This window comes from Somniosus microcephalus, chromosome 7, assembly GCF_052327205.1.
Source record: "Somniosus microcephalus isolate GS21.2 chromosome 7, FLI_Smic_1.0, whole genome shotgun sequence".
NCBI lineage: Eukaryota > Metazoa > Chordata > Chondrichthyes > Squaliformes > Somniosidae > Somniosus > Somniosus microcephalus.
Genome location: NC_140993.1, coordinates 102,240,024 through 102,384,202, shown reverse-complemented (window position 1 = coordinate 102,384,202; position 144,179 = coordinate 102,240,024).

Here is a 144,179-nt window from a genome sequence, read left to right as displayed (position 1 = left end):
CAATCGTAGACGACATCCTCATCTATGGCAGGAATAGAGAGGAACATGACAGGAACCTCCATGTGATGCTACAAAGATCACGGGAGAAAGGTATCCGGCTCAACCCCGAGAAAAGCATAATCGGATCCACCAAGATCAGTTATTTCGGGCATCGCCTCTCAACTGATGGCATTAAGCTGGATCCAGAGAAAATCTCCGCCATCAAGAAGATGGAGCCGGCGAAGAACCGCGCAGAGCTAGAGACAGCACTAGGCATGGTTAACTACTTAGCCAAGTTTGCCCCGAGCCTCTCTGAAATCAACGCACCCATGCGTCAGTTGCCAAACAATCCAATGAGTTCCTGTGGGACAAACAACATGACACAGCATTTCAGAAAATGAAAGACCTAATCACCAGAGAACCAGGACCAGTTCTTGCCTACTTCGACCCCAACAGTGTGCTCAGACTACAAGTGGACGCGTCAAAGTACAGACTAGATGCAGTATTACTGCAAGAAGGAAAGCCCATCGGCTACGCTTCCAGATCTCTCTCAGACAGTGAAATCAGCTGTGCTCAAATCGAGAAAGAGCTATATGCAATTCTGTTTGGATGTAAGCGTTTCCACCAGTACGTTTATTGCCGACAAGTCATTGTGGAATCTGACCACAAGCCCCTCGAGTCAATCATGAGGAAACCACTAGCTGCAGCCCCACCAAGGCTACAGAGAATGATCCTTCAGCTACAGAAGTACGACTTCACAATCATTCACCATCCAGGCAAAGACATTCCTGTCGCAGACACGCTCTCCAGAAAGTCTCTTAGCTACCAGGACAGCAGCCTCAGTGAAGGCATGGATGTGCAGGTGCACATGGTGTACAACAGCTTACCTGTGAGTGACTCAAAACTGAAGGAGATCCGAGCAGGAACAGGGAAAGATGCACAACTCACACTACTGAGCAAAGTCATACATGAAGGATGGCCTGAGGAAAGGAGGAAATACCCTCAGAGCATATCTGAATTCTGGAACCACAGAGACGAACTGTCACAAATCAAGGGAATTGTCTTCAAAGGGGAGAAAATCATCATTCCTACCAGTCTCAGAGAAGAGATGTTGACAAAAATTCATGCTGGACATATGGGCATGGAAAAATGCAAACAAAGAGCACGTGACATTGTTTTGGCCCGGAATGTGGAAACGCATTGAGGACATTGTCGGAAAATGTTCCATTTGTCTAGAACGCCACCCATCAAATGTCAAAGAGCCCATGATACCTCACCGTATCCCAGACAGGCCCTGGCACGTCGCGGCAACGGATCTGTTCACATGGAACAATGAAGACTACATAGTGACTGTTCATTACTACAGCAGATTTTTTTGAACTGGACAAGCTTCACAGCACCACATCTGCAGCTGTGATCCAGAAGCTAAAGGCAGCCTTTGCCAGGCATGGCATGGTAGAGACTTTAGTCTCAGACAATGGCCCCCAATACAAATCAAAAGAGTTCGAGTCCTTTGCCAAGGCATGGGATTTCACATATGTCACATCAAGCCCACATTACCCTCAAATTAATGGCCTTGCTGAAAAAACTGTCCAGATTGCAAAAACACTCATGGACAAAGCCAAAGCGGACAAAAGGGACCCCTACATCAGTCTCCTTGAGTACCGCAACACTCCGGTTGACAACTTCAAGTTACCAGCACAGCTGTTGATGAGCCGCAGACTTCGCTCAATCCTTCCAAGCACCAACCAGCAGCTGCAGCCAGAGGTCGTCGGCTGCAAGCAAGTGCATGCAAAACGTGTACAGAGACAGCAACACCAAAAGAGATACTATGACAGGTCAGCTAGACTACTGCCGCCACTGCATAATGGAGAATCCGTCAGAATCCAGGAGCATGACTACTGGAACCAGCAGTCGTCATCCAGCCAGCTGACACTGAGCGATCGTATCACATCCGCAGCCAGAAGGACAGGTGTACCGCCGCAATCGCAGGCACCTCCTGAACACCAAGGAACAACACCGTCATTCTGATGAGAGGATCAGTTCAACAGAGTGTGATGAACAGAGCAATACACAAAACACATCATACTTACCTGAACCTAAACCTGAACCTGATTTGTTGACCGATTCAGGAGCATGCTCAGTTCCATACCACAGAAGGTCGGGACGAGAGGTCAAGCCTAGAGTTATCCTTGACTTGTGAACTGTCAAAGGGTGTAGGCAGATCGCTGCCCTAAAAAAAACTGTACATTGTTATTGAAACGTTGAGATGTTTTCAGCGCTAGTTAAATGCTGAGTTTACTTATATGATTATGCTACCGAGAACATTAGGTAGAAGAAAGGTCTAAAAGTAATGCACAACATTTTTCTTTTAAAAGAACGGGGATATAACATTTGCATATTGGATTATCATTGGCCCGCAGGCATCTGCAAGGAATACCTATTATATTCACATGTGATCACATGCTGAGTTGTCATTGGCCTGCAGGCATCTGTAAGGACTGCTATTGTTTGGAAGACCCAGGAGGCTAGGTGTCCTAACTCCATCTTGTCCCCACTGTGCTGTATGAGAAAGTTTACAGACCTATTGCTTAGTAAAAGAGTTAAACTGTAATACTCCGTTGTCCTGCAATTTTTTGGTTTTGTACAAAGTGTGCAAAACAAGACACTCGGAACTGAAGATGACTTGCTTCCACATTAAAAATGAGTTCTCAGGTGACTGATGAGTCCGATGTGGGACCTACAGCCTCTGTCACAGGTGGGGCAGACGGTGGTTGAAGGGGCGGGTGGGTGGGGTGCTTGGGTTGACGTGCGCTCCTTCTGCTGTTTGCGCTTGGCTTCCGCTTGCTCCCGGCGAAGAGACTCAAGGTGTTCGGCGCCTTCCCGGATCCTTCTCCTCCACTTTGTGCGGTCTAGGGCCAGGGATTCCCAGGTGTCGGTGGGGATGTTACACTTTTTCAAGGAGGCTTTGAGGGTGTCCTTGAAGCATTTCCTCTGCCCACCTGGGGCTCTCTTGCCGTGCCGGAGCTCCGAGTAGAGCGCTTGTTTTGGGAGTCTTTTATCGGGCATGCGGACGATGTCACCCGTCCATCGGAGCTGATCGAGCGTGGTCAAATTGTCGATGCTGGGGATGTTGGCCTGAGCAAGAACACTGACGTTGGTGCGCCTATCCTGCCAATGGATTTGCAGGATCTTACGGAGGCAGTGTTGGTGGTACCTCTCCAGTGCTTTGAGGTGCCTGCTGTACATGGTCCATGTCTCTGATCAATACAGCAGGGCGGGTATCACTGCTGCTCTGTAGGCCATGACCTTGCTGCCGGGTTTGAGGTCCTGGTCTTCAAACACTCTCTTCCTCAGGCGACCGAAGGCTGCACTGGCACACTGAAGGCGGTGTTGGACTTCATTGTCACCATCTGCCCTTGTTGACAGTAGGCTCCCATAAATAATATTATGCTCAAGACTCTCTCTATAACACCATCTGTAGAAGTCAAACCAAAAGTATGGCATAGCTTCATACTACTTTCATACCAGGATCAGCCTAGTTGTTACCATGACAACAGAGATGCTAGCCATAACAAAGACTTCTTCTTTCTCTCTCCTTTCCCTATTTGGTCACATACGTGCAGTCTTATCAACACTCAGAAGTGCCCTGCTGTGTCCATGGTGTAAATCAGTCCTCACACTGGAGAAACTGCAACTAGTGACTAGGGTACAGCTGTTTACTTATACTCCAAATCAAATGCTAATGCACATTCTTAATTCTATAATTCAGTCTGACCTTCTGTTATGTACCATAACAATGCATTCTGTATTGACTGGAATTTCCTGGTTGCAATAACTGAAATCAAAGTTTTGAAACTGAACAGTTTAATCAGTAATTCCCCACTGCCCCACAACATCATCACTCACTCACCTCCCACTCACCAGCTAAATCAGCAGGAATCAGCTTTTGCATCAAGTCACTGCCCATGATTTCGTCCCATTGGGCCAATTATATTGCAACATGTTCTTTCTTCCCTTTGAACCATTAGAAGAATTATTATTTTCTCCATAACAATAATAAATAATGGAACAATGGCATAATGTATTTGTTGCATGTTAAGCTGCTTGTGAATTTGCACATAGTGGATTGTCACTGTTTCTTTGCTAGGAAAGAAAGGGAAAACAAAACATTTGACACCATTGGTGGACAGGGGTTGAATCATCTTTACACTAATAAAACATTGTAACCGTAAATCAATAATATATTGATCTCAGCACTGAATGCCACAAGATTATTTGACTTTTAAACTAAATTGAACTGGAGTAGGGGAAAACTTTGCAAGCAGATTTTAAATAGAGATTTGTACAAACATCGCTAATGTACCAGAACACAGATAAACATACCAGCAGTTTAGAAAACAATGCCACTTTGCTTTATCTTGAACACTACCAGGAGAAAACTTGTCAAAGGCAAAACCTTCAACTGCAAATACATTTTCATAGCTCTAAGAGTACTTTCAACAATTAAAAAAGTACAAAATCATTGCACTCATTTGTGCCCCTTCAAATCACTTTCATGGCAATTTTGAAAAACTGCCCAAATTAACAGCTCAGCATTGTAACTCATATAATTTTTTTTAAAGTCTAATGTAATTCGCGTAACGCTCTCCCAGAACTGTTTCAGAGGGTCCATTCAAGGCAATTTGGAAAGAATTTCACAGACGATATTGGATATTTAGTACACTTCAATCACCATCTTGAACAATAGGCTAACCAGTGGAATATAGTGGTGAGTACTGCCCCCAGACTCATGAGGCATAGTATTGTAGAATATGTAGAATAAAGGTGCTTCTGCATTACCTGAATAGAGTCTCTTACCCCAACCTCAAGGACAGCCTCTACTGAAGCTGATTTGTGTTTGTGATTTAAACTTTGAAAATGGTAAAGATTTTCTCTAAGTCTGTGATGAGACAGAAATAGATCTGTATTACCAATAGCAACTGCAGGCAGTGAATAGCATTTCTGGATCTTTAGAACTGTTAATTTGATTCATGTGAGAAAAATTATGGCTAAGAGGGTGGTGCAGTGTGTTGGACCACTGTCCTTTGAGTTTGGGACCAAATTTGCACCCAATTAAATATGCTGGGATTAAAGCCTACTTTTTCGATCAACTGTCAAGGTTTTAAGCAGTTTGAACCTTACTGATTGACAAAAATGCATTAATTTGCTACTAATTAGCACTAAATTGTTACTCACATTCAAAGAGGGTACAAGCACGAAAGCCAGGGAGCTGGATTTAGAGATATTGGAGAGAGGTTTCTTTCTGTGTGCTATGTGCCATGAAATTATGAGGGCATTTATAAAGGATGTGCTTACAGTTTCACTACACGTAGCAGAGGACATCTTCCCCTATTGTTAAGGCTAACTATTACATGGAAAGACATAGGGCTAGAAATTCATCTACTTACCGCCACTCCGTAGCGCCATGAAATGGTGAAAAATGGCGGCCACCACTCTTTCGCCAGTTGGTGGTGGGTCACGCGGCGGCCGCCATTTTCCTCACTCCCTTCACGCTGCCAGTAACTGGCAGCACCCTGGAAAAAAAATGGCAGCATGGTGATGTTAATTGGCATGCAACGCCGACTTAACGTCTTCACACCAAACTTCAACCCTAGCAGTGAATTCAGTGCTGGGTCCTAAGCACGCCTGACGTGCAAGCAGGCTGACAGTGGTGATGTCAGCGCCTTTTAAAGGGACACACACATCTTTCAGGTAAGTTTGCATTTAAGCTTTTGGACTGATTTTTTTGATTTTATTGAAATAGTGGCTTGCTGCAATAGATGTTAAAAACTTTTTTAAGTGTGTAGGGAGTGCCGCTGGATGCTTGCAAGGCCTCAGATAGTAAAGGAAGGCCTCTGAGAAGACAGAAAATGCTGCAAAATACTCAGCAGGCCAGGCAACATCCATGGAGGGAGAAACAGAGTTCATGTCTCAGGCTGAAATGCTGCCTAAGTTCCTGAGTATTTCCAGCATTTTATGCTGTCATTTCAGATTTGCAGCATCCACTCGCAGAGGGAAGAGGAAGAAGCAGAAGAGGAGGAAGCAGAAGGAAAGATGCAACCCAGTCAGTCCCTTCCTGGCTGGGATATCCAGGACGGAATCATCTGCTTGTGATACCAGTGACCACAACCCTAATTCCCCTTTCAACATTAGTCCCACACCTCACCTTCCCTCTGTTACTGACCATCACAGCATCCTCTTGGCCACAATGCTGAAATAAAAGGCACCACAAAGCAAGCATTCCAATCCAACTTTATACATCTGTTCATCCAATATGACATCAAGAAATCAACTCAACACCCTTATGCATTCCCTTAGTGACTGTCTTGTGTGTGCCTTTGCCTGTCCTATTGATATCACACAGTTCTACCCCAGTGATTGCAGCATGGCTTGTGGAAGGCTGCTGACTTTCAGTGGGGGACACTGCAAATGGCCCTGCTGGTCGACCTTGAGAGCTGGTGGCTGGGAGTGTCAAACCGAGTTATGGTGTTTCTTCTTCTTCTTCTTCATTCTCCTCTCTCTCTTCTTGGTCAACCACTGGCTGGGCAGGCTGCATTTCTTGGGAGTGTGAAATGAGGAAGGCACAAGGGTAGGGTTGTGGTGAGGGGAGGCAGGAAAGCAAGTCATGCCAGAAGGAGGATAACGTATGAGGATACCCGCATCTTGTATCCTTTCAGCCCCGCCACTGGACAAGGGCTCAGCCCATGCCAAGAATGGCCTACACCATCTCCTCCAAGGGGGTGAAGTGAGGCTAGGAATGGGAGATGTGCCTCGTGATTGTTGCAGATTGTTGGTAGGTGAGTGATTGGGGTTGGGAATCGTGCATTGAGCAGTGTGTGAGCTTAGTGGTGCAGTTGGCAGGAGACAGCTTTTGAAGATGCATTTACTGACCTGAACCACTGGTTTGAGTTCATGAAGCTTCTTTGGGCACTGGTGCCAGGTGGTGGGGTTGGGGTGGGGGGGTGGGGGTTGAGGGGGGACTGCTGGCAGTGACAGCCTCGGTGATGTGGTCCCACATCCTTCTTTTTGGAGGGCCTCCTGGCCCCTTTGTGTAGATGACCTGTCTTGCAGTGTTGAACCCCTGCACAAAATTGGAGTGCTGCGTGCGAGACCCTGGGTGCCCCTTCCCTGGCTTGCTGAACCATTTGTGTTAGTGGTGAAAAAGTTTTCACATTTTTGAGGTTTGGAAGGGAATTTATCTTTAAGAGCTGAATAATCACATTTGGGTCTTCTTAATTATTTTTTTTGAAAGGCAGTAAAGGCTGAAAACTGCATTTTTTCACTGCATTTTAACTTGTATTAGTTTTACGCACATTGTCCTTTTAATTCATAGCCCTTTTGATTTCCCACAGTTCCTTGCGAACTCCACAGCCTCACTCCCAGAGGCTGTGCGAAGCTTGAACATCACTTCAGGATGGGAACTTTGCCTCGGAGGCTCCACTAATGCCACCAGGAGGGCGTTGTATGGAAGGTTAGTGCTGCACCACCAATCTCCAGCCCCCCAGATGAATTTATTCTCCTTAGCATTGCGGTCATTTTCAGCGGCTGTTAACTCCAGTTGCCGGTGACACCGACAACTTTCGTGGCGAACTCGAATTTCTAGGCCTTTGTCATTACACCACGGACACAGGTCCTTTGGATCAACCAGTCTGTGCTGGTGTTTATCCTCCATACGAGCAGTAGTCCTAATCCCATGTTCCCACCCTGTTCCCATAATTCCCTTTTCCTTCAACTATCTGTTGGGTCAAATGGCCTGTTTCTGTGCTGTAAATAGCAGTGTCAGCCAGTGGTTCAGTTGTTAGCACCCTCGCCTCGGAGTCAGAAGATTGTGGGTTCAAAGTCCCACTCCAGAGACTTGAGTACAAAAATCTAGGCTGACACTCCAGCGCAATGCTGAGGGAGTGCTGCACTGTCGGAGGTGCTGTCTTTCAGATGAGACATTAAACCGAGGCCCTGTCTGCTCTCTCAGGTGGACGTAAAAGATCCCATGGCACTATTTTGAAGAAGAGCAGGGGAGTTATCCCCAGTGTCCTGACCAATATTTATCCCTCAATCAACATCACTAAAACAGATTATTTGGTCATTATCACATTGCTGTTTGTGGGAGCTTGCTGTGCGCAAATTGGCTGCTGTGTTTCCTACATTACAACAGTGACTCCACTTCAAAAAGTACTTCATTGGCTGCAAAGCACTTTGCGACGTCCAGTGGTCGTGAAAGGTGCTATATAAATGCAAGTCTTTCTTTCTTTCTTATGTAATATGAATCTAATCTAACCTATTCTTAAAAGTTGACCTGGTCTGTGGTTCAATCACTAACTGGTAGTATGTTCCAAATTCTCACAACCCTCTGCATAAAAATATATTTCTTCTGCTCTCTGTCCTAAATCTCTAACATTTAACCTTATATCTATGTTCATTCTAGATCCCCCAACCACTGAAAACAAACTGTTTATATCTACTCTATCCCATTCCTTCATAATTTTAAACACCTCTATCAAATCACACGTAAATCCTTTGTTCTAATGAAAACAGACCCACTTTCAAGTCTTTCCTTCTACTTGTATTTGCAGATTTCTAGTGAATCTGCGTCAACATCCTTTCTATAGCGCCAAGCCCAAAACTGCAAACAGTACGCCAAGTGCTGTCTTATTAAAATGTTATATAGATTCACTATTACATCTTGACTGTTTTATTCTCTACCTCTTGCCATAAAATGCAGTATTCCATTAGCTTTTTCTATGGCCTTATTCATTTGAGAACTGGCATCCAAAAATACACGTGCTCTCCCATATTGCCCAGCCTTTCCCCATAATTATTACTTTTCATAATGATCATTGAATTCCATCTACCATTTTACTATGCCTCATACGGAGCATCATCTATACATTTGGATACCGCTCCTTCACACTCTATGTACAAACCATTGATATACACAGTGAACAGGAGCAATCGCAACGCAGAACCCTGTGGGAAACTGCTAACCACTCCCAACCACTATAAGAAATTGCCTTTAATTCCTAATCTCTGTTTCCTTCCTTTTAACCAGTTTTTAATCCAATTTTCCACCTTCTCCCTCCCTAATTTAATCTTCTCCAGTATTCTCCTGTGTGGTACATTGTCAAAGGCTTGAAAGTCCATGTACACCATATTTTTTAAAATTCATTTATGGGATGTGGGCGTTGCTGACAAGGCCAGCATTTATTGCCCTTGAGAAGGTAGTGGTGAGCCACCTTACTGAAGCGCTGCAGTCCGTCTGGTAAAGGTGCTCCCACAGTGCTGTTAGGGAGGAGGTTCCAGGATTTTAACCTAGCGACAATGAAGGATCGGCGATATACTTCCAAGTCAGGATGGTGTGTGACTTGGAGAGGAACTTGGAGGTGGTGGTGTTCCCATGCGCCTGCTGCCCTTGTCCTTCTAGGTGGAAGAGGTCGCGGGTTTGGGAGGTGCTGCCGAAGAAGCCTTGACGAGTTGCTGCAGTGCATCTTGTAGATGGTACACACTGCAGCCACGGTACGCCGGTGGTGGAGGGAGTGAATGTTTAAAGTGGTTGATGGGGTGCCAATCAAGCGGGCTGCTTTGTCTTGTATGGTGTCGAGCTTCTTAAGTGTTGTTGGAGCTGCACTCATCCAGGCAAGTGGAGAGTGTTCCATCACACTCCTTACTTGTGCCTTGTAGATGGGAGAAAGGCGTTGGGGAGTCGGGAGGTGAGACACTCACCGCAGAATACCTAGCCTCTGACCTGGTCTTGTTGCCACGGTATTTATGTGGCTGGTCCAGTTAAGTTTCTGGTCAATGGTGACCCCCAGGATGTTGATGGTGAGGGATTCAGCGATGGTAATGCCATTGAATGTCATGGGGCGGTGGTTAGACTCTCGCTTGTTGGAGATAGTCACTGCCTGGCAATTCTGTGGTGCGAATGTTACCTGCCACTTATCAGCCCAAGCCTGAACATCATCCAGGTCTTGTTGCATGCGGACATGGACTGCTTAATTATCTGAGGAGTTGTGAATGGCGCTGAACACTGTGCAGTCATCAGCGAACATCTCCATTTCTGACCTTATGTTGGAGGGAAGGTCATTGATGAAGCAGCTGAAGATGGTTGGGCCTAGGACACTGCCCTTCCCCCATCCACCTTTATCTTATATTTAGCTAGTGGCACAACTATCCGAGGAGTGCGTGATGCTGACAGTGGATAGAAAAGTTAGACAAGCTTTCCATTCCCAACAAAATAATTTCTCACCTTTGAGATTGAAAGTTTAAGAAAGATTATAGAACCAAATTTGTGATAGTAGAGAAATCGGAGCTAACAATGTCCTTGCAAGCTGGGCCCACAGTGCACTGAGCTGACTGTGCCCAATTTTACATGGTTAGTTTATTTGAACAATTTGCATAAACTCCCTGCACCTGACATTATGATATTTTTTCCATCATTACTACTATATCAACACTAGGAACACTAGCATATTCTTGGGGGGAGAAATTCAGTATTGCCCCAATTGGGGCGCAATTATCGGCCGGGCGCAAAGATTAGCGCCCGGTGCCAATTATCGCCTCCAACTGCAAACTTGGCTTTTATCGCCCCTGAAGGTGATTGGAGCGCTATATCAGGTGCTACACACCTGTCTTAAGGCGCAAAGGCCGAGGAGTGAGGCGCTACCTCAGAGCGCTGGCAAAGCTCATGTGATGTCAGTCAGCAATGGAACACAGACACACTGGTGCCGGCCAGTTATAAAGGGGAGGGTTGATCTTGCTCTCCATCCACACCCTGCTCATTGCAGCCTTGAATCTCAGCCTGGAGAGACTTGTACATCAATTCTGTTGGAAAGAACAAAGGAGAGACTCAGGGAAAGAGCTCAGAGTGCAGCCCCCATATTCTCTTTTAATTCAAAGCCACCTTTAAATAGCACTCCCCTAGTCCCTTCCCGACTGCAAACCGCTCCCCTCAACCTGTCGTTGCTAGCGGCAGGCGGTAAGACGGGGTCACCACTCAATATCCGGTCCGGGGCGCTACCGCAGCGCTGCACACTCGACTAACGTCATGATCTGCCGACGCCGGAGATTGTGGCAGTAGTGTTTAGCGCCGCCGCAAAATGTCTAGTTAATTTTGTGAGCGGCGCAAACATCGCCGCGCACGTGCGCTAGTTGCTTTGCGCCCCATTAGCCCCCTCTTAAGGCACTAACGGGAGGCGCAAACCAACTGAATTTTTCCCCCTTGGTGTCCAGCATTACTATGGCAGACAAGATGGGATCACAGATCGATCAACTACAGTCCCAAACCCAGCAAAAAAAAAAGGGTTTTCTCTTCAGTCGCCCCAGAGGAAGCTCAAATGCTGTAGGCACTCATGGCTGCCAGCAACATTATTATGCTCCTTCCCCAGATATGGGCCCCCTGGTGCAGGTGGGAACACCTTCAAGTGCCCGCAAAAGTATTATTATATTTCACCTCTGTAATACCTACTTCCACCTCCATAATATTGCCCGTCTCGGCCCCTGCCTCAGCCCATCTGTTGCTGAAACCCCCAGCCATGTTTTTGGTACCTCCAGACTGGACAATTCCAATGTTCTCCTGGCTGGCCTCCCATCTTCCACTCTCCATAAACTTAAGCTTATTCAAAACCCTGCTGCCCGTATCCTAGCTCGCACTAAGTCCCGTTCACCCAGGTGCTCGCTGACCTACATTGGCTCCCGGTCCACCAACGCCTAGACTTTAATATCCTCCTCATCATATTCAAATCACCCATGGCTTCACGCCTCTCTAACTCTGTAACTTCCTCTAGCCCGACAACCCTCTGAGAACTCTGTGTTCCTTCAGCACTGGCCTCATGTATAGCCTCTACTTCCTTTGCCCCACCATTGCCAGCCATACCTTCAGTTATCTAGGTCCTAACTTCTGCAATTCTCTCCCTAACCCTCTCTGCCTCCCCACTTTACTCTCCTCCTTTAAGACGCTCCTGAAAACCTACCTCTTTATTCAAGCTTATAGTCACCTGTCCTAATATTTCATAGGCTCGGTGTCAATTTTTGTCTGATTAAGCACCTGTGAAACACTTTGGGATGTTTTATTACATTAAAGGCGCTATGTAAATGCAAGCTGTTGTTGTTGTAATATGACTAACACCAGCATATCCAATGGGGTGAGGGCATGGGCAAATGGGCCAAAGAGGAAAATCTAGGTCAAGAGTGGTGGACACTGTCACATTTGCATACTGAATTATTATTGGCCCGCAGGCATCTGTAAGGAATACCTATTATATTCACATGTGATCACATGCTGATTTGTCATTGGCCTGCAGGCATCTGTAAGGGGTCCTAACTCCATCTTGTCCCCACTGTGCTGTATGATTGAGATCACAGACCTAATGCTTCATAAAAGAGCTTAAACTGTAATACTCCGTTGTCCTGCAATTTATTATTTTTGTACAAAGTTTGCAAAACAAGACATGTTGTCAGAACAGGGATTTGAAATGGACATCGTTGGAGCTCCCTTACCTTGAATGAATTGGGAATCTTTGAACTTACTTAGAGAATGGCGCAAGTTCAAGCAACACGTGGAGTTAATGTTTTCGGGTCCGTTGAAAAGCAAAGAGGAGGAAGAAAGATGCAGCTATCTACTCCTGTGGATCGGAGAAAAAGGGAGAGACATTTTTAACACATGGTCTCTCACCGCAGATGAAGCAAAGGTACTGAAAAGTTATTTTGACCGTTTTGAAGCATATGTGATGCCCAAGACAAATACGATATTCGCTAGGTACAAGTTTCAGGAGAAAGTACAAGGAGCTAGTGAGTCGTTTGATCAGTTCGTGACTGAGTTAAAACTGCTGGTAAAAGACTGTGGATATGCAAATAAAGATGAGATGGTCAGAGACCGCATCGTGTTTGGAATACATTCAGCTAAAGTGAGAGAGAAACTTTTGAATGTTGGGTCCGGGCTAACACTGGACAAAGCTATGGACATAGCTAGATCGCACGAGATAGCCCAAGCACAGTTGAAAACCATAACCGGCGCCACAAGCAGCTCAAGTGAACAGACAGTGCATGCAGTTAATAGACACACACCAAAGAACACCGCCCAGAGAGCGTGTTTCAGAACAGAAAGAACAGGGAGAGTTCTAAAAATGGGCGACACAGACATAAAACGCTTCAAAAACTGTGGATATTGTGGAAACAACTGGCATGGAGGAAAGGAGTACTGCCCTGCCAAAGGAAGGCAATGTGCTAAATGTGGTAAACGGAACCACTTTGCTAAAGTTTGCAGGACTGTTTTTGAAAAAACAGTACACACAGTGAGTGACAGCCAAATGCCAGATAGAGAGCCAAATGCAGAGGAACTGTTTATTGATTCTGTGTCACAGAAAAAACAGATTTCAGAGATTGAGCAAGCCTTTGCCGTTATTGAGGTAGGAAAAAAGGGCACAGAGCTTAGGTTTAAACTAGACACTGGAGCTCAGGTTAATGTAATTCCTCTGAGTGAGTATCACAGCTTGAAGGATGAGTGTGAGCTACAGCCCACCTCATGCAGACTGACCGACTATGGGGGTGAACAGCTCATTGTAAAAGGCACATGCGTGATGAAATGCAAGTACAAAGAAATCGACATGATGTTGGACTTTTACATTGTTGACATTCGAGCACCTCCAGTGCTAGATCTAAAGGCATGTTTAGACATGGATGTCATCAAGCTAGTGTTATCATTGACAGCACCAGTTGAGAAGCAGACAGTCATGGAGGAGTTTGCTGATGTTTTCAAAGGAATCGGATTATTCCCAGATGAATGCACTATTCACCTTGACCCAGCAGCAACCCCTGTGGTTTGCCCACCAAGAAGGATACCCCTTGCTCTATGTAGTTGCCTGATGGAGGAGCTGCATAGCATGGAGAATACAGAAATCATCGGCCGGGAAACAGAACCGACAGAGAGGGTCAACGCGTTAGTAGTGGTTGAGAAACCACGTACAGGAAAGCTCAGAATCTGTCTCAACACCAGAGATTTGAACAAGGCTATCAAACGCCCTCACTACCCTCTACCAATGCTAGATGACATCACACCCAAGCTAGTGGGAGCACGTTACTTCAGTGTAATGGATGCACAATCAGGATACTGGACTATAAAGCTCACGGAAGAGTCATCTAAGCTAACAACGTTCAACACACCATTTGGTCTTATCTCAGCTCAGGATGAACTCCAGCGGAAGATTGACGAAACCTATGAAAGGCCTCGACGGAGTAGTCACAATCGTAGACGGCATCCTCATCTGTGGCAGGAATAGAGAGGAACATGACAGGAACCTCCGTGTGATGCTACCAAGATCACGGGAGAAACGTATTCGGCTCAACCCCTAGAAAAGCATAATCGGATCCACCGAGATCAGTTATTTCAGGCATCGCCTCTCAACTAATGGCATTAAGCCGGATCCAGAGAAAATCTCCACCATCAAGAAGATGGAGCCGCCGAAGAACCGCGCAGAGCTAGAGACAGCACTAGGCATGGTTAACTACTTAGCCAAGTTTGCCCCGAGCCTCTCCAAAATCAACGAACCCATGTGTCAGTTGCTCAAACAATCCAATGAGTTCTTGTGGGACAAACAACATGACACAGCATTTCAGAAAATGAAAGACCTAATCACCAGAGAACCAGGACCAGTTCTTGCCTACTTCGACCCCAACAAAGAGCTCAGACTACAAGTGGACGCGTCAAAGTACAGACTAGGTGCAGTATTACTGCAAGAAGGAAAGCCCATCAGCTATGCTTCCAGATCTCTCACAGACAATGAAATCAACTATGCTCAAATCGAGAAAGAGCTATATGCAAATCTGTTCGGATGTAAGCGTTTCCACCAGTGCGTCTATGGCTGACAAGGCATTGTGGAATCCGACCACAAGCCCCTCAAGTCAATCATGAGGAAACCACTAGCTGCAGCCCCACAAAGGCTACAGACAATGATCCTTCAGCTACAGAAGTACGACTTCACAATCATTCACCAACCAGGCAAAGACATTCCTGTTGCAGACGCGCTCTCCAGAAATTCTCTTAGCTACCAGGACAGCAGCCTCAGTGAAGGCTTGGATGTGCAGGTGCACATGGTGTACAACAGCTTACCTGTGAGTGACTCAAAACTGAAGGAGATCCGAGCAGCAATAGAGAAAGACGCACAACTCACACTGCTGAGCAAAGTCATACACGAAGGATGGCCTGAGGAAAGGAGGCAATGCCCTCAGAGCATATCTGAATTCTGGAACCACAGAGACGAACTGTCACAAATCAACAGAATCGTCTTCAAAGGGGAGAAAAATCATCATTTCTACCAATCTCAGAGAAGAGATGTTGACAAAAATTCATGCTGGACATATGGGCATGGAAAAATGCAAACAAAGAGCATGTGACATTATGTTTTGGCCCGGAATGTGCAAACACTTTGAGGACATTGTCGGAAAATGTTCCATTTGTCTAGAACGCCGCCCATCAAATGTCAAAGAGCCCATGATACATCACCGTATCCCAGACAGGCCCTGGCAGGTCGCGGCAATGGATCTGTTCACATGGAACAAGGAGGACTACATAGTGACTGTTGATTACTACAGCAGATTTTTTGAACTGGACAAGCTTCACAGCACCACATCTGCAGCTGTGATCTGTAGGTTTCGCAAAATCCAGAAAATACAGTCTAGATTGGTAAAACCCCTGAAATGGCCACATTGGGAGAACACAAGATGGAGTTGGCAGTTCTCATGGCTCAGTTCAAAAGGACACACCAGCAGTATCTTACAGCAGCCTGAGTCATCACCGATTAGAAGATTCCAGAACTTACTTCTATTGATATGATAATATGGTTACAGCAGTAACGAACTCGTAAAGAAAAGTATTTGCACCTGGAGGTGCGCTAATTGCTAGCAAAATGCAAACCCATCTCTGAAATCGCTGAGCACAGGAAAAAAAAACATTATCTGTACCAAACTCAGAGGGATACAGGACAGATCCCATCAGTTTCATTTACAAGACATTAAAATAAAGTGCTTGCTTTTGTCAAAGCAGCCTGCCCATTACCTTGACAAAAGAAAACCCCTGATTTGGCGCTGAGATAAGGGCAAGGAAACAGTATAACTGTTGAGGGAAAATCGACAGCAAGACTTTTCATTCAGTGAGATTCAGACAGATCCATCACAGATTCACACAGACACGAGGTCAAGGACAGAGCGAGGAGGACCCACAAGATTGTGCAGGAGAGCAGTTTCAGAAGTTCAGTCCAGATCCAAGACCATCAGGAGTTCAAAGGCCGAGTGGAGAGGAGACGGTTCGAGGAGTTCGGAGGACTTTCAAGATTGTGCAGGAGAGCGGGTTCAGGAGCCGGTCCCATAAGGAAGATTGGAGATCCCGGACATAACAAGGAGTACCAAGGTCCAGGAGGGTTTTAAAATTCTGGTGAGCATAAAGGCTCAACTCCACCTAGCTGATCTAGCTGAGGTATACTTTAGACGGGAGGGTTTTTAATATTAAGGGCTTTGTAATTCGGGAGTGTTATTCATCCTTCGTTGTGCCGTGCGCTTTCTCCACCCCCGTTTTTATTATATCGCTGATCTAGAATTGATGTATTATGATAGTCAAAGTAACTCTTGTGTGTTAAGTTTTAGTTCCCATTGAGAGGCGTGTTCATGATTTTTGTCTGCATTGTTTCTTCATTCTCTATGTTTTATTCTCCTTAAAAATAAAGATACCTTTGATTTAAAACTTACCTTGTCTCACCTGATCCATTTGTCTTCCGAGTCACAAGTTGGGCCAACACATCAAGGTGGTCTGGCAATAAGCCCAGTGTCTAGAACCAGTGAGGGGGGAGCGCTTCGGAACCGTTCACGAGCAGTGTGAAATCAAAAACCGATCTCGCACACAAGCTCGTTAAAACGACCCCTTACAGATCCACAAGCTAAAGGCAACCTTTGCCAGGCATGGCATGGTAGAGGCTTTAGTCTCAGACAATGGCCCCCAATACAAATCAAAAGAGTTCGAGTCATTTGCCAAGGCATGGGATTTCACACATGTCACACCAAGCCCACATTACCCTCAAAGTAATGGCCTTGCCGAAAAAACTGTCCAGATTGCAAAAATACTCATGGACAATGCCAAAGTGGACAAAAGAGACCCCTACATCAGTCTCCTTGAGTACCACAGCACTTCGGTTGAAAACTTCAAGTCACCAGCACAGCTGTCGATGAGCCGCAGTATTCACTCAATCCTTCCAAGCACCAACCAGCAGCTGCAGCCAGAGGTTGTCAGCTGCAAGCAAGTGCATGCAAAACATGTACAGAGACAGCAACACCAAAAGAGATACTATGACAGATCAGCTAGACTACTGCCGCCGCTGCACAATGGAGAATCCGTCAGAATCCAGGAGCATGACTACTGGAAGCCAGCAGTTGTCATCCAGCCAGCTGACACTGAGCGATCGTATCACATCCGCACCCAAAAGGACAGGTGTACCGCCGCAATCGCAGGCACCTCCTGAACACCAAGGAACAACACCATCATTCCGACGAGAGGATCAGTTCAACAGAGTGTGATGAACAGAGCAATACACAAAACACATCATACTTGCCTGAACCTAAACCTGAACCTGATTTATTGACCGATTCAGGAGCATGCTCAGTTCCATACCACACAAGGTCGAGACGAGAGGTCAAGCCTAGAGTTATCCTTGACTTGTGAACTGTCAAACGGTGTAGGCAGACCGCTGCCCTAAAAAAAAACTGTACATCGTTATTGAAACGTTGAGATGTTCTCAGTGCTAGTTAAATGCTGAGTTTACTTATATGTTTATGCTACCAAGGACATTATGTAGAAGAAAAGTTTAAAAGTAATGCATAACATTTTTCTTTTAAAAGAATGGGAATGTAACATTTGCATACTGAATTATCATTGGCCCGCAGGCATCTGTAAGGAATACCTATTATATTCACATGTGATCACATGCTGAGTTGTCATTGGCCTGCAGGCATCTGTAAGGGGTCCTAACTCCATCTTGTCCCCACTGTGCTGTATGATTGTGATCACAGACCTGATGCTTCATAAAAGAGTTTAAACTGTAATACTCTGTTGTCCTGCAATTTATTATTTTTTTACAAAGTGTGCAAACCAAGTCAGACACCAATTCATTGTCCTTCTGCCGCAAACCCCATTGATTTGATTGGTTACTTGCAGAACAAAGCAAGCAGTTAAAAGAAAGTGGCCTAGAAATTAGGTTTGCCTCCGCCAGGGCTTTTGCGCCTGAAATTTTGCGCCCGCGATAATTGCCGCTGCGCCCGCCAAAAATTCAGCTGCCCCGCGCCCAGACGGCTGCGGGCGCTAATGGAGGGTTTCAGCGCCTCGCTATGGGCGCTGAATGCAGGTTTGCAGCGCTAATCCCCCGCTGCGGCACCCGATGCGGTGCGGCAGGCTGGGGTACTGCAGGCCTCCTCCTTCTGTTAAGGAGGAGCTGCCTGCAGCCGACCGCTGACCGGTCGATTCGCCCGACAAATGAGCCCGGCACCTCGGAGAAGTGCCGGGCTCGCGGGCCACACACATCAGTGCCGCGGGGGGTGGTGGAGGAGTCCGGGGAGGGAGGTGCGGGCAGGTGGCTGCCGGGAAAGCGGCCGGCCGCCGCTCCACCTTAATGCGCCGGCGCTATGTGCTGCAACATCCCGTTGAACAATCGTTGGTTGCAGCTGCCACGGGCGAGGCGGCCGCAACTGAATTTGGGCGTCCGGCCGCGTTACCACGGCAACCAGGATGCTGCGCACACCGATGACGTCATCGGTGCCGGCGCAGCGCTACCGGCTAACGCCGATGGTAGGGCCCAACGCAATTTCGATCGCGGCTATAATTCCGGCGCAAGGCCCTCTAACGCCTCTAATTGGGCGCTAACCCCACCGAATTTCTAGGCCAGTGATTCTGGTGAGATCAACTTAAATAGCTTTGCCATTAACCAGTATTAACACATCAAAAGTCAATTTTTCTCAATCCAGCCAGTTTATCTCTGTGAATAGATACACCGCATTTAGAGTTCCTAAATTGATGTATTTTGTTAAGTGTGATTGGTTTTAACCTGAAAGATACCATGAAGAAAAGACAAAACCAAAATACATCAGGGAAAAAATATTTTGTTTTGACACAGGTCGACCTGTCGCCGGGGCTGGAATTGATGCCACTCAGCTCCAGATTAACCTTTAAGCCAATGTACAAGCAGCAACAATCTTATCAATGCCCTCTGCTGGTAAACTGCACAATTTTGACTGATTAAACTCCTGCTCCTTCATATATCCTTGGAAGGGGAATGGTCCCTATCAACGTTCCCTATAAGGTGCGCGGCCACGCTCTGCCGGTCCCTCGCAGCCCAGGACTGGCTTTTCAAATGTAAAGCTTCACACATGTGCAAAACTGTGAATGGGCCTCACAGCCCCTTAAAGGGGCCATGCACCCCCCAAAAATAGGTAACATTGGTCCCTATGCCTTGCCTCTTGCCAACCTGCTACTATGTTCTCTGTCATTAGGTAAATGGAAGTGTGCACTTCATATTAGGTGAATAGAAAATCTACTTTGTGGATTTCTCAGTACTTTGGTTTAGCGATTCTCAAACATGGTAATCTGTTTCTGTGCAAGTCAGGCCAAAACAAACCTTCCTTTCCATGTACTGTGCAGTGTGAGCTTCCCTTAATCTTTCCTCATAGGTTATCCCCTTTACTTAAGATGATTTTTGTTCCCCTTCTCTACACCTTCTGCAATGTACATTCTTTTTGTGGTGTAGAAACCGAAAAATGAACATGCTTCTGCTGCTGTGGTATGACTAGTGTGTTACGAAGCCTCAGTATAATCTCTGTCGACCTGTTCCCCAATATCCTGGCCATATAAGGTAGATATTCTGACTCCTCACCCATGGTAAGGTACCGGGCCCATTATGAGTGTGCATTGGAAAGTCACAGACTTGCTGCCCATGATATTCCACTTTGTGTTCACACCATGGGCGGGGAAATCAGTGAATTTACCCTTGTATCCCAAAATTCCACTCGCAAAGCCGTTTTTGTTAGTCGTGGCAGCTCAGTCTTTTAAATCTCAATTCCCTGCCTTTTCTCCAATTCCACTACAGCACTATCTTTACATCCCAGACAAATATTTATCTCCATTGTAAACACCTCAATTGACTTTGCATCTGGGAAATGCATTTTACATCCCCACAATCTTTTGTGTGAAGAAGTTTCCCCTGGACTCATTCTTGTCCAGTATAGCTCGAATTCTATAATTATAAAGTTGAAAACCCTACTGCTTCGTGGACTTCCAGGGTAGGCTCAGCATAGGAACTGTAATTTGGGGAAGAACCCAGATCTGCTGGGTTATCACTCCAATAAAAATATTTTAGATTATTCCAACGGAGGTGGGACCGGTGCTACTTATGCCCACCTTACTCATGTTGCAGCAACAGTTTGGGAGCCCATCTTGGGGTGTTCCAGAGCTACCCCAGTAATCCTGCCAGATGCACCCCCATTGGCCCAGCAGAGCCTGCATCTGCTGAGAGAAGATGTAGGTTCCATTCTGGGCCTAATATACGTCTCACCACTGAGGAATGGAACGATAATTGATTCCATTAGGGTCGAGTACCATTCCAGATTGGGCCTACTTTCTTGGGAATTAATTCAAAAAAGTTAGGTTATCCTTTATTTTGAGGCTAATTTGATATCTTGCTCTGACATCAACAATGTTCCACAGAGCTGGAAGCTCCAGCTGCACCATTACAAGTGGGTGTGCTCAGCCCTATTATCTAAATGGCCCTGTCTCCAAGCTTTGGAATGGTGTCATGGACAGCTCTGGTCGGCCGAGGAGGTTCTGCCCCACTGCACTGCTAGTGGTGCAACAGCATTTCCAAATTCATTCCCCTTATGTGCCCTTGTTCTGGATTCCCCTCCTCAAGGGATGCACCATTGTCTGTCTATTCTGTCATTGCTGTAATTATTTTAAGCATCTCAATCAGATCACCCTTCACTTTCTCAGGGAATGTAACCAGAGTTTACCCAGTCTCTCATCATAACTCAGTCCCTTCATCCCAGACAATGGCGCACCTTTTTAATACATGAAAAAAACAGCTACAAAAATACATTTTTTGTGTAGAGTGACCTCTTTATTGAATCCCTTCATCCCAAGTATCATCCTGGTGAATCATTGCTGGACTTTCTCCAAGTGCTGTATACTCTTCCTAAGGTGGGGAGCCCAAAACTGAACACAGTATTCCAAATTATCAGTGCTCTGTATAATTGCAGTAATACTTCTTTTCTTTTATGTTCCATATGTCTATGATGATGAAACCTAGCAGCCCATTATTTTTTATGATGTCTCTTACCTCATCTTATTTTCTAGACAATGGCGCACCTTTTTAATATATGAAAAAAACAGCTACAAAAATATATTTTTTGTGTAGAGTGACCTCTTTATTGAATCAAAGCAGTGCCATCAGTGGCTATTACTCCTTGCCACAATATGGAGAATGATGATTATTATTGCTGTATTAACATACAATTTATAACTAGGTTTTTAAACAGCAAAGTCATCATTAAGGAAGTAAATGGTTTGCCATCAGGAAAACATTGTGGCTAGTTTTGCACTTGCAGTAGGTTTCAATCAAATTAGATCTTATCAGTACTTTATAGCAGATACTGTCCTATAGGTTAACCTGATACCACAGGGAATTCAATATCTGTTTCCTAATTAGACCGTTGACCGTTCATATCTATCATTCGAACCCACCAGTGAACAGCTTTCATCAGTTCTTAGTTGGGCTCCTAGTTTAAGAGCCATGGTGCAACAAAGAATCTAACATATCTTGATCTCCGACCTAGCAATCCCACCAGCTGTTAGCCAATCATAAACTGACATTGATAGAGGTCACTAAGACATTTTTCTGATCTAGTTTATGCCAACCTTCTGTCTGACAAGGAAAAATAAAATGGAAAATGAAAGGTACAGATCTCTTTGGAGATTATGTTTAGGACATCTCTAAAAACTATTCTGCTGCATTAAGAAATTGATGACAGGGTGGCGTCATTATATTGCTTATATATTATTAATTTCATGAATAGGCTATATGGGATTACTGGAAGTGGATAGACAGTTTCTTGTGAAACCATACATATTAGAGTAGGAACAATGATCATATGGTTTATGGAAAAGAGATGGATAATAATTTATAGAGTTGAGAATACGTAATACTGTGATGTGAAATGTCCTGTATTTTAAGCTTTTCCCTCACTTTTTTCATGAAAAATATGGGAAGTATGTAAAGATTGCAGAAGAGTTTATATTTTATTTTACTAACTTATTAAAAATACAAATAAATATATAAGGCATTAAATAAACAAAAACATTTGAAAACATTCTGTGATAAAAGTGTGACAGCAACAAATGGGTTAAAGCATTCTGACCTACTAGATAGATCTGGTAGCTTTGTGACCTGAATTCTGAATAGTGGCTTTAACAGCTTACAGAATTAGGCTGTCATCTGGGCTGTGACAAGCTGTGAAAGAGATTCTTGCCTTTGGAGAGAGGATTGCTTTGTAATCAAGTGCATGTGCGTGTCATTCTTTACTATCAAGATACCAATTATTCCGTTCTATTTATCAGTGTACACCAATTAATTAGGCATCCTGCTTCTGCGTGGTGCGAGTAAAAATGAAAAGGAAAATCATAATGAGAAGCATTCAAAGAAATTCAGACAATAGTTTTTGGTGATGGTGTTGGTTGGTTGTGAAAGAGGAAGCATGGTTTATAAATACATTGAATTGCAAATGACCACCTTACTATGTAGCCATCAGCATTACCAGACCATCATGGATCGGATTAATATATGCCCCATTATTAGATAACCATGGATCAGATCTATACATAGGAACAGGAGTAGGCAATTTAGCTCCTCGAGCCTGTTCCACCACTCAATGAGATCATGGCTGATCTGTGACCTAACTCCATATACCTGCCTTTGCCCCATATCCCTTACTATCTTTGGTTAACAGAAATCTATCAATCTCAGAATTAGAATTAACAATTGACCGAGCATCAACTGCCGTTTGCAGAAGAGAGTTCCAAACTTCTACCACCCTTTGTGTGTGGAAGTGTTTCCAGTATTGCTGAACCATAACATACAGCATTATTATCAGAAATAACAACAGAAAATGCTGGAAACACTCAGCGGGTCAGGCAGCATTCGTGGAGAGAGAAACAGAGTTAACGTTTAAGGTCGGAGACCCTTCTTCAGAACTGGTAACTGTTGGAGATGTAACAGATTTTAAGCAGGTGCAGAGGCAGGGAAAGGTGGGGAAGGGGAGGAAGGAACGGAAGGGATAGTCTGTGCTAGAATGTAAGGCAGGAGTGGTTAAATGTTGCAAATGGGGATGGCAGAATCATAAACAGCTGCCGCCTGAAAAAATTGGGGGGGCGGTATAGTCTGAAATTGTTGAACTCAATGTTGAGTCTGTTTCTCTCTCCATGGCTGCTGCCTGGCCTGCTGAGTATTTCCAGCATTTTCTGTTATTTCAAATTTCCAGCATCTGCAGTATTTTGCAATAGCATTATTATCAGACTTAGTTATACACATGAATAGACTACCACCTGTCAGACACATTCATACACCAATACTAGACCAACATGAATCAGACTCATCGACCTTTCTCTAGTTCACCATGGATTACAAGTAGTTTCCTCAGAGTATCGAGCATGAGCCCAAGTATCCCTCCCCCACACCTCACTGCCCCAGCCCTCAGTCCATCATATATCAAATACATACATTATTAAATTACCCTCTCCATTACAGATCAAGGGGGTGAATTTCTGCAGGGTTCTCCCACTAGTCCAACGTAACTTCACTGGAAGAGCGTGGAAACCCTGGAAAAATGGTATATGCTATGTACACTGTTGTGTCGGTACCTTTCTACCTAGACACAATTTAGGACTCAGAACTCAGAGATTCAAACATGAAGTGCTTTATTCAGGAAGGAAAGGAAGTTCTGGAAAATTCCGAACAAAGAGAGCTAAACTTAACCAAGAGAACACCCAACCATTTATCTACTGTGACAGCGCCACCACAGGTGGGAGGAGAACACACAATACATAACATATTCCTCCCCTCTTAAATGAAAGGTCCACATTATTCCTCAACAGGTAAGTTACTTTCAATGCACTCACTAACCAAGGGTAGAGGTAGACTGCCTCAAACCCTGACTTTACCCTGGGGTTTATTCTGCCCCAGTCTTGTGGGTAAGTCACTAAGCCTACAGATCCAAGCGTCTTCGAGGTCGCCGCTCCCTGACAGGATACCAGCGGCCTCACTGGCTTCCACAGCAGTAGGCATTGACACAGGCCTGGATGGAGGAGGTGCCTGTGTCAGTCGAAAGTCAGGAGTTTGCACAGGTGGAACAGTCTCTATGACTTCCTGTGTTGGAGAAGAGCACTGTCTCAACCGTGTAAGACACAGGGCCCGTCTGCGCGATCACTGTAGCAGGAACCCATTTCGGTCCAGTGTTGTAGTTTTGAGCTAGGACGTGTTCTCCAGGGTGAAACTATCTCTCCTTGGCTCTTTTCTCTCTCTTTTTTGAACTTGAGCTTGTTGTTGACAATGGACAACCTGTTCTGCCCTTGGAGGTTTGAGTAAGTCAAAACTTGTCTGCAACTGCCTCTTCATCATGAGCGAAGCGGGGGAAGTTTTGGTTGTGGCATGCGGCTCGTTCCTGTAGGACAACAGGAAGCTGTTCAGACATTGGTGGATGGAGCCCTGACCTTGCGATGCCTTCAAGGCGTGCTTCAAAGTTTGCACGAACCTTTCTGCCAGGCCGTTAGTAGAGGGATGATAGGGCGCAGACCTGATGTGTTGGACACTATTCACATGCAGGAAGGTTGCAAACTACTGTGATACAAATTGTGGACTGTTGTCACTTATGAGTTGTTCCGGTGAGCCATAACGGCTGAACATCTCACCAAGTTTCTCAATTGTTTTCTCTGCCGTGGTAGACCTCATCACAGCAACCTCCGGCCACTTGCTACGAGCATCCACAACCACCATAAACACCTTCTCTTCGAAAGGACCGGCGAAGTCCACATGTACTCACTGCCACACTTCTGCAGGCCAATCCCAGGGGTGTAGGGTTGCCAGCTGTGGAACATTCCGGACCCTTTGACATGGGGAACATGTTTTGGCTTTCTCCTCAATATTTCCATCAAGACCTGGCCACCAGAAGTAGCTTCTTGCCATTTCCTTCATCCGAACCATCCCACTGTGGCCTGTATGAAGTTGTTGCAGTATAGGTTCCCTCAGAGGTGGCGGAATGATGACACGGCGTCCCCAAAGAAGACAACCTGCCTGGACGGAGAGCTCATTTCTTTTTGAAACGTAAGGTTTCAAACTAGGAGAATCTCCTATAGCTCTCCCTCGAATGACATCGTCCATTACTTCAGACAGGACTGGATCGTTGCGGGTGTACCTTCGCACCTGAACTGCCGTGACAGGTGCTCCCTCCACTTGTCTAAAGTAGAAGATGTCTATCTGATGAGGCTCTGGGGGAGTAACAGGCAAGGGTAGCCTCGAGAGACCGTCTGCGTTGCCGTGCAAGTCTGATTTGCGATATTTGATGTCGTATGTGTGTCCTGACAACAGTAAAGCCCACCTTTGCATCCTGCTTGCAGCAAGAGACGGAATTCCGGTGTGGGGCCCGAAGATTGAAGTCAATGAACGGTGGTCCGTCAGGAGTGTGAACCTTCTCCCAAACAGGTACTGATGAAATTTTCGAATTCCAAAAACGATTCCCAAGGCCTCGCGCTCAATCTGTGCATAGTTACTCTCGGCCTTGTTCAAGGTGCGTGATGCGAAGGTGATAGGTTTCTCTTCACTAGAAGGCATGATGTGGGATATGACTGCTCCCACACCATATGGTGACGCATCACATGCCAGCTGCACGGGTAGCTTTGGGTCGAAGTGTGTCAGGACCTCCGATTTCAGCAATGCTTTCTTTGCTTGGGCGAAAGCTTCGTTGCGCAGTTCAGTCCATTTCCATGTTTTGCCTTGACATAGCAACTGATGTAACGGCTTCAGCAATGTTGCAAAGTCTGGAATAAACTTCCCATAGTAGTTAAGTAGCCCCAAAAATGAACGTAACTGGCTCACATTCTGGGGTGCTGGGGCCTCCACGATCGCCTTGACCTTTGACGGTGCCTTATGCAGGCCAGTAGCATCAATCACATGCCCCAGGTACTCAACTGAAGACTGAAAGAATTCACATTTGTCCTTACGAACTCTGAGTCCGTACTCTTTCAGTCGCTGTAGTGTCGCATCCAAGTTCAGAAGATGATCCTCCTCATTTGTCCCAGTGACAAGAATGTCGTCCAGGTAGCACTGGACTCCTGGCAGTCCACTCAAAATCTGATCCATTGCCCTTTGGAATAGAGCAGGGGCCGACGTAATTCCAAACGGAAGGCGGCAGTACTTGTATAGCCCCTTGTGTGTCACAATTCTCAGCAGCTCCTTTGATTTGTCATCAACATGCATTTGTAGATAAGCCTGGCATAAGTCTATTTTGCTGAACTTTTGCCCTCCGGCCAGGCCCGTAAAAAGATCATCAATGAGGGGAAGAGGGTACTGTTCCGCAGACAGCACAGGGTTAATAGTCACTTTAAAATCCCCGCAGATTCGAACAGATCCATCCTTTTTCAGGACAGGAACAATGGGTGTGGCCCATTTGCTCACGCTCACAGGCTCCAGGACTCCATTCTCAATTAAAGCCTCCAAGTTAGCCTGAACTTTTGGCCTAATTGCATAGGGTACAGGTCGGGCTTTGTGAAACTTCAGCTTGCTGTCAGGCTTAATGTCCAGTCTCACGCTGATCTTTTTCATGCTCCCAAGTTCCCCATTGAAGAGTTCTGCATGTTGGTTTAACAATGCAGTCAGACCTGACTCCCCTTTTGACATCATGCGGACTGCAGGCCTGTCCAGCGTGATTTTCTCTAGCCACGCACGTCCCAGTATCGATGGGTAATTTCCCTTTACCACATATAGTGGCAGTTTCGCAGTCTGTCCGTTCAATTTAACTGTCACCTCAATGGCGCCTCTCATGGCCACAGGTTCGCCGGTATACGTCTTTAGCACAATGTTTGTTGGCTGAAGGGTAAGATGCTTTAGCATTTTGTTGTAGACAGTGTCTGAAACAAGGGACACAGCCACGCCTGTGTCCGCCTCCATCCGCACTGATTGGCCCTCCACCAGTGGTGATACTCAGTAGCCATTTGAACCACCTGCAACCGTCAGTACGTGCACCTCTTCCTCCTCAGAGGTGTCGCTCCCCTCTGTTTTTCTTGTTCCATCATACTGCACTGAATGAACACTCCTTTTCCTCTCTTGTCCAAATACAGACATTTTGCTTTCATGCTTCCCAGCTCTGTCTGTTCTTTTTTTACCTCTACAGGCGCGTTCAATGTGACCCTTTTTGCCACAATTTCGGCATTTCAGCTCCGTACACCAGCAGTCATTAGCGTGATGGCCCGTTTTCCCACAACGGTAACATATGCCGTTCTGCGCACTTTTAGGCTCAGACGACACCTTGTGAACTCTCCCTGTTGAACTCAACTGGTGAGCCTCCTTTTCCGCCATCTCCATGGAGACACTAACTTCAATGGCCTTTTTAAGAGTAAGGTTGTCCTCAGTAAGAAGGCACTTCTGTGTGGCTGCATTTTGCAGACCACACACGAGTCTGTCTCTAATGGTGTCCTTCAGCACCTCCTTGAACTCGCAGTGTTCTGACAACCTTTTTAAAGCAGCAATAAACATCGTCACTGATTCCCCCTCCTCTTGATTCCGTTTGTAAAATCTAAATCTCTCAGCAATAACCAGAGGTTTTGGTGAAAAATGTGCTCCAAGAATTTCCAGTAGTTGCTTATATGTTTTAGTTCCTGGCTTATCTGGCTGCACGAGGCTGCAAATTAAATTGAATGTCTTCGGCCCCATTACACTCAAAAAGGTAGGCACGACCTTTTCATTTGCCACCGCATTTGCCAATACAAAATAGTCAAAACGTTCCGTATATGCACTCCATTGCTCCACATTGTCATCAAAATCACCGCTGTTTCCTAATATAGTAGCCATCTCACGTTTCAAATTAACATTTCTGTTTACTCACTGCCATAACATTAATGTGATACTGCAATCTCTGTTCCGAATGTTTTGTAGTCGAAAACAAGAAAGTTCCCACAATGCAGATTCATCCGATCCTTGTCGCCATTTGTTGTGTCGGTTCCTTTCTACCTAGACACAATTTAGGACTCAGAACTCAGAGATTCAAACATGAAGTGCTTTATTCAGGAAGGAAAGGAAGTTCTGGAAAGTTCCGAACAAAATGAGCTAAACTTAACCAAGAGAACATCCAACCATTTATCTGCTGTGACAGCGCCACCACAGGTGGGAGGAGACCACACAATACATAACATACACCATTTCTCCAGGGTTTCTGTGAGTCTTCCAGCGAAGTTACATCGGACAAGCGAGATAACGCCACAGAAATTCACTTCCAAATTGTACATAACAAATACTATGGGTAAGGTAAGACATTCAGCTGAATCAACCAGAGAGAAGTTTATCCTTTCAGGAGATTTCAAACTGGAACAATTTTTAAGGTTGGGTTTAGCTTTTAGTACATAAACAGCAAGATGTTTAAAGCTGCCTGAGAGCACACAGAAATCATAAAAGGCTGATCAGAAGCTAAGATTGCCTCAGAGTGCTGCTAGTTAGTTCAGAATAAACATTCATAAAAGTGCCCAGTCTCGTGTTTATTGCGCAAAGTTTTAAAAGGTGCTCTGACTGATTCTGGATGTTTTATCTGTAGGTCTGTGACATTGGGGTAGAAGTTCCACAGTGTTCCTGGAGGTGGCGAGAACAATGCAGTGCTGGCTTTGCACCAGCCTGAGTTATACATGTATGGCTCTGTCAAATCTTCTGGGGTTGTCCCTGGTTACACAATCCGTGCAAGCTCCCACTGTGGAATGCCTGTCAAATCTTCTGGGGTTGTCCCTGGTTACACAATCCGTGCAAGCTCCCACTGTGGAATGCACTTCCGCCTAGGAGCTCACAAAGTGGAGATGGAATTTCCAGTAGTGTGGCAGCTACGTAAAGATGTGCAGCAGTCCGTTAAAGGTATCTGGCCATTTAAAGTTACCTGGGGGACAAAATTTTAAAAGCATGTGGAGGACAAAAGAAAGTCCGCAAAAAGTATGTGTGGGTCAAAAAAATATGAAAGCAGGAAACAGAGGGGGTGATTTTGCCAATGGGGGTGTGTTGGAAGCAGGACTGCTGCCTGTTGGGTTCCAGTCCCGCCTCGATCAATTTGTGGCCAATCCACACTATTTTCCCTTGATTGACCTTGTTAAGCCCGCCCAGCAGGCTTAGCAGGCCAATTAAGGGGAAGCCGGTTCAGAGAACGTCAGCGCATGACGTTTCATCTGTCAAAAATTTTTGACAGGCGAATTGTCATTGTTTGACAGCTCTGTGAAGCTGTCAAACGCTGACATTCTCTGTTGTTTGATGAGTTCTTGTATTCAAGACTCATCAAACCTCTTTTGTGAGCAGAAATCAGATGGATGTTGCATTGAGAATGCAGCAACCATCTGTCATCTCTGCGGTGAGATGTGGGACTCTCCGGTTCCCCAACTGTTGAAGCCTGCAGGAAGAAACAAAGGTAAGTAAACATTTTCTATCACTTTTCACTCACCTCACATACTTACCTCTCCACACTTGCACCCATCACTTACCTCCACAGCGCACTTTTGCACCCCGCAGACCCACTGCTCACCTTGCCTCAGTGACCCTGGCGGGGTTTCCCGATGTCGGGAAGCCCGTGCCTCTGGTGGAAAAATGGGCTTAATCCTCTTAACGGGACCAAGTGTAGGTCGGCTACCCACCTCCTGGGAAGATGGCACGGAGGCGGGTTGGGGGCGGGATGGGTACCAGCCCCCAGATTCTGCCATTTTCCCGGCAGTCCCACCTCCAAACCCGCCTCCCCAAAGCTGGCAAAATCCAGCTCAGTGTCTCTGAGCAAGAGATGGACCTGAACCCATCATTTGTTGGATACTATTTGAGCTGAGTGAGAGGATGGCTATCATCTTTGGCAATCCAGGGCATTTTCCCAGAGTTCAGCATGCATGATAGCGATGGTCAGTCCTTTGTACAGTAACTGCCAGAACTAGGACCCAATGTGGAGGAAGATTGTAGGCATTAAGAAAATTGCCAATGTATGGCAGCCCTACAGTACTACGTAGCAGATGGTCCAAGCTTGTATGCTTCAAATTATTGCCTACCAACCTCCTACACAGGTTATTAGATCAGGTAAAGTCCTCAGACAACCTTACAGCTCCTTAATTGTTTACCATGCATTCCCATTCTCCACGAACAAGCTACAACTTACAACTGAAACCCTTGGCACATTGATATCTTAAAAGGGCTTCACGTAGTAAATCTTTCTAACTCAAGCTAGTTACCTGATGTGTGGTCAGGTTGTGCTACATAGGATGGACTGCAGGTTGGACGCTATATGTGCTCCTTAAGCTTCCAATATTTCAAGACTACTTCTCTGCTTGCAGGACAAGGTGGCACTTGATGCTTGGGAACCAACCTAAACTAGAAGAGGAACTAGATGCTTTTTAAAAATTCGTTCCTGGGATGTGTGCATCACTGGCAAGGCCAGCATTTATTATCCATCCCTTATTTCCCTTGAGAAGGTGATAGTGAGCCACCTACTCGAACCACTGCAGTCCATGTGGTGAAGGTACTCCCATGGTGCTGTTAGGGAGGGAGTTCCAGGGTATTGACTCAGCAACGAAGAAGGAATGGTGCTTTATTTCCAAGTCAGGATGGTGTGTAAGTTGGAGGGGAACTTGCAGGTGATGGTGTTTCCAGACACCCGCTGCCCTTGTCCTTAGAGATGGAAGAGGTCACGGGTTTTGGAGGTGCTGCCGAAGAAGCCTTGGCGAGTTGCTGCAGTGCATCTTGTAGATGGTACACACTGCAGCCACAGTACGCTGGTGGTGGAGGGAGTGAATGTTTAAGGTGGTGGATGGGGTGCCAGTTAAGTGGGCTGCTTTTTCCTGGATGGTGTCGAGCTTCTTGAGTGTTGTTGAAGCTGCATTCATCCAGGCAAGTGGAGAGTATTCCATCACACTCCTGACTTGTGCCTTGTAGATGCTGGAAAGGCTTTGGGGAGTCAGCAGGTGAGACACTCGCTGCAGAATACCCAGTCTTTGACCTGCTGTTGTTGCCACAGTATTCATGGGGCTGGTCCAGTTAAGTTTCTGGTCAATGATGACCCCCAGGATGTTGATGGTGTGGGATTCGGCAAAGGTAATGCCATTGAATGTCAAGGGGCGGTGGTTAGACTCTTGCTTGTTGGAGATAGTCACTGCCTGGCACTTCTGTGGCGCAAATGTTACTTGCCAACATCCCCACTTCTGATCTTATGATGGAGGGAAGGTCATTGATGAATCAGCTGAAGATGGTTGGGCCTAGAACACTGCCCTGAGGAACTCCTGCAGCAATGTCCAGGGGCTGAGATGATTGACCTCCAACAGCCACAACCATCTTGTGCTAGGTATAACTCCAGCCAGTGGAGAGTTTTCCCCCTGATTCCCATTGACTTCAATTTTACTGGGGCTCCTTGATGCCACACTCGGTCAAATACTGCCTTGATGTCAAGGGCAGTCATTCTCATCTCACCTCTGGAATTCATGTTTGGAACAAAGCTGTAATGAGGTCTGGAGCAGAGTGGTCCTGGCGGAACCCAAACTGCGCATTGGTGAGCAGGTTATTGGTGAGTAAGTGCCACTTGATAGCACTGTCGATGACACCTTCCATCACTTTGCTGATGATTGAGAGTCGACTGATGGGGCGGTAATTGGTCAGATTGGATTTGTCCCACTTTTTGTGGACAGGACATACCTGGGCAGTTTCCCACATTGTCGAGTAGATGCCAGTGTTGTACTGGAACAGCTTGGCTGAAGGTGCAGCTAGTTCTGGAGCACAAGTCTTCAGCATGACTGCTGGGATGTTGTCGGGGACCATAGTCTATGCTGTGTCCAGTGCGCTCAGCGTTTCTTGATATCACATGGAGTGAATTGAATTGGCTGAAGACTGGCTTCTGTGATGGTGAGGACCTCGGGATCATCCACTCGGCACTTCTGGCTGAAGATGGTTGCAAACGCTTCAGCCTTGTCTTTTGTACTCACGTGCTGTGCTCCACCATCATTGAGACTGGGGATATTCATGGAGCCTCTTCCTCTCGTTAGTTGTTTAATTGTCCACCACCATTCACGACTGGATGTGGCATGACTACAGAGCTTTGATCTGATCTGTTGATTGTGGGATCGCTTAGCTCTGTCTATAACATGCTGCTTCTGCTGTTTAGCATGCATGTAATCCTGTGTTGCAGCTTCCCCAGGTTGGCAACTCATTTTTAGGTGCGCCTGGTGCTGCTCCTGACATGCTCGTCTACGCTCTTCATTGGACCAGGGTTGCTCCCCTGGCTTGATGGTAATGCTGCTGCTGCTGGCCCACAGCGCCTCATGGATGCCAGTTTTGAGGTGCTAGATCCGTTCTGAATCCATCCCATTTAGCACGGTGGTAGTGTGAAGACGGGACTTCGTCTCTACAAGGACTGTGCGGTGGTCACTGCTACAAATGTTGTCATGGACAGATGCATCTGCGACAGGTGGATTGGTGAGGACTTGGTCAAATAGATTTTTCCCTTGTGATGGTTCTCTCACAACCTGCCGCATGCTCAGTCTAGCAGCTATGTCCTTTGGGACTCGGCCAGCTCAGTCAGTAGTGGTGCTACCGAGCCACTCTTGGTGATGGACATTGAAGTCCCCCACCCAGAGTACATTCTGTGCCCTTGCTACCCTCAGTGCTTCTTCCAAGTGGTTTTCAACATGGAGGAGTACTGATTCATCAGCTGAGGGAGGGCGGTAGGTGGTAATCAGCAGGAGGTTTCCTTGGCCATGCTTGACCTGAAGCCATGAGACTTCATGTGGTCTGGAGTCAACGTTAAGGACTCCCAGGGCCACTCCCTCCCGACTGTATACCACTGTGCCGCCACATCTGGTGGGTCTGTCCTGTCGGTGGGACAGGAAATACCCAGATGATGATGGAGGATTCTGGTACATTGGCTGAAAGGTATGATTCTGGGAATATGACTATGTCAGGCTGTTGCTTTACTAGTCTGTAGGACAGCTCTCCCAATTTTGGCACAAGTACCCAGATGTTAGTGTGTGCCATTGTCATGTCCAAAGCTGGTGCCTAGGTCGATGCCGGGTGGTCCGTCCAGTTTTATTCTTATTATTGTTTTTCATAGTGATTTATTCTAACTGAGTGGCTTGCTAGGCCATTTCAGAGGGCAGTTAAGAGTCAACCAATTGCTGTGCGTCTGGTACCAGACCAGGTAAGGACAGCTTTCCTTCCCTAAAGGACAGTAGTGAATCAGATGGGTTTTTACGACAATCTGATAGTTTCATAGTCACCATCTGATTCACTAATGTATTCATCATTAGGGAGCTTTAAATATATTTTAAAAAATCACAGGGCAGGGCAGGTGAAACAGTTAGCATCTTACCAATCTCTTTATAATTGCAGGAGAAGGAAACCACAGCTGAAGGGGAAGGCTGGCAATTGGTGGTGGCACATGAACCTCAAGCACCTAATGCACTTGGAAGATTTAATTTTGGAGATTGTGAGCTGGTACTCCATAGAGCTCATTTGAGAGGTTTATACAGGTGCCAACCTGCATCACCAGGTTTGCAACCTTCATCACTGCTTTTTCTTTCCTCTGAATTTGTCACTTACTCAGGCATCCTGTCAATAGGAAACTTGGCAGGCACCAGAACACCATAGGATGGTAGGTATTGGTAGGTGCAATATGTTACAAGGAATGTGTTGGTGATAGAAATAAATACTTCTTTCAGTTGTACTTCTATAGGTATTGCTGAAGAGCACTGAGGATAAAGGGGCTTCCACCTCACAGCATATAATAGCATTCATTCCATTTGCAGAAAGCATTAGCCCAGGAATATCGGCAGAGGTATTTAATGGCATTGCACTCGTTTTTCAGCCGCAAAACGGGTGTCGAAGCATCCAGTATGGTGGAGCGCGTGGACTCATTATGCGTTGGAAAGGTGTCACCCACCATATAGGTAAAGGCAGAAAAAGAGGCAGCCAGGGACCAGGCTTGCTGCATTCAAGGAAAACATGGTGCATATGTGTCCTAATCAGCTGAAGACAGCCACCAAAAAGGTAAATGTGCAGCCGCGAGGTGTAGTCGTGCTCCTTGGACATTGACTGTGTTGCTATGCTGACTGTGGTGTATTTTAATCAGTCTACAGCAAACTTTGTCATAAATTCGCCACTGGAGGATCGGGGTGCACACCAGTCTAAATAATTGCCAATTTCGCCATTCCAGAAAATTCCGGGCCTTTACATGCAATTCCAAATAGAATTGGCATAGTGGTTAGCACTGTTGCCTCACAGTACCAGGGGCCCGGGTTCGAATCCGGCCTCGGGTGACTGTCTGTGTGGAGTTTGCACATTCTCCCCGTGTTTGCGTGGGTTTCCTCCGGGTGCTCCGGTTTTCTCCCACAGTCCAAAGATGTGCGGGTTAGGTTGATTGGCTATGATAAATTGACCCTTAGTGTTAGGGGGATTAAATACGTGGGTTTACGGGGATAGGGTGGGATATGTGTTGGTGTAGGGGTTACAGGGATCGGGTGGGATATGTGTCGGTGCAGGCTCGATGGGCCGAAATGGCCTCTATCTGCACTGTGGGGTTTCTGTGATTTCTGTGAATGTAAACAATAGATGTGGATAATCATTTACCCACATGTGATGTCTGAACATGAACCCTGAAGTTCCTCAGGTTGTGATCCTAATGATTATTCCTGGATCTCCAGCCCTGCCCCTTCCCGTTGTTTGCTTGTAAAGGGTGGATGGAAGTTTTGCCCCTTCATCTGCCCCTTACTAGACAATGAAGAAAATTTCCAAAACAGCATAGACCCAGCATAAGTGAAGATCAATTGTTTCCCTTGGGTTTCCACTGGTCTCCCATCGGGAGTCAAGGCCTGCGACTGATGGAACCCCCACAGCATTTTAGACCAAGATTTTAAAAAATAGCTGGCACAAAAATCCGTGGGAAATAGCATCTGTGTAATTGCCAAGATGCTCTGGTCCTCCACCACATGGGATTTTGGGAAACTCCTTTCATTGGCAAGCACCTATGCCACTATCGACGCGTTTGGGGTGCCTGTCATTGCAGCAAGGCCAGAAGGTCTGGTGGACGTGGACCAGCCTCAGTGGGGGTAATGCCACCTCCCCCCACATTCCCAAAAAGAGGATGTTGTTGCCCTCAAAGGCCCCCTTGGCAAGAGAACAGAGTTAAAAAAATATAGGGGGAAAAATTCAGTTGCTTTGCACCTCCTGTTAGAACGGGGCACAAAGTAACTAGCACCCGGGTGCGGCGCCGCTAACGCCACTCATGAAATTCAGCAGGAGGTTAGTGGCGGTGGTAGCCAGTAGCGCCCTGTGGCGCTGCGCGTCTGGCGACAATGTCTTTGCAGTGCGCAGCGCCTCCGGCGATGACATCATCGCCATGCACAGCGCCCCGCTCGTGCCCCGGCTGCAAACTTGGCTCGCGCCCCCTGACCTACCGCCAGACGATATGTCCAATAGGGTTAGGGTGGCGTTTTTGCAGCCGGGGCAGCGATAATTAAAGGGCAGGTGCCGGGTGGCCATTTTTTTGGGGGCCACCTGCCAGCAGCTGCCCCCTCTCACCTCCTCCTGCAGGGTGCTGGCCGCGATCGGTCAGCCCGGCACTCCTCTTGACTGCCAGGCTCTTTTGCCGGCACCTGCTCCCCAGTGGTCCAGCAGGGCCCTGGTGTGCGCTGCACTAGGCCCCTCCCCTTTAAACAGTGGTGCGAATGCATGTAGCGCTGCGATATTCAATGGGAACACACCAAGAGGGAGGGGGATTGCTTCCAGTAGCGCCCCGCCTCCTGCTTGGGACGCTACCATTCAATTTCAGGCACGGGGACGCTGACTTTAAAATAGTGCCCCGGTGAAATTAGCACTCCAAAGGGTGCACGAGCCAATTTCCCCCCAATATACTTTTGAAAAAAAGTTAATATTCCTCTTTGGGGATCCAGGCTTCAATCTCAGCCTGTTTCACCAGTTGGGACCTATCTGCCTATGTCAAGGAGGTAAGCAGGCTGAAACCAGGTATACCTCCACTGACCTTAAGCGGACTTCCACTGAAATCCAGGGATCCGGAAACTGTTGACACAGTGGCCGGAATGTTTACTTTGTAGAGTGTGCGGGTTTGCGAGTGGGTGGGCAGTTAAAAGCACTGAAATTGACAGCGTTGGGAAGCTGGCTTCAGCCCACCAACTTCCGCCTTTAACTTGGGCACGATAGAGACCCACTCAGGAGAGGCAGGTGAGCTAATTAAGGTAGTTGACAGCTCATTAAGAGGCTATTGACAGCCTTTTTAACCTGATCTGGGCTTGCTGAACCTCGCCAATGAAAGCAAGGTGAGAGCCAAGCAGCCATTGTGGGAGTTAAACAATTAATAGTTTGCAGGTGATTTCTACAACTTCGGAAGTTACTCTCACTACATTGAAAGTCACTCTCACTACATTGGAGGATTGTGCCCCCTGAACTCCACTTTACCTGGTGTCTATCAAATCAGCATGGGTGCCACTTGTGCGGTTTCACCTTGGACCTCAGATTCAGTCCGAGATGTGCCCCAGTAGTACCAGCACCAGCACCAGCAGACTTCTCCTCACCGGCCTGCCACTCCACAGGAGAGAGCGGATGAGCACAAGGGTGCATCTTTCAGAAGGCGATACCCCCAACACAGCGTATGTAGGCAGAGGATCAGATTTCTGGACTTGACTGAATGCCAGTGCCTCAGGAGACTCAGGCAACACAGGCAATCACGTCAGATCATGGCAGACATTTGTAGCTTGCTGGAAGAAGACCTGCTGTCAAGTGGACCTGGTGAACACACCTTGCCAGTGGCTGTCAAAGTCACCACCATCCTCAATTTCTTCGCCTCAGGCTTCTTCCAGGGATCTACAGGAGACATTTGCAGGATCTTGCCATCAGCCACCCACAAATGCATCACCCAGGTGACCATGTCATGTTTGACAAGTCAGGCAGCGTGTGCTCAGCTTTGCGGCTCTGGCTAGCTTCCCACAGGTGCAGGGCATCATCGACTGTGGCCATCAAGGTGCCCCCAGATCACCCAGGAGAGTTTGTGAACCGTAAGTGTTTCCACTCCCTCAATGTGCAGCATGTCTGCAACCACAAAAAGATCATCATCTGTGCCAGATTCCCAGGGAGCTGTCATGACTCATTCATCCTGCGCCAGTTCACCCTCCCTCAGCTCTTCACGCCTCCAACCAGACTTACTGGCTGGCTGCTTGGAGACAAGGGGCTCGATTTTGTCATTGGGGTGGGCTGGGGGCATGTCAGCCACTTTTCATGTTATCCACCTGACTCCACTTTGATGTGGGGGAAAAATGCAATTTTCACCTAATTGGCCAATTGATTCCCAGCGTGTGGGAAGCCTTGGCCCAATTAGTCTTTCCATCCTGAAAGTCGCCTCCGATGACGTCATCAATGCTGCTGGATTTAAGGCCTGCAAGCAGCCTTGCTTCTCCTGGAGACTATAAACTTCATGCCCATTGCTGTAAGCCCTTATTTCAGCCACGATATCCAGCAGCAGGCCAAAGTCTGCTCCACGCTTTGATGAAGCCACCCTGCAAGCTCTGGTGGAGGGAGCCAGGTCCAATAAGGAGGTGACCTTCCCTTCCTCAGGGAGGAAAAAGCCTCCTCAACAGACTAAAGCTGTGTGGATGTAAGTGCCCAGGAGGACAATTCAATGTCTATGTGCCGCAGAACCTGGCTGCAGTGCAGGAAGAGGTTTCATGGCCTGCGCGCTGGAAAAGTGAGTATCACTTTCCCATCACCCTCAATCTGATCCCCAATTGCCTCTCCTCACCAGCACTCAGCTTTGACAACCTCTTCCTCTACATCCCACTTGACACAGACATCCCTGCACCCTTACCCATTCCCTCTCTCTCTATGGTCACATTCACTTAACTATCCGACTATGCAGCTCTCTCACTCCCTATCGCTGTGATGCTATGAAAACAACTTACAACACACAGGGCGGGCCCTTGGTCTTGCCACCTCACTCCATCTTTGTCTCCTTCGAACCATCAATGATATGGATTTTCTACATTCACTCCTTAATTCTCACTCAAACTCCACTTGTCTCCCTCATTGCAGGAAAAGAGAGCTCACAATAAGAGGGCAAGAGCAAGGACAGGAGGAGGGCCACCCTCAGTAGTCCAGCTCACTCCCTGGGATGAAGCGGCCCTGGAGATCGTGGGAGTGGAGGAGGATGTGCAAGTGGGGGATGGACAGACGGGTGCATCAGAGCAAGCTGGTGACAGAATAGTTTATCATCGCTCTCATTGACATTGCATGAGTCACTGTTAATGATTCTGATGCTCTAACAGATTGACTTTTGATCATCTGCAATATTCAATGTGCATCTAACCTTGGCCTCACATCTCTGACTCTTTCCTTTACTCCCCCACAGGACCATCGAGAGCCCCCATCCCCACTGTCCTGGAGGAAGAGCCTGAGCTTCCAGACTCCTCAGAGGAAGCTCCAACCTCTGAGGGCGCAGCGTCAGCAGAATTCAGAGCACCCAGCACCAGCGCAAACATTCACACCTCGGTGGGACCCTCACGAGATAGTGCAGTGTTGTCACCTGGTGTATCACAGCTCACAAGTGAGCATCAGCAGATGGTGGAGACAGGGACAGCAGTGGAGAATCCTTGTCGGAGGGTGCAGGACTCTGCCAGTTCGGCTCAGCTGCATGTCGACCCAGTGCCTACGGGTCCATCCAGAGGAAGAGCGGTGCTGGTGCAGATTTTGTCTCTAGGGTAGCTGCGAGTGTGGAGCGAATGGAGGAGTCCCTCGCTAACATGAGCAGAGCCTTTGTGGAGGCATTGGCGCATGAAGGCAGCACCACGGAAAGGATGGCAACCTCCGTGGAAAGGCTGGCTATGGCCATGGAGGCAGTAAGTCGCCAGAGTGAGGAAAACATGGTGAGTGTTCAGAATAGACTGACATCTCTGGAGGAGCGATGGTCAGCTATTGAACAGAGAAACCAGAGCTTCATGGAAGTCCTTCTGAGTAGGACTGCCAGTGCAGATAGGGGTCCCCATGGCCCCCCTGATGTGCAGCAAGGTGCTCTCAAGCCACTTGCAAGCGCCGAGGGGGATCTGACCCATGAGAGGGAAGTTGGTGGCAGACATCAAGGAAGCGGGGGCTCCTCTCCAAGCGCTCACACTTCCATGCCACTGCAGAGCCCTCGGTCAGAGCCCCACCAGAGTCCCCACCCAACTGAGATCGGCGTCTCAACCTTTGCACAGCCGCAGGAGCAGCAGACTGTTGATGAGCCCTCACAGGCTCACAATCCCAGAGGACGCCCGCCAATGGTGTCAAGGCAGGAACAGCAATAAAGTGAGCAAGGGTCCTCCACATCTGCTGAAGCCACAGGGGAAGCACCACGTAGGAGCACCCGTAAAAGAAAGATAATGCACAAGTAGTCACAAGGGTAGTCGCTTGGGTGTAATTTTGTGTTTATTTTTAACATGCCATCAGTTGCATATTGTAATAAAAAATACTGATGGGAAACTGTTGCAGTTGTGGCGTCTGTCATTTTGCAAATGGGACTTCCACATTGAGGGCTTAGGGTGACTTTCAATTGTCAGTATGGTGGTCAGAGTGATAGGAATCCGCAGGCTCTTGGCCATTGTCGATGGTCTCATAAGAAGCTGCGAGGCAAAAGTGTGTGTTTGTGCAGGCTAAGCAAATCTGGCCAAGTGTCTCCCTTGCATCCTGGGCAGCAATATGGTCGCGCGCTGGCGCCTTCTGGCCTGTGCAGCTTCAGGTGGGTGAGCAGCAGCTTGGCGCTTCTGTTGATGCTGCTGCTGTTGGTGGTGCTGTTGTTCATGGATCTGCTGCTGCCACGGCTGGTCTTCGTCCAAATCTGATGTCCAGGAGGAAAGGAAATAAATGGTTCCCATGCTTCTGGTATATGCCTCAGTTGAGGAAGCACTCAGTCAAGGTGGGAAGAGGGGTTTCCCAGGAGGTCACACTGGAGATGGGTGTCAGGCTCCAAACATCCGGAACAATGAGTAGGCCTGTTAAAAGTTCCCCCAGACCTGAGACTACAAAGTTCTGCCACCTGCAAATGATGATTGCTGAAAACTCCTTTTTAATGGTGGAGCTGCAGCTGTTAGTAAGTAATCCACTTGTGCTGCCACCAGGTTTCACTGGCGTGTTTCAGAGGAGGCGTGAAGCATGTGAGAAAAGTGTTAAAATCAGAAAGGCCTCTCAAAATGGGATTATCACAGATCACAGAAACCCCACGGTGCAGATAGAGGCCATTTCGGCCCATCGAGCCTGCACCGACACATATCCCACCCTATCCCCGTAACCCCACGTATTTAATCCCCCTAACACTAAGGGTCAATTTATCATAGCCAATCAACCTAACCCGCACATCTTTGGACTGTGGGAGGAAACCGGAGCACCCGGAGGAAACCCACGCAAACACGGGGAGAATGTGCAAACTCCACACAGACAGTCACCCGGGGCCGGATTCGAACCCGGGTCCCTGGCGCTGTGAGGCAACAGTGCTAACCACTATGCCACCGTGCTGCCCTATAGAGGCACTTAACTGGTTGTTAAGGGCTTTAAGGGCCTATCCCGCCTCTTGGAGGTGGGATGCAGACGGGGTCAGAAAACTCGCATGTGGACAAATTGCTCGGAGGCGGGATGGAGGCAGGATCGGGCCCGCCCGCCAGATTTTGCGATTTTAACACCTTACACGCCTCCATTCCTGCCTCCTTGGGCCTGGTAAAATCGAGCCCAAGGGGTATCTACTGAAGATGTGGCTGATGCACCCTTGAGGAGGCCAGGCAATGAGGCCAAAGAGCGCTACAATAAATGCCAGAGGACGACAAGATCTGTCATAGAGCAAGCAATCAGGATGCTGAAGATACGCTTCAGATGCCTGTACAGATCTGGAGGAGCCCTTCAGTATGCGCCAACCAGGGTCTCCAGAATGATCGTCGTTTGCTGCGCTCTGCACAACATAGTGCAGCAGCGAGGATTGGAGCTGCAGGATGAGCAAGGCGCAGATCACACAGCCTCTTCGGAGGAGGAGGTTGAGGAGGAGGAACAGGAGCAACACAAGGAGGAGGAGGAAAAGGAGGAGGAGGAACCTGAAGTTGACATGGTACCAGCAGCGGCGCATATTGCTGCCTGGGAAGGCCTCATAATGGCACGATTTAGTTATGTTGCACCAGTGCACTCATATGGCACCCAGATGCTGAACCAACTTTCCCCTGCCCCCCCCCCACCACCACCACAAACCAGACCTAAAATGACCAAACCATTCCTGTCACACACACACCCATTGCTCGAGGTTAAGTAATGTCTTACCATTCACTTCTACTGACAAGGCCACTTTCAAGGTAGCAGGCAAAAATGGACAAGATGGGAAAGTGGTGCAAATAAATGCATTTATGTGACTCATAACTTCAACAGCAACTTAACCCTCTAACATTTTATAACACACCCATGTGCACCCCTTGTGCATCAACAATTGTGTCATTTTTCTTTTCCTACAACTTTTATGAGGTGCACTCCCTATGGCTTCAGCAGAAGTAGAGGCAGACTGCTCACTTCCCTGCTGTGACTGCTTAGACACTTTTGGCGGACGTCCTCTGGGTTTTGGAGCCTGTGAGGGCCCCGCCAAAGACTGCTCCTCCAGCAACTATCCAGGGGAAGGCTTGGCCATCGGGACACAAGGTAGAATGTGGGGCTCTGACTGAGGGCAGGCAACAGGGGAGAAGTGGGAGCGCTTTGTGCAGAGCCCCCACTTCCATGACCCCTTTCACCATCATCCCTCTCATAGTCCACTCGCACTTCCCTGCTAGCAAGTAGCTGACGAGCACCTTGCTGCACATCATTGGGGCGATAAAGGCCCAAATCTAGGTTTGTATCCCTCCTAGATATGACTGCAATTAGAGTCTGCAAGCCGTTGTTCACAGCAAGCATGCACTTGTTTGACTGGCGCGTTTGATACTCCATGCAGGTGGCCTTTCCATGGAACAGCACATCGTAGCCATCACCCATGATATGGTGCTGCTCATGTTAGAGATGGGTTCCTCCATTATCCCTACAATCAAGCACATCGCGGCTGGAAAAGCTGCCAGAGCCTTCCGCATTTTTTGTTGCTCCCCAGGAATTATCCCCTTTGTTGATGGCCCCTGAGGTTCAGCAACTGCATCCAGCTGAGCAGAGCTTGGAGCATCCTGCGCCCTCCGACAACGACTCTCCACTGCTGTCCCTGTCTCCACCATCTGCTCTTGCTCACATGTGATGTGTGAGATACCAGGTGACAACACTACTCTCTCTTACTAGGCCCACCACGTGTGTGTATCTGTGCTGGTGCTGGGTGCACGTGGGTCATGTGACGGTGCACCCTCAGAGACTGGGTCTTCCTCTGAGGAGTCGCCTTCCTCCTCTGGCTGGACAGTGGGCGGGGAGCACTTGATGGGCGTGTGGGAGGGTAAAGACATGAATTAGAACTCTTATGATAAGAATGTTTTAAGTGACCATTATGCACATGATCATATTTCACTGGCTGCTTACATCAAGTCACCATGATGCCATGTGGCTGTATGATATTTAATTCTGTCACCAGGTAGCTGGAAGGTCCCCCTCTCTTCATCTCCCACCACCAGCAGCTCCGCAACTCTGCTGATCTCGCGCACCTCCTCCTCTGCTGCAGTCAATGGTGTTGTTACTGGAAGGCCACCACTTGTTCTCTGCCTCTCCCGTGTGTTCTGTGCTCTCTTCTTCTGAAAGGAGGGAAACAAGAGACCTTTGAGTGAGAGTCATGGAATGAGTCTAAGGGATGGATGGGCTACATCTGTAGAGGGTGACTATGAGGGATGGCTTGACATTGCTGAATGACCTCCTTCTGTGGTGTTAATTTCTATGATTCTATCATTGCATTAGGATGAGAGTGAGTGTCAGTGGTGGATATTCAAATGGGGATGTGAGTAGGAGCATAGACAGAGAGGGGATGGGTGCAACTGCAAGGTAAGTTGGTGTGAGGAGTGATGTGTAGGAGTAGGCTCGGGAAGGGGGTTGGGGTGACATGCACATCAGGATGTAGGGCAATGAGGCATTGTACGCACCTTTCCTGACCTCATGAGGTCATTGAATCGCTTCCTGCATTGTATCCACGACCTGGGTACCACACTCCTGCTGCTCACATCCTCTGAGAGCTCCAGCTATGCCCTCTTGGTCTCGGCAGCTAGCCTCTTCCTCCTGTCACCAGGAGTGGTCCCTGTGGGCCCTGACTCCTTGGAGCAGGATTCCCAGGGAGGCATCACTAAATCTCGGGGCTGCTTTTGGCACTGAGCCTGCATTTTTGATGAACAATCAGTATAAATTTACATTCCAACAAGCAACTTATTCTTTGCACAATCCACTCTCTTCCCCAACAACCTCTCTTGCACCTCCACCAACCTTCAACTGTCACCTGTGCATTGCTCCTTTAAATAGCTGAGCTGAAGTCGAGTCATCTGTGATGTCATCAGACGCATTTCAGTTAATTGGTCGGGAAAGCCGGAAGTCTGAGTCAATTGCCGTGGCTTCGTTAAAAAGCGACTGCAAGACCCACCATTTCAACCCACCCCAACAGCAAAGTAAAAATTCAGCCGAGTCCCTTCTCCCAGGCAGGGTTCCATCCCCCCTATGACAATGGCCTCATAAGTGACAGGTGGTGTTTCCATCCCCACAAGATCAGATTCGTTGGTGTTAAGTTGGGATCCAATGGGCTCGATTTTCCAAGCCCCGAGGAGGCGGGTTTGGAGGCGGGAGTGGTGGGAAAATTGCAGAATCGGGGGGCAGGAACCCATCCCACCCCCAACCCGCCTCTGTGCCAATGTTCCAGGAGGCTGTAGGGGGTGGCGTGTGGTGGTGTTTCTTGGCGCGTGCGTGCGCCCAGTCAGTTATGCCTCTGACTGTTTTGGTGAGCGGTTCGAATCGTTCCCACGCCCCTGGGTTCTAGACACTGGACATAGGTACAAGGCAGCGGTACAGAGAAGACTCGAGTAGACAGGTGCAAACAAAACCAAGATTTTATTGAAGAGGAAAAAAATACTTAATACAATCTCATGGAAACTCCTACAGGCAAAGATTACAAGAGAATCATAATAATACTTATACTTATGCAGGGAATGTGGAACACACGGCACATCGAGGGAAAACAACTATCTTAACAATCCCCTTATCCTTATCCCACCCCCTACACCTAACTAGATTAAGCTATGAGGGGTCAGAACTTCATGCTCACCAATCAAAAGGTTTGTTAGACTCAAAACAGCGGTTGGGTTCGGGGTTCGCTCTTGGTGCTCTCTGGAACCTGCCGTCGTCACGTGGTTTTCGGGCGCTGCAAGGACGTTGTCCAAGTTTGCATACCCCAAAGTTAAAGTCTCTGTTTGGGTACTTTACCTTGCAGGGATGATTCTTCATCGACAGCCGCCAGTTTGAGTTGGTGTGCAGATATTCGAAGGTCGGCCGAGGCTGAAGGCCCGACGATTCGAAGCCTCCCCTCGTTTGGTCTTCTTCAGCCGGTCTGCCCCTCGGTGGTTTTCCCTCCTCCCCTCATCGCGTCCCGCCTCGCTGGCCTGAATTTGTCCGTGTCCACCCGACCCGGTGCCGGGGCAGTTCCAGATGGAGTGGGAAAAGGGCAAGGGCAAAGGCCAGGGGGTAAGCGCGGGATGGGGAAAGAGCGGCAGCCACGAGGGTGAGGGGCCAAGGAGCAGCACCAGCACACCAACCAACGAATGCACCTGACGATCTTGGACACCAGCTCACCAACTCTCTGAACCCCCTCAGTGCGACCCGGGGCCTTCAATTATACCTTCGTTGAAAACCCTTATCTTCGATCCAAATCAGGTTAGTTCTTTGTTTTAATTTTGGCGGGCTAGTTTAAAATAATGGTAGCAATCCATACTAACTGGTTTTTAGATGGCCGGTAATCACATCTACCGGCCCGATAATTGACTTGTATTGTCCTGAAAGTTCCTTGATGGGCTTGTCCAGCCTCGATGGCTGTGTTAATCTGTTTCCGATAATATATGCAGACGGTTTGATGGCTGATGTGCCTTCAATAACCACAAAACTAGAAGTTATAGACTTTAACAAGTTGGCTTTTAATCACTAAGATCAGAGCTAACATCTCAACACACTGACTGGCTCACAGGAATGAGTCATACAGATCCTGGGATCTTTAAGTAAGAGAAGTCAGGGGCGGAGCCAAGAGCCAAGACCTGGAACCTTCCAGGTTAGTCAGGGAAGAGGAAGTGAAACTATACACCGTGTGGGGGAGGGTAATATACATGAGTGCAAAACGAATACAGGCAAGACAAGCAGATTTCATTACATTCACCCCTTCTTTAGATTTAGTCCATCGGGGTGATGTTTCTTAAAAGTTGGTATAAGTGAGTCTGTCAGGAGGTTTCGCGGTTCTCAGTGATCGGCGCAAAGCCGGTTGGGGTGCCTCTAGGGGAGTGGATTCTGGTTCCTCCGCTGTCCGGGCCTCCGCAGTGTCTTCCAGGTTACCTGTGTTGTGTATGTAATATGTGTGCTACTTTAAACCTATGGACAGGACTGCACTACTTGTAGGGCGTAGTGATACGCAGTACCACTCCTGGCCATAGGGGTATAAATAGTACTGTGGGTACTGATCTCCCCTCAGTTCCCGCCTGTGGGCATGAAGTAAAGACCTACGTGTAGTCCCTACCTCCAACCAGTAAAGACCTGTTTGAGTTATACGTTTAAGTCTTTGTGTTAATTGTTCAATACAATACACATATTTAACACTGGCGACGAGTCAGGTTCTTACCCTGCGGCAGTTGAAGAGAGGTTTCAAACCTCACCACCCTACTAGAAGCGACAGGCTTTAGGACTCTGAAGCCTCCATCAGCGACTGAGCACTGGAGTGCAGCAGCCATCCTGACAGCTTCCAGCGACTGACAGAAGTCTTTCTGCAGTTTCCTTGTTCAACCTAGGTGGTGGGGTAAGCCGTGCAGCGTTGGCTGCAAAGACAGGGCTGGGGAAGTCGGAGGAGATAAGGGCCATCGATCGCGATCGGAGATAAGGCCGGGCCGCTTTCAAGTGCGAGGCGCAGCGCGGGCCAGCGATCGGGACCAAAGATAAGGGCCGCACTCGGACTGAAAGGCGCGGTGGCTGCAGAAGCTCAAGGTGCGAGAGCCGTGGTGCACAGCGCGGGCTATCGATCACACAGAAGATAAGGGCCGAGAGCCGCTTCGGTCGGGAGCTACTGCGCGATCCAGCGATCGCATCCGCTGATAAGGGCTGCACTCGGGGGCTGAAGGGAGACGGCGTCGGGGGACGGGTGAAGACCGCCAAGCGCGGGAAAACCGCCATTTTGTGGGCGGAGGACGACGGCAAGAGCGGGAAGCCGCCATCTTTGATAACAAGTAAAGAAAATAAAATCTGAGAAATTGCAAATCTACAATGCCTAAACACGAGAATATTAGTACCTTTGATAGTGACCTCGAAGATTGGGCCATATATGTTGAAAGAGTAAAAAATTATTGTAAGGCCAATAAAATTCGTGACCAAGATAAAGCTCTAACATTATTAAATTTAATGGGTGCGAAGACATACGGGCAATTGAAACACCTGTTATCACCAGATGAACCGGCGGATAAGACGTTCGATGAGATTGTTACTGTCCTGAAAGATCATCTAAACCCCACGCCGCTGATGCTAGCGGAACGATTTAAATTTTATGACAGAAGGCAGCTACAGCATGAAAGCAATGCTGAATATTTGCTGGAATTGCGTAAATTAGCGAAATATTGCCAGTTTGGAACGGGACTGACAGATGCACTACGAGACAAATTTGTGTGTGGTTTATTTAAACAGGATACACAAAAGCGACTGCTCGAGGAGAATGAGCTGACGCTTGAGAAGGCGGTCACTATGGCAGCAGCACACGAAGCCGCAGCGAGAGGCACGGCAGTAATGCAGCTACGGTCACCGGAGCTCAGTGCACACAAATTGGGTGTGAGTTCTGGCAAATGTTATCGTTGTGGAAAGACAACGCATGATCAGAACCAGTGTTGGTTTAAAAACCAAGAATGTAGAACTTGTGGTAGGCTTGGACACATAGCTAGAGTATGCAGGTCAGGGAAGAAGACCAGCAACAAGAAGTCACCGCAAGGAAAATACGCAAAAGTACACAAGGTGGCCGAACAGGAGTCCGATTCAGACGCTAGCAGTAATGAACTGGCTGGCTTAAGCAGTATTGAACTGGCTAGCTTAAGGGTACTCAACGTTGGTAAGGGTGCAGACCTCCAGACAATTTGGGTCACTCTTCAGATAGAAGGAGTCCAAGTAAAACTGGAATTGGACACTGGATCGGCATTGACGGTCATAAATAAGAAAGATTATGGAAGGTTATTCCAACATATTCCCCTACAGGATACGGAGCTCATATTGAAAACATACACGGGGCAAAGAGTGTACCCCATCGGGAAAATTGAGGTCACAGTGGTCCACAAGGGCGAAGAAAGTCAAATAATGGACTTATATGTGCTATCTGAAGGAGGTCCTCCACTACTAGGATGGGAGTGGATTAGGAAAATGAATATCGACTGGCATTTCCTACAAACAATAACGAGTGAGAACTCGGTGAACATAATCAACCCAGACTCTGGAACTGATGATGGTAAGACCAACCCGTGTGCAAAAGACAAAGTTTCAGCACAGAATTCCACTGAGATAGAGAATTCTGAGTCTGTCCAGTCTACTGACATGCACATTTCTGAGGGACACCGGGCTCGAACTCAACTCCATTTCAAACTGCAACAGCAATTAGAACAAATGATTCGCCGTTTTGAGCAAGAGATGAATGCGACGAAAGAGTTCTTTGATATAGAGTGGGAACATCTGGAAAGACAACAGAAGCAGCTGCTGGAGCAAATGGAGCAGGAGCACACAAAACGTCTGATGTCAGAGGAGTTAACGGTCAGCCAACTCTTGCATATGCTGAAGGACAGGACTCTGAAATGGGAAAAACTTGAACACGAACTTCAATATTCAAACGAAAGGGGTTCGGAGCTCTCAAAGGTTATTGGAAGAGCTGAGGTGGCAACACAGACTGAGATGACTGCAACAGAGCAGCCCTTGGATGCCAAAAGTACGCTGACTCACGTCAACATAAAACAACAGACCGCTGAAACAGCTGCTCCGGTAGAGGGATTGAATAGTCCGATCAATCAATCTCCAAAAGAAGTTGAAGTAGTAAAATCTCAAATGAGGTCATTAGTAAACGACTTGCTGAAAGCCCAGAAAAAGCTGGATGAAGAGGTACGCATGAAGAAGTCTCTTCAGGAAAGATGTCTGGACTTGGAACAAAAGCTGGCTAACGCCCAGCTGGGTATGGAGGAAATAGAAGACCCTCTCGCTGGCCTAGATCAGGACGACACCGAATATTACCATGACCTATTGAGTGACACTGAATATTATAGTGACCTGGTCTGCCCAGCTTGTGATGAAAACTCCCAAAGTGCAGAAATCAGGATGAATCACTTAAAGTCTAAGGAACATAGGGAGATGGTGGCGCTACAGCTGGCAGCTGACAGGGGAGCCCAGAGAGTCTCTAAGAAGCAGAAAAGGAAAAGACGAAGCAGAAGATGATAACCATCTGAACCATTATCACCCCTACCAGATCACACACGTGGTCCCTCCGAACGGAGCCAAATCAGTTCGGAAGTTCAAGCTGTTAAATCCATGGAAGGACTATTGAATGAGTCACTCCAGCAACGTGAACCGACTACACCACAGAGACTGAATCTGTGAACTATTTTCCGCAGAGATTGAATCTGTGAACTGTTTTCCGCAGAGACTGAATCTGTGATCTGTTTTGACATGAAGTTATCTATGTATCTATGTTATTCTGTTATGTAAACCTGAAGTTATATATGTATATATGTTATTACGTTATGTTAAATGGGGAGATGACTGTAAAGCTAAGAAGGGAGGAATGTTGTGTATGTAATATGTGTGCTACTTTAAACCTATGGACAGGACTGCACTACTTGTAGGGCGTAGTGATACGCAGTACCACTCCTGGCCATAGGGGTATAAATAGTACTGTGGGTACTGATCTCCCCTCAGTTCCCGCCTGTGGGCATGAAGTAAAGACCTACGTGTAGTCCCTACCTCCAACCAGTAAAGACCTGTTTGAGTTATACGTTTAAGTCTTTGTGTTAATTGTACAATACAATACACATATTTAACAATCTGCAGTGTCCTCCAGGTTAAAGTTGGGTATTGATACCTCTGGGCGTCCTGTCTCTTTTTGGTGTAGGTCTTCCTCGGGTAGTCTCTCATCGTTCTCTCCGCTCCCCGAGGGAGCGAGGTCTTTTATGGAAACAGTGTCCTCTCGCCCGTCAGAGTATTCGACATAGGCGTACTGAGGGTTTGCATGGAGGAGCTGTACCTTTTCCACAAGGGGGTCCGTTTTATGGCCTCTCACGTGCTTCCGCAATAGTACTGTCCCCGGAGACGTCAGCCACGCGGGTAGAGATATGCCCGAGGTGGATTTCCGGGGGAAAACGAACATCTTTTCGTGAGGGGTAGCATTAGTGGCAGTACATAACAGAGACCTTATGGAGTGGAGCACGTCTGGGAGGACTTCCTGCCAGCGGGAGGTCGGAAGGCCTTTTGACTTTAAGGCTAACGTGACAGCCTTCCAAACAGCAGCATTCTCCCTTTCCACTTGCCCATTACCCCGGGGGTTGTAGCTAGTGGTTCTGCTAGTGGCTATCCCCTTTGAGAGCAAGAACTGGCGCAGTTCGTCACTCATAAATGACGTCCCCCTATCGCTGTGTATGTAGTTCGGCATGCCAAACATGCAGAATAGATTATAGAGACACTTGATGACCGTGGCACTGGTCATGTCTGGGCAGGGAATGGCGAAGGGGAAGCGGGAATATTCATCGATGATATTGAGGAAGTATACGTTACGGTCGGCAGAGGGAAGGGGTCCCTTGAAGTCCAGACTTAGGTGCTCGAATGGCCGTGTGGCTTTGATAAGGTGTGCACAGTCAGGCCTGTAGAAACGAGGCTTGCATTCCGCACAGGTGCGGCAGGCTCTGGTCATTGCCCTGACCTCCTCGATGGAGTGGGGCAGATTGCGGGACTTTATAAAATGGTACAGTCGGGTGACCCCTGGGTGACAGAGGTCGTTGTGGAGACCTTGTAATTTGTCTGTATGAATGCTGGCACACATTCCCCGCGATAGGGCGTCTGGGGGTTCATTAAGGGCTCCCGGCCTGTACATAATATCATAGTCGAACGTGGATAGTTCGATCCTCCACCTGAGTATTTTGTCATTCTTGATTTTCCCCCTTTGTTTGTTATTAAACATGAAAGCCACCGACTGCTGGTCGGTGAGCAGGGTGAAACGTTTGCTGGCTAGCTAGTGTCTCCAGTGCCGCACTGCCTCCACTATAGCCTGTGCCTCCTTCTCGACAGAAGAGTGCCTGATTTCAGGTCCCTGAAGGGTTCGGGAGAAGAAGGCCACAGGTCTCCCAGCCTGATTGAGGCTTGCAGCTAAGGCAAAGTCTGACGCATCGCTTTCGACTTGAAAGGGAATGCTTTCGTCCACTGCACACAGTGCAGCCCTTTCAATGTCCTGTTTGATACTGGTGAAAGCCTCCCGAGCTTCAGCTGATAGTGGGAAGGACGTCGATTTAATGAGGGGTCGGGCCTTATCAGAGTAATTGGGCACCCATTGGGCATAATACAAAAAAAATCCCAGGCACCTTTTTAAAGCTTTGGGATTGTGTGGCAGGGGCAGTTCCTTTAGGGGGCGTAATCGGTCAGGGTCCCGTCCAATTACCCCATCTTCCACCACACAGCCGAGGATACAGAGACGGGTTGTGTTGAAGACACATTTGTCTTCGTTGTAGGTTAGATTCAGCTTTAGGGCAGTTTTAAAAAATCTCGCAAGATTTAGATCGTGGTCTTGCTGGTTGTGCCCGCAGATAGTGACATTGTCCAGATAGGGGTAGGTAGCTTGTAGTTTATTCTCGTCAACCATGCGGTCCATCTCGCGTTGGAAGACCGAGACCCCATTTGTTACCCCGAAGGGCACTCTGAGAAAATGGTAGAGACGTCCGTTCGCCTCAAAGGCGGTGTATGGGCGGTCCTCCATTTTAATGAGGAGCTGGTGATACGCGGATTTGAGGTCGATAGTCGAGAAGACTCGGTATTGCGCAATCTGGTTGACCATTTCTGATATGCGGGGTAAAGGGTAGGCGTCCAGCTGGGTATAAATATTAACAGTCTGGCTGTAGTCAATTACCATCCGTTTCTTTTAGCTATTTTTAACTATGACTACTTGGGCACGCCACGGACTGGTACTGCATTCAATAATGCCTTCCCGCAGGAGTCTGTCCACTTCCGCCTTGATAAAGTGTCTGTCTTCCAGACTGTACCGTCTACTTTTGGTCGCTATGGGCCTACAGTTCGGAGCGCGATTAGCGAATAAAGAGGGCGGGCTGATTTTTAAGGTTGATAGGCCACAGACTGTGAGTGGCGGCTGGGACCCGCCATATGCTAGCGTGACACTTTCGTGGTGGCACTGGAAGTCCAGGCCCAAGATTACATTAACACAGAGTTCTGGCATCACGAGGAGTTTAAAATCCTTGTAGTCCGTGCCTTTTACAGTCAGTGTTACCACACAGTAGCCCAAAATGTCCGAAGTGTGGGGCTTAGCAGCCATAGCAATTCTGCTCCGTGTAGGGGTTACCGTTAATGAGTGCCGCCGTACCAGGCTAGGGTGGATAAAACTCTCGGTACTCCCACAGTCAATTAAACATTTCGTTAAAGTCCCGTTTACCTGTATGTCCATCATAGATTTTGTCAACGGGTGTGGCCTGGATTGATCCACTGTGATCGAAGCCACTGTTGGGCCCTGGGCGGCCGTTGAGTCGGGAAAAGATGGCGGATCCCAAGATGGCGGCCCGCACGGCACGCACGAGGCGGTGACGGAGTTGGAAATCGGATTCCCCCTGCAGACTTTGCTAAAATGCCCCTTTTTCTTACATTTGAAGCATGTAGCGTCCTTCGCTGGGCATCGTTGTCTGGGGTGCTCGGCCTGGCCGCAGAAGTAGCATTTCGGGCCTCGAGACATTGCCGCTGTAGTAGGACTCCTGGGTGAACTTCTGTGTGGGGACTCCGGCGGTGTAGAGCTGGTCTGAGACCTGGATGGGGAAGATGGCTGATTCCAAGATGGCAGCCCGCTCGGCGCGCACGAGGCGGTGAGGGCCGCATGGCCGGAAGAATAAGAGTCAGAGTTTTTCTGGGCCACGTCCAGCGATCGCGCAGTGGCCACTGCCTTTTTTAAGTCCAGGACCTTCTTCTCCAGCAGTCTCTGCCGGATATAATTTGATTTGAGGCCCGTGATGAAGGAATCGCGGACCAATTCGTCAGAGTACACATTGGCCGTCACGGCCTTGCAGTTACAGTCCCGGACCAAGTCCTTTAGGCCCTGTAAGAAATCGTCCATTGATTCCTCAGGTCGCTGCCTGCGTGTAGCCAGCAGATGTCTGGCGTACACTTCGTTTACTTGCCTCTGGTATTGGGCCTTCAGGATAGTGATGGCCTCCGTGTAAGAGGTGGCGTCCCGGATGAACGAATAAATCCGATGATTAACGCGAGTAGTCAGTAGACTCAGTTTATCTACCTCGCTAGCGGATGAGGCCCTCGCGAAGAGTTCGAAGCATTTGAGCCAGTGTCCAAATTGATTTGATGCTTCAGCAGAATGTGGATCCAAGTCCAGACGCTCTGGTTTTAGGAGTCGATCCATCCTAGTATTCTTTAGTGATTAAAATCGATGTGCCTTCAATAACCACAAAACTAGAAGTTATCGACTTTAACAAGTTGGCTTTTAATCACTAAGATCAGAGCTAACATGTCAACACACTGACTGGCTCACAGGAATGAGTCATACAGATCCTGGGATCTTTAACATAGAACATAGAAGATAGGAACAGGAGTGGGCCATTCGGCCCCTCGAGCCTGCTCCGCCATTTAATGAGATCATGGCTGATCATCCAAATTCAGTACCCTGTCCCTGCTTTCTCCCCATATCCCTTGATCCCTTTAGCCTTAAGAAATATATCTAACTCCTTCTTGAATATATTTAATGAACTGGCCTCAACTGCCTTGTGTGGCAGAGAATTCCACAGGTTCACCACTCTCTGGGTGAAGAAATTCCTTCTCATCTCTGTCCTAAATGGCTTATCCTTAGACTGTGACCCCTGGTTCTGGACTCCCCCGCCATCGGGAACATCCTTCCTGCATCTAGTCTGTCTAGTAAGAGAAGTCAGGGGCGGAGCCAAGAGCCAAGACCTGGAACTTTCCAGGTTAGTCAGGGAAGAGGAAGTGAAAATATACACCGTGTGGGGGAGGGTACTATACATGAGTGCAAAGCGAATACAGGCAAGACAAGCAGATTTCATTACAATGGCCTTAACTATAGGCCTAAACTGAATTTAGCTTTTGTCTCCAATTCAGTCTAATGCATAATTCAGAGTCCTGTCTGGTTCCAAAATACAAAGTTTCTCTTCACAGAAAACCGCAGCTTAGCTTCGATTTCTCCCAAGCTGTCTGCGTTGCAGAATCCATTTTAAAATCCCACAGGCTTTCTGCCACGAGGCACGGACGCCATCTTGGGTACCCTCTTTAAGTTTAAAATGTCCATGCAGGGTCCCGTTTATTAATAACAGCCTTCGGGGAAATGCAGAAATTTTGCGAATCTTACAAGGCGGGTACCCGACCTGCGCCGCGAGCTGCCTCCCCGAGGCAGGAAGGGGATTAGTGCCAATTAACTGCCAGTTAACAGGCAGTTAACAGGCAGTTTTTTGCCTAATCCCTATTTTTAGCCCTGAAGTGTGGGCTGTCCGACGACTCCAAACCATGCCAAGTTAGTGAGGCGGACCGTTGGTCTGCAGAGGTTGGAGGGGTCGAGATGTCCATTGTGCAGGTGAGTGATGGGTGCATGTGTGCAGAGGTAAGTGTGTGAGGTAAGTGTAAAGTATTTTAATAAGTTTTACTTACCTTTACTTTCTCCTGCAGGCTTCCTTCCTTCAGTTCTCGGGAGTCCCTCAGCTCACCGGCACAGAAAGCAGAATGGCCGCTGAACTGTCAAAAGCTGCAGCCTCTGCTTTCTGGTCTGGAGAGCTCTCTAACTGAGTCTGAGTAGAAGGACGCAAGTTAAAAGACAGATTGTCAGTGTTTGACAGCTTCACAGAGCTGTCAAACGCTGAGTTTTCATCTGTCAAAAGCTCTTGACAGATGAAATGTCAATCACTGACATCACCAGTAACCAGGTGTCCCTTAATTGGCCTGCTGAGCCCTCTGGGCGGGCTTAACAAGGTCAATTAAGGGAAAATAGTGTGGGTTGGCCACAAGTCGATGGAGGACTACAACCCATAAAGTGGGAGTCCTGCTTCCAAAAGCTCCCCATTGAAAAAATCGAGCCCAATGTATCTGTGTCCTGACCTAAATTCTGGCTGGGAGCATACCAGAAAGGCTTCAGATTTTCAGCCCCAGAGATTTTATTTTACTTCCAGAAAAAGCCAATTTATTCCAATCCTGTTTGTTGTTTGTTCTTACCATAGGTTAGGGGACAATCTTGTTCAGAAAGACTGATTGCTTTGACTCATCAGTAGATATTGATTTGAGTTTATGTCATGCTATACCACAGTATTCAGCCTAGAAAATATCAAAGAATGGAATTTAACTCTCTCTATCTTTAAAGGCGCAAACTAAGCTACAATGAGTAGCTTTTAAGAAACTGGCATGGCAGTATTTACTGTCCATCACTGAGGGGATTAAGAGTCAACTACATAGTGTGGAACTGGAGTCATGTGCACTCCAGACTGGGTGGGGGGTGACAGGTTTTAATTCCTGAAGGACATTAGTGAACCAATTGGGTTTTTACAACAACCCAGCAGCTTTCATGGTTATTTTCTGGTGTTTGCCCATAAATTATCATTTAAAAAAAAAATCAGGTTCACAGCTTGTCATCATGGGATTATGAACTCACAACTTCTGTATTGTTAGACCACTACTATAACCACTAGATTACCAGTAAACATTATGATATATTTCGTTTGCAGGGGATTGAAGTGCCAGTGGAGGTCAACATGTCAAGATTGAGGCCATATTAATCAGCTGAAATAAACATATGATAAGCATAACAGTCCACTATGCAAAGCTAGTTTTGAAATTTTGTCAACAACCATCCACTTTTAGTCTTGTATAAAGTGAATTAGGGTGTGACTGGAAGATGACGTGCATGAGTTGTGTTGACTAAGGCTAAGAGGAAAAAGCAATGTCAATTTTGAATTGTGGCAAGTTCACCTTAATTTGGGTTTAGTACCTTCAAAACCTGGTGTGACACATGCACAAAGGAACAAACTTCACTCTGCACATGTATATTGTTGTTTCCATTGTTCTGCCTTTGGATTCACTATATTTTGGTATTTTACTCTTCACATCTATTACTCTGTGGGGAAATGATTTTAAGAGACTCAGGGCTAGAAATTCAGTTGGTTGCGCCAGCCGTTAGCGCCTTAGGAGGAGTAAATGTCGAGCGCTAGGTGCTTAGCGCCCGGGCGCAGCGCGATCTGCGCCTCGCCCCAACTTCAGTAGACATTTAGCGCCGGCGCAAAGTCTTTGCGCGCGCTCAGCTGCGCGCGCAGATCATGACGTCATTTCCTCGTGCAACGCCCTTTGTGCGCCCCCAACCGGATCTTCAGTCGCGCCGGCCCATTGTGCGCCTGGCGGCCCTAGCGACTGTTGAGTGGAACGGTGCTCAGCCGATGCGGGCCGCGGGGAGCGCAAATTAAAGGGCACTTCCCCTGCACTATAAAAGGCTGCCATTTTGCAGCACTCATTCTTGTGAAACGGATCTTTGGAGAGAGACCAAGGTAGAGAGCTTACTGCTTTGGCCCAACACTAGGACAGGTACTTCTGGCTTCAGGCCACAGCTTTGCAATTGTTTTTGGCCTCATTGATATCTCATTGTTTGCCAGCATATTATGGGGGCTGCAATGGGTGTCAACGCTGGCTTTCACAATTACATCCAAAGGGCTCACAGACGCTGTGAGAGAGTGTGAGCCCTGGCTAGACGGAGAGGGGGCAACAGGCGTCGCCAAGGGAGGCCTTACCCACCCAGGGTCTACCGCCAGCAGTTCTCCTATCTCAACATGTCTGACGAGCAGTGTGTTAGGAGGCTGCGATTCCGAAGGGAGGTGGTCACAGAGATCTGCCAGCTGCTTCAAAGAGATCTGCAGCCACAGCTGTCGGTGTCGGTGGCAGTGAAGGTGACGGTGGCTCTCAACTTCTATGCCACCGGCTCCTTCCAATCCGCTGCTGGGGACATTGCTAACATCTCCCAGTTCGCCATGCATTGCTGCATCCGCCAGGTGACCAATGCTCTTTTCAGAAGGAGACATCAGTTCATCTCCTTCCCCATGACCCTGGACAAGCAGCAACAGCGTGCAATGGGATTTGGAAGAATAGCGGGCTTCCCCATGGTGCAGGGCGCCATTGACTGCACGCATGTGGCTTTGCGGGCACCTGTGGAGAATGCCGAGGATTACCGCAACCGGAAGGGCTACCATTCGCTGAACGTGCAGCTGGTGTGTGACCACAGGCAGCTCATCCTAGCTGTCAATGCCCGCTTTCCAGGCAGCAGCCACGATGCCTTCATTCTGCAACAGACTACTGTGGCTGACATGTTCCAGGCACAGCCTCAGCCACGAGGATGGCTTATCGGGGACAAAGGCTATCCTTTGTGTACCTGGCTCATGACCCCGCTCCGCGCGCCCAGGACCCCTGCTGAAGAGGCATACAACGAGAGCCATCAAGCGACCAGGAACACCATCGAACAAACAATCGGCGTCCTGAAGCAACGGTTCCGCTGCCTGGATCGTTCCGGCGGAGCCCTGCAGTATTCTCCAGAGCGAGTCTCCCATTTCGTGGTCGTTTGCTGCATGCTGCACAACCTGGCTCTCCGCAGGACTCAGGCACTGCCACCACAGATTGGAGCTCCACCTCAGGAGGAGGAGCAGGAGGAGGAGGACCAGCACAGGAGGGAGGCACAAGGTCCAAGGGCCGCCCGTCGGCGGCTTATTGAATGTAGGTTCTAGGCCCCCTCTCAGGGAATGGCTTGTGCCAATGAAAGAAAATGAATGGAGCCGCTCCGCAAGCCCTCAGCCGGTCAAGGCAACAAAGACTTCAAAGTTCAAACATGGACAATCTGAATAAAGAAAATTGTTTATTTCACAAACTCTGTGCCCTTCCCGCATGACAAACAACAACAGAAAAACCCCCCAAAAAACAGTCAGACACATAACTGGCTCCCACAACCTGGAGAGGATGATCAAAACAGTGAAACAAAAATGACCGTGATCCTCGGCCTTCATAAAAAACAAACATAACATTTTCGGCCTTCATAAAAACCAAACACAACATCCTCGGCCTTCATAACAAACAAACACAACTGCCCACACATTCTACTTTTTGCCCCGCGAGGGCGATGCCTTGCGCATCTTTGTGTGGCCCCTGGCCGCCCTGCTGCTCCTCCTCAATGTGAGCCCAGTGGCTGCAGCAAGGCTGGGGGAAGGCTCCTGAGGGGCAGATGGCGTGACGGCAGATGCCCTTGGGGGTCGGCCTGCACGAGCTCTGGCCCTCGAGGGGCCGGCTGGTGACTGCTGCAGCTGTGGCTGGGCGGCATCAGTCTGTCCAGCAGCTCGTGGCAGCTGCACTGCTGGAGTGGCAGTGGCGGCTGCAGGAATGGGGGCAAGCTGGCTGATCGCAGGCGCTCGCTGGTCGCCTGATACAGTGGCACTCGCCCGGGCCAGCACTGCAGCATGCGCAGCAATCTGCTGAAGGACAGACCACTGTGCTGCTCCAGCGCGGCGGGTGCCCTGGCGATGCCTGCCTGACACAGCGAGTGTGGCAGCAGTTAGTGCCCGTGCTGCCCTGGTCTGTGACCGCATGAGACCAGCCAGTGGCTGGACGGCACGACTGAGCATTTGGATACTAGCTGCCTGTGCTGCCCCGAATTCCTGCAGACTCCTGGCCTGTGCTGCCCCGAATTCCTGCAGACTCCTGGCCTGTGCTGCCCCGAATTCCTGGACACTCTTAGCCAGTGACTCTATGGAGTCAGGCATCCGTGCCACTACCACCATGAGCTCAGTGTGCCTGCGCTCAGAGTCGACGGCCATCTCCTCTAGGAGGCGCACCTCCTCTGCGCTGACCGTCGCAGGACTGGAGGCCGCACTCACCCTCTGGGGAGAAGGCCGCCGAGCTTCCCCACCCCTCCCGCGTTGCTGCAGGCCGCTGGGCCCCGGAACTTGACTCTCCTCCGACCCTTCCCCCAGGCTCCCCTCCAGGGAAGCCATGTCCCCTACATCGCCATGGGCTGCCGCGGCTGAGGGTGCCACTGATGGGCTGGCTTCCTCTTCCTCCTCCTCCTCTTCCGAGGGGCTGACACTGGCAGCTTGAGGGACCTCCTCCTCACCTGGCGAGTCACCATCTGAAAGCAGGAAGGCACAAGAGTAGCTTTAGAGTGAGGACAGGGCGTCAGAGAGGGAGGCATGAGTGGTGCCATTCACCGCATTGGTCAGGCAGTGGCAAAGGATGTTGATCTGATGCGCAAGTGGAACGAGAGAGGTCCAAAAGGTGATGTCCTTACCATTGGTGCCCAGAACAGGGTCGGCATCTCCAGTGGCAATGGGGCCAATCAGCCGGCCTCCCATAATGCGCTCCACGCGCTGGTCGAGGTCGGTGAGCTCTTGGAGCTGAGGTCGGCCTCCCCCGGTCGCAATCTGGCTACGCTTGTTGTTAGCCAGCTTGGCCTGCAAGAGAAAGGACAGCCTCTAAGTACGGTGTGTAGCCCTGATCTTGTCTGCACTGCCTCCCATGGTCGAATAGCTTGGACATTGTGTAGCCCTGATCTTGTCTGCACTGCCTCCCATGGTCGAATAGCTTGGACAGTGTGTAAAGTGCAGAATGTGCAATTGATGTTCATGCCAGTCCCATAGCTGCTGGATGAGGGCTGGCCATTAGGGCTTTCAGGTCCCTTTGTCCATAATGTGAGGTGCACATGCAAGGATGAGGAGGACACTGGAAAGGGTACTCACCCTGACAATCCGAGTGAGGTCGTTGAACTTCTTCCTGCATTGTACAGGATTCCTGTCAACCACGCTGTTGGATGTCACCCTGTTGGAGACCTCCCTCCAGGCTTTGCAGTAGACGCTGGCCAGCGGCTTCTTGCCACTGTCAGGAAACAAAACATGGCGTCTTCGCTCCACTGAGCTAACCAGCAGCCTCAGGTCACCTTCGCTAAAGCGCTGCGCTCTCTCCCGGGCCTTCTGCATCATCCTGGGCGGTAAAGAGTTGCAGCAGCAGTGCTCAGGCCTAGGTGGAGGGCTGCAGTGTCCAGGGCGTTGCAGGCAAACAAATCGACCCTTCCCCCTTTAAGAGCTGGCCGGGGCCAGCGTGTCTGCCGTCAATCAAAAAATCACCGCACCTGCGCTGCGCCCAGCCTCGGCGGTATCACTCAGCACCGCCGGCTTAGCGCCTAAAGATAGTTGTGCATCACCAGTTTTAGCGCAGCAGCAACCTCTTAGGGCGATGCTACTGAATATCGGCGAAGTGGCCTCGACTTTGCGCCGGGCGCAAACTTCAGCGATCGCCCGACTTTACCGCCCCAAAAGTGGCTATACTGAATTTCTAGGCCTCAAAATTTTAACAAACTAGAAAATGGCTTGATTTGACCTAAAGAAAAAAAACTGCAGATACACCATACAAAAGCATAAATAGCACATCTACAAGTTTATTCTTCTTATATAATAATGTGCTAGCTTTTTTAAAATGGTGTTGAATGAAAGATGAAAGATACCTTGCTGCATAATTGAGAAAAACAAGCTTGGCCTGGATTTTCCGGGGCCTAGGATGGTGTACGCGGCCGTAAGTGCCCCGCAAGTTCAGGTTTTGGCATGGGCTGTGCATGCACTAAAACCCGGAACTTGCGATCTGTCAAGATTCTTCTTGACAGATCGTATGAATGCGCAGGAAATGGACATTTGCTGGTGAAAGGTTGGGCTATTTCCCCAACTATTGCCCAGCGAATGCCCACAAAACTCTTACGCCTGGTAAAAGCAGGTATAAGGCCGCCTTTTACCGGCGTAAGGGTTTAAATCAATTTTTTAAATGATTTAAACATTCAAAAACCTTTAAAATTAGTTTAGGTTATTTTTGGCCCCTTTAAAAATGTTTAAATTTATTTTTCAAAAAATTACATTTTTGTTTTAAATGTTTAGTTAAATTGCACTTTAAATAATTTTTAACACGTGATCATTTATTTTTATTTAAGTGGGGTGAAAGTGTGTTTTTTGGGTGATTCCTATACAGCTTATGGGGATTCCATACGTAAATGGAATCCCCATAAGCATAATGGGAATCCCCTTTTGTGATTGGTTGGGTCGGCCCACTTGATCTCAGGATGCTTGCGAACTGCCTGCACACCTGGAATACACGGGCCTTTACGCAGGCGTATGCCTGCAGGCCCAGGACCGCAAGAGTTCGAAGGTACGGAGGCACCAGGCAGGTGCGTACAATTCTTGCAGATCAGAGGCATTCGCCCGCGGGAAGCCGCCAACCACAATTTCCAGCCCAAGATGTGTAAGTCACTGTAGTAAGCTACAATTCATAGAATCATAGAAATTTACAGCACGGAAGGAGGCCATTCGGCCCATCATGTCCGCGCCGGTCGAAAAAGAGCTATCCCGCGTGCCAGCTCTTGGTCTGTAGCCTTGTAGGTTATGGCACTTCAAGTGCATATCCAAGTTATTTTTGAAAATGGTGAGAGTTTCTGTCTTTACCACCCTTTCAGGCAGTGAGTTTCTGACCCCCACAACCCTCTGGGTGAAAAAATTCCCCTCAAATCCCCTCTAAACCTCCTACCTTTTACTTTAAATCTGTGACCCCTGGTTGTTGACCCCTCTGCCAAGGGAAACAGTTCCTTCCTATCCTCTCTATCTAGGCCCCTCATAATTTTATATGCCTCAATTATGCCTCCCCTCAGCCTCCTTTGTTCCAAAGAAAAAAACCCCAGCCTATCCAATCTTTCCTCATAGCTAAAATTCTCCAGTTCAGGCAACATCCTCGTAAATCTCCTTTGTATCCTCTCTAGCGCAATCACATTTTTCCTGTAATGTGGTGACCAGAACTGCACGCAGTACTCTAGCTGAGGCCTAACTAGTGTTTTATACATGTAATACCCACTGGAAATGTTATGTACGCTAAGTATGGTTATCAATCTTTAACTTAGACACTGTATTATCATTGTTATAAATCCCTGGGTTAAAGTTGCCCATGTGAAGGTACGGCAAGAACTTTTAAGGACACAATGTGACTAAGAGCATACTTTCCATAATTCTGCACCAGTATCAACTGTTGCAGACAGTGAGGCTGCGCAGTCTCCAGGCAGAAACCCCAGGAGGAAGGGGTGGAGTCGGGTTTTTCGAGCGGGAAGAAAAGGAGCGACTGGAAGAGAAGAGGGCAGGAGCTCTGAAAAGAGGGCTCAGGAGGCAAATGGCTGCCGCATCCCGTCCCGGGCTTCCAAACTCGGCCGCCGCCCTTCGTATTAGTAGCTCTGCATCCAGAACTCAAAGTGGGATTCAGTGATCGTGAAGAGAATTCAACGAAGGGGTTCGGAGTCGTAAGTCTTGCAGACATTATACATACCATGAGCTCCAACTTAAGCGCGCCAATGAAAGAGTGCACTCGAATTTGGACACAGGGACAGATTCTCCTTTGAATCCATATAAATGGAGAATGTATGTTTATTATGTCTAGATTCATTCTAATGTATACAAATGTCTAATTTAGGTCATTGACCCGTAATCTTCTTATACTGTCTGACGTTAAAACTATAAAGTAAGATAATTAGAATTAAGCCATTGTAGTAGTGATCTCCTTACTGGACTATAGAATACTGTCTACAACAGAGACCACATCTCACATATATCTAGAGAACCGTGAAGGGGTTACATACAGTTCAAGCATAACCTCCCTGCTCTTATAGTCTATGCCTTGGCTATTAAAGGCAAGTATCCCGTATGCCTTCTTAACCGCCTTATCTACCTGTCCTGTTACCTTCAGGGATCTGTGGACCAAGGTCCCTCTGTTCCTCTGCACTTATCAGTGTCCTACCATTTATTGTGTATTCCCTTGCCTTGTTAGCCCTCCCCAAATGCATTACCTCGCACTTGTCCGGATTGAATTCCATTTGCCACTGTTCTGCTCACCTGACCAGTCCATTGATAGCTTCCTGCAGTCTGCAGCTTTCTTCTTCATTATCCACCGCACAGCCAATATTTGTATCGTCTGCAAACTTCTTAATCATACCCCCTACATTTAAGTCTAAATCATTGATATAATCACAAAAAGCAAGGGACCTAGTGCTGAGCCCTGCAGAACCCCACTAGAAACAGCCTTCCAGTCACACAAACACCCATCGACCATGACCCTTTGCTTCCTACTTCTGAGCCAATATTGGATCCAACTTGCCACTTTGCCTTGGATCCCATGGGCTTTTACTTTCGTGACCAGTCTGCCATGTGAGACCTTATCAAAAGCCTTGCTAAAATCCATATCAAACGCACAACCCTCATCGACCCTCCTTGTTACCTCCTCAAAAAATTCAATCAAGTTAGTCAGACACGGCCTCCCCTTAACAAATCCATGCTGACTGTCCTTGATTAATCCATGTCTTTCTAAATGAAGATTTATCCTGTCCCTCAGAATTTTTTCAAATAATTTTCCCACCACCGAGGTTAGGCTGACGGGCCTGCAATTACACGGTCTATCCCTTCCTCCCTTTTTAAACAGTGGTACAACATTAGCGGTCCTCCAGTCCTCCGGCACCACACCTGTAGCCAGAGAGGATTGGAAAATGATGGTCAGAGCCTCTGCTATTTCCTCTCTTGCTTCTCTTAACAGCCTGGGATACATTTCATCCAGGCCTGGGGATTTATCCACTTTCGAAGATGCTAAGCCCCTTAATACTTAGTCTCTCACTATGTTTATTTCATCTAATATTTCACACTCCTCCCCCCTGATTGCAATGTCTGCATCATCTCTCTCTTTTGTGAAACTAGATGCAAAGTGTTCATTTAGGACCATACCCACATCTTCTGCCTCCATACACAGATTACCTTTATGGTCTCTAACAGGCCCTACTCTTTCTTTAGTTATCCTCTTGCGCTTAATGTATTTATAAAACATCTTTGGGTTTTCCTTGATTTTACTTGCCAATATTTTTTCATGCTCTCTCTTTGCTTTCCTAATTTCCTTTTTAATTTCACCCCTGCACTTTCTATACTCCTCTAGGCTTTCTGTGGTATTGAGCACTCGGTATCTGTCATATGCCTCCCTTTTTTACTTTATCCTACCCTGTTTGCCACTTGACATCCAGGGGACTCTAGATTTGTTAGTCCCACCCTTTTTCTTTAAGGGAACATACTTGCACTGAACCCTCACTATCTCCTCCTTGAATGCCTCCCACTGCTCTGACATTGATTTACCTTCATGTAGCTGCTTCCAGTCCATTTTGTCTAAATCACATCTCAGCTTAGTAAAATTGGCTTTTCCCCAGTTGAGAACTTTTATTCCCGGACTATCTATGTCCTTTTCCACAACTACCCTAAATCTAACTGAATTATGAACACTACCCCCAAAATGCTTTCCCACTGATACCCCCTTGCAGCTGCCCAGCTTCATTCCCTAAAACTAAATCCAGAACTGCCCCCTCCCTTGTTAGGCTTGCCACGTACTAGCTAAAAAAATTCTCCTGAATGTATTTTAGGAATTCTACACCCTCTATACCCTTCACACTAATTTTATCCCAGTTAATAATAGGCTAGTTGAAATCCCCTACTATTATTGCCCTATAGCTTTTGCATTTCTCAGAAATGTGCCTACATACTTGGGGGGGAAAATTCAGCTGGTTTGCACCTCCCGTTAGTGCCTTAAGAGGGCGCTAATGGGACACAAAGCAACTAGCACCCGGGAGCGGCGATATCTGCGCCTCTCGCGAAATTGACGGGACATTTTGCGGCGGCGCTAAACAATACCACCCGATCTCCTGCGCACGCAGATCTTGACGTCATTCGAGAGTGCAACGCCCTTGTGACGCACGGGGACGGAAATTGAGTGGCACCCCCCTCCTTTCCGCCTGGCGCAACCAGCGACAGGTAGACTGGAACGCTTCCCAGTCGCTGGGCGCTATTTAAAGGGGGCCTCTTCCTGGCTTTTGTGTGGTAGCCATTTTTGCACCACTCATTCTGAGAGAGAGAGAGAGATTTTGAGAGAGACAAAGAGAGAAAGAGAGACTTCTGCATTGAGTCAACGCTGTCTGAAGTAGTTTTGGCTTCTGACCATAACTTTGCAGGTACTTTGGTTTTTGATCTTCATAACTTTGATTGCCTAGATACTATGGGGGCTGCAATGGATTGGGACGTCGTCCTTGTCCATCACATTCAGAGGGCACAGAGACGCAGAGAGAGAGTGGCAATCATGGCCAGATGGGGGAGGGCCAACAGGCCTCTGTACAGGAGACCTTACCCTCCCAGGGTTTTTCGCCAACAGTTCTTCTACATTAATATGTCTGAGGAGCAGCGTTTGCGAAGGCTGCGCTTCAGCAAGGAGGTGGTCACTGAGCTCTGCCACCTGCTTCAGCCAGATCTGCAGCCTCAACTGAGGAGCAGGACGTCTCTGTCAGTGGCAGTGAAGATAACAGTGGCTCTCAACTTTTATGCCACCAGCTCATTTCAATCAGCTACTGGGGACATCGCCAATATTTCCCAGTTCGCGGTGCATTGCTGCATCCATCAGGTCACAAATGCCCTCTTTAAAAAGAGACGAGAGTACATCTCTTTTCCCATGGCCCCGGACAAGCAGCATGAACGTGCAATGGGCTTTGCGATGATAGCGGGCTTCCCCGTAGTGCAGGGCGCCATTGACTGCACGGATGTGGCTTTGCGTGCGCCGCAAGAGAATGCCGAGGATTTCCGCAACCAAAAGGGCTTCCATTCCTTAAATGTTCAGTTGGTCTGTGACCACAGACAGCAGATACTCACTGTCAATGCCCACTTTCCTGGCAGCAGCCACGATGCCATCATCCTGTGCCAGACTTCTGTGGCAGGCCTTTTCCAGGCACCGCATCACCCAGGTGGTTGGCTTCTCGGGGACAAGTGATCTCCTCTGAGCACCTGGCTGATGTCACCGCTCTGTACGCCCAACACCCCTGCTGAGCTGCGATACAATGAGAGCCATCAAGCTACCAGGAACATCGTTGAGCACAGAATCGGCGTGCTCAAGCAACAGTTCCGCTGTCTGTACCATTCTGGAGGAGCCCTTCAGTACTTGCCTGAGCAAGTCTCCCACTTCGTTGTTGTGTTCTGCATGCTGCATAACCTTGCAATCCTCAGTACCCAGCCAATGCCACCAGGCATTGGAGCACCAGCAGAGGAGGAGGAAGATGAGGAGGATGATCATCAGCAGCACCAAGGCAGGAGGGAGGCACACAATGTACAAAGTGGAAGGACCGTCCATCAAAGGCTCATAGCAAGTCGCTTCTAGGCCCCTTCTGAGGGAATGGCTTCTGCCATTCAAACAACCTGAATGAAACCATCCCGCAACCCCTAAGCCAGTCAAGGCAGCAATGATTGCAAAGACCAAACATGTACATTTATTTTACAAACTCTGTGTGTCTCATTTCCGCAGGACAAACTAATAGAAAGAAACACAAAAAAAAAACAGTCATTAACATAACTGGCTCTCACAACCTGGAGACAATGTCCAAAACAGTTTAAAAAATGTGACCACGAACCTCGGCCTTAAATAAAACAATGAACAACATTTCGTCACACCTACTTTTTTCCCATCGAGGGTGACCTGCTTCCCTTGCGAAATTCCCCCTTTCCCACCCTGCAGCTCCTCCGTAATGGGACCCCAGTGGCTGGAGCAAGGCTGGTGGAAGGCAGCTGATTGTCACAACTCGAGACTGCAGATGCCCTTGAAGGATGGCCTCGACCAGCTCTGGGCCAGGAGGGCCTGGCTGCAGACTGCTCCAACTCTGCATGGGCAGCAGCAGTCTGTCCTACAGGCGGTGGCAAGTGCAGTGGAGAAGTGACAGTGGTGGCAGCAGGAATGCTGTCATCTTGAGAGAGGACAGCACCTCCCTGCTCGACCGACACACTGGCACACCCATGGGGCAGCACGTCAGCATCTGGAGCAATCTGCTGGAGCGCAGATTGCTGGCCTGCTGTGGCACGGTGAGAGCGCTGGGGAAATGTGTCCGAACCAGCGATGATGGCAGCAGTCAGAACTCGCGTGGCCTCAATCTGCGTCGGCATGAGAGCAGCGAGTGACTGCATTGCAGCACTAAGCATTTGCGTGGCAGCCGCCTGTGCTACAGCGAAGTGCTCCACACTCCTTGCCAGTGATTCATAGAAACATAGAAGATAGGAGCAGGAGTGGGACATTCGGCCCCTCGAGCCTGCTCCGCCATTCAATGTGATCATGGCTGATCATCCAAATTCAGTACCCTGCCCCTGCTTTCTCCCCATACCCTTTGATCCCTTTAGCCTTAAGAAATATATTCAACTCCTTCTTGAATATATTTAATGAATTGGCCTCTACTGCCTTGTGTGGTAGAGAATTCCACAGGTTCACCACTCTCTGGGTGAAGAAATTCCTCCTCATTTCTGTCCTAAATTTCTTACCCCTTATCCTTAGACTGTGACCCCTGGTTCTGGACTCCCCGACCATCGGGAACATCCTTCCTGCATCTAGTCTGTCTAGTCCTGTTAGAATTTTATAAGTTTCAATGAGATCCCCTCTCATTCTTCTAAACTCCAGCGAGTACAAGCCCAATCGACCCAATCTCTCCTCATACGTCATTCCTGCCATCCCAGGTATCAGCCTGGTGAATCTTCGCTGCAATTCTTCTATGGCAAGAACATCCTTCCTCAGATAAGGCGACCAAAACTGCACACAATACACGAGATGTGGTCTCACCAAGGCCCTGTACAACTGCAGCAAGACATCCTTTTTCCTGTACTCAAATCCTCTCGCTATGAAGGCCAACATACCATTTGCCTTCTTAACCGCCTACTGCACCTGCATGCTTACCTTCAGCGACTGGTGCACAAGGACACCCAGGTCTCGTTGCACTTCCCCTTCTCCCAATCTATTGCCATTCAGATAATTATCTGTCTTCTTGTTTTTGCGACCAAAGTGGATAACCTCGCATTTATCCACGTTATATTGCACCTGCCATGCTTCTGCCCAATCACCCAACCTGTCCAAATCATACTGGAGTTTCTCGGCAATCCTTCTCACAGTGCACAAGCCCACCCAGCTTTGTGTCGCCTGCAAACTTGGAGATATTACATCTAGTTCCCTCGTCCAGATCATTAATATATATTGTGAATAGCTGGGGTCCAAGGATCGATCCCTGCGGTACTCCACTAGTCACTGCCTGCCACTCGGAAAAAGAGCCATTTATTGCAATTCTTTGCTTTCTGTCTGCCAACCAGTTCCCTATCCAAGTCAATACCTTGCCCCCAATCCCATGTGCCTTAACTTTACACGCTAATCTCTTATGCTGGACCTTATCGAAAGCCTTTTGAAAGTCCAAGTACACCACATCCACTGGTTCTCCCTTATCTATTTTACCAGTTACATCCTCAAAAAATTCCAGTAGATTAGTCAAGCACGATTTACCTTTTGTAAATTCATGTTAACTTTGTCCGATCCGGTCACTGTTTTCCAAGTGCTCTGCTATTACATCTTTTATAATGGACTCGAGCATTTTCCCCACTATCGATGTCAGGCTTACCAGTCTATAATTCCCCGTTTCCTCTCTACCACTCTTTTTGAACAGTGGGGTAACATTAGCTACCCGCCAATCCATGGGTACTGTTCCAGAGTCTATCGAATTTTGGAAGATGACCAGCAACGCATCCACTATTTCTAGGGCCACTTCCTTAAGTACCCTAGGATGTAGATTACCAGGCCCTGGGGATTTATCGGCCTTCAGTCCCGTCAATTTCTCCAACGCCATTTCCCTACAAATACTGATTTCTATCAGTTCCTCACCTTCATTAGACCCTATGTTCCCCAGCATCTCTGGGAGGTTATTTGTGTCCTCCTTTGTGAAGACAGAACCAAAGTATGTATTTAATTAGTCAGCCATTTCTTTGTTCCCCATTATAAATTCCCCTGATTCTGACTGCAAGGGACCTACGCTTGACTTCACCAATCTTTTTCTCTTCACATATCTATAAAAGATTTTACAGTCAGTTTTTATGTTCCCTGCAAGCTTACTCTCATACTCTATTTTCCCCCTCTTAATTAATCCCTTTGTCCTCCTTTGTTGAATCCTAAACTGCTCCCAATCCTCAGGTTTACCCCTTTTTCTGACCAATTTATATGTCCTCTCCTTGGATCTTATGCTATCTCTAATTTCCCTTGTTAGCCACAGTTGAGTGACCTTTTTTGTTTTATTTTTATGCCAAACTGGGATGAACAAATTCTGTGGTTCATCCATGCGATCTTTCAATGTTTGCCATTGCCTATCCACCATCAACCCTTTGAGTGACATTCCCTAATCAATCCTACCCAACTCATGCCTCATACCATCGTAGTTTCCTTTATTTTAATTCAGGACCCTAGTCTCTGAGTGAACTACTGCACTCTCCATCTTAATGAAGAATTCTATCATATTATGATCGTTCCGACGCAAGGTGCCTCACACAACAAAATTGCTGATTAATTCTTTCTCATTACATAATACCCAGCCTAAGATGGCCTGATCTCTAGTTGGTTCCTCGACATATTGGTCCAGGAAACCATCCCGTATACACTCCAGGAATTCCTCCTCCACAGTATTGTTACTAATTTGGTTAGCCCAATCTATATGTAGATTAAAGTCACCCATGATAACTGCCATGCCCTTATTGCATGCTTCTCTAATTTCCCTTTTAATGCCATCCCCGACCTCCGCATTACTGTTTGGAGGTCTATATACCACTCCCACTAACGTTGTCTGCCCCTTGGTATTTCTCAGTTCTACCCATACAGATTCCACATCATCAGAGCTAATATCCTTCCTTACAATTGTGTTAATCCGCTCTTTAATCAGCAATGCTAGCCCACCTCCTTTTCCTTTTTGCCTATCTTTCCTGAATATTGAATACCCCTGGATGTTGAGTTCCCAGCCTTGGCCACCCTGGAGCCATGTTTCCGTAATCCCAATCATATCATATTTGTTTACCTCTATTTGCGCAGCTAATTCATCCATCTTATTACGAATGCTCCTCGCATTAAGACACAAAGGGGGAGAAATTCAGTAGGTTGCGCCACCCGTTAACGCCTTAAGAGGGCGCTAAGTGGGTTGCAAGCCAACTGGCGCCCGGGCGCGGCACTGCCCATGCCTCCTGCTAAATTCCGCAGGACGTTAGTGATGGCGCTAACCGTTAGCGCTGCGCCGCTGCCGATGATGTCATCGGTGTGCGCAGCGCCCTGCTGATGCCCCGGCCGCGATATTTGGCAGCGTCCCCTGATTTACCGCGGGACGCTATGTCCGAACGGTTCAGGGGGGCCTACCTGCGGCCGGGGTGGCACAAATTAAAGGCGAGGTGCTGGGCGGCCATTTTTGTTGTTGGCCGCCTGCCAGCACCTGCCTGTGCTCCTGTCCCCAGCCTCCTGAACCCCCCCCCACCGCAGAGTGCCGGCTGCGGTCCAAGAGCCCGGCACTTCTCCTCGGTGCCGGGCTCTTTTGCCTGCACTCCCGATCCTCGGGGGCCCAGTTGGGCCCCAGATTGCGCTCAACAAGGCCCCTCCCATTTAAAAAGAGGAGGAAGGCCTGCACTATCGCATTGTGACGTGCCGCAGCGTGTGGCGCTGCGGCACGTAGTGCCACGATATTCACTCGCAGCGCCCCAAGAGGGATGCGGGGTTCCTCCAGTAGCGCCGCGTTTCCCTTTGGGGCGCAACAGCTAAATATCCGGTGCGCGGGCGCGAATGTTTCCGGGGCGCTACTTTTAGCAACCTGGCGAGGCTGGCGCCCCAAACGGGGCTATGCTCAATTTCTCCCCCAAAGCCTTCAGGCTTGTTTTTCTAACGCTCTCAGATCTTTTAGAATTATTATTTACTGTGGCCATGTTTGATTTAAACCCTTGATTTCTCTGTCTGCCACTTTTGCTTTTCTCCTTCCTGTTTTTTGCTTTTATCCTTTTTCCCCCTTCCTCTGTCTCCCCGCTCAGGTTCCCAACCCCCTGCCATTTTAGTTTAAACCCTCCCCCAGAGCACTAGCAAACACTCCCCCTAGGACATCGGTCCCGGCCCTGCCCAGGTGCAAACCGTCCATTTTGTACTGGTCCCACCTCCCCAGAACCGGTTCCAGTGTCCCAGGAATTTGAATCCCTCCCCCTTGCACCATTCCTCTAGCCACATATTCATCTGAAATAGCCTTCTATTTCTACTCTGACTAGCACGGGGCACTGGTAGCAATCCTCAGATTACTACCTTTGAGGTCCTATTTTTTAATTTACCTCCTAAATCCCTATATTCAGCTTTTAGGACCACATCCTGTTTTTTACCTATATCGTTGGTACCTATACGCACCACGACAACTGGCTGTTCACCCTCCCTTTCCAAAATGTTCTGCAGCCGCTGTGAGACATCCTTGACCCTTGCACCAGGGAGGCAACACACCATCCTGGAGTCTCGTTTGCGGCCGCAGAAACGCCTATCTATTCCCCTTACAATAGAATCCCCTATCACTATAGCTCTCCCACACTTTTTCCTCCCGTCCTGTGCAGCAGAACCACCCCTGGTGCCAGGAAGTTGGCTGCTGCTGCCTTCCCCTGGTAAGCCATCCCCCCATCAGTATCCAAAGTGGTATATCTGTTTGTGAGGGGGATGGCCACAGGGGACCCCTGCACTACCTGCCTGCGCCTAGTACTCTGCCTGTTGGTCACCGATTCCCTTTCTGCCTGTGCAACCTTTGCCTGCGGTGTGACCAACTGCTTAAACATGATATCCATGACATCCTCAGCATTGCGAATGCTCCAGTATGTATCCAATCGCAGCTCCAGCGCCGCAATGTGGTCTGCCAGTAGTTGCAGCTGGATACACTTCCTGCACACATGGTTGTCAGGGACACAGGAAGTGTCCTTGAGTTCCCACATAGCGCAGGAGGAGCATTCCACAGGGCCGAGCTCTCCTGTCATGGCTTACCCTTTAATTAATTCAAAATAAATTAAATCAAATCAATCCCACCAATTACCCTGCAGTTAAATGATATATTTAAGGGCCTTGGTTTACAAACAGTCCCCGCTACACCACAGACAGCTTAGAAACTATAAACCACAGAATTTAAGTTTAAAAAAGAGAGAAATACTCACCAACCAATCACTTACCTGCTTTCTGGTTGATGCACTATCAATTACTACAAAAGACTGGGAGTTAAGTGAGTAACAAACAGGCTTTTATTACCAAAGAACAGAGCATGCCTCTCGTGGTTGCCTGGTATCCAAAAGGGCAGGGGGCTGCCGAGCAGTCACCTTTATACCCGGCCATGTGGGTGGAGCCAGGGGCGGAGTCAGCTGAGGCATGCACAGACAAGTACAACAATGTGCAAGAGTGAACAACAGTGAACAACAATACTAACACAGTGAACAACAATACTAACAACAGTGGTTTACCACACTGGTGACATCAGACTTCGATTACTTTTTACTTCTTTCTCTCTCTCTGAGATTGGTAAACCTACCTGGTCTCTGCCATTGCTTTATAGCCTCACCGCCGCCGCCGAGTTTCCCACTGCTGCTCTGAGGCCTACCTGGTCTCTGCCATTGCTTTATAGCCTCACCGCCGCCGCCGAGTTTCCCACTGCTGCTCTGAGGCCTACCTGGTCTCTGCCACTGCTTTATAGCCTCGCCGCCGCCGCCGAGTTTCCCGCCACCGCTCTGAGGCCTACCTGGTCTCTGCCGCTGTTTTATAGCCTCTGGCCATAAAGTGAGTTTGAGATGGAGGGATGGAGAGGTTTTGAAAAAAAGGCACTCACCCTGACGACCCGAGTGAGGTCCTTGAACTTTTTCCTACATTGGAGATGGGTTCTTGGCACCATGCTGCTTGAGGTGACTCTCTGAGCCACCTCCCTCCACACTCTTATGTACTCGCGTGGCAAAGGCATCCTGCCACTCTCTGGGTACAGAATGGATCTTCTGCGCTCCACCCTGCGAACCAGAGCCTCCAAAGCCCGCTCGCAGAAGCGCTGTGCTCGCTCCTTGGCCCTCTCCATAGTGTTTGGCTGCAAGATTTAGCCACAGGTCTGCCCAGGCCGAGATTCAAGGCTGCAATGAGCAGGGTGTGGCTGCAGAGCAAGATCGACCCTCCCCTTTAAGAACTGGCCGGCGCCAGTGTGTCTGTGTTCAATCGCTAACTGGCAGCACCTGCACTGCGCCCGCCCTCTGAGGTATCGCCTCACACCTCGGCCTTAGCGCCTTAAGAGAGGTGTGTAGCGCCTGATTTAGTGCTCCAATCACCTCCAGGGGCAATAAAAACCAAGTTTGCTATCGGAGGCGATAATTAGCGCTAGGCGCTAAACTTTTCGCATGGCCGCTAATGGTGCCCCAAACAGGGCTATACCGAATTTCTCCCCCTTGCTCTTCTATCTCACTCTGACTGTTTGGGGGTCTGTAATACACTCCCAGCAGTGTGATTGCACTTTTTTTATTCTTCAGTTCAACCCATGTGGCCGCATTTGATGATCCTTCTAACATGTCCTCCCTCCTCACAGCTGCAATTATTTCTTTAATCAATACTGTGACCACCCCCCTCCTTTTTTATCCCCATCTCTATCTCATCTGAAAACTCTGTAACCAGGAATGTTGAGCTGCCATTCCTGCCCTTCTTTCAGGTATGTTTCGGTAATAGCTGTAATATCATACACCCACATGTCTATCTGTGCCCTCAGCTCATCTGCCTTATTCCCTATACTCCTTGCATTGAAGTATATACCATTTGGCACTGCCAAACTCCCTTGGTGACTATTTTCCAGCCTTTGTTTCCTCTGTCTTCCAGACTTGCTTACTATTTTTCTGCGCTCCAATTCCAGCTTTGCTTCTCTCCCTTCTGAAACGACTCTTAGGTTCCCATCCCCCTGCCAAGCTAGTTTAAACCCTCCCTAACAGCACTAGCAAACCCCCCTGTGAGGATATTGGTCCCGGCCCTGTTGAGGTGCAACCCATCCAGCTTGTACTGGTCCCACCTCCCCCAGAAACAGTCCCAGTGCCTCAGGAATCTAAAACCCTCCCTCCTGCACCAACTCTCCAGCCAGACATTCATCTGCTCTATCCTCTTATTCCTTTTCTCACTAGTACGTGGCACCGGGAGTAATCCGGAGATTACTACCTTTGAGGTCCTTCTTTTTAATCTCTTTCCTAGCTCCCTAAAATCTGCCTGCAGGACCTCATCCCTCTTTCTTCCTATGTCATTGGTGCTGATATGGACCACGACCTCTGGCTGTTCATTCTCCCCCCTCAGAATGTCCTGCAGCCGCTCAGTGACATCCTTGACCCTGGCACCAGGGAGGCAACATACCATCCTGGAGTCACGTCTGCAGCCGCAGAAATGCCTGTCTGTTCCCCTAACTATCGAATCTCCTACCACTATTGCTCTTCCACTCTTCTTCCTCCCGCCCCCCGTGCAGCTGAACCACCCGTGGTCTCGTGGACTTGGCTCTGGCTACACTCCCCAGAGGAATCATCGCCCCCACCAGTACTCAACAGAATACTGGTTGGAGAGCAAGATGCACTCAGGGGACCCCTGCACTACCTGCCTGGTGGTCCTCTTCTGTTTGGTGGTCATCCATTCCCTCTCTGCCTGCACACTCTTAAGCTGCGGGGTGACCACCTCCTGAAACGTGCTCTCCGCGAAGTTCTCAGCCTTGCAGATGCACTGTAGTGACTCCAGCTGCCGCTCAAGCTCTGAAACCCGAAGCTCGAGTTGCTGCAGTTGGCGACACTTCCCGCACACGTGGTCGTCCAGGCCACGAGAAATGTCCAGGATATCCCACATGGCATAGGATGTGCAATTCACGGGACTGAGCTGCCCTGCCATGCCTCAATATAATATACTATGTACTACCTTGACCGAAATAAACTTAAAAACTTAACAAAAAGCACTCACCAGCTACTCACCAGTCAGCTCTCTCCCCTATTAATAGGCTATGAACTACTTAGCAGAAATACACTTAAAACTTAACAAAAAACTTAATAGAAAATACCCACCAGCTACTCACCAATCAGTTCCCTTGTGCCGACGTCACTTCTGAATTCTGACGTCACTCCTGTGTTGAGTTCCTCTCTCCAACTCTGTGCCTCTCGCAGGTCCGCCACTCAGCTCCGGTCCCAGGCCTCCTCTCCACGCTCCTTTTATCCTCCTCTCACCGACTCTGTGCCTCTCACAGGTGCGCTGCTCAGCTCTGCTCAGCAATTGCCCTGAAATATATGACAAAGCTTAGGATATTTGGGCCCACCCGTTTGCACCGCAATCCTGGGGGGAAAAAAAGCAGCCACGCTCTAATGCCCGCCTCTGGCACAGGACTTGGTGAATGCCATTTTGGTGACCTTGACCACTGGTCTGAGGTCATGGAGCTTCTTTGGGCACTGGAGCCAGGTCGTGGGGGGGCGACACTGCTGGCAGTGACGGCCTCGGTGATGTGGTCCCACGTCGTTCTTTCTGGAGGGCCTCCTGGCCCCTGTGGGTAGAGGACCTCTCTTGCAGTGTTGACCCCCTGCACAAAGCTGGAGTGCTGCGTGCGAAACCCAGGGTTCCCCTTCCCTGGCTTGCTAAGCCATTTATGTTAATGCTGAAGTACTTTTCTTTTTTTTTTAGGTGCGGAAGACAATTCAGCTTTATGAGTTGAAGACTCCCATTTGGGAATTCTTTTTAATGTAAATTTTTTTTCAGAAGGCAGTTGAGCTGTAAGGGCTAAAAACTGCCTATATGTAAATGATTTGGATATTTTTCAATTGAGAAGGCAGTTCCTTTTTAAAATAACTGCCTTGCTTTAAGAGAAGGCTTTACTTGCTGCAATGACACTACAGCCATGTTACATTGGCCCTCATGCTGGGACTACCATCACGAAAACAGCCTTGCACGGTAAGTTAATGCTGGCCTAATGTTAATTAGCAACCAGCACCAGTATCTCGGTCCAGCCAGTGCCATTCATTTCAGCGGACTTTAACTCTGCGCCCGCAGTGGCACCAGCAGAATTTTAGCGGTCTCGAATTTCTAGGCCAAAGGTTCTGTGAATACTGCAGGTTATGACTGCACTTAGTGGCTGAATACTACATTCCAGCATGCTATATGCTTTGTTAATAATACTGAACTGTGACAAAACTGTGATGAGTCATAATATTATGACGTGAGCCTCAGAATTCTCCCTGTACCTCAGCTGCCAGTAGCGCATCATTTTATTACATGTCTTATCGAAAGCCAAAATATATTTAGCTGAGCACATTTCCAATTAGTAATGCCTAGAAATATCAGCCAGTCTGCCAAGAAATCAGATACAGTTTCAACAATGTCACATTTGGTTCTAATCGCTGCCACCATTCTATTTTCCTCTAACTATTCCATCAGCTTTTTAACAATCAAAAGAAACACTGTAGCAGTAGAGGAGCACTATCTGTGAATTATTTGCTATTTCAATACCAAGTCACACACAGTGGATTCATAGAAACATAGAACATAGAAAAATAGAAGCAGGTGTAGGCCATTCGGCCCTTCGAGCCTGCTCCGCCATTCAATATGATCATGGCTGATCCTCTATCTCAATACTATATTCCCACTCTCTCCCCATACCCCTTGATGCCTTTTGTGTCCAGAATGTCACAGTTACCCTGCTGCCAGACCACCACCTTGTGTGAAGGTGGTGCAGTCAAAGAGGAGTAAGATTCAGTAGCTCTGCATTGTCATTTTCATGCTATATGTATGGTAAATATTTGGTTCAACAATTATAGTAAAACAACAGCCTCTTTGATAAAAGGATGCTGTAGATTCTTAGCAATGCTGAGGGTACATCACCAAATGTAAACACACTAAAATTAGAGAGGGTTGAATATGAAGCTCTTATTCCTCTATGTATAAACTATTAATAAGGAATTCACTTAAAGTTGAAGCCTAATGTATTTTTAAAATTTTCTTGTTGTGGATGCAATCCGGAGTCATTTAGCACCACTTGACTTTTTTTTTTAAAGAACTACTTAATTTTACATTCACAACTATTTTTAGTACTGCAATTTTGCTAATTTACAGAGAAAGTTCATAATTGTTGTATGATGTGTATGTCGAATATAAAGCTCAGCTTGTTCAGTTGCCACATTTCTTTTACTGCCGGTTTTATTACCAAGGCAACTTGCTTGTAAAGCATTTTATAGCTTTGAGACACTGTTCACATTGAGAATCGATACAAGCCCTTTGTTGTGGATCATGTTCAGGTATTTTGAAAAGAGACTTTTACTTCTAATAAACCCTTCTTGCACACATCCAGTTATCTTGCATGTCAGATTACAGCCAATTTGTATTACAACTCGAGAAAATACAGATTTACCTATCATTAGCCAACTAAAGTGAGATCCATTCTCCAGTCACTTAACTGATTTAAGCTTCAAAGTGGTATCAATGTATTGAGAACAAAAAAGACGTGTGTACTGTCAGCACAAAAATTTAGATTGAGCGATAGCAATTTGAAGATATAAAAAAAAAGGTATTACAAGGCATAGTAAAAGCATCACTGCCCAGGCTTTGAAGCCTTGAGATTACTGATAGCTGCTTTGGCAATATGAAGGATTTTGATTCGCTTTTTATATACAGGTCTCTTGCTGATTCTCAAACTGGGGCCAAATTGTTATTAATGGCAGCTGTCTTATCTATATATATGTGTATGCAGGATGACTCATGCTGGTCATGCTAAGCTTCCTATTGAAACCCTTGTGTCCAATTTTTCAGATGTTTGTGATTAACAAGGCCACACAAATATATAAATAGTATATGGAGCCTGTCACAGCAAGTTTGACTGCAATAAGTTTTAGAATAAACTAAGGAAATTGTCATCGAGGTATAGTACACGCCAACCTATTTTGACGAGCAATTCTACGAGACTTCAAATGGGAGTCAGCAACACAATGATCAATACAATTTAAATCCTCCGTAAAAGGCACTGAAATTATTCAGTAAAAAACTGACCTTAGTCAGTTGTGTTTGTACAACAAATTCTCAGTTGATAATTAAGTAAACCAATCATTCGCCAATAAAAACAGAAAATGCTCAGCAGGTCAGGTAGCATCTGCGGAGAGAGAAACAGAGTTAACGGGCTCGATTTTCATTGAGCCGTGGAGTCAGGCTTGGAGGCATGCAGGGGGTTAATATCACAAAAACTGGCGGGCGGGACCCCCCCACCCAGCCTGGTTCCCGACTCCGAGCAATTTTAACTGAGGCGTGTCTGATGGTCCCGACTCTGCCCCGCATCTAACAGGCGGGACTGGTCTTTAAGGCCCTTAATTACTACTAAATGGCCTCTATAATCCTATTTTAACAGGTCCTTGCAACTTTAACCCTTTTCCCACGTAAAACACGCCTGGTGGGAATCACGAATGTGAAACCTGGCGGGAGCACTATTGGATTGCTGACTATCAACTGCAGGTCAACCATTAAAGAGGAGATTTGATCAGCCATCATTTGCAGGTGGCAGGACTTAGTGGTCTCAGGCCTGGGGCAACTTTTGAAGGCTTAACCACACCTGTGGAAGGTTGGATCCTCACACCCATCTCCAGTGTGGCCTCCTGGGAAACCCCTCTCGCCACTTTCACTCAGTGCTTCCTCAACAGAGGCATATACCAGAAACATGGGAGCCATTTATTTCCTACCCATCTGGGCATTAGAGGAGCTCGAGCACCAGCCGCGGCAGCAGCAGAACCAGGAACAATGGCAGCACCAGCAACAGCAGCAGCAGCAGGAGCGCCAGGCTGCTGCTCACCCACTTGAGGCTGCACAGGCCAGATGGGGCCAGTGCCTGGAAGCCTGTTGGCGCAGGAGATTCCCCCCAAACAGGGTCTACAGACGCAGGGTCACCCATCTCAACATGTCGGAGCAGCAGTGCCAAAGGCGGCTCCGACTTTCACGAGAGGTAGTGACTGACATCTGCGCAATGCTACAGCAAGACCTGCTGCCCAGAGGACCAGGTGGACAAGCATTACCAGTGGCCGTCAAAGTCACCACCGCACTCAACTTTTTTGCCTCAGGCTCATTCCAGGGATCAGCAGCAGACATCAGCGGCATCTCCCAGGCGGCCGCACACACTTGCATCACGCAGGTAACCGATGCCCTCTTTGCCCTTGCGCACAATTACATCCATTTCACCAAGGATCGAGCAAGTGTCACGGCGCGAGCGGTTGGATTAGCTCATCTGGCAGGCTTTCCAAGGGTGCAGGGCGTCGTTGACTGCACACATGTGGCCCTTAGGGCACCCCATCGCAATCCAGGTATTTTTGTCAACCGCTTCCACTCACTCAACGTTCAGCTGGTGTGTGACCACAAGAAGGAGATTTTGCATGTTTGTGCCATGTACCCTGGCAGTTGCCATGTCTCCTTCATACTGCGCCAGTCTCGTGTGCCTCCCCTATTCAGTCCACCAGACCAACTTAACGGATGGCTACTTGGAGACAAGGGCTATCCCCTGAGGACATGGCTGATGACGCCATTGAGGAGGCCAGCCAAAGAAGCTGAGAAGCACTTCAACTCCAGCCACATTTCCACCAGATCCATTATCGAACAAACCATCAGTTTGCTGAAGATGCACTTCAGATGCCTGGATAGATCAGGTGGAGCCCCGCAGTACTCAGCAGCCAGGGTCTCCAGAATCATCGTGGTTTGCTGTGCACTTCACAACATGACACAACGTCGTGGCTTGCAGATTCCTGAGGACCAAGTGGCTCCTCACATATCCTCCTCAGATGAGGAGGAGAAGGAGGAGGAGGAGGGCGAAAACGAACTTCCTGCAGAGGCCCATCAACCAGTGGCAGCATTACACGAGAACATTGCTGCCCGGGATGCAAGGAATGCACTCATCCTGGCCAGATTTGCTTAGCCTAGTCAATCAAACACTTTTACCTTGCAGCTTCTTAATTGAGCATCGACAATGGCCAAGACCCTGCGGATTCCTAGCTATTTGACCAGCATACTGACAATTGCAAGTAATCCTAAGCCCTCAATGTGAAAGTCCCATTCGGGAAATGACACACGCCACAACTACAGCAGTAGCCATCAGATTTTTTATTAACATTATTAATCTGATGGCTTTTTCTAACAATACATCAAATTTCACCCAAGTGACTACCCTTGTGACCACTTGTGCTTATTCTTCCTCTTATGCGTGCTCCTACGTAGTGTTTCCCCTGTGGCTGCAGCAGATGTGGAGGCCCCTTGCTCATTTTCCTGCTGCTCCTGTCTCAACACCTTTGGTGGGCATCCTCTGGGGTGGCAAGCCTGTGAGGGCTCGTCAACAGTCTGCTGCTCCTGTGGCAGTGCAGGAGTTGAGACATCTATCTCACTTGTGTGTGGACTCCGGTGGGGCTCTGACCGAGGGCTCTGCGGCATTGGAAGTGTGAGCGCTTGGCGAGGAGCCCCCACTTTGTTGAGGTCTGCCACCAACCTCCCTCTCATGGGTCAGCTCCCACTCCGCGCCTGCAAGTGGCTGGAGAGCACCTTGCTGCACATCAGGGGGCCATGGGGACCCGTATCAGCAATGGCAGTCCTACTCAGAAGGACTTCCATGAAGGTCTGGTTTCTATGTTCAATAGTTGCCCATCGCTCCTCAAGAGATGTCATTCTATTCTGAACAATGACCATGTTTTCCATACCCTGGCGACTAAGCTCCTCCATGGCCATAGCCCTCCTCTCCTCTACCATAGCCATTCTCTCCTGTACTGTAGCCAGTCTTACCACGGAGGTAGCAATCGTTTCCACGGAGGTAGCCTTCCTTTCCGTGTTGATGCATTAATGCGCCAATGACTCCACAGAGGCTCTGCTCATGTTCGCTATGGACTCCTCCATTCGCTCCACACTCGCAGCGACCTTAGTGACAAAACCTGCCAGAGACTCCTGCATCTGTTCCTGGAGTTCCAGCACTGCTGATCTTATGGATGGACCCAGAGGCTGAGGGTCGACATGCAACTGAGCCGAGCTGGCAGAGTCCTGCGCCCTCCGACTAGGACTCTCCACTGCTGTCCCTGTCTCCACAATCTGCTGATGCTCACTTGTGAGCTGTGATACACCAGGTGACAACACTACTCTATGTCCCGAAGGTCCCACCGAGGTGTGAGTGTCTGCGCTGGTGCTGGGTGCGCTGAATTCTGCTGACGCTGCGCCCTCAGAGGTTGCAGCTTCCTCTGAGGAGTCTGGCTGCTCAGCCTCTTCTTCCTGGCAAGGGGGGACGGATGCTTGTGATGGTCCTGTGGGGGAATAAAGGAAAGAGTCAGAGATGTGATGCAAAGCCTACATGCACATAGCTTTTTGCAGATGCTCATAAGCGCATCTGTTACAGCTTCACAATCATTATCAGCGACTCATGCAATGTCAAAGAGCGAGATGGGAACTTTCCTGTCACCAGCTTGCTGTGCTGCACCCGTCTGTCCGTCCTCCACGCGCAAATCATCCTCAATGCTGATGATTTCCAGGGCGGCCTCCTCCCAGGGGGTCAGGTGGGCTATTGAGGGTGGCCCTCCTCCTGTCCTGGCTCGCTCTCTTCTGTTGTGAGCTCTCTTTTCCTGCAATGAGGGAGACAAGTGGAGCTTGAGTGAGAATGGAGGAGTGAGTGCAGAGATTGCATAGCATAGATACTTAGAAGGAGACAAAGATGGAGTGAGGTTGCAAGACCAAGGGCCCTCCCTGTGTGTTGTCAGCTGTGTTCAAAGCATCAGAGTGATAGGGAGTGTGAGGGCTGCATGGTGGAATAGTTATGTGAATGTGAGCATAGAGAGAGAGGGAATGGGTAAGGGTGCATGGATTTCAGTGTCAAGTGGAATGTGGAGGAAGAGATTGCTAAAGCTGAGTGCTGGTGAGGAGAGGCAATGGGGATCAGATTGAGGGTGATGTGAAATTCATACTCACTTTTCCAGTGCGCTGAAGGTCAAGAAATCTTTTCCTGCACTGTATCCAGGTTCGCCGTGTGACTCCCAAGGAGTTGACCTCCTCAGCCACCTGCATCCACACAGCCTTGGTCTGAGTGGGAGGCCTCTTCCTCCCTGATGAAGGGAAGAACACCTCCCTGTGGCTCCTAGCCCCATCCACCAATGCCTGCAGTGCCTCCTCATCAAAACGAGGAGCTGCTCTTGCCCTCCCGCTTGTCACCTTTCCTGCAGGTCCCTCTGACACCAAATGGAGGAAGCTTGGAAGCCTGCAGAAGAAGCAAGGCTTGCTGTGGACCTTAAATGCAGCAGCAATGATGACATCATCGGAGGGGACTTTCAGTCATGAAAAACCCCTTTGCAAAGGCTTCCCACACGTTGGAAATCAATTGGCCAATTGAGTTAAAATTGCATCAATCTCCCACATCCATTTAGATTTGTGTGGGGAACACGAAATTCGGATAACACGACAACAGCCCGCACCTGAGTTAAAATCGAGCCCAACATTTCAGGTCAATGACACTTTGTCAGAACTGGAAAAAGTTGGAGATGGAACAGGTTTTTAAGCAAGTGTAGGGGCAGGGAGAGGAGGGAGGGGAGGAAAGAACAAAAGGGAAAGTCTGTGATAGAGTGGAAGGCAGGAGAGATTAAGAGACAAAAGGGATGATGGTAATGGGACAAGTTAAGAAACAAAAGATGACTCTAGATGAAGTGTAAATTGTAATGGCAGAATGATTGACAGCTGCCATGTGAGAGAGAGAGAAAAAATGAAAAAAAGATAGGGGCAGAGTTTATGGTCTGAAATTGTTGAACTCGCTGTTGAGTCCAGAATGCTGTAAAGTGCCTAATCAAAAGATGAGGTGCTGTTCCTCGAGCTTACGTTGAGCTTCATTGGAACAGTGTAAGAGGCCGAGGACGGAGCGGTCAGAGTGGGAGCGGAGCGTAGAATTAAAGGGACAGGCGACCGGAAGCTCGGGGTCGCCCTTACGGACTGAACGGAAGTGTTAGAGTCATAGGCCTAGAAATTCAGTGGGCTGTGCCACCCGTTAGCGCTTTAAGAGGGCGCTAAGTGGGTCGGAAGCCACTGGCCACGCCTCCCGCTAAATTCAGTGGGACACTAGTGGCGGCGCTAGCCGTTAGTGCTGCATCGCTACCGATGACATCATCGGTGTGCGCAGCGCCCCGCTGATGCCCTGGCCGCGATATTAGGAAGCGCCCCCTGATTTACCGCTGGACGCTATGTGCGAACGGTTCAGGGGGGCCTACCTGCGACGGTAGAGGCGCAAATGAAAAGGAGAGGTGCGGGGCGGCCATTTTTGTTGCTGGCCGCCTGCCAACACCTCTCTGTGCTGCCGTCCCCAGCCTCCTAACCCCTCCCCCCCCCCCCCCCGCGGAGTGTCGGCTGCGTTCCAAGAGCCTGGCACATCTCCTCGGTGCCGGGCTCTTTTGCCAGCACTCGCGATCCTCGGGGGCCCAGCCGGGCCCCAGATCGCGCAGAACAAGGCCCCTCCCCTTTAAGTAGGGGAGGAAGGCCTGCAGTACTGCAGCGCAACGTGCCGCAGCGTGTGGCACTGCGGCACGTTGCGCTACGATATTCAGTCGCAGCACCCCAAGAGGGATGCAGGGCGCCTCCAGTAGCGCTGCGCTTCCCTCTGGGGCGCTCCAACTGAATTTCCGGCGGGCGGCCGCGAATGCTTCCGGGGCGCTACTGGTGCCCAAACGGGGCTATAGTGAATTTCTAGGCCATAGAATCATAGAGTTATACAGCACAGAAAGAGGCCCTTTGGCCCATTGTGTCTGCGCCGGCCATCAAGCCCTGTCTATTCTAATCCTATTTTCCAGCACTTGGTCTGTAGCCTTGTATGCTATGGCGTTACAAGTGCTCATCTAAATGCTTCTTGAATGTTGTGAGGGTTCCTGCCTCTACCATCCTTTCAGGCAATGAGTTCCAGATTCCAACCACCCTCTGGGTGAAAAAGTTTTTACTCAAATCCCCTCTAAACCTTCTGGCCCTTACCTTGAAACTATGCCCCCTGGTTAATGACTCCTCTACTAAGGGGTAAAGTTCCTTTCTATCTACCCTATCTATGCCCCTCATAATTTTGTTCACCTCAATCAGGTCCCCCCTCAGCCTTCTCTTCTCTAAGGAAAACAACCCCAGCCTGTCCAGTCTCTCTTCATAGCTGAAGCACTCCAGCCCAGGTAACATCCTGTTGAATCTCCTCTGCACCCTCTCCAATGCAATTACATCCTTCCTATAGTGTGGTGACCAGAACTGCACACAGTATTCCAGCTGTGGCCTAACTAGTGTTTTGTGCAGCTCCATCATAACCTCCCTGCTCTTATATTCTGTGCCTCGGCTAATGAAGGCAAGTATCCCATATGCCTTTTTAACCACATTATCTACCTGTCCTGCTGCCTTCAGGGATCTATGTACATGCACACCAAGGTCTCTCTGATCCTCTGTCCTTCCTAGGGTCCTACCATTCATTGTGTACTCCTTTGCCTTGTTAGTCCTCCCAAAATGCATCACCTCACACTTTTCAGGGTTAAATTCCATTTGCCACTGCTCTGCCCATCTGACCAACCCGTCTATATCGTCCTGTAGCCTGAGGCTTCCCTCCTCGCTATTTACCACTCCACCAATTTTCGTGTCATCTGTGAACTTACTGATCATACCTCCTACATTTATATCTAAATAATTAATGTACACTACAAACAGCAAGGGACCCAGCACCGATCCCTGCCGTACACCACTAGACACAGGCTTCCAGTCACAAAAACAACCTTCGACCATCATTCTCTGCCTCCTGCCACAAAGCCAATTTTGGATCCAATGTGCCAAATTACCCTGGATCCCATGGGCTCTTAACTTCTTGACCAATCTCCCATGCAGGACTTTGTCAAAAGCCTTACTGAAATCCATGTACACTACATAAACTGCACTACCCTCATCCATACACCTAGTCACCCCCTCAAAAAATTCAATCAAATTGGTTAGACATGATCTCCCCCTGAAAAAGCCATGTTGACTATCCTTGATTAATCTTTGCATCTCCAAGTGGAGACTAATGCTGTCCCTCAGAATTTTTTCCAATAATTTCCCTACCACTGATGTTAGGCTCACTGGCCTCTAATTCCCTGGTTTATCCCTACTACTCTTCTTGAATAATGGTACTACGTTAGCTGTCCTCCAGTCCTCTGGCACCTCCCCTGTGGCCAGAGAGGTTCTGAAAATTTGTGTCAGAGCCCCTGCAATCTCCTCCCTTGCCTCACACAGCAGCCTGGGACACATCTCATCTGGGCCTGGGGATTTATCCACTTTTAAGCCCGCTAAAACCATTAGTTCCTCCTCCCTCTCAATGCTAATTTGTTCAAGTATATCACAATCCCCCTGCCTGATTTATTTGCCTACATCGTCCTTCTCCATAGTGAACACAAATGCAAAATATTCATTTAAAACCTCACCTCCAACTTCTGGCTCTACACACAGATTGCCACTTTGGTCCCTAATGGGCCCTACTCATTCCCTGGTTATCCTCTTGCCCTTAATATACTTATAAAACACCTTGGGATTTTCCTTCATTTTGCCCGCCAGTGTTTTTTCATGCCCCCTCTTCCCTCTCCTAATTTCTTTTTTAAGTAACCCCTGCACTTTCTATACTCCTCTAGGGCTTCCACTGTTTTTAGTCCTTTGTATCTGCCAAAAGCCTCCCTTTTTGCCCTAATCAATTCTTGTAGATCCCTTGACATCCAGGGTTCCCTGGACTTGTTAGTCCCACCCTTGACCTTTACGGGAACATGTTGGCGCTGTAGTCTCTCTATTTCCTTTCTGAATGACTCCCACTGCTCTGATGTGGATTTTCCTACAAGTAGCTGATCCCAGTCCACTTTGGCCAGATCCTGCCATATCATATTAAAATCGGCCTTCCCCCAATTTAGAACCTTTATTTCCGGTCCAACTTTGTCCTTTTCCAAGACTACCTTAAATCTCACCGAATTATGGTCACTGTCACCAAAATCCTCTCTTACTGACACTTCAGCCGCTTGCCTGGCTACATTCCCTAGAATTAGATCCAGTACCGCCCCCTCTCTTGTAGGACTTTCTACATGCTGGCTCAAAAAGCTCTCCTGGATGCATTTTAAGAATTCCACCCCCTCTAAGCCTTTCACACTCTGACTATCCCAGTTAATATTGGGGAAGTTGAAATCCCCTACAATTATTACCCTATTATTTCTACACTTCTCTGAGGTTTGCCTACATATCTGTTCCTCTTTCTCCCCCTGACTGTTTGGGGCCGATAGTGCACTCCCAGCAAAGCGCTTGCCCCCTTTTTGTTTTAAGTTCTACCCAAATGGCCTCATTAAAGGAACCTGCTAAGATATCAACCCTCCTTACTGCAGTAATTGACTCCTTGATTAATATTGCAACACCCCCTTCTCTTTTACAACCCCCTCTGTCTCACCTGAAGATTCTATACCCTGGAATATTGAGTTGCCAGTCCTGCCCCTCCCTCAACCATGTCTCTGTGATAGCAACAATATCATACTCTCATGTGTTCATCAATACCTTCAATTCATCTGCCTTACTTGCAAGACTCCTTGCATTAAAATAAATGCCATCCAGCCTTGCCATACTCCCTTGTGCCATTACATATTTGCTCTGCCTTCCAGACTGACTTGTTTTTTCCTCTATATTTGGCTATGCATCATCCCCTACAATAGCTCCACTCTGTATCCCATCCCCCTGCCAAGTTAGTTTAACCCCCCCCCCGCCAACAGCACTAGCAAACCTCTTGTTGGTCCTGTTCCAGTTCAGATGCAACCCGTCCGACTTGTACAAGTCCCACCTTCCCCAGAAACAGACCTAGTGATCCAGGAAACTGAAGCCCTCCCTCCTGCACCAACTCTTTAGCCCCGCATTCATCTGCTCTATCCTCCTATTCCTATACTCACTAGCACGTGGCACAGGGAGTAACCCAGAGATTACAACCTTTGAGGTCCTGCTTTTTAATCTGCTACCTAGCTCCCCAAATACTTGTTGCAGGACCTCATCCCTCTTTCTACCTATGTCGTTGGTACCAATGTGAACCACGACCTCTGACTGTTCGCCCTCCCCCTTCAGAATGCCCTGCAGCCGTTCAGTGACATCCTTGACCCTGGCACCAGGAAGGCAACATACCATCCTAGAGTCATGTCTGCGGCCGCAGAAACGCCTGTCTGCAACCCTCACTATTGAGTCTCCTACCACTATTGCCCTTCCACTCTTACTCCTCCCCCCTTGTGCAGCTGAGCCATGCACAGTGCTGTGAACTTGGCTCTGGCTGCACTCCCCAGAGCAACCGTCAATTTCACCATTTTCCAATGCAGAAAAATGGTTGTTGAGTGAGATGCACTCTGGGGCATTCCTGATTACCTGCCTTCCCCCCTTCTTCTGACTGGTGGTCTCCCATTCCCTCTCTAACTGCACTTTCTTAAGCTACGGGGTGTCCACATCTAAAAATGTGCTATCCACGTAAGTCTCAGCCTCGCGGATACACCGCAGTGCCTCCAGCTAATGCACGAGCTCCGAAAACCGGATCTCAAGTTGACCAAACCGTTGGCACTTACTGCACATGTGGTCATCCTGACTGCAAAGAGCGTCTAGAAATTCTCACATGCTGCAGGCCGTGCAACGCACGGGACTGAGGCCCCCTGTCATACTTTTAATTAAAAAACTTTTACCTCAAATTTAAACTCTCGAATTCTCACTCTCCCGAACTACCTTAACTAGGGACTACCTTAAAAGAATTAGACTTAAAATTGAAGAAAAATAAAGCACTCACCCACTACTCACCAAGCAGCTTCTTCCTCTGCACTGGCGTCATTTAGGAACACGTATACCTTTTAATCTACACCAAGGCACTTAAATTTAGACACTCAAGTTTGGAAAAAAGCGAGAAATAGAGAAATACTCACCAACCAATCACTTACCTGCTTTCTGGAGACGTCACACTTCGATTACTTTTTACTTCTTTACACTCACCGGTCCTTTGTAGCCGTTCGCCTGGGCTCCTGCTGTTGTTTACTGTCGCCAAAATCTCGCACTCTCCTGGGCTCCCGCTGCTGTTCACTGCTGCCGAAGTCTCGCGCTCTCCTGGGCTCCCGCTGCTGTTTACTGCCGCCGAAGTCTCGCACTCTCCTGGGCTCCCGCTGTTGTTTACTGTCGCCAAAGTCTCGCACTCTCCTGGGCTCCCGCTGCTGTTTACTGCTGCCGAAGTCTCGCGCTCTCTTGGGCTCCTGCTGCTGTTTACTGCTGCCGAAGCCTTGCGCTCTCTTGGGCTCCCGCTGCTGTTTACTGCTGCCGAAGTCTCGCACTCTCCTGGGCTCCCGCTGCTGTTTACTGCCGCCAAATTCTTGCGCTCTCTTGGGCTCCCGCTGCTGTTGTTTACTGCCGCCGAAGTCTCGCGCTCTCCTGGGCTCCCGCTGCTGTTTACTGCCGCCGAAGTCTTGCGCTCTCTTGGGCTCCCGCTGCTGTTTACTGCTGCCGAAGTCTTGCGCTCTCTTGGGCTCCCGCTGCTGTTGTTTACTGCCGCCGAAGTCTCGCACTCTCCTGGGCTACCGCTGCTGTTCACTGCCGCCGAAGTCTTGCGCTCTCCTGGGCTCCTGCTGCTGTTCACTGCTGCCGAAGTCTCGCACTCTCCTGGGCTCCCGCTGCTGTTTACTACCGCCGAATTCTCGCACTCTCCTGGGCTCCCGCTGCTGTTGTTCACTGCCGCCGAAGTCTCGCACTCTCTTGGGCTCCTGCTGTTGTTCACTGCTGCCGAAGTCTCGCGCTCTCCTGGGCTCCTGCTGTTGTTCACTGCTGCCGAAGTCTCGCACTCTCCTGGGCTCCTGCTGTTGTTCACTGCCGCCGAAATCTCGCGCTCTCTTGGGCTCCCGCTGTTGTTCACTGCCGCCGAAGTCTCGCACTCTCCTGGGCTCCTGCTGTTGTTCACTGCCACCGAAGTCTCGCACTCTCCTGGGCTCCTGCTGTCGTTCACTGCCGCCGAAGTCTCGCGCTCTCCTGGGCTCCCGCTGCTGTTCACTGCCACTGAAGTCTCGCACTCTCCTGGGCTCCTGCTGTTGTTTACTGCTGCCGAGGTCTCGCACTCTCCTGGGCTCCTGCTGTTGTTTACTGCCGCCGAAGTCTCGCGCTCTCTTGGGCTCCCGCTGTTGTTTACTGCCACCGAAGTCTCGCACTCTCCTGGGCTCCTGCTGTTGTTTACTGCCGCCGAAGTCTCGCGCTCTCTTGGGCTCCTGCTGTTGTTTACTGCCACTGAAGTCTCGCACTCTCCTGGGCTCCCGCTGTTGTTTACTGCCACCGAAGTCTCGCACTCTCCTGGGCTCCCACTGTTGTTTACTGCCGCCGAAGTCTCGCACTCTCCTGGGCTCCCACTGTTGTTTACTGCCACTGAAGCCTCGCACTCTCCTGGGCTCCCGCTGTTGTTTACTGCCACCGAAGTCTCGCAGTCTCCTGGGCTCCTGCTGTTGTTTACTGCCGCCGAAGTCTCGCACTCTCCTGGGCTCCTGCTGTTGTTCACTGCCGCCGAAGTCTTGCGCTCTCTTGGGCTCCCGCTGCTGTTTACTGTCGCCGAAGTCTCGCACTCTCCTGGGCTCTGTATTGATTTCTTTGTGGGTTCAATGACGAGACATTTATGAAAGAGAATGTCTTTTAATCTAAAGTTTGTTCAACTCTGGTTAACAGCCTTACAGGAGACACCATGCTAGTAATCCATCTAAAACGAAACTAAAACTAAACTGCTTGTCTCTGTCACATGTCCTCTGCTGGTCAGGCATAAGTAATCAATCAGGCAAATATGCTGGTAAGGCATCACAATCAAACAGGCAAATACCATCACTATTTGCTGATATCATTACATCTCCCTTTCTTAAAACAAAAGTATTTTACTTTTAACTAACAACATGTTTTCTTTGTATTAATCTGCATTTTAACTGTAACACTTAATGAACTTACATTATCATTATCATGATCAAGGTTTTTTAACCTTGCTTTGTGTGTTCAAATGAAATATGTAAATACACTAGAACTTGAAGAAAGAATAAGATACCATTACTTCCTTCTATAACAATAGTCCTTAAATTTGCTGAATGAGTCTCTCAGGAGGCTTCACATGTCTTGAGGATTTTCTGATTGATTGTCCTTGAATCTGAGTTGTTGCCTCAGATGATGGTTTCTCAGCTGTGTGATCAGGTTGTTCAACAGTATCAGTCTTTTGACCTGCTGTGTGATCAGGTTGTTCAACAGTATCAGTCTTTTGACCTGCTGTGGCTGGTCCCATGAGAAGATCCCGACGATTTCTTCTCAGAACAGCACCCTCATCTGTCTGAATGGTGTATGATCTTGGTTGAACTTCACTCAGGACAGTTCCCTTCTGAGTCCATATGTTTGTTTTGTCTTTGAACCTTACTTGGTCACCAGTGTGGAGTTCAGGTAGGTTTTGTGTTCCTCTGTCATAGTAGTACTTTTGCTTTTCTTTCTGTTGTTCTTTGAACTTCCTCACTTTCTCCCCCTCTTTTGTTTTCAGGAGGCTCTCCGGTATGGGTAGGTTTGACCTTAGCAGACGTCCCATAAGGAGTTGGGCTGGTGACATACCACACTCGAGCGGCGTTGTGCGGTATACAAGCATGCTCTGGTAGAAGTCAGTTCCACTGTCTTTTGCCTTGTACATCAGTCTTTTCACTGTCTGGACCGATTTTTCCACTAATCCTTTGGACTGTGGAAAGTGAGGACTTGACGTTGTGTGGACAAAGTCCCACTCTTTGGCAAAGTGTCGGAAACTTGCATTGTAAAACTGGGGTCCGTTGTCTGTGAAGACCTCGCTTGCCACGCCATGTCTGGAGAATATGGCTTTCATACATCTTATCACAGCATCTGCAGTGGTGGTGTACAGTCTACAAACCTCTGGATACAGGGAGTAATAGTCTGTGACTACAAGATAGTCCTTCCCTTGACATACGAATAGGTCAGCGCCTACCTTCTGGTAAGGTCTGTCTGGCGCTGGGTGTGGCTTTAGTGGTTCTACCGGATTGCTTGCTCGATATTTCAGGCATATTGTGCAGTTTGACACCTCATTTGTCACATCTTGGTTGATTCGTGGCCAGTACATCACCTCTCGTGCGCTTTTCTTGCACTTTTCGATTCCCAGATGTCCTCCATGGATCCTTTTTAGCATCTCTTTTCTCAGACTCTTTGGGATAACTATTTTACTTCCTTTGTAGGTGATGTCTTCGACCACTGATAGTTCCGCCCTGCAGTTCCAGTACTCTGCCATGTCAGGTGAGCAGTCTTGCTTCATGTTGGGCCATCCATCCAAGATGCTTTTCCTCAGTCGTCTCATTGTTTCATCTTTGTTTGTCTCAGTCTTTATGAGCTCCATTTTTGCATCTGCTATGAACAGTGCACTTGTGATCATGTCCACGTAGGCATTCACTTTTTCATCCATTTTGGTGTTTGCGGGCTCACTTGGGTCAACAGCTCTGGACAACGTGTCTGCTGTATACATCAGCTTACCCAGTGTGTACGCAACATTCAGTGTATAGCGTTGCAGCCTGATCATCATTCTTTGTATTCTAAGCGGACAGCTATTTAGTGGCTTTTGGAACAATGCAATCAAGGGCTTATGGTCAGTCTCTACACTGATTGCTTGTCCTGACACAAACTGGTGAAATCTTTCACAGGCGTATGTGATGCTGAGCAGCTCCTTTTCTATTTGAGCATATCGCGTCTCCGCGTCTGTCATTGAGCGCGATGCATATGCAATAGGTTGCCAGTAGTCATATTTTTGCAGAAGAACGGCACCGAGCCCACTCTGTGATGCATCTGATGATATCTTGATGGGTCTCACTGGGTCATAAAACCTCAGAACTGGTTCCTCTGTGAGCAGTTTCTTTAGATCACTCCATGACTTCTCATGCTCATGATTCCATTCCCATTCTATGTTCTTTTCAGTTAGCCTTCTCAGTGGCGCCATCTTTTCTGAGAGGTTGGATATGAATTTACCTATGTAATTGATCATTCCATTAAACCTCTGCACGCCCTTTTTGCATTGTGGCTTTGGCATATTCTCAATGGCGGACACCTTTCTGGGATCTGGTCTGATGCCCTCACTGCTAAGGATATCTCCCACGAATGTCAGTTCTGTCACCCCGAGCTGGCATTTCTCTCTATTCAGCTTCAGGTTTGTTTTCCTTGTTGCTTCTAGCACTTTTTTCAGTCTCTCGTCATGCTCAGTTCTCGTGGTTCCCCATACTATGATGTCATCCATTGATGTATCAACTCCCTCCAGGTGCTCATAGATCATATGGATAGTTTTGTGATACACTTCAGGAGCTGAGGCAATGCCAAATGGTAACCTTAGGAATCTGTATCTGCCAAATGGACTGTTGAACGTGCACAGTCTTGAACTTGCCTTGTCCAATTTCATCTGCCAAAATCCTGATGATGCATCTAACTTGCTGAAATCCTTTGCATTTGCAAACTGTGCCATGATTTCCTCACGTGTAGGAAGCTTGAAGCGCTCTCTCTTTATTGCTCTGTTTAGATCTCTTGGATCCAGGCAAATTCTGAGCTTTCCATTCTTTTTGTCCACAACGACGAGGGAACTCACCGACTCAGCTGACTCATCTATCTTCTGAATCACGTTCAGGCTTTCCATCCTGTCCAACTCTGCCTTCAGTTGCTTTTGAAGAGCAAACGGAACTTTTCTGCATGGATGTATGACCGTTGGCATACTTTTATCTACTCTGATCGTGTGTTCTCCTGGAAGGCAGCCTAGACCCTGAAATAGGTCGTTGTACTCTTTCATGAGTTCATCATAGACTGTCTCTCCTTCGCTTTCCATAATGAGGACTCTCTTTACCAGGTTCAGCCTCTCACAGGCTATTAAACCTAGTATGACTTGCACATCCTTTGGCACCACGATTAATGCTAGCGTGTGCTCTCTGTCCTTGTGTGTCACTTTGACAATGCATCTTCCTTTCACTGGTATATCAGTACCTGAGTATCCTGTCACTTTCACTTTTATTCCATGTATCTTTGGTCTGGGTCTAATTTTCTTAAAATCAGTCTCTGATATCACATTAACTTGTGCTCCAGTATCCAATTTAAATGGAATATGTATGTCATTCACTTTTAGTGTCAACATCCAGTCTTTTTTTTCTTTTTTGTTTTCAGACACAACATCTACATAGAACTCCTCTATCTCGCTTTCATCTACTGTATGGACCTTGCTTTGTTGCGCTTGGTTCTTACAGCAACGGGCATAATGGTTGTTTTTGTTGCAACTATTGCATGTTTTACCATATGCTGGACACTTTTTTGGTTTATGCTGTGTACCGCATCGACTACATGACTTTCGATTGCCCCTTTCATTTTCGTTCGCTGGCCACGCCTCTTTTTTCACATTGGCGCTCTTTTTGTTAAACGGTTTGTATCCGTTCATTCTCACTGCATCCACGTTGCAGCTACTGTCACTGAACAGCTCCTTTGCCTGCGACTTCACAGTCTCTGTAGCCCTACACAGTGCTATGGCTTTCCCCAGGTCTAGATTTTGCTCTCTTAGCAGTCTTTCCCTTAGACCATTATCTGGAATGCCACACACCAGTCTGTCTTTTATCAGCGAGTCTGTCAGTCCCCCAAATTCACATGTTTTGCTTCGGTTTCTCAGTTCAGTCTCATACTGATCAATAGTCTCACCCGTTTTCTGTACACATGTGAAAAATCTGTGACTCTCAAATGTCACGTTACGTTTAGGTATGCAGTAGGCCTCAAACTGTTCCATTATTTTATCTAGCTTCATTTTGTCTCCATCAGCAGCGAATGTGAAGTTATTATACACCTCCAGCGCTTCATCACCCACGACATGTAAGAACACTGACGCTTTCATGTTATCACTTTTCTCGTCAGCTCCGATTGCTGAGAAATACAACTCCAAACGTTGTTTGAACCTTCTTCAACTTTCAGCCACATTACCTGTCAACTGAAGCTTCGCCGGTGGGTGTAAACCTTCCATTTTTTCACTTCGTTAGCTATTCTCCAATGGTAAGTAACGATGTTCTCTTTTGGCTTGCTAATATGTGGAGAGCTGATATAACTTCAGATTTTTCCTCTTCACCTCTTGGATCCCACTTCTGACACCATGTATTGATTTCTTTGTGGGTTCAATGACGAGACATTTATGAAAGAGAATGTCTTTTAATCTAAAGTTTGTTCAACTCTGGTTAACAGCCTTACAGGAGGCACCATGCTAGTAATCCATCTAAAATGAAACTAAAACTAAACTGCTTGTCTCTGTCACATGCCCTCTGCTGGTCAGGCATAAGTAATCAATCAGGCAAATATGCTGGTAAGGCATCATAATCAAACAGGCAAATACCATCACTATTTGCTGATATCATTACAGTCTCCCGTTGCTGTTCACTGCCGCCGAAGTCTTGCGCTCTCCTGGGCTCCCGCTGCTGTTTACTGCTGCCGAAGTCTCGCGCTCTTTTGGGCTCCCGCTGCTGTTTACTGCCGCCGAAGTCTCGCACTCTCCTGGGCTCCTGCTGTTGTTCACTGCCTCCGAAGTCTTGCGCTCTCCTGGGCTCCCGCTGCTGTTTACTGCTGCCGAAGTCTCGCACTCTCCTCGGCTCCTGTTTACTGCTGCTGAAGTCTCACACTCTCCTGGGCTCCCGCTGCTGTTTACTGCTGCCGAAGTCTCGCACTCTCCTCGGCTCCTGCTGCTGTTTACTGCTGCCGAAGTCTCGCGCTCTCCTCGGCTCCCGCTGCTGTTTACTGCCGCTAAAGCCTTGTGCTTGTTGTGTATGTACCTTTAAGGGAAGAACTGGTTTTAGACTGCAGTACCGGCAGTGACCACCCCTGTATAAAAGGCCCTAGCAGGCTTCTGTATTTCAGTCTGACATTGCCCTCCTGTTCAGTAAAGTACCTGTTAAACTGTTCTCCCGAAGTCCATGTATTATTGAGGCGCGGACTTTACAGTGGCGATGAGTAAGTTCGAACTCACCTGCAGTGTGGCTTCATCTCACGGGGATCTCGCTCTGAGAGGAGGTTTCTTGGAGGTCGTAGTCTGAGCAACGGGCGTCGACCGCGGGCAACCGCCCAAAGAATTCATCGGTGTTTGAAGAATTGCGGGAGAGACTGTGGAGAGCTGTGCTTGGCTCCCCAGTTAAGGTGTTCCAGCAAATCGTGCTGGTAGCAGGTAGTGCGCTGACCCTTCCGGACTGCGGCGGGCTCAAGCTCGATCGAGCGGCTCTACAAAATGGGCCGCGCAGCGTCGCCGGGAAAAGAAAACAAGAGAGAGAGGGTGGAGCGCACAGGGCGCGGTCGGTGCTCAAGAACTGGCAGCGGAGAGAAAATAAACGGGGGGAAGGAAAGCGAGACGCGCCAAAGCCGTGGGTCGCCACCATTACCCCGTAGAACACTAGGAGCACTGTGGCAGCAAGGGGAGGAAGGAAAAGTGCGGGAGGCGCCATTTTATCCCATTGGGGAAGAAGGAAAAGCATGGGAGGCGCCATTTTATTCCATTGGGGAAGATGAAAAAGCGCAGGAGGCGCCATTTTAAATTACCAAAGATGCTGAAAAGTGGCAGTATCACTGCTTTCGACAACGAGGTAGAAGACTGGACCACATATGTGGAAAGAGTTGAAGTGTACTGCAAGGCAAATGAGGTGGCCGATGGAAAGAGGGCGTCGGTATTATTGAATTTGATGGGCGCGAGTACGTACGGCCTATTGCGTAATTTAATTACCCCAGCTAAACCAATGGAGAAAAGTTTTGAGGAGATTGTTAATATCTTACAGGAACACCTAAACCCTACACCGCTGCTGATAGCAGGAAGATTCAAGTTCCATAAAAGAAACCAGCACAAAGATGAGAGCAATGCTGACTATCTTACAGAACTACGCAAGTTATCGAAGCACTGTCAGTTTGGAGCAGGACTGGCAGACACCTTACGGGATAAGTTTGTCTGCGGGCTCCAGAGTGAAGGAACCCAGAAATGACTACTTTCAAAAAAGGACCTGACGCTAGAACAGGCTTTCAGCGTGGCAGTATCCTACGAAGCAGCAGCACGGGGAGCTGCGGAAACATAACAGAAACCACAAGAATACAGCGCTAACGAAATGGCGTATGGAGCAGAAAAGTGCTATTGCTGCGGCAGAACAACCCATGAGCAGAAGGACTGCTGGTTTAAGGACAAAGTATGCAGGCAATGTGGAAAAATGGGACATATAGCAAGAGTCTGCAGGTCGGGAAAGAAAAACCAACACTACAAGAACTACTAAGGAACAGTACAGGAAAGTAAAGAAACTGACAGACAGTAATTCGGAAGATCAGGAGAGTGATAAGGACTCCGGGAGCAGGAGACTAAGTTGTCTAAAGTTACACAACGTGATCGCAAAGGAGGATCACCGAACCATTTGGGTCACCCTCATGATAGCAGGGTCCCCAGTAAAGATGGAATTGGACACAGGATCAGCCCTAACTGTCATGAATCGACGAGACTATGAACGGCTGTTCTCACACATACCCTTAAAGGACACATCCATTGTATTGAAGACATACACGGTGTTAACCCCTCGCTTCTGTGAGGAGGATCTACCCCTAACTTGGGGGATCAATGTTCGCTGCTTTAGGAGACTCAACACGCCGGTCAGTCTATTGTCACTTTCTCAGTAATACACAAAGTCAGAAACTGTAAAATAAGTAAAGTTTTATTCCGGTCACCGGTACTGGACTTCACTCTGAGATACCCTTTGTGTTTGCCCACAAGGAAGCATCCTCTAGAGTGTGCCCTTAGACTCACGGGGCTACAATATTTATACATTTTCATAAATTGCAAGTTATCATGAGAATACAGAAAACTAGGCGATCACATGCTGCACAAGTCATTTGTTTCTTTTTACAGAGTTCTTTTTAAAATTCACTTTTGCTTTCAACAAAATTCGGCCATGAGACTGTCTCCAACAGTTATCTAAACATTCTGTTCCTGTCCTTTCTTATCTATGTGTACTGCATTCCCACAGTCCTGCATCAGTTTTTTACATTTCAACTATTCACTGCATGTCAAGTAGTCCATCATGCTTTGCAAATCATTGGTAAGGCAGTATGGGATTAATCCAGCTTAACAATGGGGCAAAAGTTCTACCCCAGAGGAAAAATAAGGGTGCCAGTTAAATATAATGGCAAGGAAACACAGAAACTATATATGTATATACTACGAGATGGAGGACCACCATTATTGGGATGTGAATGGATCCGAAAAATACAATTGGATTGGCATTCCATTCTGGCGCTAACTGTGACTGACAAAAAGGATGATGATGTCGCACCTGGACGTCTGTCACAAATTCTATCTGACGCGGAAGAGGTGCTCCAACAAGGACTTGGGACTCTAAAAGGAGTAAAGGCAACCATAAAGATTGAGGATAATGCAAACCCAAATTTTTTTAAGGCCAGACCGGTGCCATACGCGATCCACCCAGCCATTGAAGCTGAACTGGAGAGTCTGGAGCGTTCGGGTGTGCTGTCCAAGGTGGACTGGAGCGAGTGGGCCACACCCATCGTTCCTGTAATGAAGAAAGTATTGAGCAGCACGCCTGGGGAGCCAAAGAAGGTTCGCATCTGTGGGGACTTCAAGGTGACTGTGAACCCAGTCCTGCACACAGTACAGTATCCACTTCCGCGGATAGAAGATATTTTCGCCTCACTATCTGGAGGGAAACGTTTTACAAAGATTGATCTGGCCCAAGCGTATCTACAAATGGAGGTGGAAGAAGCATCTAGAAAATACCTCACAATAAACACTCACAAAGGCCTTTACCAGTACAATCGACTGGTGTTCGGGGTAGCATCGGCCCCGGCTATTTGGCAGAGAGCGATGGAACAAGTCCTGCAAGGGATCCCGGGGACTCCGTGTTATTTGGACGACATCCTGGTTACGGGCGAAAATGACAGTGAACACCTTGCCAACCTGGAGCAGGTGCTCACGAGATTACAGGAATGTGGGCTACGAGCCAACCGCCCCAAATGCGAGTTCTTCAGGAGACAAATCTCGTATTGTGGCCACATGATTGATGAGGTAGGGTTGCATAAGTCGCCGGACAAGATTGAGGCTGTAGTCAAGGCTCCAGCACCGGAAAATGTGTCGCAACTGAGGTCGTTCCTCGGGTTGGTGAACTACTACCATAAGTTCTTGCCGAATTTATCTACAATTCTGCACCCACTGAACGCCCTGCTGCAAACTGGAGTGACATGGAAATGGAATGATGAGTGTAAGCGTGCCTTTCAGGAATGTAAATGCCTAATCACTTCAAAAGAAGTATTGGCCCAGTACAACCCAACACTACCGATTCGGTTGGCATGCGATGCGTCACCCTACGGCATTGGAGCGGTGCTGTCACACAAATTCCTTGACGGTTCAGAGAGGCCAGTAGCTTTTGCGTCGCGCTCGCTAACCTCAGCCGAGCATAACTACGCCCAGATTGACAGGGAGGCCCTCAGCCTGGTGTGGGGGGTGAAGAAGTTCAATCACTATCTGCACGGGCAGAAATTCACCCTACTGACTGACCATCAGCCCCTGGTCTCCATTTTTAACCCAAAGAAGGGCGTTCCGGTGATGACGGCGCAACGGCTGCAAAGATGGTCACTTTTTCTAGGGGCACATCAGTACGACATAGAGTACAAGGGTACGAAACAGCATGGAAACGCTGATGGGCTGCCGCGCCTACCGTTGCCTACGGTAGAAGAAACACCTGCAGTGGACCCTGTTGAGATATTCCATGTGACCATAGTCGAATGTTTGCCTGTTACAAACTCGAGTGTAGAGAAGGAAACCCGAAATGACCCGACACTCTCTCGGGTCTATGATTTGACGGTGAAGGGATGGCCAGCATATGGTGACTCACTGTTGCCAGCATTCTCGCCAAGGAGAGAACAGCTGTCAGTGTGCTGGGGAACATTGATGTGTGGATCCCGAGTGGTAATTCCACCCAAGTTGAGAGATAGAGTGCTCAATTAGCTTCATGAGGGTCATCTGGGAGGGTAAAAATGAAGAGCCTAGCCAGGGCATTTGTGTGGTGGCCGGGACTCGATAAAGAAATCGAGGATATGACCAAGAGATGCACAGGATACCAGAAGGTCCAAAACGCTCCACCACAGGCCCCGCTACATCCATGGGAGTGGCCTTCATCTCCATGGCAACGGGTACACATTGATTTTGCTGGTCCATTTATGGACTCAATGTTTCTAATCGCTGTAGACGCCCATTCGAAATGGCCAGAGGTCATTAAAATGTCCTCCACCACCACGGAGAAAACTATTGCAGTCCTAAGGACCATCTTCGCCAGGAATGGGTTGCCAGAACAGATTTGCTCCGACAATGGGCCACAGTTTGTGTCTGAGGATTTCCGGAGGTTCCTGAAGAATAATGGGGTGAAACATTACACATCTGCCCCATATCATCCAGCCACAAATGGATTGGCTGAGAGGTTTGTTCAGACCTTTAAAAAGGCCATAAAGGCAATGTATAATGACGACATACCACGACAACACAAGGTGGATAGTTTCTTGTTTGCTTACCGGAATGCGACACATGCAGTAACCAACCAAGCTCCAGCCGTACTGTTCTTCAACCGAAGGCTAAGATGTCGCCTGGATTTGCTCAAACCAAACATAAGATGAGATGTTGAGGATAAGCAATTCCAGCACTTAAATGAGAAGCCAACCCGGAGCTTCAAGGTAGGGCAACCAGTCTTGGCCCGCGACTACCGAACAGAAAAATGGCAGCCAGGAACGATATGCACACAGCAGGGACCACTAATGTACACAGTGGATGTTGGAGAGAGCATTGTGAGGTGCCATGCTGACCAGATTCTAGAGTCACAGGAACAAGCCAAACCTGTACCACGAGAAGGTGCACCTGGTAATCAACCCGAAGTACAGATTGCGTCTACCTCAGGAGCAGTGGTATTGGAAGCTGACGGACCAACCAATGACAATGAACCAGAATCAGCTCCGCTACAAGAACAGGATACTGGAGAAAGGCGCTATCCAGTCAGGATCAGGAAGCCTCCTCAAAGACTGAACTTATAAATGATTATTTCAGTTGATGTGTATAATATCCAGAAAGTTGTAATAAGTTATTATTTAGTTGTTAAATGAATGTTATGTACTGTTTATCTAAAAGGGGAGGAATTGTTGTGTATGTACCTTTAAGGGAAGAACTGGTTTTAGACTGCAGTACCGGCAGTGACCACCCCTGTATAAAAGGCCCTAGCAGGCTTCTGTATTTCAGTCTGACGTTGCCCTCCTGTTCAGTAAAGTACCTGTTAAACTGTTCTCCCGAAGTCCGTGTATTATTGAGGCGCGGACTTTACAGTGCTCTCCTCGGTTCCCGCTGCTGTTCACTGCCGCCAAAGTCTCGTGCTCTCCTGGGCTCCCGCTGCTGTTTACTGCCTCTGAAGTCTCGTGTTCTCCTGGGCTCCCGCTGTTGTTCACTGCCGCCGAAGTCTCTCACTCTCCTGGGCTCCCGCTGCTGTTCACTGCTGCCGAAGTCTCACGCTCTCCTGGGCTCCCGCTGTTGTTCACTGCCGCCAAAGTCTCGCACTCTCCTGGGCTCCCGCTGCTGTTCACTGCCGCCAAAGTCTCACGCTCTCCTGGGCTCCCGCTGTTGTTCACTGCTGCCGAAGTCTCACGCTCTCCTGGGCTCCCGCTGTTGTTCACTGCCGCCAAAGTCTCGCACTCTCCTGGGCTCCCGCTGCTGTTCACTGCCGCCAAAGTCTCGCACTCTCCTGGGCTCCCGCTGCTGTTCACTGCCGCCAAAGTCTCACGCTCTCCTGGGCTCCCGCTGTTGTTCACTGCTGCCGAAGTCTCACGCTCTCCTGGGCTCCCGCTGTTGTTCACTGCCGCCAAAGTCTCGCACTCTCCTGGGCTCCCGCTGCTGTTCACTGCCACCAAACTCTCGCACTCTCCTGGGCTCCCGCTGCTGTTCACTGCCGCCAAACTCTCGCACTCTCCTGGGCTCCCGCTGCTGTTTACTGCCGCCGAAGTCTCGTGCTCTCCTGGGCTCCCGCTGCTGTTCACTGCCGCTGAAGTCTCGCGCTCTCCTGGGCTCCTGCTGCTGTTCACTGCTGCTGAAGTCTTGCGCTCTCCTGGGCTCCTGCTGCTGTTCACTGCCGCCGAAGTCTCGTGCTCTCCTGGGCTCCCGCTGCTGTTCACTGCCGCCGAAGTCTCGTGCTCTCCTGGGCTCCTGCTGCTGTTTACTGCCGCCGAAGTCTCATGTTCTCCTCGGCTCCCGCTGCTGTTCACTGCCGCCGAAGTCTTGCGCTCTCCTCAGCTCCCGCTGCTGTTTATTGCTGCCGAATTCTCGCGCTCTCCTGGGCTCCCGCTGCTGTTCACTGCCGCTGAAGTCTCGCGCTCTCCTGGGCTCCCGCTGTTGTTCAATGCCGCCGAAGTTTGCGACCGGTCACAGCGATATCAATGCCTCCCAATAAATTCGTCGTGAGTTTTGCGGTGGTAAGATGTTGCGTCCCGACCTCCTGTGCCCGGAGATCGTGACTTCATTGCCGTGTGCAGCACCCTGGATGAAAAATTCCTTCTCGCCCCCTGCTTGTGCGCCTGCCATTAACAACAACAGGTAGGGGAGGTCAGATGCCCCCTGGAGGAGCGCTATTTAAAGGCGTCCACATCCGGTTTAGTTTTCATTGGCCAACAATGCTGCGTTGTTAGTTTCACAAAGGCAAAGATGCCTTTTGAGCGATTTCAGCGTTTTGCATTTTAATGAGTGTTCTGGCACACAAAGATTCTTCAGTTTCACTGAAGGGAGATTTGAAAGTGCAACATTTGGATCCTTCCATGGGTCTGTACTGGCACTGGACCTCACCCTCCAGCATCAATGTCTGAGGCAACTGAGGCACTGAGAAAGAGTGCAAAATGTGACCAGAGGCAGGACGGCCAACAGGGCTCTCAACAGAAGGCCTTACCCACCCAGGGTATTCCGGCAGCAGTTCTCTTACATGAAGCTCACTGAGGACCAGTGTGTTAGAAGGCTCTGCTTCACCAAGGAGGTGGTCACAGAGCTCTGCCACCTCCTGCAGCCAGACCTCGAGCCTCAGATCAGGACCACCACGGCTCTCTCAGTGGCAGCCAAGGTCACCGTCACCCTCAATTTTTACGCCAGCGGATCATTCCTGTTTGCGACAGGCGACATCTCCAACATCTCCCAGTTTGCCGTCCATTGCTCCATCTGCCAGGTCATAGATGCTATGTACAAAAGGAGAAGCCACTGCATTTCATTCCCCATGACCAGAGAGAAGCAACGTGAGCATGAATTTGGCTTTGCCAGGATAGCGGGCTCTCCCATGGTTTAGAGCACCATTGATTGCACCCATGTCACTTTGCGGGCACCTCATAACAATCCTGAGTTATTCCGTAACTGCAAAGGCTACACACGGCAAATCCTGACCGTCAATGCCCTTTATCCTGGCAGCTCTATTCCAGCCACCACATCAAGCTTGCAGCTGGCTGCTGGAAGACTAGGGCTATCCGCTCTCCATCTGGCTCATGACTCCCCTCCGCAACCCTAACACTCCTGCCCAGAACTCATACAATGAGAGCCATGCTGCCACCAGGAACATCATTGAGAAGACCATCAGAGTGCTGAAGCAATGGTTCCGCTGCCTTGACCGCTTGGATGGAGCCCTCCAGTACTTGGCTGAGCGGGTGTCACCTTCTGTCGTGGTCTGCTGCATGCTGCACAACTTGGCCATTATGAGGGCACAGCCATTGCCACCAGGCATAGCATCACCACCTCAGGAGGAGGAGGATGAGGAGGACGAAGAGAAGCAGGAGGAATAGGCGGACGAACAGCAGCGACGGAGAAGGCAGCCACTTAATCGGCGTTCTGCAAGGTCAGTCTGTGACCGCCTCATCAGACTTTGTTTCCAGTGACTTTGAGTCCTCTTTCTGGTTGCTGAGCACGTCGCCATCATTCCATCACTTTGTGATTCCACACCACACCCCAAAACCGGAATGAGACACAGCACCAAATCTGCAACATTCCAGTAATAACTTTATCAAAAACCATTAACCACATATATACAACAACAATATTGACTAATTACCCTTGTGCAAACCCTTGCCTCCCCTTTTTACAGTCCCCTTTCCTAATCTAGAGCTCCTACGTAGTGCCTCCTCAGTGGATACAGCAGGGTGGGTGAAAGGCTGCTGAGTGTCGATGCCAGAGACCATAGATGGCCTTGCAGGACGCCCTCGACCAGCCCAGATCCTGGAAGGCCCGGCTGTAAACTGTACCACCTCAGGCTGGGCGGCGGCAGTCTGGGCTGGCTGGATGACAAGGGCAATGGCGGAATGGCAGTGGTGGGAGCAGGAATGCTGTCATCCTGAGAGAGGACAGTAGGTTCCTGCTCCACTGACCCACTCGCACTCCCCCGGGGCAGCACCTCAGCATCCCTAGCAATCTGTTGGAGCACAGATTGCTGGCCTGGTGCGACACCGAGATCCCCAGTTGACTGTAATTCGATGCCACCAGGATTGACTGCATTACAGCACTAAGATGTTGCATTGCTTCCGTCTGTGCTGCACTGGAAGCTGCCACATCACCCATGACATGCATCATGAGGTCTGGATCCGCGCGGTCTCTCTGGGAATCCACCATCCTCTGCAGAGTGGAAATGATGGGCTCCATGGTGTGTGCAGAGCTCTGTGCAACATTAGAGGTGGACTCCTCCATGCTCCTTACTATTGCTCTCGGGCACCCTTGCCATTGCACCTATCATCTCGGTGTGCATGGCCATCACCCTTCTTGTGAACGCCTCACCATCGAAGTCCTCATCTGAGTCCTGTGCAGCAAAACTCGACCTCCAGGGAGCTGGCTCCCGAGCTACCCTTTCCCCCTGGCCTTGCTGCAGCCTGCTCGTCCCTGGTGCATCACCCAGTGCAGACCCCTCTACTAAACTTGCCTCTAACGATCGCGTCGTGCCAGTATCTGAGGTGGTGCCTGCGGGTGAGAGATGCAGTGATACGGTGCTTTGCTCTGCCTCCTCTTCTCCTTCCTCACTCTCTGTGGGGGATTCAGGGATAGGCTGGGCATCTGGTTGCTGATTATCTGAAAGCATAATGGCAGAAGACTCGCGTTAATGTGAGGGCAGGGGGGCAGGAATGGAGCAAGGAATGCAGACATTCTTAGGAGGCGGAAAGTGAGAAAGGTTTGTGGTGTGAGGGGGAATTGTGATGAGAGAAGGAGAGGGTCTGAAGATACCGTTTTTGCCCCCAGCAGGGTCGATGTCACCGATGGCTGAAGGGATAATTACTAGTCCTAGCTCCTTTAGGGCTACCCCGGATCAGGCATATTGCTCAGATGTTCACTTTCAACTAAAGTTTGAGGTAGCCGAATCCTTAGGACGTTTAATTGGGTCTAAATGTCTTGACTATCTCTCCCTAAAGGAAAGGAACAACCTGAAAATGTTACCGTCCTCCAGATAGCACTTTTAATAAGTTTAGCTAGACTGTAACGTTCCAGATATTATGAGGGTCCGGAAAATTCCCCCAGAATTCTGCAACTCCTCACCAGAGTGTACAAAAATTGAGTTTGCGAGTTTGATATAAAAGTCTTATGTGAGACAATTCTAAAAATATATAGATTTATTGAAGAACCGACATGCAGTTTACAGTTGGTGAGGCAATTGTAACATTAACAGTTCCAAAAAGAGAAAGCTTACAATCCTATTATCAGAGAACCTTACTCTCAAATCTTAACTTTGCTACAGTTTTACAGTTCTTAAAGTTCTATTCAAGATATCCACCAAAATCAAATACCTTTGATTCCCCGAGGTACAAAGAGTCAGAAACTTACAGAGCCGCCTCTGAAGCTGAGAATCACTTTGCCCCTTTAAAGCGAGTCTGTTATCCCATTTGATAGTTCAATATTTATACCCTTTTCCAGTGGTATTTCCTTTAAGGTTTTCTGCTGATGTAAGCTAATTATCTCTAGTCATTTTTCTGCTGACCCCTGCAATTCTTACAGTCAGCTCAGCTGGTAGCATTACAGGATTATGGGGGAGAAATTCAGTATAGCCCTGTTTGGGGCGCCATTAGTGGCCGTGTGCAAAGTTTAGTGCCTGGCGCTAATTATCGCCTTCGACGGCAAACTTTGCTTTTATCGCCCCTGGAGTTGATTGGAGCACTAAATCAGGTGCTTCACACCTGTCTTAAGGCGCAAAGGCCAAGGAGCGAGGCGCTATCTCACAGCGTAGCGAAGCTCATGTGATGTCAGTCAGCAATGGAACACAGGCACACTGGTACCGTCCAATTCTTAAAGGGGAGTTCTGATGAATGGTCATCGACCTGAAACATTAACTCTGTTTCTCTCTTCACAGATGCTGCTTGCCCTGCTGAGTTTCTCCTGCATTTTCTGTTTTTATCTTAAAGGGGAAGGTTGATCTTGCTCTCCATCCACATCCTGCTCATTGCAGCCTTGAATCTCGACCTGAATCTCAGCCTGGAGAGACCTGTACATCAAATCTGCTGGAAAGAACAATGGAGAGAACCAGGGAAAGAGCTCAGTGCAGCCCCCACAGTCTCTTCTAAATCGATACAAGGAAGGGCAAATCGAAATCAACCTGCAAAGTGCTGCTCAGTACCCAAAACTCGTTCACACAGCATTGAATCTCTCCAGAAGTCTCTCTCTCTCTCTCAGAATACGTGGTGCAAAAATGTCACCGACAAAAAAAGGCAGGAAGCGGTCGCCTTTAAATAGCGCTCCCGTAGTCCCTTTCTGACAGCATAACGCTCCCCTCAACCTGTCGTTGCTAGCTGCAGGTGGTAAGGCAGGGGGCGCCACTCAATTTCCAGCCCGGGGTGCTAACGGGGCGTTGTGCACTTGACTTACGTCACAATCTGTAGTGTTTAGCGCCGCCACAAAATGTCTAGTTAATTTTGCGAGCAGTGCAAACATCGCTGCGCCCGGGCGCTAGTTACTTTGTGCCCCATTAGCGCCCTCTTAAGGTGCTAATGGGAGGCGCAAACAACTGAATTTTTCCCCCATGTCTCTTCTCTAGGTGTTCTAAGTTTACCATAAAAAACGGTGTTACGGCAGGTGTGTTTTTTACTTGATGTCATTTTTACGAAGGCAGATGTTTGTTACTTTTATGTGCTTCTTTACGAAGTGTAAATTAGAACACCTTATCCATTGTTTCATTCTGAAAGGTTCAGCCTGCCGGAGCCTTTAACCTTCTGTTTCAATAAGGTTATTGATTCAGTGTCAACAACTTATCTTATCTCTATAGCCAGAATGCTATCACAGGTTTTCCATCGTTCGGTTTCTAGATTTCCAGACCCAGTTTGTCATGTTTTAATAAGGCCAGAATTCTTTCAAAAGATAGTGGCCTAGAAATTGGCCTAAGGCGCCCAAGTGGCGCAAAGTTCGCTTGTGCACTGGAAGTTGCGCCGCAATTGCCGCATTAGCGATCGCCGCAAATTCAGTTGAAGTGCCCCTAGAGGGAGACGGGGCGCGGCTCGAGGTGCTCCGCGTCCCTCTTAGGGTGCTGAAACTGAATATCGCAGCGCAACGTGCCACAGCGCCACGTGCTACGGCACGGCACGGCATGCTGCGGTACTGCAGGCCTTCCTCCCACTGTTAAGGGGGAGGGGCCTGCAACAGCGCGATCCCCAATCGCGAGTGCCGGCAAAGGAGCCCGGCACCAAGGAGACGTGCCGGGCTCTTGGGAAACAGCTGGCAATGCCGCGGGAGGGGGGCTTAGGAGGCCGGGGACGGAGGAGCTGGCAGGCGGCCGCCGAAAAAGGCGGCTGCCTCGCACCTCTACATTAACTTGCGCCGCTGCCAGCACAGTAAAGCCCCATGAACCGGGCACGTGTAGCGCCGTTCGCTACCAAATATCGCGAACGGGGCGCAAATGGGGCGCTGCGCACACCGATGACATCATCGGTGGCAGTGCAGCGCAAATGGCTAATGCCACCATTAGCGCCCCTGCTGAATATCGCGGGAGGCGCAGCCAGTGGCCCTACAGCCACTGACTGCCTCTTTAGGCGCTAAGAGGTGGCGCTACTCACCCAATTTTTCCCCCAGTGTATTTTTCTGAATAGATTATATGGCTTATCCCTTCACACGGCCACGCTGCCCACACCACCTGCTGCCCAATGAGTCGCAGCACTCGCTCCTCCAGGTCTGAGAACTGCTGGAGCTGCACTTCACCCCCACCTGTTCTCTGCTGCTTCCTCCTATTGTGGGCCATCTTGACCTGCAAGAGAAACAAATACATTTCAGTCAGAATCCAGCTATGTGTTTGGGAGATATGCCTGCCGCTGTTGAATAACAGTGATTGTAGTCAAGGCGTGAGATGTGGACGTGAGTTTGAGTAGGTGAAGATGTTTGGTGGGTAAGTGGTGGTGGTGTGGTTGTTTGCGCAGTGTGCACAGACTGAGTTTCAGATGCTGGTATGTAGGAGCTGTTGAAACATGTACTCGGTCGTTGAATTTCTTGCGGCACTGTGTCAGGCTGCGTTCCACCACACTACTGGCTGAGACCTCCTGGGCCACTTCCCTCCACATTGCCCTGAACACCTGAGGTGATGGCCTCCTTCCAGTGGCTGGGAACAGCATTGCCCTCCTTTGCTCCACTCCAGCCACCAATGCTTCCAATGCCACGTCTGTGAACCGACGAGCACTCTCCCTGGGAGTGGGAACAGCCGTAGCCATCAGGAGAGTCACTTGCTTGCAGGTTACCTCAAAGCCAGCAATGATGAAAATGAGCATCTGTACAATGATGCAACTTCCCCTTTAAGAGCCGGAAGGAGGACGCTGTGATATGGCGTGAAACGGGGATGGTATGGTATGACGGGAGTGTGGTGAGCTACGGGGTTCTGGGGTTTCATTCATGTGAATCGGAGTTTGATGAGCCCATTTGGAAGGCCGATTGTCTCGCTGCCTCCATCCTCCCTCCTGTGCCACTGCCCTCCCTCCTGTGCCACCACCCTCCCTCCTGTGCCTCCGCCCTCACTCCTGTGCCACTGCCCTCCCTCCTGTGCCACCACCCTCCCTCCTGTGCCACCACCCTCCCTCCTGTGCCTCCTCATCAACGTCGTCTTCTTCCTCCTCTTCATCGTCTTTGTTGTCGTCATCTTCCTCCTCTTCCCTGTCGCTCTCGTCCTCCTCCTCCTGCTGAGGTGGTCCCATGATCCCTGGTGGCAAGGGCTGTGCCCTCATGATGGCCAAGTCATGCAGCAGACCACCACGAAATAGGACACCTGCTCAGCTGAGTACTGGAGAGCGCCTCCCGAGCGGTTAAGGCCGCGGAACCATTGCTTCAGTAGGCCGATGGTGTGCTTGATGATGTTCCTGATGGCAGCATAGCTCTCATTATATGAGTGCTGGGCATGAGTGTTGGGGTTGCAGAGGGGAGTCATGAGCCAGGTGGCGAGCGGATAGCCCTTGTCTCTGAGCAGCCAGGTGCGAGCTTGATGTGGTGGCTGGAAGAGTGCTGGCACACCGGTCTGGCACAGGATGAAGGCATTCTGGCTGCTGCCAGGATAGCGTGCATTCACATTGAGGATTCGCTGTCTGTGGTCGCACAGCAACTGCGCATTATGTGAGTGGTAGTTTTGGTGGTTACGGAAGATCTCAGGATTGTTATGCAGTGCCTCCAAAGCCACCTGGGTGCAGTCGATGGCTCCCTGCACCATGGGGAATCCCACTATCCTGGCAAAGCCACATACACGCTCATCCTGTTTCTTTCTCATGATCGGAAAGCCAATATAGTCCCTTCTCATGGTGAAGAGAGACTCAGTGACATGTCGGATACTGCGATGGATGGAGAACTGTGAGATGTTAGCTATGCCTCCTGCTGCAGACTGGAAGGATCCGTTGGCAAAGAAATTGAGGGCCACGGTGACCTTAACTGTTACTGGGAGAACTGTGGTCACCCTGTTCTGAGGCTGGTGGTCTGGTTGCAGGAGGTGGCAGAGTTCTGTGACCACCTCCTTGACGAAGCGAAGTCTCCTAATACACTTCTCCTCTCTTAATTGAAAGTAGGAGAAGTGATGTCGGAAGACCCTAGGAGGTTAAGGCCTCATGTTGAGAGCCCTGATGGCCCTCCTCCTCCCTCTGTGCACATTTTCCCGTCTTTCTCGCTCCCTCCGCCATAGATCCTGGAGGGCAAGGTCAACTGCCAGTTCAGCACCCATGACTTTTAGCAAGTGTTGTAGTTTGAAGAGCCTCAAAAATAACAAGTGTGTTTTGTACTTGCCAGAAGACACCTTGATATCAAATAACCTTGAAATAACTAAATATAACTTACAATTGCAGTTACAGGAATTAGCACACAACCACTCAAACTACAAAACCCTGTCAGATGCAAGTGATTGGTGAGGATCCCTTTAAATATCATCGCTGGAGTCAGCTTCCTGCTGCTGCACGCCACCTCAACCGGCTGTTGCTTTCTCCAGCTAGTAACCTCAATGGCTGTTGGGAGATCGGGTGTCAAGTGAGCGTTGCACACTCACTGAAGTCATGATCTCCATGATTGCGATGGCCTCGACGTTCGAGTTTAGCGGCAACACTTTTGGCAAGATGGATATGGCATGTGCCGCTGGAACTCCACTTAACTATTCTTCGTCTTTTCTCATCTGTAATGCTCAATCAAGTGATAAGTGAAAGATATGTGATTAATGTACATCAAAAATTAAAGTAAGAATAAAAGAGGAACATATGAATATAGAAACAGGAGTAGGCCATTCAGCTGCTTGAGCCTGTTCCACCATTCATGGGAATGGTAGCATAGTGGTAATGTCACTGGGCTAGTAATCCAGAGGCCTGGACTTAATGATCCAGAGACATGAGTTCACATCCCACCATAGCAGCTGGGGAAATTAAATTCAGTTAATTAAATAAATCTAGAATAAAAAGCTAGTTGCAGTAATGGTAACCATGAAACTATTGGATTGTTGTAAAAACCCATCTGGTTCACTAATGTTCTTCAGGAAAGGAGATCTGCTGGCCTATATGTGACTCCAGACCCACACCAATGTGGTTGACTCTTAACTGCCCTCTAAAATGGCCTAGCAAGTCACTCAGTTGTAAGGTACTGCTACGGAACAAAATAATAAGAATAACCACCCAGCATCGACCTCAGCACTGGCTACACACCCAGCCCAGTTGACCTTGCAAAGTCCTCCTCACCAACATCTGGGGACTTGTGCCAAAATTGAGAGGGCTGTCCCACAGACTAGTCAAGCAACAGACTGATGTAGTCATACTCACAGAATCATACCTTTCAGCCAATGTCCCAAACTCCTCCATCACCATACCTGGGTATGTCCTGTCCCACCAGCAGGACAGACCCACCAGGGGTGATGGCACAGTGGTTTACAGTTAGGAAGGAGTGGCCCTGGGAGTCCTCAAAATTGACTCTGAACCCCATGAATTCGCATGGCTTCAGGCCAAGCATGGGCAAGGAAACCTCCTGCTGATTACCACCTACTGCCCTTCCTCAGCTTATGAATCAGCACTCCTGTATGTTTGTGGTAAACCACTGTTGTTCACTTCACTGTTGTCCATTGTTGTACCTCTCTGTGCATGCCTCAGCTGGCTCCGCCCCTGGCTCCACCCATATGCCCTGGTATAAAGGCGGCTGCTCTGCAGTTCCCCAGGCATTCAGGACCGGTCGACCACTAGAGGCATGCCTTCGTTCTTTAGCTAATCAAAAATGACAAGATTTTGAAGTGGAGAATTGAACTTTCCACCTACAATTACGATATCTTGTACCGGCCCAGGAAACTCAATGAGCCCCCGGATGCTCTATCGCGTGGCACCTGCGCCAACGCACAGGTTGATAGACTGCGGGCCCTCCACAATGACCTCTGCCACCCGGGGGTCACCAGGTTCTTCCATTTCATCAAGGCCCGCAACCTGCCTTACTCCATTGAGGAGGTCAGGACCATGACCAGGAACTGCCAAGTCTGCGCTGAGTGCAAACTGCACTTTTATAGACCAGACAGGGCTCACCTGATAAAAGCCACTCGCCCCTTCGAGCGCCTGAGCGTTGATTTTAAAGGGCCTCTCCCCTCCTCCGACCGCAATGTGTACTTCCTCAACATTATTGATGAGTACTCCTGTTTCCCGTTCGCCATCCCCTGCCCGGACATGACCAGTGCCACGGTCATTAAATGTCTGAGCGACCTCTTCACCCTGTTCGGTTTCCCCAGCTATATCCATAGCGACCGGGGCTCATCGTTTATGAGCGACGAACTCCGTCAGTACCTGCTCGCTAGGGGTATTGCCACAAGCAGGACCACCAGTTACAACCCCCGGGGGAACGGACAGGTGGAAAGAGAGAATGCGACAGTTTGGAAGGCCGCCCTGCTAGCCTTAAAGTCTAGGGGCTTTCCGACCTCCCGCTGGCAGGATGTGCTCCCCAATGCGCTCCACTCTATTCGGTCACTGCTCTGCACTGCCACTAACTCCACCCCTCATGAGAAAATGTTTGTCTTCCCAAGGAAGTCCACATCGGGGACATCGCTACCGCCATGGCTGACGTCCCCAGGGCCGGTCCTACTGAGAAGACACGTGAGGACCCATAAAATGGACCCCCTGGTCGAGAGGGTCGACCTCCTCCACGCCAACCCCCAGTATGCTTACATTGCGTACCCAGACGGGCGGGAGGACACAGTCTCCATACGAGACCTCGCACCCTCGGGGGCCCCTGAAACCAACATCACCGCCACCCACAATGTACCGGCGGCAACGGACCCATACCTAACCCCTGTAGATGGCACGCCGTGGCCCCGTGACCTGCCATTGATCACCAACCAACTCAACACCCAGGAGGACGACACGCCAGTGCTCAGGCCCACGCGGGACTCGGCGTCGGAAGCTGCACCACCTCAGCCGTCACCACGACGATCACGATGGCATACAAGACCCCCAGAAAGACTTAATTATACGAACTTTTAATACACTTCACCCCGTCGGACTCATTTTTTAAGCAAGGGGTGAATGTGGTAAACCACTGTTGTTCACTTCACTGTTGTTCACTGTTGTTCACTTCACTGTTGTTCACTCTTGCCCATTGTTGTACCTGTCTGTGCATGCCTCAGCTGGCTCCGCCCCTGGCTCCACCCATATGCCCTGGTATAAAGGCAGCTGCTCTGCCGTTCCCCAGGCATTCAGGACCGGTCGACCACTAGAGGCATGCCTTCATTCTTTAGCTAATAAAAGCCTGTTTGTTACTCTCTTAACTTCCAGTCTTTCTCAGTAGTTGATAGCGCATCAATGTTGAAACACTGAGAGTAGCAAGGGCACAGAATGTACTCTGCATAGGGGACTTCAATGTCCATCACCAAGAGTGGCTTGGTAGCACCACTACTGGCCGAGTCCTGAAGGACATGTCTGCGACAGGTGGTGAGTGAACCAACACGAGGGAAAAACCTACTTGACCTCGTCCTCACCAATCTACCTCTAGCAGATGCAGCAGTGACCATCGCACAGTCATTGTGGAGACGAAGACCTGTCATCACACTGAGGACACCCTCCATCGTGTGGTGTGACACTACCACCATGCTTAACTGAACAGATCTAGCAGTTCAAAACTGAGCATCCATGAGGCGCTGTGGGCCATCAGCAGCAGCAGAATTGTATTCCACAACAATCTGTAACCTCATGGCCCGGCATATCCCTCACTCTACCATTACCACCAAGCCAGGGGACCAACCCTGGTTCAACAAGGAGTGCAGAAGAGCATGCCAGGAGCAGCACCAGGCATACCTAAAAATGAGGTGCCAGCTTGGGGAAGCTGCAACACAGGACTACATGCATGCTAAAAAGCAGAAGCAGCATGCTATAGACAGGGCTAAGCAATCCCATAATCAACGGATCAGATCAAAACATTGAAGTCCTGCCCCATCCAGTCATAAATGGTGGTGGACCATTAAACAACTAACGGGAGGAGGAAGCTGCAAGAATATCCCATCCTCATTGATGGTGGAGCCCAGCACGTGAGTGCAAAAGCCAAGGCTGAAGCGGTTGCAACCAACTTCAGCCAGGAGTGCCGAGTGGATGATCCATATTGGGCTACTCCTGAGGTCCCCACCATCACAGAAGCCAGTCTTCAGCCAATTCGATTCACTCCACCTGATACAGGAAACTTTCAATTAACCGGAACGCTCTATCCACCGGCAAAATTCAGGAGTCAGTTCAGGTAACTTTTTTTACTTTTAGTTACTTTTTTTAATTGATTTGTTGCTGTGCAAGGGTGTAGCTGAAGCTGTTGCTAAGCTACAGAGATGCTTGCAACTTGTGCCAATTGTTTTGAAGCAACAGGGTTTGTTGCTTTATACGGAGGTCTGAGCTCCGTATCTTTTACTATAGCATTCGGTTATCCGGAATTGTTGATGAACTGGCAACACGTCGGTCCCGTCCGTGACGGAAACCAGAAAGTTTCCTGCATCAAGAAATGGCTGAGTGCACTGGATACAGCAAAGGCTATGGGCCCTGACAACATCCCGGCTATCGTGCTGAAGACTTGTGCTCCAGAACTAGCCAAGCTGTTCCAGTACAGCTACAACACTGGCATCTATCCAACAATGTGGAAAACTGCCCAGGTATGTCCTGTCCACAAAAAGCAGGACAAATCCAACCTGGCCAATTGCCGCCCCATCAGTCTACTCTCAATCATCAGTAAAGTGATGGAAGGTGTCATCGACAGTGCTATCAAGCGGCACTTACTCACCAATAACCTGCTTACGGATGCCATGTTTGGGTTCCGCCAAGACTACTCAGCTCCCAACCTCATTACAGCCTTGGTCCGAACATGGACAAAGGAGCTGAATTCCAGAGGTGAGGTGAGAGTGACTGCCCTTGACATCAAGGAAGAATTTGACCTAGTCTGGCATCAAGGAGGCATAGCAAAACTGAAGTCAATGGGAATCAGGGGGAAAATGCTCCACTGGTTGGAGTCATACCTAGCACAAAGGAAGATGGTTGTGGTGGTTGAAGATCAATCATCACAACCCCAGGACATTGCTGCAGGAGTTCATCAGGGCAGTGTCCTAGGCCAACCATCTTCAGCTGCTTCATCAATGACCTTCCCTCCAACATAAGATCAGAAATGGGGATGTTCGCTGATGACTGCACAGTGTTCAGCGCCATTCGCAACTTCTCAGATAATGAAGCAGTCCATGCCTGCATGCAACAAGACCTGGACGACGTTCAGGCTTGGGCTGATAAGTGGCAGGTAACATTCGCACCACACAAGTGCTAGGCAATGACTATTTCCAACAAGCGACAATCTAACCACCTCTCCTTGACATTCAATGGCATTACCATCGCTGAATCCCATAATATCAATATCCTGGGGGGTCACCAATAACCAGAAACTTAACTGGACCAGCCATATAAATACTATGGCAACAAGAGCAGGTCAGAGGCTAGGTATTCTGCGGCGAGTGTCTCACCTCCTGACTCCCCAAAGCCTTTCCACCATCTACAAGGCATAAGTAAGGAGTGTGATGGAATACTCTCCTGGATGAGTGCAGCTTCAACAACACTCAAGAAGCTCGACACCATCCAGGACAAAGCAGCCCACTTGATTGGCACCCCATCCACCACCTTAAACATTCACTCCCTCCACCACCAGCGTACCGTGACTGCAGTGTGTACCATCTACAAGATGCACTGCAGCAACTCACCAAGGCTTCTTCGGCAGCACCTCCCACACCCATGACCTCTTCCACCTAGAAGGATAAGGGCAGCAGGTGTCTGGGAACACCACCACCTCCAAGTTTCCCTCCAAGTCACACACCATCCTGACTTCGAAGTATATCGCCGATCCTTCATCGTCGCTGAGTGCGGTTTCAACAGAGTGCTGCGAGTTGGGTGAGTTGGAGTTAGGTGAGGAGTGGAAGGAGGAGCTACCTTGCTTCGCCTTTGTTTTTCCTAACTTTTCACCCAGTAGGAAGAGGCCGGTGTCGGGAGCAGCAGGAGAGTACAGTGAGTATTTAAACTCACTTTCATAGGCTTTTTCTCGAAGGCCAGTCAATCTCGCAGACCGGCGGCGGTGTTCCAGAGCCACGCCACGATTCAAAAAGTGACACGAGCAACAGGAAGCAGCTGATTGGGTGAGTACAGCCAGGTGAGTATTTATATTACTCTATAGTTTGACAGTTAAGGTTAATAGTTTATAAAGTTTAGAGGGTCTTAATTTTTGTGGTTATACTTTCTAAGGTCTCTGTTGTGTATCGGGGAGTGCTAGTAACCAAGGGCCATTGAGTATATCATTTAATTGTAGTGTAATTGGTGGTATTGATTTAATTTAATTTAATTTAAATTAATTGAAGGGTAAGTCATGACAGCACAGCTCGGCCCCATGGCATGCTCCTCCTGCACTATGTCGGAAATCAGGGACACTTCCTGTGTCCCTGACGACCATGTGTGCGGGAAGTGTAACCAGCTGCAGCTACTGGCACACCGCATTGCGGCGCTGGAGCTGCGAATGGATACATACTGGAGCATTCGCAATGCTGAGGGTGTCATGGATATCACGTTTAATGAGTTGGTCACACCGCAGGTACAGGCTGCACAGGCAGGAAGGGAATGGGTGACCGCCAGGCAGAGTAGAAAGTGCAGGCAGATAGTGCAGGGGTCCCCTGTGGCCATCCCCCTCTCAAACAGATACACCAAATTGGATATTGTTGAGGGAGATGGCTTATCGGGGGAAGGCAGCAGCAGCCAACTTCCTGGCACGATGGGTGGTTCTGCTGCACAGGACAGGAGGAAAAAGAGCGGGAGGGCTATAGTGATGGAGGATTCTATTGTAAGGAGAATAGATAGGCATTTCTGCGGCCGCAAACAAGACTCCAGGATGGTATGTTGCCTCCCTGGTGCAAGGGTCAAGGATGTCTCAGAGCAGCTGCAGGGCATTCTGGAGGGGGACGGTGAACAGCCAGTTGTCGTGGTGCATATAGGTACCAATGATATAGGTAAAAACCGGGATGAGGTCCTAAAAGCTGAATATAGGGAGTTAGGAGGTAAATTAAAAAATAGCACCTCAAAGGTAGTAATCTCAGGATTGCTACCAGTGCCACGTGCTAGTCAGAGTAGAAATAGAAGGATATTTCAGATGAATACGTGGCTAGGGGAATGGTGCAAGGGGGAGGGATTCAAATTCCTGGGACCTTGGACCAGGTTCTGGGGGAGGTGGGACCAGTGCAAACTGGACGGTTTGCACCTGGGCAGGACCGGGACCGATGTCCTAGGGGGAGTGTTTGCTAGTGCTGTGGGGGAGGGTTTAACTAAAATGGAAGTGGGCTGGGAACCTGTGCAGGGAGACAGAGGTAAAGGAAGCAAGGATAGAAGCAAAAGACAGGAAGGAGAAAAGCAAAAGTGGCACTCAGAGAAATCAAGGGTTTAAATCAAACATGGCCACAGTAAATAATAATTCTAAAAGGTCTAAGAGTGTTAAAAAAAAACAAGCCTGAAGGCTTTGTATCTTATTGTGAGGAGCATTCGTAATAAGGTGGCTGAATTAGCTGCACATATAGATGTAAACGGATTTGATATAATTGGGATTATGGAGACATGGTTCCAGGGTGACCAAGGCTGGGAATTCAACATCCAGGGGTATTCAATATTCAGGAAAGACAAGCAAAAAGGAAAATGAGGTGGGGTAGCATTGCTGGTTAAAGAGGAGGTTAACACAATAGTAAGGAAGGATATTAGCTCTGATGATGTGGAATCTGTATGGGTAGAGCTGAGAAATACCAAGGGACAGAAAATGTTAGTGGGAGTTATATACATACCCCCAAACAGTAATGCTGAGGTTGGGGATGGCATTAAACGGGAAATTAGAGACGCGTGCAATAAGGGCACAGCAGTTATCATGGGTGACTTTAATCTACATATAGATTGGGCTAAGCAAATTAGTAACAATACTGTGGAGGAGGAATTCCTGGAGTGTATACGGGATGGTTTCCTGGACCAATATGTGGAGGAAACAACTAGAGATCAGGCCATCTTAGACTGGGTATTATGTAATGAGAAAGGATTAATTAGCAATCTTGTTGTGCGAAGCCCCTTGGGGCAGAGCGACCATAATATGATAGAATTCTTCATTAAGATGGAGAGTGAAATATTTGACTCAGAGACTAGGGTCCTGAACTTAAATAAAGGAAACTACGATGGTATGAGGCACGAGTTGGCTAGAATGGATTGGGAATGTTACTTAAAGGATTGACGGCGGATAGGCAATGGCAAACATTTAAAGATCGCATGGATGAACTACAGAATTTGTTCATCCCTGTTTGGCATAAAAATAAAACAAAAAAGGTGACTCAACCGTGGCTAACAAGGGAAATTGGGGATAGCATAAGATGCAAAGAGAGGACATATACATTGGCCAGAAAAAGCTACAAACCTGAGGATTGGGAGTAGTTTAGGATTCAGCAAAGGAGGGCAAAGGGATTAATTAAGAGGTGGAAAATAGAATATGAGATAGGCTTGTAGGGAACATAAAAACTGATTTTAAATGCTTCTATAGATATGTGAAGAGAAAAAGATTGGTGAAGTCAACCATAAGTCCCTTGCAGTCAGAATCAGGGGAATTTATAATGGGGAACAAAGAAATGGAACACCAATTAAATACATATTTTGGTTCTGTCTTCGCAAAGGAGGACACAAATAACCTCCCAGATATGTTGGGGAACATAGGGACTAATGAGAGGGAGGAACTGAATGAAATCAGTATTTGTAGGGAAATGGTGTTAGGGAAATTGACGGGATTGAAGGACAATAAATCCCCAGTGCCTGATAATCTACATCCTAGGGTACTTAAGGAAGTGGCCCTAGAAATAGTAGATGCATTGCTGGTCATTTTCCAAAATTCTATAGACTCTGGAACAGTTCCCATGGATTGGAGGTTAGCTAATGTAACCCCACTATTTAAAAAAGGTGGTCGAGAGAAAAGGGGAATTATAGACTGGTAAGCCTGACATCGGTAGTGGGGAAAATGTTAGAGTCCATTATAAAAGATGTAATAGCAGAGCACTTGGAAAACAGTGATAGGATCGGACAAAGTCAACATGGATTTACAAAAGGTAAATCGTGCTTGACTAATCTACTGGGATTTTTTGAGGATGTAACTGGTAGAATAGATAAGGGAGAACCAGTGGATGTGGTGTACTTGGACTTTCAGAAGGCTTTTGATAAGGTCCCGCATAAGAGATTAGCGTATAAAGTTAAAGCACATGGGATTGGGGGGTAAGGTACTGACTTGGATAGAGAACTGGTTGACAGACAGGAAGCAAAGAGTTGGAATAAACGGGTCCTTTTCCGAGTGGCAGGCAGTGACTAGTGGGGTACCGCAGGGATCGGTGCTAGGACCCCAGCTATTCACAATATTAATGATCTAGACGAGGGAACTAGATGTAATATCTCTAAGTTTGCAGACGACACAAAGCTGGGTGGGCGTGTGTGCTGTGAGGAGGATGCCGAGAAGCTCCAGTATGATTTGGACAGGTTGGGTGATTGGGCAAATTCATGGCAGATGCAGTATAATGTGGATGAATGCGAGGTTATCCACTTTGGTGGGAAAAACAGGAATGCAGATTATTATCTGAATGGCAATAGATTGAGAGAAGGGGAAGTGCAACGAGACCTGGGCGTCCATGTGCACCAGTCGCTGAAGGTAAACATGCAGGTTCAGCAGGCGGTTAAGAAGGCAAATGGTATGTTGGCCTTCATAGCGAGAGGATTCGAGTACAGGAGCAAGGATGCCTTGCTGCAGTTGTACAGGTCCTTGATGAGACCACACCTTGTGTATTGTGTGCAGTTTTGGTCGCCTTATCTGAGGAAGGATGTTCTTGCCATGGAGGGAGTGCAGCGAAGATTCACCAGGCTGATACCTGGGATGGAAGAATGAGGTATGAGGAGAGATTGGGTTGATTGGGCTTATATTCGCTGGAGTTTAGAAGAATGAGAGGGGATCTCATTGAAACTTATAAAATTCTAACAGGACTAGACAGACTAGATGCAGGAAGGATGTTCCCGATGGCGGGGGAGTCCAGAACCAGGGGTCACAGTCTAAAGATAAGGGGTAAGCCATTTAGGACAGAGATGAGGAGGAATTTCTTCACCCAGAGAGTGGTGAACCTGTGGTGTTCTCTACAACAAAAGGCAGTTGAGGCCAATTCATTAAATATATTCAGTTGGATATATTTCTTATGGCTAAAGTGATCAAGGGATATGGGGAGAAAGCAGGGACAGGGTACTGAATTTGGATGATCAGCCATGATCTCATTAAATGGCGGAGCAGGCTCGATGGGCTGAATGGCCTACTCCTGCTCCTATCTTCCATGTTTTTATGTTTCTATGTTGCTGGGTCAAAATCCTGGAACTCCCTACCTAACACCACTGTGGGAGTACCATCACCACACGGACTGCAGCGGTTCAAGGAGGCGGCTCACCACCACCTTCTCAAGGGCAACTAGGGATGGGCAATAAATTCTGGCCTTGCCAGTGACACCCAGATCCCATAAAAAAAAATATTAGATCACGGCTGATCTGTATCTTAACTCCATCTACCTGCCTTGGTTCTGTAACCCTTAATACCCTTGTCTAATAAAAATCTATCAATCTGAGTTTTGAAATTTTCAATCAACCTAGCCTCAACAGCTTTTTCGGGAAGAGAGTTCCAGATTTCTGTTACCCTTTATGTGAAGAAGTGCTTCCTGACATCACCCCGAATGGCCTCCATAATCCTGGAAGTCCATTGTCAACATGGTTTTTATTGTACAGATCAGAAACTCCTTACCAAATGTGAAAACACAACTTCCACATTCAGTTTGCTGCTGGGCTCTCGGTGCATTCCTTTCAGTGGTGATAAAATATGAATGGTTTTAGCACTGTGGTTTTAGCACTGTGATGTTCAAATAGAAGATCACACTATTTAATTTCTTCAGTTGGTGTGATATTGAAACGACTGTGCTGAACTTCCACTCTGATGCATTATTGAAATTAGAAAGCAGTATTTCTATTTCTCTCATTTTCATGAGAACACAGGGAAACACTTTCCTGGCACTGGGTTGCCATGGCATAGCAAATATTGGAAAATTGTGCTGATCAGAACAGCAGCGCTGGCCCTGGATGTGCAAACCTGGAGAGCGTGATGTCAGTTGGCGTGCAATGCCGACTTAATGCCCGCTCTGCGAACTTGGACCTTTGCGCTGAGTTTAGCGCTGGATCCTAAGCTTGCTCTGAAAAGCCAGTGTGCAGCAGACTGACAGAGACATTGTCAGCGCTTCTTATAGGGACACATACATCTTTCCGTTAAGTTTGCATTTAAGCTTTTGGACAGGATGTTTTATATTCTATTGACGTAGTGGCTTTGTGCAATAGATGTTAAAAGTTTTTAAAGTGTGCAGGGAGTGCTGCTGGATGCTTGCAAGGCTTTGGATGGTAAAGGAAGGCCTCTGAGAAGTCAGGAAAATGCTGAAAATACTCAACAGGTCAGGCAGCATCTGTGGAGAGTGAAACAGAGTTAACGTTTCAGGTTGAGATGCTGCCTGACCTGCTGAGTATTTCCAGCATTTTCTGCTTTTATTTCAGATTTCCAGCATCCGCTTGCAGAGGGAAGAGGAAGATGTAAAAGAGGAAGAAGCAGAAGAGGTGGAAGCAGAAGAGGAAGAAGCAGAAGGAAGGATGCAACCCAGACAGCCCATTTCTGGTTGGGATATCTGGGATGGAATCATTGGCTTGCGGTACCAGTGAACACAACCCCAATTCCCCTTTCAACATTTGTCCCATACCTTACCTTCCCTCTGTTACTGACCATCACAGCATCCTCTTGGCCACAATGCTTGAATAAAAGCCACCACAAAGCAAACTTTACAATCCATCTATCTATCCAATATGACCTCAAGAAATCAACTAATCATCCAATGCATTCCTTTAGTGACTGTCTTGTGTGTGCCTTTGCCTATCCTACTGATGTCACACAGTGCTCCCCAAGTGCCCGCAGCATGGCTGGTGGAAAGCTACTGACTTTCAGTAGAGGACACTACAAATGGCCTTGCTGGTCAACCTTGAGGATCTGGTGGCTGGGAGTGTGAAATCGGGCGATGGTGTTTCTTCTTCTTCTCTCTCCTCTCCCTCTTCTTGGTCATTCACTTACTGGGTAGGCTGCATTTCCTGGTTGCATGAAATGATCAAGGCACAAGGCTGATGGGAGGGTGGGAAAGCAAGAGGTGCTTGCGAGAAGGAGGATAAGGTATGAGGATACCAGCACCTTTTATCCTTTCAGCCCCGCCACTGGCCAAGGGCTCAGCCATGCCCCTGCCAAGAAGGGCCAGCACTATCTCTTCCAAGGTGATGAGATGAAGCTAGGAATGGGAGGTGTGCCTCGTATTTGGTACAAATTGTCAGTAGGTGAATAAATGGGGGGGGGGGTGCAAGTCGTGCGTTGAGTAGTGTGCGAGGCTAGTTGTGCAGTTGGTAGGGTGTGGCTCTTGAAGATGCATTCACTGACCTTGATCACTGGTCTGAGGTCATGAAGTTTCTTTGGGCACTGGAGTCAGATCGTGGGGTCAACACTGCTGGCAGTGACAGCCTCGGTGATGTGGTCCCACATCCTTCTTTCTGGGAGCCTCCTGGCCCCTGTGCATAGAGGACCTCTCATGCAGTGTTGACCCCCTGCACAAAGCTGGAGTGCTGTGTGCAAGACTCTGGTTGCCCCTTGCCTGGCTTGTTAAAATGACAGCCTTGCTTTAAGAGTGGGCTGTTCTTGCTGCAATGACACTACAGCCATGCTACATTGGGCGTCCTGCTGAGACTACTGCCAGGAAAACCAACCTTGCACAGTAAGTTTAGCGCTGTGCTAATGTTAATTAGCATGTGGCACCAATATACTGGTGCTGCCAGCGCCATTAATTTTGGCGGCCAGTAACTGCGGCCCACAGTGCCACCGGCAGGTTTCCAGCGCTCTAGAATTTCTAGGCCGTTAAGCGTTCGCATGCTAGCATCCCACAGTTTAATTTCAGAGCTAGCGTGGGCTGGCAGCCGCCCACAGTAGGGCTGTAGAGCTGGGAGGTGCATTCCTGCTGCTCCCAGCTTCATATGAAGGTAAGTTTTTTTTTTAATGTATCTTTTTGTTGGCAGTCTCCAATGGTGCCTTTAAGGATTCCTGGTTAGGCTGCTGAGGGACCTAAAACTGAAGCAGAGGATGCACAGCACTTGCTCCGTTCAGTGTGAACCAGTTTTGCGGATCGGCCCTGAAAGAGGCGTTAGGCCCCTTGCATATATTAACAAGGAGCCTAACAGCTGTTTTAGCCACCAGGGATGTCTGACTAACATCTGACGCCCCCAGTATGCAGGTTGAATGTATTTCTGGTGTCATTAGGGCACGGAAAATAACACGGTGAAATTGATGCCAAATGCCCCCAAGCGGGTCCAATTTCTAAGCCAATACATTTAGAATAAGAAATTATACAATTAAACTATTAACTGAAATATTGCCTTTCCAGTGTAAAACAAATGATTCATTAATTCTATTTAACATTCAAAAACTGCATATGAATTAAAGTAAGCAACACACAGAAGTGATTGATTTTATTATCATTTTTACTGGGGTCTTAAAAGGACTTAGCGTTGAGGGGCATCTATTTATCTGCCTATTGCTGCATCTGTAATTTCACTGAATTGCTTGTGTATTAAATAATTAATTGGCTTCAAAGCTTGCCTCAGTTTAGCTAATGCAAAATAAAAATCTCAGATTTGTTGCTGATTTCTTAGCTACATCTGCCATGATGTTTCAATTCTCTGTAAAGTAGTGCTGCAGCAGTCCTGGAAGAAGAGATACTTAACAACACAATAAAATGTGACAATGCATCAAAAATAGTGATTGATTAAAGCACATGTATCTACGTTGGTGATCTGATTGGGTGTGAGAGACAGCCGAGGGTGAAATTCAACTTCGGCAGGGGTGTATAACAGGCGTTAGCAGATCGGTCGTCCATTGTACACCCCATCAAGGGAAAGAAAGTTTGGCTGGATGTATAACGGGTGGCGGATTCGTTACCCTCCGTTTTATGCCCCCGCCAAAGTTTAATTTTACCCCAGCTAAGCTTTTTTTGGGTATATCGCTGGACGGTGCTGAAAGAGTGTAATTAGAGACCTTGGCATAGAAAATCGATGGCTCTGCGCCCGTTTTTCAGGCACAAAATGGACGCTTTAGCATCCAAAATAGCAGGCGAGGTACACACGCGTTCATTGTGGAAGTGAACTACATGCCATATTGGTGAAGGCAGTAAAAGAGGTGCCCGCCTTAGACCTTTACATAAGCAAGTACGGTGCCTAATGCCTGTTTGAGGCCCCTTCTGCAAAAATGGGCTTCCCTGAACGTAGCCAGTGCTGGACCAGCTGCGGTTAGGAAAAATTGGTGTACATACAGCCTAACCAGCAGTCCTTAAAGCGACTGCTGCAGGCGCCACCAAAAATGTAAGTTTTTTAAAACGTACTTAACTGAATGTGGAGCCGGGAGATGCAGGAGTGCTCCTCCTGACGTCATTGCAGTGCGGAAGGCCATCACCGGGCCCCGCTCAGTCTCCTTCTAGTCGCTCCCCTCACTCTCCCAATTAGCCCCCTCCCTTCCTATTACTAACCCCCTCTCCCAAACGCTAACCCCCCTCTCCCAGAACCTAGCTGAGGGCTGCTGCTGGTGACGCAGCTCGGAATTGAATTCCTCTTTGCTGGCAAGCTGCCTGTTGTTGCCCAGTAGGCGTCTGTAAGTTGCCGACCTCATGCAAATGAAGCCCGAGGTCCAATATCGGGTGTGCCTCCGACCTACCCGTTCCAGTGTAGGAATGACTGTCCAGTTCGCACTGGTTTGCGAATTTTCTGTGCCCTCAAGTTAAGAGAAAGAGAAAAAGATAATGAGCAGTAGAGGCAGATAGAAGATAAAACTTGCATTTAAATGGTACTTTATCACTTTTTTCAGAAATGTCCCAAAGTGTTGCACATACAATGAATTATTTTTTAGTGCAGTTATTGTTGTTTTGTGGATAAATGCAATAGCCATCTTGCACATAGCAAGATCCCATAAACAACAGTAAGCTGAATGATCATTTAGTCCATTCTTGCTGGTGTTGGTTGAATTGAGTGAGAATATTGGCTGGGACATCTTCTTGCTTTTCTTTGAATACTGCTTTGGAATCTTTAACATCCACCTGAACCAGCACACAGGGTCTCAGCTTAACGTCTCATCTGCAGGATGGCACCTCTAACAATACAGCACCCCTGCAGTACTTCACTGATGTAATAGCCTGGATTATGTGTTGACTGCTAGAGTGGGACTTAATCCACAACCCATAGATAAGTGGTTAGCTACATCTTCTAAATCTAAAACCAAAGTGGATATTTAAAATATCTGGGCCCATATTCTCATCTTTAATGCAATTTTGTGTTTAAAACCCAAAATTGTGATATGCAACAGTAAGAGTGCATTTTTCTTTTGGTTTCCCTTATGTCAGGATCCTACATCATTCGTGCAATGTGCCCAGCATGAAGCTACAAATCAGGATGCGCCTGCAATGAAGATCATTTTCACACTTCAAGCATCTAACAAGATGCCTCACTGGGAAAATCACAGAATGTCTCCAATTCATGTGGAATATGGAAATCACCTATGCAAAGCAATATCTAGCTGCAGTCTGTGGAAAATTAATTTCAACAACCAAGATCTGGATATTCTTGTGGGCAACAATCTGGAAAAGGAAGATGACAGTTTGGGGTTTGTAGGGGGTTTCTCTTGCTCGTTCTGGTCTCCTACCAGGCTTCGTGCAATAATTACCCTTGAGTGCTTCGACCCACTCTTCCCTACGGTTCTAGACCTTGGACTTAGGTGCAGGGAACTGTAGTGCAGAGAAAAACTCAATAGACCAGGTTGAATAGCACGAAATGGATGCTTTTATTATTAAACAGTTTGCAGCATTATAAAATACATGTCATAAGCACAGATTAAAGTAACTACAAGCATGCACATATCTATAAACTTAACTCTATGGAAATGGGAAACACACGGCACATCGTAAAAGGGGAAACACATTACGATTACCCTTAACCCCCTCCCCTAGACCTAAACTAAGTTTCAACTTGAGGAACTCGGGATCATGCTCACCACTTTCAGATTCGCGAAAAGGGGGTTCGCAGCCTTTTGGCACAGCTTTCCGTCGTCACGTGGATTTGGAAACTTCTGGCGCAGCTTGTTTTTCTTACGCGATGAAGCAGCAGATACAGCCTTGATGAGCGCTCGCCACGGATGAATCCGTTAAACCTGTGTTACCTTTACTGAAAGGCTGCCGAAGAACTGGATGCACCTTGGAGACTCTGCTACCGATGTGATGTTGTAGAAATGGATGCACATGGAAGGTCCGTTACCGAATGGGATGTTGAGGCACTGGAGTGCTAGGCCCGGAGTGTCCTTTTCTCCGGCCTGGATTGTCATTTTTCCCGAGGGTGTCTTCTCCTTCGGCCTGGGTCGTCGATGATCTCCCGACAAAGGTACCCGGGCCACCCTCCTTCGTCTTCCCGTCGTGGCCGAGCCTTGTTTGGCCGAAGAGTCCGTCCCGAAGCGTTCTCAAAAGAGACGTCCTGAATCGAATCATAACTACTGAATCGTGTTCCCGAAGCGTGAATCTGAAGCGAAGCGTCCTGATGGACCTTTCAATCCACAGTTATACCTTTTTGGGACAGTCTTATCTCCCGCCAAATCATAGTCCAGTCTTTGTAATATTTTTGGCGGGCAGAAATCTCGGCAGGGGCACTTTGTCTTTGTAACGGGAGCTGGTGATAGCTTAACTGGCCTTCCTGGGCCGATAATGTCTTTTTCTTTGTCACCGTAACTCGGTTCGTATATTGATCGGTCTGGAGATTGCCCTTGATGGCTGTTAAACGGTTTTCCTTTGTACAGTAAATGGGTTTAAGTGTTCATTCAATTGTCCGCCCATTTCTTGATGGGCCTCATCCTGTTACCCAAAACTGTCCTGTACTTAGAATCTAATTAGTATGTATGCTCAGTTCCATGAGTTTCGGTTTCCCGATACTGGCTTTCGCGGGCTTACTGTCCTCAATCCACAAGCCTGTCTGGCTTGCAGTAACAGAAATCAAATGGTCCCAGAAACTGATCACGAGGTCCGGCGACCATTTTGTATGCCCTTTTATCAAAGGTTTTTCTGTACAAGCTTCTTTTGGTCAATAAACTGTCTTATTAACCCTATTTTCTTGCGTGATTAATTACTGAAAATTTCGAATCTTACAGGTTGAGGTTAATCTACAGCTAAATTCTGCAGGCACATGGCATGGGTAGAGATCTGGGATCAGTTCAGTGCAGGAGCTCAGATCCAAAGGTTCTGGGAGCTTATTTTTAACAGGTTGAAGGTCAGCAAGTTATCACCGAGATAACTGTAAAGATAGCCTGATGCAAGCTCATGCAAGAAAGTATGCATAATATTGAAATCACCTGCATTAATGTATAATGATGTTCTCTTTCTAGAACAAGATGACACAAATTTTAAGGGGGAGGAAAGGCATAAAAGAGGGTTCTAGCAACTAGACAAATACTCATGGCTATAACAGGGATGGTGTCAGTTGAAGAAGTTCCACTCCCAAGTGGTAGTGAACAGCCGAACATGTGGTATTTGACCAAATGGATTCAATTTCCTCTGAGCTAAAGAATATGTAATTATGTAACTTTAACTTTAACTTTGGACTCTTTTATCTTGTCTCCTTGATGTCCTCTGTTTATGACCAGGACATGTTTCTCTAAGCTCCACTATGCCTATGTAACCTGTTCATTCGCTGTGCATTTTGGCTGCCCATTACTTCTAGCTCCTATTTTTTTCTTCTTTTGACCTCTCTCAGACCCTTATCTCTTGTCTCCTCTCCTTCCTGCCACCCTGTCATGCCACCTTTCATATCTCCTCTCTTGGGTATTTTGTCCCCCCCCCTTGCTAATCCCAACCCATAATTAGTGTTCTGCCTTCCTACTCTCCAGCTACCATCTAGGCTTGAGTCCCCCTGGAATTCACTGCCTAAAACCCACCACCTCATCTTCCCTTGCCTTCCCTTTGCCCATTAAAACCCTATTCTTTGACCAAGCATTTGGTCATCCCTTCTAATATCCCCTTCTTTGAGTTGGCATCTACTTATTTCTGAATGTGCCTCTGTGAAGTGCCTTGGGACATTTGTCCACATTAAAGGTAGCATATAAGTACAAGTTGTTGTTTCTTATACTTACTATAGTGTACAACTGTTCAACTTGTATCACTAGGATAGAAGGACAATGTTCACCTGTCAGGTTGATGATTATTTATAAATAAGCACAGAAGAAGGAAATCTGCCAAGACATGTCACCAGGCCTGGATGGCCTGTACTCCAGAATACTGAGGAAGGTTCATGATGAAAGCAGAGGTACAAACCATCATTTTTCAAAATTCTTCGGAAACAGGAATGTTCTCAAAGAACTGTGGGTTGGGGGGGGGGTGGGGGATGTTGCACTCCTGTTAAAAAAAGGGGGGGAAATTATTGACCAGTTAGACTCACTATAGTGTATGAAATCTGTTAGAGAAAAATAGACTTGCATTTATAAAATGGCATTCATTTTCTCAAGTCATCTCAAAGTGCTTCACTGCCTCAATGACTAGAAAAGAAACACTTTTGAAGAGTAGTCACTGTTATTTTGTTGGCAAATTCAACAACCAATTTGCACACAGCAACGTCTCACAAACAGTAATGAGATGATGATTAGAGAATATAATAAGGGATTACAGTAACACTTGGAAGGTATGGGTTAATCAAGGGCAGTCAATGTAGATTTGTAAAGGACAGGTCATGGTTGACTAATTAAATCAAATTCTTTGACAAAATTACTGACCACGGGCATACAGTGAATGTGATGTATTTGAACTTTCAAAAAGTGCCTGGTAAAGTACCACATAAGAGACTTGTTGCAAAGACTAAGGCTTATGGTATTATAGGTAAAGTAGTGGCATGAATAGAGGGATGGTGGAAGGATGGATAGCAGAGAGTAGAAGTAAATGGATGTTTCTTGGATTGACAAGCTGTAGCTAGTGGTGTGCCCCCGGAATCTTGTTGGGACCTCTCTTGAGAGAGATCTGGGGTACACAGATCTTTAAAAGCAGAATTGCTGGTAGGAAAACAATAAAAGGGGCAAATGGGGTTCTGAGTTTAAATAGAGGCATTAAATACAAAAGCGAGGAAGTGATGATGAACCTGTACAAAAAATTGGCTAGGTTACAGGTGAAGTGCTATGTGCAGTTTTTGGGGTCAATTTTACTCAGGTGCGGGGAATTGTCGGGTTCCCCGAATTTGGTGTTTCCCACACGAATCTAAATGGGTCTGTGAGATTGATGCAATTTTAACTCAATTGGCCAATTGATTTCCAATGTGTGGGAACCCTTGGCAATTGAGTATTTCCAGTCAGAAAGTCGCAGAATATGGCGTCATCATTGCTGCTGCTTTTTAGGTCCACAGCAAGCCTTGCATCTTCTGCAGGCTTCCAAACTTTACCATTAGGATGGCATGGGAGCCTGCAGGAGCAATGGCCAGTGGGAGGGCAAGAGCTGCCCCAAAATTTGATGAGGCTTCACTCCAGGCATTGCTGGATGGTGCTAGGGCCCACAGGGAGGTCCTGTTCCCTTCGTCAGGGAGGAAGAGGCCTCCCAGTCAGACCAAGGCTATGTGGCTACAGATGGCTGGGGAAGTCAACTCCTTGGGGCTCACACGGCGCACCTGGATGCAGTGCAGGAAAAGATTCCATGACCTTCTGTGCACTGGAAAAGTAAGTATGAAGTTTCCATCACCCTCAATCTGATCCCCATTGCCTTTCCTCACCAGCACTCAGCTTTAGCAATCTTTTCCTCCACATCACACTTGACACTCACATCCATGCACCCTTAGCCATTCCCTCTCTCTCTATGCTCACATTCACATAACTATTCGACCATGCAGCCCTAACACTCCCTCTCACTCTGATGCTTTGAACACAACTGACAACACACAGGGAGGGCCCTTGGTCTTGCAACCTCACTCCATCTTTGTCTCCTTCTAAGTATCTATGCTATGCAATCTCTGCACTCACTCCTTCATTCTCACTCAACCTCCACTTGTCTCCCTCATTGCAGGAAAAGAGAGCTCACAACAGAAGAGAGCGAGCCAGGACAGGAGGAGGGCCACCCTCATTAGCCCAGCTCACCCCCTGGGAGGAAGCAGTCCTGGAGATTGTCGGGGCTGACAGAGATGCGGAAGTTGGGGAAGGAGAGACAGGTGCATCCCCGCAAGCTGGTGACTGAATAGTTTTTCATCTCTCTCATTGGCATTGCATCAGTCGATGATAATGATTCTGAAGCTACATCATATGGACTTATGATCATCTGCAAAATGCAATGTGCATGTAACCTTGGCATCACATCTCTAACTTTCTCCTTGACACCCCCACAGGACCATCGAGAGCCCCGGTCCCCAGTGTGCAGGAGGAAGAGCCTGAGATGCCAGACTCCTCAGGGGAATCTGCAACCTCTGCGGGTGCAGCGTCAGCAGAAATAAGCGCACCCAGCACCAGTGCAGACACTCACACCTCGGTGGGTCCTTCGGGACATAGAGTAGTTTTGTCACCTGGTGTATCACAGCTCACAAGTGAGCATTAGCAGATTGTGGAGACAGGGACAGCAGTGGAGAGTCCTCGTCAGAGGGCGCAGGATTCTGCCAGCTCGGCTCAGCTGCATGTCCACCCTCTGCCTCTGGGTCCATCCATAAGATCAGAGGTGATGGAACTCCATGCACAGATGCAGGAGTCTCTGGCAGGTTTTGTCTCCAGGGTCGCTGCGAGTGTGGAGCGAATGGAGGAGTCCATAGCGAACATGAGCAGAGCCTTTGTGGAGTCAGTGGCACATGAATGCATCAACAGAGAAAGGATGACTACCTCCGTGGAAATGATTGCTGCCTCTGTGGTAAGAATGGCTGCCGTAGAGGAGAGGAGAGGAGGGTAGAGGAGAGGAGGGCTAGGGTAGAGGAGAGGAGGGCTAGGGTAGAGGAGAGGAGGGCTATGGCCATGGAGGAGGTTAGTCGCCAGGGTATGGAAATCATGGTGAGTGTTCAGAATAGAATGACATCTCTTGAGGAGCGATGGGCATCTATTTAACAGAGAAACCAGACCTTCATGGAAGTCCTTCTGAGTAGGACTGCCATTGCAGATACGGGTCCCCATGGCCCCCCTGATGTGCAGCAAGGTGTTCTCAAGCCACTTGCAAGCACTGAGGGGGACCTGACCCATGAGAGGGAGGTTGGTGGCAGACCTCAAGGAAGTGGGGGCTCCTCTCCAAGCGCTCACACTTCCATGCCACTGCCGAGCCCTCGGTCAGAGCCCCGCTGGAGTCCACACCCAACTGAGATAGACGTCTCAACTCCTGCACAGCCGCAGGAGCAGCAGACTGCTGACGAGCCCTCACAGGCTCGCCACCCCAGACGACGCCCACCAAAGGTGTCGAGACAGGAGCAGCAGGAAAGTGAGCAAGGGGCCTCCACATCTGCTGCAGCCACAGGGGAACCACTACGTAGGAGCATGCGTAAGAGGAAAATAAAGCACAAATAGTCACAAGGGTAGTCACTTGGGTGAAAAGTCTTGTAAATATTTTTTGTAAAAATGCCATCAGTTGTTTGTTTTGCATAAAAATTCTGATGGCAACTGCTGCAGTTCTGGCGTGTGTCATTTCGCGAATGGGGCTTTCACATTGAGGGCTTAGGATTACTTGCAGTTGTCAGGGTGCTGGTCAAATAGCTCGGAATCCGCAGGGTTTGGCCATTGTCGATGCTCAGGTAAGAAGCTGTGAGGCAAAAGAGTTTGATTTACTAGGCTAAGCAAATCTGGCCAGGATGAGTGCGTTCCTTGCATCCTGGGCAGCAATGTTCTCGCGTAATGCTGCCGCTGGTTGATGGGCCTCTGCAGGATGCTCGTTTTCGCCCTCCTCCTCCTCCTCCTCCTCCTCCTCATCATCATCATCTGAGGAGTGTATGTGAGGAGCCACTTGGTCCTCAGGAATCTGCAAGCCACAACGCTGTGCCATGTTGTGAAGTGCACAGCAAACCACGATGATTCTGGAGACCCTGGCTGCTGTGTACTGTAGGGCTCCACCTGATCTATCCAGGCATCTGAAGCGCATCTTCAGCAAGCCAATGGTTTGCTCAATTATGGATCTGGTGGAAATATGGCTGGAGTTGTAGCGCTCCTCATCTTCGTTGGCTGGCCTCCTCAACGGCGTCATTAGTCAAGTCCTCAGGGGCTAGCCCTTGTCTCCAAGTAGCCATCCGTGAAGTTGATCTGGTGGCCTAAATAGCGGAAGCACACTAGACTGGCGCAGTATGAAGGAGTCATGGCAACTGCCAGGGTACTTGGCACAAAAATGCAAAATCTCCTTCTTGTGGTCACACACCAGCTGAACGTTAAGGGAGTGGAAGCCCTTGCGGTTGACAAAAATACCTGGATTGCAATGGGATGCCCTAAGGGCCACATGTGTGCAGTCAATGCGCCCTGCATCCTTGGAAAGTCTGCCAGATGAGCTAATCCAAACGCTCGCGCCGTCACATTTGCGCCATCCCTGGTGAACTGGATGTGATTGCGCGCGAGGGCAAAGAGGGCATCGGTTACCTGTGTGATGCACGTGTGTGCGGCCGACTGGGAGATGCTGCTGATGTCTGCTGATGATCCCTGGAATGAGCCTGAGGCCAAAAATTTGAGTGCGGTGGTGACTTTGATGGCCACTGGTAAGGGCTGTCCACCTGGTCCTCTGGGCAGCAGGCCTTGCTGTATCATTGCGCAGATGTCAGTCACTAACTGTCGCGAAAGTCAGAGCCGCCTTTGGCACTGCTGCTCAGTCATGTTGAGGTAGCTGACCCTGTGTCTGTAGACCCTGTTTGGGGGTATCTCCTGGGCCGACGGGCTTCCATGCACTGGCTCCCTCTGGCCTGTGCTGCCTCAGGTGGGTGAGCAGCAGCCTGTCGCTCCTGCTGCTGCTGCTGCTCCTGGTGCTGCTGTTGTTCCTGGTTCTGCTGCTGCCACGCCTGGTGCTGAAGGTCCTCTAATGCCAAGAAGGGAAGGAAAAAAAGGTCTCCCATGCTTCTGGTAGATGCCTCAGTTGAGGAAGCGCTGAGTGAGGGTGGCGAGAGGAGTTTCGCAGGAGGTCACACTGGAGAAGTGTGTGAGGCTCCAACCTTGCACAGGTGTGGTTAAGCCTGGTAAAAGTTGCCCCAGATCTGAGACAACAAAGTCCTGCCACCTGCAAATGTTGACTGATCAAATCTTCTCTTTAATGGTTGACCTGCAGCTGATAGTCAGCAAGCCAATAGTGCTCCCGCCAGGTTTCACAGGCGTGATCCCCACCAGGTGTGTTTTACGTGGGAAAAGGGTTAAACAGGCAAGGGCCTGTAAAAATGGGATTATAAAGGCCAATTAGTGCTGTTTAAGGGCCCTAAAGACCAGTCCCGCCTGTTGCAGTTGGGACTGATTCGGGACCATCAGACACACCTGGGTTAAAATGGCTAGGTGTCAGGAACCAGGTGGGGGGGGTCCCGACCCCCAGGTTTTGCGATTTTAACCCCCCACACGCCTCAAAGCCCGCCTGACGGCTGAGTTAAAATTGAGCCCTTTATATCCAGATCTATTATGCAAAGGATATTGGAAGCATGAAAAAGATATAAGTTAAATTAAATAGGATGATACCGGAGATGAGAGGATATAGTTATGATGAGAAACTTGGAAAACACAGGCTGTACTGACAGGAGTAGAGAAAGTTACACAGACATCAAATGAAGGTGGTCAAAACGTTGAAAGCATTTGAGAGGATCAACAGTGAAGGTTATTTCTGCTGGTTAGTAGTCAGTAACATAGAGTGTATAAATCTAAGATTAATACTTGAAGCATTAAGGGGAGGAGAAAATATTTATTTTATGCAGAGTTATTAGAATATGGAGTGGTATGGCTGGAATCAAACAACATGATGTTGCTGAGCTTGAGCACAGAGCTAGGAGAATGCAAATGGAGTGTATCACAAGTAGAGGAGGAATTTGGTGAGCGCAGGAATCGGTGGAGAGCAGAAATTCACTGGTAGGTATCAGGTAAGTTAGGTAACTAATCATCAGATTGGAATTTAGCTTTGTCTTGTAACATAAAAGAAACTGCATGGTCAGTGCAGTTAGCAGTTAATAGCTATCAGCTGTAAGTGGTTGCTTGTGTAGGCGGTAAAAGCAGTGAGTTCAAAGCTGATTAAGCAGCTGTAGATTGTTTGACTCAAAAGGTATATATTAGGCATTAGTTTGAAAAATCACAGAGCTTGAGCACAGAGCACGGGGGACGCAAAAGGAGTGGATCACAAGCAGTAGTGGAGGAATTTGGTGAGCGCAGGAATCGGTGGAGAGGAGGAAGGTGGGTGGGACGTCTAACTGAAAAGGAGGAGTGGAGCCACAGAAACCAAGGGGGAAAAATTCAGTTGCTTTGCGCCTCCTGTTAGTGCCCTAAGAGGGCGCTAATGGGGCGCAAATCAACTAGCGCCCGGACGCGACGATGTTTGCGCCGCTCGTGAAATTGACCAGACATTTTGCGGTGGCACTAAACACTACCACCACAATTGCCTGTGCCCGCAGATCGTGATGTCAGTCGAGCGCCCCGGACCAGATATTGAGTGGCGCCCATGCTTTACCGCTTGCCACTAGCAACGACAGGTAGAGGGGAGCGTTTTGCAATCGGGAAGGGACTGGGGGAGTGCTATTTAAAGGTGACCACTTCCTGCCTTTTTTTGTCGGCGACATTTTTGCACCATGCATTCAGAGAGAGAGAGACTTCTGGAGAGATTCAACGCTGTGTGAAGGAGTTTTGGGTACTGAGCAGCACTTTGCAGGTTCATTTTGATTTGACCTTTCTTTCATCGATTTAGAAGAGACTATGGGGGCTGTACTCTGAGCTCTTTCCCTGGGCCCCTCCATTGTTCTTTCTAGCAAATTTGATGTACAGGCCTGTACAGGCCTCTCCAGGCCAAGATTCAAGGCTGCAATGAGCAGGGTGTGGATGGAGAGCAGGATCGACCCTCCACTTTAAGAACTGGCTGGCGCCAGTGTGTCTGTGTTCCATTGCTGACTGACATCACATGAGCTTCGCCAGAACTCTGAGGTAGCGCCTCGCTCCTTGGCGTTAGCACCTTAAGAGAGGTGTGTAATGCCTGATTTAGTGCTCCAATCACCTCCAGGGGCAATAGAAGCCAAGTTTGCAGTCAGAGGCGATAATTAGCGCCAGGCGCTAAACTTTACGCCCGGCTGATAATTGTGCCCCAAACGGGGCGATATCGAATTTCTCTCCCAAGGTCTCTGTTAGATCCATGGTTCAGTGGATAAATAATTACACGGATGCTGTACATAAACAAATAACAGGTCTTTACTGGAGGAGGGTAATCTCTAGACTGGGGTACAGAGGCATGCGCACAGCTTATATACCGGTGTGGCCACTGCCGGTACTACAGTATACAGGAGCTGTAAAAAGTAGTTCTGACTTAAAGCACATACACTACAATTCCTCCCTTATTAGATTAATAATACCCCCTTAATATTCAAATAACAATTACATTTTTACATGTACATTCAATAACAAAAGCCCATTTATAGATTCAGTCTTTGGGGCGGCTTCCTGACCCTTTCGGGATAGCGCCTTTCCGGAGGTTCTTGTTCTTGGTGCAGAGGTGATTCTGACCCCCTTTCATCGGGTAGTTCATCGGGTTCCACTGCTACTGGGTCTGAAGTAGATGCTACCGGTATGTCGGGTTCATCCCCAGGTACTCGAGACATGGGTTGACGCATTCCTGTGATGCTAAGATCTGATCGACGTGGCGTCTCACAATGTTCTCCCCAACATCCATTGTGTACATTAATGGCCCCTGCCTTGTACATATCGTTCCGGGTTGCCACTTCTCTGTTCGATAGTCCCGGGCCAAGACTGGTTGCCCTACATTGAAGCTCCTTGTCGGCTTCCCGTTGATGTGCTGGAATTGTTTGCCCTCAACATTTCTTCGCACATTTGGTCTGAGCAAGTCCAGATGAGATCTCAACCTTCGGTTAAAGAACATCATGGCCAGGGTCTGGTTGGTAACTGCATGTGTCGCGCTTCGGTAGGCTAATAAGAAATTGTCCATCTTATGCTGTAGTGGAATTTCCTCGTCGCACATGGCCTTTATCGCCTTCTTAAAGGTTTGGACGAACCTCTCAGCCAATCCATTGGTGGCTGGATGATACGGGGCGGATGTGTAATGCCTTACCCCATTCCTTTTCATGAATTTTTGGAACTCGTCGGACACAAACTGTGGTCCATTATCAGAGCAGATCTGCTCTGGCAAACCGTTTCTGGCAAATATGGTCCGTAGGACTGCAATCGTTTTCTCTGTAGTGGTTGAAGACATCTTTATCACCTCAGGCCACTTTGAATGAGCATCCACTGCTATTAAGAACATTGAGTCCATGAATGGACCAGCGAAATCAATGTGCACCCGTTGCCATGGAGAGGAGGGCCACTCCCATGGGTGTAGAGGGGCATGTGGTGGTGCATTTTGGACCTTCTGGCATCCTAAGCAGCTCTTAGTTAGGACTTCGATTTGTTGATCGATTCCCGGCCACCACACATAAGCCCTAGCTAGGCTTTTCATTTTCACTCCCCCCAGATGACCTTCATGTAGCTCATTTAGCACTCTCTCCCTTAACTTGGGTGGAATCACCACTCTGGATCCACACATCACTGTCCCCTAGCATACTGACAGCTGTTCTCTTCTGGATGAGAATGCTGGCAACAGTGAGTCGCCATGTGTTGGCCATCCCCTCACCGTCAATTCATATACCCGTGACAGCGTCGGATCATTGCGGGTCTCCTTCTCTATATCCGCGTTTGTTACTGGCAATCGTTCAATTATCGACGAATAAAATATCTCGATAGGGTCCACTGCTGGTGCTTCCGCCACAGTAGGCAGTGGCAGGCGCGATAGCCCATCAGCGTTCCCATGCTGTCTCGTGCCCTTATTCTCTATTTCATATTGGTTCGCCCCTAGAAAAAGGGACCATCTTTGTAGCCGTTGCGCAGCCATCACCGGAACGCCCTTCTTAGGATTAAAGATGGAGACAAGTGGTTGGTGGTCAGTCAGCAAGGTGAACTTCTGTCCATGCAGATAGTGGTTGATTTTTTTTACTCCCCATACTAGGCTGAGGGCCTGCCTGTCAATCTGGGCGTAGTTGCGCTCGGCTGAAGTTAGTGACCGAGACGCAAAGGCTACTGGCCTCTCCAACCCGTCTGGGAATTTGTGCGACAGCACCGCTCCAATGCCGTAGGGTGATGCATCACATGCCAAACGAATTGGTAGTGCTGGGTTGAAATGGGCCAACACCACTTTTGATGTGATCACTTCTTTACACTTCTGGAAAGCTCGTCTACGTTCAGCATCCCACTTCCATGGTACCCCTGTTTGCAGTAGGGTGTTCAGCGGGTGTAATACCGTAGACAAATTTGGTAAGAACTTGTGGTAATAGTTTACCAGCCCGAGGAACGACCTCAGTTGTGACACATTCACCGGTGCTGGAGCCTTGACGACTGCCTCAATCTTGTCAGGGGACTTATGTAACCCCTCTTCATCGATGATGTGGCCACAATACGAGATCTGTTTCTGGAAAAACTTGCACTTGTAGCGATTAGCTCGTAGCCCATATTCCTTTAATCTGGCGAGCACCTTCTCCAAGTTAGCGAGGTGATCACCGTCATTTTCGCCCGTGACCAAGATGTCGTCCAAATAACACTGGGTCCCTGGAATCCCTTGCAGGACCTGATCCATCGCCCTTTGCCAGATAGCCGGAGCCGAGGCTACTCCAAACACCAGCCGGTTGTATTGATAGAGACCTTTATGGGTGTTGATCGTAAGGTAATGTTTCGAAGCTTCTTCTACTTCCATTTGCAAGTACGCCTGGGTTAGATCAATTTTGGTGAAGCGTTTACCACCAGATAGCGAGGCGAAAATATCCTCAATTCGTGGAAGCGGATATTGCACCGTGTGAAGGACTGGGTTCACTGTCACCTTAAAATCCCCACAGATGCGGACCTTCTTTGGTTCCCCAGGCATATTACTCAACGACCTCTTCATTACAGGAACGATGGGTGTAGCCCACTCGCTCCAGTCCACTTTGGACAGTACTCCTGAACGTTCCAACCCTTCCAGCTCTGCTTCAACCGCTGGTCTGATCGCATAAGGCACTGGTCTGGCCTTCAGAAACTTTGGGCTTGCATTATCCTCTATGTTAATTGTTGCTGTTATTCCTTTTAGTGTTTCTAGTCCCTCCTGGAACACTTCTTTTGCGTCAGTTAGCATTTTTGACAGTCGTCCAGGTGTGACGTCGTCATCCTTTTTGGCCTCCACCTTCAGTGCCTGTATGGAATGCCAATCTAAATGTATCTTCCGGATCCATTCACATCCTAGCAGTGGTGGTCCTCCATTTGGCAACACATATATATCCATTTTAGGTATTTCCTGACCTTTATATGTCACTTTCACCCTTATTTTTCCTTTGGGGTAGACTTTTTGCCCCGTATACGTCTTCAAGACAATCTCTGTAGCTTTCAAGGGTATGTGTGAAAATAGCCGCTTGTAGTCTCTTTGATTTATGACTGTTAGAGCTGACCCTGTGTCCAATTCCATTTCCACTTGGACTCCGTCTATCTTGAGTGTAACCCAGATAGTCTGGTGATCCTCCATTTCGGTTACATTATGTAGTTTCAGACAACCCAGCTCCTTGCTTCCGGAGTCTGTGTCACTTTTCTGTTCGTCTGAACCACTGTCCATCACCTGGTGTACCTTTTTGTACTTCTCCTGTGGAGATTTCTTACTGTTGGTTTTCTTCCCAGACCTGCAGACTCTTGCTATGTGTCCTGCTTTCCCACACTGTCTGCACACTTGGTCCTTGAACCAACAATCTTTCTGGTCATGTGTTGTTCTGCCACAGCGATAGCACTTCCCTGTTCCATAGGTCATTTTGTTGGTGCCATATTCTTGCGGTCTCCGTTGTATCTCTGCAGCGCCCCTTGCAGCTGCTTCGTGTGATACTGCCATACTGAAAGCTTTGTCCTGCGTAAGGTCCTTTTCTGATAGAAGCCGTTTCTGGGTTCCTTCACTTTGTAGCCCACACACAAACTTATCCCTTAACGTGTCTGCTAGTCCCGCTCCAAACTGGCAGTATTTTGATAGCTTGCGCAGTTCCGTTAGGTACTCAGCATTGCTTTCGTCTTTGTGTTGGTTCCTTTTATGGAACTTAAATCGTTCTGCTATCAGCAGCGGTGTGCGGTTCAAGTGGTCCTGTAGGATTTCTACTGTGCTTTCAAAATTCTTGTTTACCGGCTTCTCTGGGGTTATTAGATTTCGCAGTAACCCATAAGTTTTTGCACCCATGGAATTTAACAGAACCAGTGCTTTATTAGCATCTGGCACTTCATTCGCCCTGCAGTACACCTCAATACGTTCCACATATGTCGCCCAATCTTCGACTTCATTGTCGAACGTAGAGGTACTGCCACTCTTCGGCATCCTTGGTTGTGCGTTAACTATCACCAATGGCGCCTCCTGCGCTTCCCCTTCTTCTCCGCTGGCACAAAATGGCGTCTCCCGCGCTTTCCTTCCTTCCCGCGCTCGCCCGTCTTCTCTGCTGTGGCTTTGCAAATTGGCGTCTCCCGCGCTCTTCCTTCTTCTCTGCGGCTCAATGGCGCCTCCCGCGCTCTCCCTGCTTCTCCGCGGCTCAATGGCGTCTCCCGCACTCTCCCTGCTTCTCCGCGGCTCCATGGCGTCTCCCCTTGCTTCGCCCCGCGGACCCTGATCAGCCCGTGATCCCTGGCTGTGCTCTGCGCGTTCTTCTCTTGATATTTGTCGATGCCGCTCAGTCTAGAACCCGACTGTTTCTTACCCTCTCTCTCTCCGGTTTGCAGTATTTTTCCTCGACGCCGCTCGGTGATCAACCCCCGGCTGCGCCCTGCTCTCTTCACCCACTTTCTTACCCCATTGACGCTGCTCGGCTCTCTCTCTCTGCCGTCGGTCGGCTCCAGCCGCCGCTGCTCGGGAATGGTCTGCTCTGGACCTGTCGGCGGTCTCTTACTGCTCGTTGTGGCTGGGGAACCAAGCCCGGCTCTCCACAGCCTCCCCAGCGAAGTTGGATCTCTGCCTGACTGCTGGGCGGTTGCTCGCGGTCGACGCCCGTGTTCCTGGACTCGACTATTTTTTTTTTGTTTTGTTTTATGTTGCAGGTAGATTCGCATCGACACTCGTCACCACTGTTAGATCCGTGGTTCAGTGGATAAATAATTACACGGATGCTGTACATAAACAAATAACAGGTCTTTACTGGAGGAGGGCAATCTCTAGACTGGGGTACAGAGGCATGCGCACAGCTTATATACCGGTGTGGTCACTGCCGGTACTACAGTATACAGGAGCTGTAAAATGTAGTTCTGACTTAAAGCACATACACTACAGTCTCCAAGTTATTAAACACGAGAGTGGACCTGTGGGAGAGTGAGAGGAGCCGCCGCAGTGAAAGATAGGCCCGAGAGTGCGAGCATCGGGGAGTGAGGTAAGTGACATCCGCGCAAGGGAAGGAGCTGATTGGTGAGTAACTGGTGATTTTCTTTTTAAGTCCTAAGTTTATTTCTGTTAAGTTACTTAATAGTCTATTAAGTAGAGGCATGGCAGGGCACCTCAGTCCCGTGGAATGCACATCTTGTGCCATGTGGGAACTCCAGGATACTTCCCGTGTCCTGGACAACCACATGTGCAGGAAGTGGTTAGCTGGAGGAGCTCGAGCTCCTGGTTTCGGAGCTTGAGCAGCAGCTGGCATCACTGCGGTGCATCTGTGAGGCTGAGAGCTACGTGGATAGCATGTTTCAGGAGGTGGTCATCCTGCAGCATAAGAGTGTACAGGCAAAGAGGGAATGGGTGACCATCAGACAGAAAAGGAGGACCAGGCAGGTAGTGCAGGAGTCCCCTGAGTGCATCTCACTCTCTAACTGAACAGTGGTAAGAGCTATAGTTCCTCTGGGGTGTACAGTCAGAGCCAAGTCTACGGCACCATGGGTGGCTCATCTGAACAGGAGGGGAGGAAGATAGGGAAAGCAATAGTGATAGGAGATTCGATAGGGGAACAGATAGTCATTTCTTTGGCTGCAGACGTGATTCCAGGATGGTATGTTGCCTCCTTGGTGTCAGCGTCAAAGATGTCACAGAACATTCTGAGGTGGGGAGAGTGAACAGCCAGAGGTCGTGGTCCATATCGGTATCCATGACATAGGTAGAAAGAGGGATGAGGTCCTGCAGGCAGATTTTAGGGAGTGAGGAAAGACATTAAAAAGCAGTACCTCAAATGTAGTAAGCTTCAGATTACTCCCGGTGCATTGAGCTACTGATTATAGAAATAGGAGGATAGAGCAGGTGAATGCGTGGCTGGAGAGATGGTGTAGGAGAGAGGGCTTTCAATTCCTGGGACATTGGGACCAGTTCTGGGGGAGGTGGGATCTGTACAGGCTGGTCGGATTGCACCTCAACAGAGCCGGGACCAATGCCCTGGCAGGGGGTTGCTGGTGCTGTTGGGAAGGGTTTAAACTAATTTGTCAGGGGGGTGGGCACCAGGATGTAGAATTAGAAAGGAGAAACAAGGTGCACAAAGGATTGGGAGAGAAAGATAGTAAGAAAAATATGGTATTAAGTGGGGTCAGACGAAGAGAGAATACAAGAAGGTCTAAGATAGGTTTACAGTGCATGTGTGTGTGAATGCACGAAGTGTGGCAAATAAAGTTGGTGAGCTGCAGGTGCAAATATTCCTGGATATAAGGTGTTCAGGAAAGCTAGGGAAGGAAAGAAAGGAGGTGCGGTGGCAGTATTGATTATGGAGAATATTAGTGCTAGAGAGAGAGTATGTCCTGGCGGGGTCAAGGACAGAATCTATTTGGTTAAAGTTCAGAATTAATAGAGGTGCCATTACACTACTATAGGTCGCCAACTAGTGGAAAAGATATAGAGGAGCAAATTTTCAGGGAAATTACAGAGTGGCGCAAGAACTAGAGCAGTGATAATGGGGGACTTCAGCTATCCTAATATAGACTGGGATAGTAAAGGGCAGAGAGGAGGAAGAATTTCTGAAGTGTGTTCAGGAGAACTTTCTTGATCAGTATGTTTCTGGCCCAACAAGGAAGGAGGCATTGCTGGTTCTGGGGAATGAGATGGGTCAAGTAGAGCAAGTGTCAGTAGGGGAACATTTAGGGAACAGTGATCATAGTATCATAAGGTTTAGATTAGCTATGGAAAAGGACAGGGAGCAATCTAGAGTAAAATACTTAATTAGAGCATGGCCAATTTCAGTGGGTTGAGAATAGATCTAGCCTGAGTAAATTGGAATCAATGATTGGCAGGCAAAACTGTAATCGAACAATGGGCTGCCTTTAAAGAAGATTTGGTTTGGGTACAGTCGAGGTACATTCCATTGAGAAGGAAACGTAGGGCAACCAAAGTCAGAGGTCTCTAGATGATGAAAGAGATAGAGTAAGATGAAGCAGAAACAAGTGAGAATCAGGCTGAATATAGAAAGTTCAGAGGGGAAGTGAAAAATGAAATAAGAGGGGCAAAGAGAGAGTATGAGAATAGATTGGCAGCTAAAATAAAAGGGAATCCAAAAGTCTTCTATAGGCATATAAATAGTAAATGGGTAATAAAAGAAGTAGGGCCGATTAGGGAGCAAAATGGAGACCTACGCATGGAGGCAGAGGGCATGGCTGAGGTACTAAATGAGTACTTTGCATCTGTCTTTACCAAGGAATGTAAGAAGTCACACAACACCAGGTTATAGTCCAACAGTTTTATTTGAAATCACAAGCTTTCGAAGCGCTGCTCCTTCATCAGGTGAAGTGAAGAGATGCATAAAGACACAGCTTATATAGTCAGAGAATAATGCCAGATGATTACAGGTAACCTTTCTAACTGCCATTTATCACACCTCGGAAGAAGATGCTGCCAAAGTCATAGTGAAAGAGGAGGTAGTTGAGATACTGGATGGGACAAAAATTAATAGAGGAGATACTAGAAAGGCTGTCTATACTTAAAGTAGATAAGTTACCAGGATCGGATGGGATGCATCCTAGGATGCTGAGGGAAGTAAAGGTGGAAATTGCAGAGGTACTAGCCATAATCTTCCAATCCTACTTGGATACGGGGATTGTGCCAGAGGACTGAAGGATTGCAAATGTTACACCCTTGTTCAAAAAAAGGATGTACGGATAAACCCAGCAACTACAGGCCAGTCAGTTTAACCTCAGTAGTGGAGAAGCTTTCAGAAATGACAATCCGGGATAAAATTAAGTCACTTGGAAAAGTGTGGATTAATTAATGAAAACCAGCACGGATTTGTTAAAGGCAAATCATGTTTAACAAACTTGCTTGAGTTTTTTGATGAGGTAACAGAGGGTTGAAGAGGATAATATGGTTGATGTGGTGTACATGGACTTCCAAAAGGCATTTGATAAAGTGCCACATAATAGGCTTGCCAGCAAAGTTGAAGCCCATGGAATAAAAGGGACAGTGGCAGCATGGATACAAAATTGGCTAAGTGACAGGAAACAGAGAGTAGTGGTGAACGGTTGTTTATCGGACTGGAGAACAGTATACAGTGGTGTTCCCCAGTGGGCGGTACTGAGACCACTGCTTTTCTTGATATATATTAATGACTTCGACTTGGCTGTACAGGGCACAATTTCAAAATTTGCAGATGACACAAAACTTGGAAGTAAAGTGAATAGTGAAGAGGATGGTGATAGACTTCAAGAGGACATAAACAGGCTGGTGGAATGGGCAGACACGTAGCAGATGAAATTTAATGAACAAAAATGTGAAGTGATACATTTTGGTAGGAAGGACGAGGAGAGGCAATATAAACTAAAGGGTACAATTCTAAAGTGGGTGCATGAACAGAGAGACCTGGGGGTATATGTGCACAAATCTTTAAAGGTGACAGGGTAGGTTGAGAAAGTGGTTGAAAAAGCATACGGGATCCTGGGCTTCATTAATAGAGACTATGGGCTGGATTTTGTCAATGGGGACTTGATGGAGGTGGGACACCCACTTTTTGGGTTGTAGTCCCGCCTCCATCGACTTGTGGCCAACCCACGCTATTTTCCCTTAATTGACCTTGTTAAGCCCGCCCAGCGGGCTCAGCAGGCCAATTAAGGGACACCTGGTTACTGGTGATGTCAGTGATTGACATTTCATCTGTCAAGAGCTTTTGACAGATGAAAAATTAGCATTTGACAGCTCTGTGAAGCTGTCAAACACTGACAATCTGTCTTCTAACTTGCGTCCTTCTACTCAGACTCAGTTAAAGGGCTCTCCAGATCAGAAAGCAGAATGCTGCAAATTTTGACATTTCAGCGGCCATTCTGCTTTCTGTGCCGGTGAACTCCCGAGAACTGAAGGAAGGAAGCCTGCAGGAGAAAGTAAAGGTAAGTAAAACTTATTAAAACACTTTACACTTAACTCACACACTTACCTCTGCACACATGCACCCATCACTCACCTGCACAACAGACATCTCGACCCCTCCAACCCCTTCAGACCGACGGTCCACCTCGCTAACTTGGTGTAGTTCGGAGCTGTCAGGAAGCCACTTCAAGGCTAAAAATAGGGATTAGGCAAAAAACTGCCTGTTAACTACCTGTTAACAGGCAGTTAATTGGCACTAATCCCCTTCCCACCTCGGGGAGGCAGCTCCCAGCACAGGTCGGGTCCCCGCCGCCTGGGACATTGGCACGGAGGCAGGTTGGGGGCGGGATGGGTTCGTGCCCCCGATTCTGCAATTTACCCGCCTCCACGGGGCTTGGAAATTCGAGCCCATAGAGTACAAAAGCAAGGAAGTTATGATGAACCTTTATAAAACACTGGTTCGGCCTCAACTGGAGTATTGTGTCCAATTCTGAGCACCACACTTTAGGAAGGATGTGAAGGCCTTAGAGAGGGTGCAGAAAAGATTTACTACAATGGTTCCGGGGATGAGGGACTTCAGTTACGTGGATAGACTAGAGAAGCTGGGGTTGATCTCCTTAGAGCAGAGGAGATTTGATAGGTGCTCAAAATCATGAGGAGTCTAGACAGAGTAAAGATAAACTGTTCTCATTGGCGGAAGGTTTGAGAACCATAGGACACAGATTTAAGGTGATTGGCAGAAGAACCAAAGGCGACATGAGGAAAAACTTTTTTACGCAGCGAGTGGTTAGGATCTGGAATGCACTGCCTTAAAGGGTAGTGGAGGCAAATTCAATCCTGGCTTTTAAAAGAGAATTGGTAAGTACCTGAAGGGAAAAAATTGCAGGGCTGCAGAGAAAGGGCGGGGGAGTGGGACTAGCTGAAGTGTTCTTGCAGAGAGCCGGCACAG